Source organism: Artemia sp. Qi Xiang Cuo, chromosome 17 (assembly GCF_049724085.1).
Source record: "Artemia sp. Qi Xiang Cuo chromosome 17, ASM4972408v1, whole genome shotgun sequence".
Classification (NCBI taxonomy): domain Eukaryota; kingdom Metazoa; phylum Arthropoda; class Branchiopoda; order Anostraca; family Artemiidae; genus Artemia; species Artemia sp. Qi Xiang Cuo.
Window position 1 is genome coordinate 54247518 of NC_142810.1, and position 136634 is coordinate 54384151.

At 35.6% G+C, this 136634-nt stretch overlaps 3 protein-coding genes and 1 long non-coding RNA gene across 5 annotated transcripts in view; 2 read left to right on the forward strand and 2 right to left on the reverse strand.

Annotated features, from left to right (window-relative positions):
- Positions 1 to 1301: 1301 nt before the first annotated feature.
- LOC148942352 (uncharacterized) lies at positions 1302 to 57306 on the reverse strand. Its single transcript, XM_089103642.1, has 5 exons — positions 57135 to 57306; positions 18886 to 19052; positions 13720 to 13878; positions 10524 to 10676; positions 1302 to 3907 (listed from the first exon to the last, which is right to left on the reverse strand). The coding sequence occupies exons 2-5, from the start codon at positions 18953 to 18955 to the stop codon at positions 2571 to 2573; spliced, it is 1719 nt and encodes a 572-aa protein (XP_088959768.1). The 5' UTR covers positions 18956 to 19052; positions 57135 to 57306; the 3' UTR covers positions 1302 to 2570.
- A 1253-nt stretch (positions 57307 to 58559) lies between these two features.
- LOC148942353 (uncharacterized) lies at positions 58560 to 60658 on the forward strand. The gene is made up of 2 exons (XM_089103481.1): positions 58560 to 58619; positions 59760 to 60658. Exon 2 carries the CDS (start codon positions 59843 to 59845, stop codon positions 60533 to 60535), a length of 693 nt encoding a protein of 230 aa, XP_088959607.1. The 5' UTR covers positions 58560 to 58619; positions 59760 to 59842; the 3' UTR covers positions 60536 to 60658.
- Positions 60659 to 111538: 50880 nt separating this feature from the next.
- On the forward strand, positions 111539 to 124412 carry LOC148942354 (uncharacterized). Its single transcript, XR_016143159.1, has 3 exons — positions 111539 to 111607; positions 116576 to 116758; positions 124261 to 124412. It is a non-coding gene; the product is annotated as an uncharacterized LOC148942354 (long non-coding RNA).
- A 10254-nt stretch (positions 124413 to 134666) lies between these two features.
- Positions 134667 to 136634, reverse strand: part of LOC148942355 (uncharacterized) — a 225903-nt gene continuing 223935 nt past the window's right edge. For both annotated transcript variants that reach the window (XM_089103608.1, XM_089103609.1), the window contains exon 4: positions 134667 to 135067. In XM_089103608.1, the coding sequence (XP_088959734.1) occupies positions 134877 to 135067 (191 nt within the window). In that variant the 3' untranslated portion in view covers positions 134667 to 134876. The remainder of the gene's footprint in view (positions 135068 to 136634) is intronic.

Sequence of the window (136634 nt, forward strand, 5' to 3'; positions counted from 1 at the left end):
TGTATTCGTTGTATGTAGCTCCTTTGATAAAACATCACAATAGAGCCTCTGACAGATTATTGCAAAATTATTATTAGCTTTATCAATATGTACAATTAATCATTCTTTATATTAACAATCACTTGTTTTATCATAGCGTTATAGAATATTGCCTCATTATTAAGATTATTTGCACTATTATATATCTTATTTCTAACTTTAGTAAAAATTAAATTTTTCCAATTCTGAAAACTATTTTTATTAATTTTCTCTTTTTTGCACCACTTACCAATAAATAAATCTAAATCATTATTTAACCCACTAACAACATTTGAGGGTTTTAGATAATTAGAAAGACGGAATTTAGCCCCCGTTTTCATTATACTCTGCAGATCCATTTGTTTTATTATTGCACAATCACATGTTACAATATGTTCGTAAGTTCGATTTACAAGTGATAAAAATTGCTCACAATTAAAAACAGGTTTTCAATTACTATCCTTGTCAAATTTCTTATGTACTGAATTATAATTAAAAATCATTTGTCTTACCGTTTTAGAAAACTTATATGTTATAATCAGATTATTCTTATAATTCAAATTACCAAGAAGGGCATGTTTCAGATCACGCTGGTTTAAAACTCCAGGTAAATTAATATCCTCTATTTGTTTAATTCAAAAATTTATAGATAAAATATAATCTCTTCTCCTTATTAACAGTCTTATCAGACTTTTTATTTTTTGAAATATATTTGGTTCTAGCTAAAATACACACCGTATCATAAATTAGTTTAGTTTTGAATTACATGGTGTATTATTGTTTATAATCCAAAATAATTTTATTAAATTATTTCTTGATAACTTATTTAAACATTATATTATACTAGCCATACCATTAGACTGAAATAGCGGGATCGATTTTTTTTTAATGGGATGATTAAACGAAGTATGATCCGTTAATCCCATTTATCAACTAACAACAACATTAGACATGTCTCAATATTAAATAAGTCGATCATTCAGCCCAAAAGGATAAGCAGTACCAAGAGCATGGATCCAATAGTCTTCACATTTACATAATTTATTATTTTTCTCTTCTTCAGTTAATTTATTTAAATATAAATTTTTTAAATTGTAATAGTTAAATTACTTAAAGAGCAAGTACCATTATTACAGTGTTATACTAATCTATTATATTATATTATTATATTATTTTATTTTATATTTATATTATATTATTTATTATTATTTTATATGTTTTTTATACTTATCTATTGTACTAATAGATAATTATTAGTTTTTTCCTGTTAATTGTGGTTTTTTGTCCCGAAAATCAAACATACATATTGTTAATACTTTCTCTCACATATTGTAAGCCACAGATTTTACAATCTAATAGATAAATAACATTAGTTGTTTAACAATTTACATTACTCAAAGTAAACATTGAAATTTTTCATTATATAAAGTGCTTTGTACGAAAGTCCGAGGGGTAAAACAATCTCGGCAAAGAAAACAACGACCGGTACATTTACCAATATCCGGTAGACCGCCTTGAATGTTACTATTATCCTTTTTAATGATTAAAATATCAAGAAATAAAACCATAACAACATACCACACAAAATCCAAAACATATCCGAAAATCAAGCCTATTTCTTTTCCTTCAAGCCACCTTTTTAACTACCAGAAGAATAAACAAAATAAAATTCCCAAATAATCATTAGTATCAGGTTATAAAATTAAAATCATCCGTTTTATTATATGTTTTAAAAGGTAATTTATTATTATGTGAAACATTAATATCCAAATCTAGAAAATGGCCATAATTGCCTTTCCCATCGCTAGGTTCCAGACTTAACTTTGATGGGTATATATTATTCAAAATCTCTTAAAACCCTGCACAATTTATCACCAGAAGGTCATCTAAATATCTTTTATTATTTGAAAGCGATTATTTTATATTACTTGCGTTCTTTTTATCAATCATAAACCCATTCTAAATGGCTTAAAAACAGGTCCGCTATAAAAAGGACTAGCATTACCCCCCATATAGATTCCAATAATTTCATTTCTATACAAAATAAAGAAAGATGGCATCTTTCCAAGCCTTACTTTGTTTCCTGACTAGAACTGACCATTTATGAGAATATTTTATTACAAAAGAAACGCTTGAATATTTCTACTTGTGTGGATTCAGAAATGCATGGGTATTTGGATTAAAAACAAACAGATTTGCTAGCCAAAAAACCTTTTTTTTTGTCTACCTCACGTACATGGTTCCCTTGTGTATTCACTTATATATTACAAAAGTATGATTCAGATTTGAGAATTGGCTTACAAGGGATAGCATTAATTCTGTTATCAAGTATTATTTCAATGAAATCACTATTGTGTCAATACTTTTTATTATAAGCTATCAATTAGCAAGTTTTTTCCTAGATTGGCTTGTCAGATGATTTTTCAAAAGAAACTCTCAAACAAATATTACTTTGAAATGGTTTCGCACTTGTAGGTACTCTTTGATAGATATTAAAATAGTTTGATACAGAAAAGCGCTTGTTATGCATATAAAATTTAGAAGAGTTTTCACTATTTGTGTAGTCTTTGATGCCGATTCAAATGGGACAAATCAGAAAAGCATTTCTCACATACATTACATTCAAATGGTTTCTCACCCGTATGTACTCTTTGATGCCTTCTCAATTGGCTTGGTACTAAAAAGCTTTTCTTACAAACATCACATTTAAATGGTTTCTTGCCAGTTTCCATTTTTCGATGGCTATTTAATTGACTTGACTGAGAAAAGCATTTTTTACATAGATCACACTCAAATGGTTTTTCACCGGTATGCACTCTTAGATGCTTTTTCAAGTCACCTGATGCATAAAAACCTTTTTGACATATACCACATTTAAATGGCTTCTCACCGGTATGCACTCTTCGGTGAGTATTCAATGCACTTGACTGGGAAAAGCATTTCTGGCAAACATTGCATTTAAAAGGTTTCTCACCTGTATGCACTCTTTGATGTCCAGTCAAATGACTAGACTGAGAAAAACATTTCTTACATATATCGCATTTAAATGGTTTTTCACTCTTATGTACTCTTTGATGCGTATTAAGTTCGCTCGACTGAGAAAAGCCTTTCTTACATATTTCACAGTTATATGGTTTCTCACCTGAATGGACTCTCTGATGCACATTCAATGCACTTGACTGGGAAAAGCATTTCTTACATACACCACACTTAAATGGTTTCTCACCAGTATGCACTCTTTGGTGCACCTTCAAATTACTTGATCGAGAAAAGCATTTCTTACATATATCACATTTAAAAGGTTTCTCGCCAGTGTGCAATAATTGATGCGTTTTCAAACTCCTTGATGTAGAAAAGCATTTCTTACAAATATCACATTTAAATCGTTTTTCACCATTGTTTTGTTTTTTATGCATATTCAAGTGGGCTGATTCAAATGAATTTAAGCCAATACTTGCAGACAGATTAAGTGAAACAACTGAAGATTCACTCTGTAGGTCTGATTCAGATAATTTTGCTGAAAAATGACCTTGTACAATTAGATGTTGTTTTATATCACTAATACACTCTCGTAGACAAATGGGACACCTTCTTTCCTCTCCCATTTGGTGTTCCATGAAATGAGCAACAAAATCTTTGTAGTCACGAACTACAGCAGGGCACATATCACACTCTATTGGTGAAAGTTCTTCACAGCCAGTGTCTATATGAAGATCCAGGATCAAAAATGAATTCTCTACTTTTCCACATGAACCACAACGCCATATTCCAGCCGTCAATTCTTCTATGACCGTGCCCGTAAGTTTTTTCACCTTAACAAATGGCTGAGGAACTAAGAGTTTCGGTTGAGTTACACCCTCAGAACTGCATACTGAAGAATGCATTGGTTCTATAGTGAAGACGGAAAAATATTTAAAAACCACATTACATAAGCAGCAATTATAAGAATTACAAATACAAGATGCAACTGTCAAAAGCATCAAATGACCAGAAACGACATTGTCTAACATTATAAACGAAAGAATCACAAATGAAAGATGCAAGTGTCGTAAGTATTAAAGGATTGGGATCAACAATGTCAATCATTGATTTTAAATTTTTTGGTCAACCATAAAGCAAACACATCAGGTTGGATTAAAAAAAAAGAGCTTAAAATTAATAGTCATATTTTGATGAAACAAAAAATAAGGACTTCACATTAATGTGACATCATGAAATGAATAAAATTAAAAATAAATATACCAACAAAAGAGGCGATTTAAAAAAAATATAAAAGATTAAAATCCATTTGGGGTTTGGTAAGACAACAAAACGAACAGAACCTTCAATCATTTTTTTTCCAATTTTCCAGTAGCCTGCTAACAGAGGGAAGAAAACGGAGATCAAGAAAAAGACGAAAAAGAGGGAAGAAAAGAGGAAGAAAATGGAACAGTGATATTCATTTCAAAATAGGATTGGGCTTTCTTTTCTAGGTTCGAGACGGCGTGTCTTTGGTTAAAAGGTTAACAACGATTTTAAAAGTTTTGTCAATATGAGCCATGGTTTGTTCTTCACTAGTTTCTACCACTGCCTCAGCCCAAATAAGAGACTGTATTCCTACAATTAAGGTTTTCAACAATCTTGATTTAAAACGTTTAATTTTTTTCCTAGCATCTCCATTCTACAAACAAAAATCACTACAAACAAGAGTTTGGGTATCACCTCCTTCTCTCACTGTAAAATTGTAAAACCTACTGCGTCATTGGCGCTTTACTGAAAACCAATTTCATGACAAATATTTTCTTTTGTGCTTAATATTGAAAATAAACATTAAAATTATATTAACATTTTGAACTGATGAGCTTTTAGCAATAAATATCATTATACATCAAAAATCACTTTAATCTATTAGGACTTTTGGAAGTTGTTCAAAATGAATATAGTTTCACCACAACCAAGAGTTTGGATACTGCCTCCTTCCTTAACTGTAAATAAAAACCAAAAGCCTACTGCGTCATTGGCACTTAACAGAAAATGAATTATGTTACAAATATTTTCTTTTCCAGTTCTTACTGCATTGAAAATAAAATAAAACTACAACGAAAAAAATTCTTGAACTGATGGATCTTTCAACAATTAATATTCAATTTGATGTTGTTTATACTTTCCAAGACTGTTCAAGACGCATATAGTTTTCAGTAAAGCGCCAATGACTTAGTAGGTTTTAGACTTTTACAGTGAGAGAAGGAGGCGATACCCAAACTCTTGTTTGCAGTGATTTTTGTTTGTTTCAAGCTTGATTTGCATATTCAATTTAAGTTTTACTCGTTTTAAGATTTATTTATTAATTTACATTAATATCTATTGTATGTTAGTTCGCATTGATTGTTTATTTAATTTCTGTTCGTTTTAAGTTTCATTTATACTTCAATAGGATTTTTTTTTTAGTTTTAATCTTGATTTTTATATTCAATCTAGTCATTACTCTCTTTAAGATCTATTTATTCATTTATATTATTACTCATTGTATGTTTTGTCTATGATTGTTTATTTAATTTCTGTTCGTTTTGGGTTTCATTTATTCTTTAATAGTAATTTCTGGTCTTTTAGAGTGTGAATTTTAACAGGTATTTGTATCTGCTGAGCTTAAGTTTAAAATAGCCTTTACTTTTCTTTGAAAAACGTAATTTTCGGAAAGTTTTTTATAATGAATTTTTGTTCGTTTTTTATTGCAAAAAGTTTCAAGTTTCTAAAATTCCTTATTTCAAAATCAAACTTTAAAAAAAAAATCAAATGTTCATCAAAGTATCAAAACTGGTATCAAAGTAACAATATCAAAGTGAAAACATGGGTTTGTGTCAACCTCGGAGTTTTCGTTATCTGATGTTTGAACTATCTGTAACAAAATGGCTATCTCAAAATTCTTAACGGATGGGTTTGGGGGAAAAGGGCGTGGGGAGGGGGGGCTAATTAACCTTCGGTCTCTTTTGACTCTTTAAAAGTGAACTGGAACTTTCTATTTTCAATCAAATGAGTTCTCTCTGAAGTTTATACGAGCATCCCTTCTATAAGAACCGTATATATCCCGAAATTATAACTTACAACGCCTGTCCATGGGCCCTGGGGTTGTGTCAACCCCAGAGTTTTAATATCTGATCGTTGAACTATTTTTAACAAAATGGTCACTTCAAATTTTTATCGGATTGGTTTATCCATCCGATAAACCCATAGGCGTGGAGGGCGGGAGGGGCTAGTTGCCATCTGATCTTTTTTTCACTCTAAGAAAATGAACTAGAACTCTTAAGTTCTATTCAAATGAGCCCTATTTCAAGTTTATACGAGCATACGTTTCATAAGAATCATATACAGTCTCAGGACATAGCTTACAATGCCTGCCCTCGGGCCCTGGGTGGTTGTGTCGACACAGGAATTTTTGTTATCTGACCTTTGAAGTATTTTGAAAAAAATGACTCTCTCAAAGTTCTTATCGGAAGGCTTTGAGAAAAATAGGGCGTGAAGAGGGGGGCTAGTTGCCCCCCAGTCTCTTTTGACTCTTAAAAAGTGAACGAGAACTTTCAATTTCCAATCATATGAGCCCTCTCCGAAGTTTATACGAGCATACCTTCCATAAGAACCATATATGCCCCCAGAGCAATACTTACACCGCCTGTCACGAGATCTGGGGGGGGGGGTGTCGACACAGGAGTTTTTCTTATTTGACCTTTGAACTATTTCAAACGCAATGGCCATACGTAAAGGAGTTTTTACTGTATGATCTTTGAACTATTTTTAACAAAGTGGCTACCTCAAATTTTTATCAGATGTATTTGGGTAAAAAGGGCTTGGGGGGGGGATAGTTACCCTCCGATCACTTTTGACTCTTAAAAAGTGAACAAGGACTTTCAATTTACAATCAAATGAGCCCTCTCCGAAGTTAACGCCTGTCTCCTGGACTTGGGGCGATGTGTCGACACAGCAATTTTCTTATCTGACCTTTGAACTATTTTTAATGAAATGACTATTATAAAAATTTTATCGGATGGGCTTGGGGAAAAAAGGTGTGTGGGGGCGGGGGGGCTAGTTGCCCTAAGATATCTTTTGAATCTTAAAAATTGAACTAGAACTTTCAATTTCCAATCAAATGAGCCCTCTCTTAAGTTTATTTACGAGCATCCCTTTCATAAGAACCATATACGCCCCAAGGACAACACATAAAGGCCTATCCCCCGGGCCCTGGGGGGGAGGATTATTATATAACTTTTCAACATTATCCAAAAAACTGGCTATGACAGAATTTGTAGCGGTCATCTTTGGGGAAAAAAGGGCAAGTTGGGGGGGGGGGGGCTAGCTGCCCTTAAATCTCTTGACTCTTAAAAAGTGAACTAGAACTTTCAATTTCCAATCAATTGAACCCTATGAAGTTTTATATGAGTATCCCTTTCATAAGAACCATAAATGCCCTTAGGGCATAACTTAGAACGCCTTCCCGTGGGTGCTAGGGGGTTGTATTGACACCGTTTTTTTTTCTCCGACCTTTAAACTATTTTTAACAAAATGTTTATCTCAAAATTTTCATCAGATGGGTTTGGAAAAAGAAGACGTGGGAGGGGGGAGGGCTAGCTGCCCTCGGATCCCTTTTGACTATTAAAAAGTGAGCTCGAACTTTCAATTTCCAAACAAAAGAGCTCTCTCAGAAGTTTATACGAGCATCCCTTTCATAAAAACCATATATGCCCCAGGGCACAACTTACAACGCCTGCCCCCGGGCCCTTGGGGGTTGTGACGACACCTGAGTTTCGTTATCTGACTTTTGAGCAATTTTTAAGTTAATGGCCATCTAAAAAAATTTATTGGAAGCATTTGGGGGAAAAGGGGTGTGGTGGGGGGGGGGGCTAGTTGCCCTCCAATCTCTTTTGAATCTCAAAAACTGAACTAGAACTTTCAATTTCCAATCACATGAGCCCTCTCTGAAGTTTTTACGAGCATCCGTTGAATAAGAACCATATACTCCCCCAGGGCATAACTTACAAGGCCTGTCCTTGGGCCCTGGGGGGCTGCCAATCCCGGAATTTTCGTTATATGGTTTATGAAATATTTTTAAAAAAAAAAGGCTATCACAAAATTCTTATCGGTGGGGTTTCAGGAAAAAGGGCGTTGAGGGGGGGGCTAGGTGTCCTCCAATCTCTTTTGACTTTAAAAGTGAACTAAAACTTTCAATATCCAATCAAATGAGCCCTCTTTAAAGTTTATACGAACATCCCTTCCATAAGAACCATAAATGCGCCCAGGGTATAACGTATAATGCCTGCTCCCGAGCCCTGCGGGGTTGTGTTGACCCAGTAATTTTTGTAATATGATCTTTGAACTATTTTTAACAAAATAGCTATCTCAAAATTTTAATCGAATGCATTTGGTAAAAAAGAGTTTGGGGGGGGGGGGGGAGCTGGTTACCCTCCGATATCTTTTGACACTTAAAAAGTGAACTAGAACTTTTAATTTCCAGTCAAATGAGCCCTCTCTGAAGTTTATACGAACATTCCCTCCATAAGAACCATATATGCCCCCAGGGCATAACTTATAACCCTTGCCCTGAAGACTGTGAGTGTCCTGCTCAAACATATAATTTCCAGAACTTTCAACTACGTTAAACAAAATGGCAATATAAAATTTTTGATTGTATGTGTTTGGGGCAATGGTGGGCGTGGAAGGGCTGTTAGTTGCCTTCCAATCACTTTCGACTACTAAAAACGAAACTAGCCATTTAAATTTCCAATCGGATGAGCCCATTCTGAAGTGTCTACGACAACGCTAACTATAAAAACCCTATATGCCCCCAGGGCATAACTTGCAACCCTTGACCTGAGGGCTGTGGGGGGGGGGGGGTTGTCAACCTCAAAGACATAATTTCCGAAACTTTCAACTACGTTGAACAAAATGGCTATCTCAAATTTTTGATTGGATGTGTTTGGTGAAAGGATGGGCGTGGGAGGGGGCTAGATACCCTCCAATCACATTCGGATGTTTAAAAGGGCACTAGCCCTTTGAATTTCAAATCGAATGAGCCCTTTTTGAAGTTTCTACGACAACGCTTACTATAAAAACCTTACATGCCCCCAGGGCATAACTTAAAACCCTTGCCCTGAGGGTTGTAAGGGAGTGTCCTCCTCAAAAACAAATTTTCTATCTGGAAATCAACTACGCTGAACAAAATGGCTATCTCAAAATTTTGATTGGATGTGTTTGGGGGAATGATTGGCGTGGGGGGGGGGGCTAGTTGCCCTCCAATCTCTTTCGAATATTGAAAAGGGCACTAGAACTCTCGATTTCCAAATGAATGAGCCCCCTTTGAAGTTTCTACGACGACCCCTTCCATAGGAAGTGCCTCTGAGAAGAAAAAAAATAATAGTAATAAAACATTGGAGCCGTATGGCTTTTACTATAGGCAGTGCTATAGCGTTGGCTCTGATCTGTTACCACCGTAAAAAAAAAAACGATGCCGACGTCTTTGTTATCCTTGCAACGAAACGGCTTTCCTTGTTATTTAAGAGCAGTTGCTGTAAACCTTCATTTTATATATTTTTTTAATGATAAACTTTGAATAGTGTAAGTTTGCATGTCAATTTGACATAATTTCTAAGGGTTTTATGGATTTTATTAAAAATGTTCAAATATTTGATGCACCAGGGTTGTCACCCCTACTGTTATTAAATATTTATTTTAACTGTCAACAGATATGTGTGCAGGAAATTAATTTAGAGGACTTACAATTGGAAAGGGGTAGAATCATAGCTCAAAGATTTGGACGTTTGGTGAAGCACATCAACAGGTAGATACATAGCAGATTTCTTAAATATGATCAGCTAATATCTTAATGAAGGCATCTTGTTATATCGGTAAAATGCAGTTTATGCATGCTATATCGTATTTGATTTGACGTTTGCTTCTTTTTTCGGGGAATTTTTAGATGTTTGATAACTCCAACGAAGAAGAAAAGGAACATCTACCAATGATGGCCATCCATAGCGATAAGCGATTTACTTGTTAGCTGTAATTTAGTCCGGGATAATTTAGAGAGCTCAAGCCGTCAGGAGCATCAATTCACAAAAAAGTCAATTACAAGATGAGGAGGGGGCGCAAAAACATATTTTAGAAATCTAAATGGGGACAACACTTTTCAAATCTATAGGGAAGGGCGCAATTTTGCTTTTTTCTCTATCTTTTTTCAATGAAAAGACAAAGAGGGTGTTTTTCAAAGAAAATATCAAAGGGGTTATTTTTTTTAATCCAGGGGAGCGGATATTGTCCATAGTGTCTTACAAGAAAATTTTGTGTTTGCATCTAAATAACTTTGAAGTATTTTCAAAGAATTTGAAACGCAAACGCAGTCTTGCTATAGACTTTAAGCAACGCTAATCAAGTCCTTTAAAAACATGAAAAACCTTTATATGGGTGAGAAACAACTTTCAAACATAAATTACCCCTATGCAAACTGATTCCGTAAGTGGTAATATCAAAAATATCCTCACCATTGCTACCCACTTTCTGGGAGTCTGCCTCAGCTGGTAAAGTGGAAATCCTGAGTGAAGTGCCCGCAGGTATATTTTGACGTTCATGTGATTGAGCAGAACTAGAGGTTTCGATGAGCGATTCACCATCACTTGATGAAGTACATTCTAAGTCTATAACAAAGTAAAGGGATAGAAAATACTCAGTGCTGTGTAACATTACATCATCAAACATTTATCAAGAAATAATGAAGCTAAAAAAAAAAGAAAAAAAAATGACAAAAAGGCGCCCAAATATATAATTTAAGCAGAACAAAAACAAAATCGTGAATTGACAACTTTTTCACAGATTCTTATATTGAACTCATGTATACTCAATTTTTAAAAACAGAATTGACGCGAGATAACAAATATATACTAGTTTAAGAGCTTGATGTATTTTTAGCTGAATACGTCAAATTCGACAAATTTTTTTTTATATCGAGTTTGCGCTTGAGTTGTACCTTTGCATAGTTCAGGGGCACCAATTCACTAATTGATTAGGCAAAACAAATGCATGTCAATAAATCTATGTCTAGAAAAATTATAAACAAAGATTTTTTCTTATTCGAATCAGAGGACGAGGGGGTTTCATTTCAACGGAGAGGGAGATTTTCAACCATAGAGGGAACACCCCTAGTGCCGTGAGAGGAAATGGAGAGAGGACCAACTTTTTTTCTAAGCAAGTTGGCCCACCTAAACACTTCTCGGTCAAACGTTATAGCCGTGAATTATATTTCTTCGGCTTTTCTTGGATAATATGAAATTTGAAGCTATAAGAAACATGGTCTTCATTAAAAATTTCATATTTCAGAAGAGCTTTACAGGAGAATCACGAGAAGTCAAGTGATGACTAAGGCATCGCAAACAGCCTAAAATTCGTTACAATTCGAGTAACAGCGGTTTAAGGACTGTTAATAATGACAGCATTGAAGCGACCGCAGAAATTCTGATACACGTTACTATTGATACACAAATCAAGTTCTGATACACAAATACTATAATATATTTTTTTAATTATTATACCTTTAATAATGTGAATTGTTACATATATTTGACATCATTTTTAAGCTTTGCATGGATTTGATTGAAAATCCTAAATATTTACGGCGTCACGTTTGTCAATCCAGCAAATATTAAATATGTATTTTAACTGTTATGTATATCAGATATGTATACAGGAGTTTATTTTACAATTTTCACATTTCGAAGCGGCTATAATAATAAAAAAAATAACCAAGGATTGTACGTGCATTTACGTGTGCATGAGCACAGGTTTTAGGGAATGGCATTTTAGGGGGCATTCAGTGCTTACAGTAGAAGGGAAGGGGTGGACGGGAAGCAGTTAAACTGCCTCTTGTTTTGAATACATTTACCGTTTTGATTTCTGTAAGTATTAGGTATTAATGGTTCATTCAATTAAAATTCTGCATTTCATTTCTGAATGCAGAAAGGATTGCATTTCTGTTTTTATAATGCTTTAGTATGTAATATTGCTCTTTGCCTGTCTTCTCAAACTAATTTTGCCTGTCTTCTCAAACTATTTTTTTAAGAAATTTTTAATATATACTTGAATTCATTTCACTGCACTCATGGTAGAAACATACCCATGTCAGTCAGAGGAAACACTGGATGAATTTCCACAACATGTGCTGGATGTTTAAACAACATCGGAAGTTTACACGAACTTATCCCTTAACGAAGCACCTTCAGCTTCTGCTGCAAAACAAATTAAAAGCCCATAAAGAACTGAGTCAACATCTAATAGCCTGGGCTGAAAAAATATCATCATGTGGAATTTCTTTTGATATAACTACAAATGATTAACATTCACCAAAATTTCTAATCTCACTGCTAAAACAAGATGTATATAGCCCACAAAAAAAGTTAAGAGCCAAAATTTCTATAAAAAAAAAGTTAGAGCCAAAAAAGTAAGTGTCAAAATTCACCAAAATTTCTATTCGCCTGGTCCTCTTTCTCATCATACTTATTAAATTTATTTTCTAATATCACTGCTAAAACAAAATGTATATAGCCCACAAAAAGAGTTGGAGCCAAAATTTCAAAAAAAAAGTTAGAGTCAAAATTCACCAAAATTTCTATTCTCCTGGTCCTCTTTCTCATCATACTTATTAAATTTATTTTCTAATTTGACTGCTAAAACAATAAGAATATAGCCCACAAAAAAAGTTAGAGTTCGATTAGGTTTTTTTTTTTTTTTTCTTAGATACTGCCTACTTTGGTAGTAAGTCCAACAAGAGGTAGTTATAGGCCATTAAAATCTGATTCAATAAAATAAGGATGACCCCTATGGATCTGCATATTCCTCCCTACGATCCCTCAATTAAGCATGGTCGTACTAACAAAACCCATCGAATAGCATCACCCTATGATCCATCGAATACCATCACCCTAAAACCCATCGAATAGCATCACCCTACGATCCATCGAATACCATCACCCTAAAACCCATCGAATAGCATCACCCTACGATCCATCGAATACTATCACCCTAAAACCCATCGAATAGCATCACCCATATTCCTCCCTACGATCCATCAATTAAGAGCATGGTCGTACTAACAAAACCCATCGAATAGCATCACCCTCCATTAAAATAAGCCAATCACTATGTTTACAGTAATAGGTAATGCGCGATTCATGTCAAATTTTATGGCTATCCATCTTTAGTCTTATTTTTAAATTTTCATTTAATTGGCTATCTCAGATCAGTTCTTCAACAATATTTACATCATGTCCAGCACAAGGTTGGTATTCTGCAGAGATAGGGGAAGAATCGTAGAAAAAACCAAAAGGGCAGAATATCAGCGCTTTCCCAACACTGTGTAACATTTTAGTAGCTAAAAAGCGCCATATAACTGTAAACATGAAAGCAAACTCATAAAGAACTTCCAGTGCTACAGTTTTATTTGCGTTTTAAACTAAGTTACTTCGATGTAGTTTCCAAGGATTTGAAATGCAAAAGTAGTGTTGCTTTAGACTTTAAGTAACTCAATTCAGTTTTTTTAATAACATGGAAAAACTTTTATGCAAATGAGAAACCTATAACTTGCTCCATTTAAAACATGGAGCAAGTTATAACTGGAGCAAACATGGAGCAAACATAACTTGCTCCTTTTTAAAAGGGATTCCAAAAAATTGTTAGCATCAAATATACCTTGGTCATTACTACCCACTTCCTGGGAGTTTGGCTCAGCTGGTAAAGTGGAAATCCTGAGTGAAGTGCCCGCAGGTATGTTTTGACGTTTATGTAATTGAGCAGAACTTGAAGTTTCTATGAGCGATTCACAATCACTTGATGAAGTATATTCTAAGTCTATAACAAAGTAAAGGGATAGAAAATATACAATACTCTCTAATATTAGATTCTCAACAGGTCATCAAGAAACAATGAAGCTCACAAAAGGATAACAACAAAAACACATAAAACAAAATAAAATAAAAACCAAGAACCAAATAAAAAAAGAGGCCCAAAAAGATAATTTAAGCACTACCAAACAAATTTTGTGAATTAGCACTTTATTCACATATTCTAATATTGAAATTATAGCTAGTCATTTTTTAAAAATATAAATATCTCGAATATAACACATATTTACGAGTTTATGAACTATTCTTGAGTGCTTAAGTTATTTCTATGTGGATAGAAGACAGACCGTAGCTAGACGACTGTTCAAGCATTATGATACTTTTCTCAGCTCTAAGTTGTGTTCTGTTTGGTTACTTTTTGCTATAACAAAATATCACGCATTCAGAAGGAAACCACACGAGAGATTTTCAGAGATTTTTATTCTGTTCTATAAGTTGGGTTCTTTTTGGTTACTTAAAACTATTGCATTAGATTTAACAAAACTTAGTTAACTAACAAACCTAATTTTTCGCTTTTAGCATTTTATTTTACCAGAAACTAAAGTGAGAAGATTCCAAGTTGCTATGACGTGAGGCCTGAAACAGTCAGAATAATGAAGTAGGCTGAAATCATCTAGACTAACAAGAAGTCAACCATTTTGTGAAAATTTAATACTTCTTATGTCCTTTAACAAGAAATAAGAGTAAACTCCAGTATTAAAAATACAGCCTCTGATTGAACGATTTTAATAAACAGCTTCATCATTCAATCTGGGAAATCCTAAATGAATCAGGATATGTTGAAAGAGGCAAGCCTTTAACCATGGAGTGCTCCACCCAGGGGCGCTACTAGCAAAAATGTTGTATCTCCATCTTTGAAGTCAAAGCATGAGCTGTCGAGTTAAAATTTCTTGCCATATATTTTTTGTAGAAATCTAAGAACAAAGAATTCTTAATAGTAGTTTCGCACTGAACTTTTCGTGAAATAAGAATCCGTTCATAAAAAAAAGTTCAAAGTTAACTAGGAATTGCAAAACAAAAACGGCAAAATTTAATTATTAGTTAAGGGAAATCCCAAAAGAGATCTTGAAAAATTTTGTTTTCCTTGGCTATTTTTCTTTCTTCAATGGCAATGCCAAATAAAAGGAATTTGTAAAAAAGTAGGAATTAGTAAATGTACTTCAATTTACTGATATCCATCCAATAAAAGTGATTGTTAGGTCTGATGAATAATTACTCTATTTAAAGATATTTTCTGCATCTTGTTGTGGCTCTCACCCACCCAAATAACTTATATAAATATCAACAAAGAGCCAATTAAGCTCGGCACACTCCATCCCCAACCCAATAAACTATCATAGGTAGCGCAATAGCGCTGCCTAAGTAAAGAACGATGTTGGCACAATGTATTATTTTTTTTCGATATCCGGGCACTTTGTATCGAAGGAGTTGTCGTAGAAATATCGAAAAGGGTTAATTCGATTGGAAATTGGAGTGGCTAGTGCCCTTTTTCATAGTCAAAAGTGACTGGAGGGCAACTAACCCCCCCCCCCCCCTCACGCCCCTCATTCCCCCAAACACATCAAATCAAAATTTTGATATAGCCAATTTGTTCAGCGTAGTTGATTTCCATATAGAAAATTTGTTTTTGAGGTGGAAAATCCCCCACAACCCTCGGGGCTAGGGTTTTAAGTTATGCCCTGTGGGCATATAAGAGCGATTTTGGCACAATGTATTATTTATTATTTTTTTCCTTTAGAGCAGGGCAATTTGTATCAAAGAAGTTGTCGTAGAAACTTCGAAAAGGACTCATTCAATTGGAAATTGGAGTGGCTTGTGCCCTTTTTAACAGTCGAAAATGATTGGAAGGCAACTAACACCCCTTCCACGCCCACCATTTCCCAAAACACATCCAATCAAGATTTTGAGATAGCCATTTGGTTCAGCGTAGTTGATTTCCACATAGAAATTATGTCTTTGAGGAGGACAATCCCCCACAGCCTTCAGAACAAGGGTTGTAAGTTATGCCCTGGGGCATATAAGGTTTTTTAAAAAAGACGTTGTCATAGAAACTTCCAAAAAGGCTCATTCGATTGGCAATTCAAAGGGCTAGGGCCCTTTTAATAGTCGAAAGCGTTGGAGGACAACTAGCCCCCCCCCCCCACACCCATCATTCCCCCAAACACATCCAATCAAAATTTTGAGATAACCATTTTGTTCACCTTTGTTGATTTCCAGATAGAAAATATGTTTTTGAGGAGGACACTCCCCCACAACCCTCGGGGCATGGGTATTAAGTTATGCACTGAGGGCATATAAGAACGATGTTGGCAAAATGTATTATTTGTTATTTTTTTTTCCTTTAGAGCAGGGCAGTTCGTATCGAAGAAGTTATTATAGAAACTTCGAAAATGGCTCATTCAATTAAAAATTGGAGTGGCATGTGCCCCTTTTAATAGTCGAAAGTGAAGGGAAGGCAACTAACACCCCTTCCACGCCCACCCTTTTCCCAAACACATCCAATCAAAATTTTGAGATAGCCATTTTGTTCAGCGTAGTTGATTTCCAAATCGAAATTATGTTTTTGAGGAGGACACTCCCCCACAGCCTTCAGGGCCAGGGTTGTAAGTTATGCCCTGGGGGCATGAAAGGACGATGTTGGTACAAAGTATTCTTTTTTTTCCCTTTAGAGCAGGGCACGAAAAGGGCTCATTCAATTGGAAATCGGAGTGGCTTGTGCCCTTTTTACTAGTCGAAGGTAACTAAAACCCCTTCCACGCCCACCATTTCCCAAAACACATCCAATCAAAATTGAGATACCCATTTCGTTCAGCGTAGTTGATTTCCAGATAGAAATTATGTGTTTAAGAAGGACACTCCCCCACAGTCGTCAAGGCAAGGATTTTGAATTCTGCCCTGGGTGTCTGTGGTGTTTTTACAGAACGCTCTGTTGTCGAAACTTCACAAAAGTCACACTAGATTTGAAATTCAAATGGCTAATGCCCTTCTTAATCGTCGAAAGTGATTGGAGGGCACCTAAGCCCCCTTTCACGCCCCCCTTTCCCCTAAACGCATCCAATCAAAATTTTAAGATAACCATTTTGTTCAATGTAGTTGAAAGTTCTAAAACTAGGTCTTTGAGGATGACAACCCCCCCCCCCACAGCCCTCAGAGCAAAGGTTGTTAGTTATGCCCTATAGGCATATAAGGTTTTTATAGAACGCGTTGTCGCAGAAACTTCAAAAAAAGCTCATTCGATTGGGAGTTGAAATGGCTAGTGCCGTTTTTAATATTCGAAAGTGATTGGAAGGCAACTAACACCCCTTCCAAGCCCACCATTTCCCAAAACACATCCAAATCAAAGTTTTGAGATAGCCATTTTGTTCCATGCAGTTTAAAGTTCAGGAGATTATAACTTTGAGCAGGACATTCGCCCCACAGTCTTCAGGTCAAGGGTTATAAGTTATGCCCTGGGGGCATATAAGTTTTTATTGAAATCTTTGTCGTAGAAACTTCAAAAAAAGCTCATTTGATTGGAAATTCAAAGGTCTGGTGCCCTTTTTAATAGTCAAAAGTGATTTGAGGGCAACTAACACCCGTTCCACGCCCACTTTGCTTACTAATTCAGAAAAATTACATTTATTTATAATAATAAAAATATTGATGTTTCAAGCATAATATTTTACTCATGACTTTTCATATTAAACAACCAGGAAAATAAATTTATTGCAAGTTATTTTTAAATGACAATATTAATTGTCAGCAAAAATTGTTAATTTCTACCAAGGATTGATTTTCTGGCTTTGACAGAAGAGGAAGTTTATTTCCTTTAGGAAGTAGGCAATACACACAGTGCCTTTTGATTAAGCCTTATAGCAACACAAACTTTCCCCGAAAGTTTCACCATAAACTTAATACACCAAGCAGTTCCTGGGACATTGCTGATGTCCTTTTGTAGTAGTAGATATAGTAGTAACAGTAGATATGAGTAGCAATAGTAACAGTGATGATATGCAGATCTTGCCTTTTAGTCAGTTGAATCCTCATCATACAATAAAGGTTTAAACTTAATAATCTAAGCTACTCTAGAAATATTATCAATAAACCCTTATCACAACAAGTATGCATATATTAAGTATGTATATATTCACATATAAATATATAAGTAAATGTGCGTTTTGATTTAGTTCAACTTCCCTCCATAGTTCTTAAAACATTCACCCTAATACCATTTAGTAGCAGTCACATTAGAAGTAGTGCTTGTAGTGGTAGTAGCAGTGTCTACACGTTGTCTTCTGGTCATTAGAACATTCCTCCTCATAGTTTCATGAAAATTTCAACTTAATACCCTAATCCATTCCCAAGATATACCTTTTCAAAATGTGCATGCATGTAGCATGTTTTACTTGTGTTCAACATTCCCTAAAAGCTTTACCTTAATATTCATAGTCTTTTTGGACATCAAGGTACAAACATACCCCCCTTTCCCAGTAACAAATATTGTATGTATAAAATAGAGAATTGCAAAACCTGCAACATTTGTCCAATGGGCCATGGGGAGGGGGGGATCCACAGGGGCATAGGTATTTTACCTTTCAACTATTCTAAACAAAACGGCTATATTAAAATTTCTATTGAAGGTCTTTAGGAGAACAAAGATTCTGAGGGAGGGAGCTGCTTGCCCTCCAATCACTTTTGAATCTTAAAAAGGACACTATAACCTATAATTTCTGATTCTATGAACCCCCTCTGAAGTTTCAACAGCAACTCCTTCTATAAGAAGTGCCTTTGCAACAAAAATATTAAATAAATAATACATATAGCCTACTTTGCTCTTTACTTAGGCAGTGCTTAAAATATTCAAACTAAGAAATAGCAAAAGAAAGGTTTATAAAAACTGACTTATGATTGAAATCATTTCTCTTAAATGGAAGCACTGTGTGGTAAACAGATATCTCAAAAATGTTCATCTTACCTTTCTGAACAGCAGAATCATCAGAAAAAGTGAGAAGTGCAGCTGCTTCAGAAGTTTGAGACGAGTTCATGGCAGAGATCTTAAAAATTTGAACAAGTTGAAATGCAGCAGATGCTGTTAAACTTGGATGCTGCAGATGCTGTTATGCTTCTGTTTTACAACTATGACTAGAAAAAAAGGTCCCTAAGAAACATGCAAGCAATAATAATCCGTTATGCTGTTATGCTGCAGATGCTGTTATGCTTCTGTTTTACAACTATGACTAAAAAAAAAATTTCCCTAAGAAACATGCAAGCAATAATAAACCGTTATGCTGCAGATGCTGATATGCTTCTGTTTTACAACTATGACTAGAAGCAAAAGGTCCTAAGAAACATGCAAGAAATAATAACCCATTATGCTGTTATGCTTCTGTTTTACAACTATGACTAGAAACAAAAGGTCACTAAGAAACATGCGAGCAATAATAACCCGTTATGCTGCAGATGCTGTTATGCTTCTGTTTTACAACTATGACTAGAAACAAAAGAGCCCTAACAAACATGCAAGCAATAATAACCCGTTATGCTGTTATGCTGTTATGCTTCTGTTTTACAACTATGACTAGAAACAAAAGGTCCCTAAGAAACATGCAAGCAATAATAACCCGTTATTTTGTTATGCTGCAGATGCTGTTATGCTTCTGTTTTACAACTATGACCAGAAACAAGAGGTCCCTAAGAAACATGCAAGCAATAATAACCCGTTATTTTGTTATGCTGCAGATGCTGTTATGCTTCGTTTTACAACTATGACTACAAACAAAAGGTCCCTAAGAAACATGCAAGCAATAATAACCCAATATGCTGTTATGCTGCAGAAGCTGTTATGCTTCTGTTTTACAGCTATGACTAGAAACAAAAGGTTCCTAAGAAAAAAGCAAGCAATAATAACCCATTATGCTGTTATGCTTCTGTTTTACAACTATGACTAGAAACAAAAGGTCACTAAGAAACATGCGAGCAATAATAACCCGTTATGCTGCAGATGCTGTTATGCTTCTGTTTTACAACTATGACTAGAAACAAAAGGTTCCTAAGAAACATGCAAGCAATAATAACCCGTTATGCTGTTATGCTGCAGATCCTGTTATGCTTCTGTTTTACAGCTATGACTAGAAACAAAAGGTTCCTAAGAAAAAAGCAAGCAATAATAACCCTTTTCACATGGTAGCCTACATTACAAATTTAATATAAGCAAAATAGAAACAATGACCAACAACACTATTGAAATCATAGATTTAGAAGTTGCCAAATACAAATTTTTCCAAGAAAAGGTTTTGATGGTTTAAAATATTGATAAGAAAGGTTTAAAAATTGGGATTTAAATTGTTCAAAGGCTTTGGTTTTTGGCACTTTCATAATTATTTAATTTTATATTGATATTATTCTATCGATTAGCTGCTTTAGCTTAGGGGTTTTGACTCTTGTCTTCATTAAATTTACCCTGTAGGAAAAACAGTTACTCTAATAAAACTTCCTAAATGACCCTGCTTAACAACAGGAACATTAGAAAGGTTGATATTTTCAGCATGATTAGAAATTTAATCAGTTCTAAAATAAGATTTCTTAACCAACTTAAAACAGTTTACAAATAATATCTAAAACCAAGATAAAAATATGAAACTCAAGTCAGAACCTAATGCCAAGTTGATCATTCATAGTCAGGGATTCAAAGTACATGGTTTTATTGTGGTTCAGCAAGCTCAAAATTTCTTTAAATGCTTGGCTTCCCTTTTTTTAATATAGGCCTTTTAATAGTGGCCTATTTTGACCTATCCAATTTTCCCCAGAAGATTGGATTTACTCTGCCAAATTGCTGCAAATTAAGCCACTGAGATAGTTCCTCATCTTTTTAAAGTATTTCACCTGTTCAATTAAGAAGTTGACATTTTAACTGACTCGAGATCTTAACTATACATACTTACATTTATACATCCATTTGATGCTAATGGTGGTATCTAAAAATAATGACTTTGAAAAGCTTTGATATTGTAAAAAATCCAAAAGGCCAAGCAGACCTCCCTCGAGATTTGCTGGTCCAACTCTAGGTGCATATGGTATAATGCTGCTGGTGGAATATCTAGAACCTAGAATGCTCCCAGAAGAGGTAGATTGCTGTTGCTTGATTTTATCTCTGGGGCAGAACAGTTTGTCCGTAAATGGTCCACTGTCTCATTGCCTTTTTGGCAAAATCTGCAGAGCAGGCATTAGGGAGGACTTTAAGATCTTGAGGATATCTTACAGGTGAAAGCATGGTGGTTAGGGTCTATTGAATCACTTCTAATTCTACTACTACTACTACTACTAACAACTCACCGCAGCACCAAGCCGCCTGAGGCCAATACAGCTACGCACGCTCCTCCGCCACCCCAATCTATTCAAAGCCTCCCTTTTTACAACCGCCCACGAAGTTCCCATTTCCTATAAAGCTTTCTTTATGACGTCCACCCACCCCATAAGGGGACGACCTGCTTTCCGTTTAGCCCTAGATGGTTGGCTGAAAAGAACAATCTTCGGCAATCTGTCATCCTTCATCCGCACAACGTGCCCTAACCACCTCAACCTTTCTTTCATTTTAGCCCTTGAGAGCGGTATTGAACCACATTTTTCGTATAGCCTATTGTTTGAAACACGGTCAGTCAGCCGGGTACCCAGAACAATCCTCAAGCAATTTCTCTGGAAAACATCTAGCAAATCTTCATCCGCTTTTCGGAGCGTCCATGCTTCAGAGCCATATTTGACCACTGTCATCACTGTAGCTTCTAATATTCTAATCTTGGTTTGCAGACTTATCGTCCTATTCTTCTATACTTTTTTTAACTGTGAACAAAAAATATGAGCCTTGGCTATTCTACTTTTAACATCTTAACTGCTCCTACCATATTTACTAATAATATTACAAAGGTAAGTGAATCTGCCCACCTGATCAATCTTTTCATTACGCAACATCACCTTTCCTTTTTCACTTATTCCTAGCCTTAGTGACTTAGTTGTCCTAACATTTAATTTCAGACATATTTTAGGACCCTGAACCAACAGAACCTCTAAAAGTCAATTGATTTTGCTAATACTTTCATATAGGACGCTAAAATCGTCAGCATGATCTAAGTCCAGAAGAGTTTTTCCTCCAACTTTGATTCCGTGGTCTCCCATTGCCTTTCCTGTGCTCCTTAAGACAAACTCCATCAAAACAATCCATATAAAGGGGGATAGAACACAACCTGCTTGACTCCTGACTTAAGACAAAACCAGCTGCGTGCCTCAGGTCCTACCTTAAGCACAGCTGTGTTATTTTCGTACATGGCACCTATGACTTTGATGTATTTATCTGGTATACCATACAAGAATAAAACCTTTACTAAAGCCCTTCTGTGAACAGACTCGAACGCTTGCTCATAATCTATAAAACTGAGGACTAAAGGTGTTTGAAAACTCAGGCACTTCTCAAATATTAGCCTCAGAGTGAAAATTTGGTCGACACTTCCTCTACCTTTTCTAAAACCGCGCTGTTCTTCTCTTAAAACTTTGTCTACAGCATCTCTCAGTTTAAAAAGTATCATATTACTAAGTAATTTGCTACCTACGGAGACCAGACTAATGCCTCGATAATTATTAAACTCACTTTTATCACCTTCTTATAAAGTGGCTTAATTAAGGTTTTCCTAAAATCGTTAGGTACTTCCCATTTTTCAAAAATCATATTCATAATCTTCAGTAACTTGTTTCAAACCTCAGAGCCACAATATTTAAGAAACTCATTTACCACCCTATCAGCACCTAGACCCTTATTATTTTTTAATCCTTTCAGTACTGTCGCTAATTTTTCCTCACAAAATAAATCTTCCTTCACATCCAAGGTATCACAAACTTTTTCATTTTCCTCTATGTTTTTCCCTGCAACTCTATCTTGGTTAAGCAAGTTCTCAAAATGTTCGGCCCATCTCTCTTTAGTTTTTTCCTTATCGCTAATTGCGGCCCCATTCTTATCTTTAACTGGGCCAAGTCCGGATTGACTACTCCCTCTCAATTTGTTAACGAGCCAGTACAAAATTTTACTATTATGCCGTCTAGCTGCATCTTCCAGATCCTCGGCAATTTTATCCAGGGCCTCCACTTCACATCTCCTTAGTTCATATTTTAATGCTTTCTCTACTTTCTTTACATTTCTTTTGTTTTCATACGATTTATCACTCAGATAATTCTTGTACAAGTCCTTTCTCCTTTCTATTGAACATAAAGCTTTTTCACTAATATTCTTAGCTGCAGTTCTAGCTTTCTTCCCTAATACACCTTCAGCAACTTCACAAATCATTTTTCTAAAACTATTCCAACCATCATTCCACATTATCAAATTTTGAACTGTCAAGTTTATTATTCAACTGTGCCTGGAAAGTGTCTCTCAAATTCTATTCTTGGAGTCCACCAGCATCATAACTTCCCAGGAGGAAGTTACTCTTCCAAAATTTCAGCTTCAAATTAGCGCTTGACACTACTAGATGGTGATCTTTACTTTTAACATCAATAGCAGCATTCCTATTTACCCTAGTATTTTGTGTCGATCCGAACAGTCTCCGGTTTACTATAATATAATTAATAAGATTAGGTATCTTACCATTATATAAATACCAAGTTAACCTATGGGCCATTTTATGACCAAACACTGTATTGGTTATAACTAGATTGTTATACCTACAAAATTACAAGTCTGTATCCATTACTGTTTTCTTTCCCTACACCAAATTTACCTAGGCTGGGATACCATCTATCCCTATTTCTACCATAAGGGTATGTTGAAAAGTGGCTGGAGGGCTGCCATTCCCTCTCATAACGTTTTTAGCTACCCTCCCACCAAAAAAGTTTGAACAGAATTCTGAAATAGCCAGCTTATTCAAAACAGTCTAAATGCCAAATTACTATACTACTGGGATGACATAAGCCCAGACGCATTTTGAAGGGGATGCCAAATTCAATCAGACACACAATGTACATGCTAGTTGTCAAAAAGCAATGTCAGCAATATCTAAGAAAAAGCTGAGGGTATTTAGTTGAAACTTTCACGATATGTTGATGGATATGTTGAAGAGTGGTCAAAGGGGAACTAGCACCCATTGACATTTTTAGATGCTACCTCCTCTCAAAACTACTAAAAAAATTAAAAGCAGTTTTGTTCAAAATCTTCAAAGTGTCTAGTAACTATATCCCCAGGTATGCAGTGCCCTCCAGAACACCCAGGGCAAGTATTGTAAATTAAGCCATTTGTCCTTTTTTTACATGCAGAATTTATCATTATGAAAAGGAGGAATGTTTGATTCTGGATGTGACAGAACAGATTAAGGATATTAAGACGAAACTTTGAATTATATTGGAGGTTATGTTAAACTAAATCCAAGGATAGTATGCATATTCAGTTTATCAAAAAGGCATATCTGCAATATCTCAAGAACAGCTGATGGTAGTAAGTTTACACTTTCAGGGCTTATTGTGGGGGATGTTGAAAAGTGGTTGAGGGTCAACAAGTCCTCCTCCCATGCAATTTTTAACTACCCTCCCCCTAAAGATATTTGATTCTCCAGTCCTGGCATGGGAAGAATTGACCAGCTATTTGTCTTAAGATAGATCCTTGAGCACAGGGCAAAATACTAGAAACCAACAGTGTCTATTCATAGATTTTATAGCAGCTTTTGACTCTGCTCTAGGATATGGAATCTGGAAGGCCATGATGGTGAATAGAGTACCAGATAAGATAGTCAGAAATATTCAAGCATACTACCAGTATACAAAAGCCCAAATTCAGATTGGTGGGGAGCTCTCCATGATTTTGGTGTCCAACAGGGATATATATTGTCTCCTGTCTTATTTAATGTCGTAATCAGCTGAATTATTACCAGCAAAATAGCACCTTCTAAGGTGTTGAAATAAGTCCCAATTTTGTGGTCACTGACCTGCAGGGGCATCCAAAGCATCTTTCCATTGGGGGAGGGAGGGGCAAACTTCATAGATTTTAATGAGTTGCTATTTGATTTCTGCCAAATTTTCTGCAGAACTCGGGAATTTTGCAAAATTTCTGCTGAAATTTTTGCCTTTGGGAAAAATTTTACCAAATGCCAAAAAAGGTAGGGGGCCAGTGCACCCACCTTGGGATGCCTCTGCTGATCTGAACTACACTGACAATATTAGCTTATTAGCTGAATCTTTTTCAGAAGCTTAATTGATTCTATCAGAAGTATCTGAAAAATCCTTTCTGGTGGGCCAGAAGATAAGCTGTTTGAAGACAAAAGTCATGGTGTCAGGTACATCATCTCAAGACCCTACAATCTTACTAGAACAGTTGCCCATAGACAAGATATCTTAATTCAATTACCTAGGCACTCTGGTAGACCCAATAGGAGGATACACATCAGAAATTTGGTTGACAATTGTCAGTCAATTGAAAATTAGTCAAGAGCCTTCACTGAACTAAATCATTCATTATGGAACCAGAAAGTCATTTTGAAGACAAGAATAAGGATAGGTCCTATATCAGGCTGTCATTCAGTCTGTCCAAATACACAGCTGTGAGACATGGACTCTGAAAACATCCAACACACAAGCCCTCAATGCAACTGACCATTCATGTGTAGTGAGAATCATTGACATCTAAGTCTATGATTGAGTCAAAAATGATGAACTCAACAAAATTTGCCATCAACAATATGATTTGGCAAACAATTATAATCAAACAAAGAAGACTCTGATGGTTTGGCTAGGCAATTTGCCACCAACAACACACCTTTGTCAATGTAGCCCTCAGATGTACATGTCTTCAAGGATTAAAAATAACAAAAAAAACATGGAGGACAGAGGAAAACATGGCTCACCTGCATCAAGGCAGACCTATACCCACTCAGTGGCTTAAAGAAGTATTAATAATAATTGTGTAGCGTAAGCTCTGGCTTGAAGTATACATTGGTGCATTAAGGAGGTTGGGGTTAAGTATAGTGAAGCTGTACACAAAATGTGTTAGCTACAATTTTTCCGCATTTTATGAAGTAGGAATTGTTTTCTTCACATGTATCCTTACAGCAGGCTTCTAATCATGAACCTTATGTGCATAGGGTTAGATGTTATGACTGGCTGATGGTTAGGACTAGACCAGTTGGGATTAACTGACTATAATATTGGAAAACCTTTAAATTTAGACAACAGTTGCAACTACATGCTAGCCTATTTAAGTATAATCAGGTAGTTGTCTAAAATATGAAACACACTTGAGAACTTGCATTGTGAATACCCAATTTGTCATGCTGTCTGCACTAGACAATAACCTTTGGCTTGTTGAGAAACAAAATTATAGTTTTTTTTAATTATATATTTAGTTGGTATTTTGGTTTGGTTGAGATCCTTGCAATCTTGGAGCTACCATGACTTCTACCTGGTTTTTCATGCTGTCTATACCAGACAATAACCTTTGGCTTGTTAAGAAACCACATTATAGCTTTTTTTAATTAAATATTTAGTTGGTTTTTTGGTTTGGTTGAGATCCTTGCAATCTTGGAGCCTACCATGACTTCTACCTGGTTTTTCATGCTGTCTGTACCAGACAATAACCTTTGGCTTGTTGAGAAACCACATTATAGCTTTTTTTTTTAAATTAAATATTTAGTTGGTATTTTGGTTTGGTTGAGATCCTTGCAATTTAACCCATTACTGGGAGAAGGTTTGCAACTCATGGGACTTGTGGACAAACCAGTGGGCCCTTTTAAGTGTACATTTGAGGGGCCTTCTTCCTTTTACGCCTGTATTTGACCCCGGGCAAGGGTGCCCCAGATTCTATTATGGACCCCCAGGGACAAGGTCCCCCCTTGGTCTGTGCCTCCTATGGAGGTACGATTATTCCTTGTCTTATAGGGCAACATACAAATTTTCTTTGTGGTGCCAGTAATACTTTTAAGTTTGAGTCCGAGAGTGTCCCTGAAGAGGATTGAACTGTGACTTATATATGGAGGGTGGTATATACAGAATAATTGCTGCCTTGTGAAGTCTGGTGTTTCTTTTGATCCCAAGATATCTGGTAATGAATTGAAATTCAACTATGAAACCTTTAATTGCAGATTATTGAAAAGGGAAGTTTTCTGGACATGTTGTAGGGGATGTTGAAAAGTGGCTGTAGGGCTGCCATCCCCTCTCATAACGTTTTTAGCTACCCTCCCACCAAAAAAGTTTGAACAGAATTCTGAAATAGCCAGCTTATTCAAAACAGTCTAAATGTCAAATTACTATACAACTGGGATGACATAAGCCCAGACGCATTTTGAAGGGGATGCCAAATTCAATCAGACACACAATGTACATGCTAGTTGTCAAAACGCAATGTCAGCAATATCGAAGAAAAAGCTGAGGGTATTTAGTTTAAACTTTCACGATATGTTGATGGATATGTTGAAGAGTGGTCAAAGGGCAACTAGCACCCATTGACATTTTTAGATACTACCTCCTCTCAAAACTACTAAAAAAATTAAAAGCAGTTTTGTTCAAAATCTTCAAAGTGTCTTGTAACTATATCCCCAGGTATGCAGTGCCCTCCAGAACACCCAAGGCAAGTATTGTAAATTAAGCCATTTGTCCTTTTTTTACATGCAGAATTTATCATTATGAAAAGGAGGAATGTTTGATTCTGGATGTGACAGAACAGATTAAGGGTATTAAGACAAAACTTTGAATTATATTGGAGGTTATGTTAAACTAAATCCAAGGATAGTATGCATATTCAGTTTATCAAAAAGGCATATCTGCAATATCTCAAGAACAGCTGATGGTAGTAAGTTTACACTTTCAGGGCTTATTGTGGGGGATGTTGAAAAGTGGTTGAGGGTTAACAAGTCCTCCTCCCATGCAATTTTTAACTACCCTCCCCCTAAAGATATTTGATTCTCCAGTCCTGACAACTCCCCCCCCACAGCCCCTTGGGGAAACATTGTGAGCTCTGCAAGCTCCCCATTGCTTATAAATAAGGTTGGTCAAAGGGGGCATGTTTGTCCCTGAGTCTCCAAAAAGACTAAGTGTATTAAATAAAACATATAGTAAATATTCAGAGGGGTGTCAGACAAAATCAAGACACGTAATAACCAGAAGAGTTGTCAAAAGGTTACAACAGCAACATCATAGGCAGCGCTAGCGCGCTGCCTAAGTAAAGAATGATGTGGGCACAATGTGTTGTTTTTTGGGGTTTTCTTTTTCTCCATACCCGGGCACTTTGTATCAAAGGAGTTGTTCTAGAAAGTTCGAAAACGGCTCATTCGATGGCAAATTAGAGTGGCTAGTGCCCTTTTTAATAGTCGAAAGTGATTGGAAGGCAACTAACCCCCCCCCTCCCCACGCCCATCATTCCCCCAAACACATCCAATCAAAATTTTAACACAGCCATTTTATTCAGCAAAGTTGATTTCTAGATACAAAATATCTTTTTGAAGAGGGTAACTCTCCACAGCTCTTGAGTCTCGGATGTTTTGTTATGATCTGGGGGCATTCAAGGTTTTTAAAGATAGTGGTGTCGTAAAAACCTCTAGACAAGCAATCTTAATTGGAACTACGCAGGAATAGTGCCCTTTTTACTTGACACATGCAGCCAGAGTGCCACTAGCCCCCCCCACGATTATCCTGCTCTCACCCCCATCCAATCCAAAGGTGTAGATAGCCATTTTGTTCTGCTTAGTTGTTTTCAAGATAGAAAATATCTTTTTGAGGAGGACACTCCCCCACAACCCTCGCGGAAAGGGTTTTAAGTTATGCCCTGAGGGCATATAAGGTTTTTATAGAAGGTATTGTTGTAGAAACTTCAAAAAAGGCTCATTCGATTGGAAATTCAAAGGGCTAGTAACCTTTTTATTAGTCGAAAGTGATTGGAGGGCAACAAGCCCCCCCCCCCACGCCAATCATTCCCCAAAGACATCCAATCAAAATTTTAAGATAACCATTTATTTCCGCATAGTTGATTTCCACATAGAAAATATGTTTTTGAGGAGGACACTCCCCTACAACCCTCAGGGCCAGGGTTTTAAGTTATGTCCTGGGGGCATATAAAGTTTTTATAGAAGGCGTTGTCGTAGAAACTTCAAGAAAGACTCATTCGATTGGAAATTCAAAGAGCTAGTGCCCTTTTAATAGTCGAAAGTGATTGGAGGGCAACTAGTCCCCCCCGCACCCATCAGTCCCCCACACACATCCAATCAAAATTTTGAGATAGCCATTTTGTTCAGTATAGTTGTTTTCCAGATAGAACATATATCTTTGAGGACGACACTCCCCCAAAACCCTCAGTGCCAGGGTTTTAAGTTATGCCCTGGGGGCATATAAGGTTTTTATAGGAGGTGTTGTCATTAAAACTTCAAAAAAGACTCATTTGATTGGAAATTCAAAGGGCTAGTGCCCTTTTTATTAGTTGAAAGGGATTGGACAGTATCTAACCCCCTCTCACGCCCGCATTTTCATAGGCAGCGCGCTAGCGCTGCCTAAGTAAAGAACCATGTCGGCACAATGTGTTGTTTTTTGGGTTTTTTTCTCCATACCTGGGCACTTCGTATCGATGGAGTCGTCATAGGAACTTTAAAAAGGGCTCATTCGACTGTAAATTGGAGTGGCTAATGCCCTTTTTAATAGTCGAAAGCGATTGGAGGGCAAGTAGTCCCCCCACATGCCCATCATTCCCCCAAACACATCCAATCAAAATTTTGAGATAGCCATTTTGTTCAGCGTAGTTGATTTCCAGATAGAAAATATGTTTTGAGGAGGAGACTCCCCCACAACCCTCAGGGCAAGGGTTTTAAGTTATGCCCTGGGGGCATATAAGGTTTTTATAGAAGGCGTTGTTGTAGAAACTTCAAAACAGGCTCATTCGATTGGAAATTCAAAGGGCTAGTACCCTTTTTAATAGTCAAAAGTAATTGGAGGGCAACTAGCCCCCCCCCCCCACACCCATCATTTCCACAAATACATCCAATTAAAATTTTGAGATAGCCATTTTGTACCACGATATATTTTAAATAAAGTATTCTTTCCTTCTAAAGATGATTCGGGTAGAGATTAAACGTTTCCTAATTGATTTCAAATACCACTTCCAACAGTATAAATTCGTAAAAAGAAAAAATAGAAACTGCGTTCTAGCTTCAATCACACAACGACGCTATTCATTTGAATTTCGCTAAGATAATTAGTAGCAAAAAATGCTATGCACAATATTTCTAAGAAGTTTAAATGGCAAAAAATCGTGTGAATGCTTGAATCATCAAAAATATTTAAAAGAGATTATTGGACGAGGATTCGCGTCCTTGTGCCACGTGAGCCAATGGCGAGCAGTCCTTACAGTGCAGGACGAAAGAACTGCGTTTGGTAGTGGGATAGATGTGCTTTTAATTTTAATCTTAAGTCAGATCTGAAACGATTAGAAAATCAGACCTAGAGAGATTCAGACGAAATTCTTATATTCTTGTCACCGTTATTGTCATTGAAGTGACCCGTTGCTGTGCAACTAAGCATGTAAGTTCAATAAATCTATTGTCTTTTTATTTGTGTTTATTTCATTTTATATGTCTGCATCCAGTCTGATGATAGGTAATTAGTTCGTATGTCTCCAAGGTAAATGCTCCCAAAGGAATCTGATCTCCAGATAGCTCAAGAAAGAAGAGGCCACGCTTTTTCATCCCTACAAGCACCAAAAGTTGTCATCGCCACAGCTTAGAAAGAGTTTCTAACCCCTGCTAGCCTATAAGAATTCGTATCTCTTGAAGTCATATCTAATTGCACCGTGGAAACAAAGCTTTGAGACGTCAGATTTCTATCACCACAAACATCTATATAACAATCGATTATTGCTACAAATGGCGCGAGTCGGAAATTGGAGAAAAACTTGCGAACTAGTTAGGCTATAAAACTTTTTAATTTGAATTTAATTATTGGGAAAGATACAGACATATAAGTAAATTCATTAGGCCTAGAACCGCTAGGCTACGATAGCAAACCCCTTATATCTCATAGGAGATAATAGCCTACCCCAAAATAGGTTAAGTAAAGTTTTAAGTTGATATAAACGCAAAAAAAAATGGATGAACTAACCGAGTTATTAATAGTGCAAAAGTTAGTCGCAAAAAATATACAGATTGCAAAATCTATACCAGAGTACAATGGTCAGTCGGATATTGACGAATTTAATATCCAATTGACCCAGTTTGTACAATTAACAAAAACAGACTTTGGAGCATTAAAAGACATGCTGCTTCTACGATTAAGAGGCCAGGCCTTAACCTTTCTAAAACAGGTCAAACATACTATAGGCAATAACGCCAACTTGCCAATAAATACGGTTGATGACTTGTTAAAAGCATTCAAAGAGAGATTTATAGAAACCAGTTCTATAAATAAATTAATACACGGAGTAGTAAGCTTTGATTTTTCACAAAATATAGGGGAATATCTCGATAACATACACATTTCTGTAGAAGCAAAATACGGAAGTGATTCTGGGCAACTGTATGAAAAAGTCATACGAAACACCTTTTTGCAAGGGCTACCCCCAAAACTATATAGGGTGGTAATATCGAAAAATATTCAGACGCTGGATCTCGCAGTTCAGGAGGTAGAGCAACTAATCAAAGTTGATTAAATGGTTGCTAATCATAGTAAAGCAAAAATAAATAGCCTAGGCGACTCAAACGCGAACATAATTTTCAAGGGCGATCAGGCACCCCCCAATTTCTTTTCAAGGGATAAATCCCCAGTGCCAAAAAGAAACAAAACGCCAGAACCCGCGAGGCAGAAAACAGTACGTTTTCAGCCCATTAACCTTACAATAATAAGGTGTTATAATTGCAATCATGTTGGCCACATAGCGAGAGAGTGCCACTATGTCCCCAATCCCATACCAAGAAATGCTGTCGGTAATACGCAAAATCACGGCAACAATTTGTTCAGAAGAACAAATTTTAGCACATGTCGTGCAATAGGCTATAGCCGGGGGGATTGCGCCAATCAATACCTTATAATGCGTACCAACCAAATTTTTATAACCCTCCCCCAATAAACAAATTAATTACCAATTTGAAAACCCAAATACCTGCCAAAGCCAATATAATGCAAGAATGCCATATAGAAATCACGAATATTTGCCAACAAGAAATGAAAATTTCGTAGGCCAACGGTATTGGCAGTCAACGCCAGCAAACGGCACTGACACGAGACATCCACGTTACCATAATAATACATGGAGAAGACAGACAGACGTAAATCATTTAAATATGCCTAGGGAACCCAATATGTCTGAACATCTATTACGGGCACCAACACATGAAAAAAAATCCTCAGAGAAACGTGTTGGGCCCCTCAGAAACATAAATTGGATCCAGAGGGTGCAAGGAATATTTAATGGGTCCAAGACAATATTAGTGCCTTCCTGTAGTGATATTAATAACAAGCTATCTATATTTAATGATTTTTGTGCAGACAACGTTTACTTTACGGCCTTAGTTGACAGCGGAGCTACTGTAAATATAATAAACTCTTGCGTATTTAATATGTTGCCTCTGCACATTAGGCGACAAAGGAACCCTAATAATCCCAATTTAACAAGTGTTACAGGTCATAAATTAAATGCAAAAGGGTCAATTTGCCTAAACGTAAAAAAAGAGACAATAGAACCTTCATTACAAATTTTATTATATGTGACAATTTTCCATATGAAGCTATTATAGGGGCAAATTTTCTAAGGTCTAATAGAATACTATTAGACGTAGCTAACGAGAAACTTGTCTACCCAGCTAAGGTAGGGTAAGAAATTTCTACCTTAAGAAATCGTAACAGAGGTTACGAAGATAACATAACAGTAAACAAAATTTCTAGTGGTATAATGTCGAAGTATTTTGAACCTCATGTCTCGCAAGGACATGGCATAATTGGAAATTGGTTCAATTACCCTGAGAGATATTGCAGAAATGAAGTATATTTAAATAATAACAGTATTGAATCTGCGAAAATAAAAATAGGAAATATGCGACAGTACAGTTCAAATGAAATTAAGAAAATAGCGGAATTATGGAAGAACATAATAAAACCCAACATGACGCCGCAAGATGCCGCAATGGCGCAGCATAGCGCCAGTATGAATCTAATAAACAATGAAAATGACGAAAAATATTACGGATTTGCGATAAAGAAAACAAAAATCCCTCCAAAAACGATGCAAAAAATTCAAATATCACAAATGACTGAGCCAGTAATTAGCAAATCAGAAATATGGTATGCGACACCGTCTGAAATACTCGAAAATCTGTTATGCGAGGAACAGATTATATCTTGTGACAAAGGGGAAGGTTTTATTTGGGTAACCAATAATAACCACGAAAATGATACAGTTACAATTAAAAAGGGGACTTGTTTAGTCCAAATCCAGGTTTTAACGGAAAATGATTTAAATAGATGGGAAAATTCTAAAAGAAACCTAGTTAACGGTATAAAAACTTCAAATAACGAATATCCTTTGACTAAATCGCAATTTTTAAACAAATTTAATATGGATTATATTACGGATATTGAACTTAAGAAAAAACTATGCTAATTTTTTTGTAAATTTATGTTTTTTTTTTCTGAATCCTAATTTTACTTCGGTATTTTACATTTTTTTTATATTTAATTTTAAAAGACTGGTAATCCCGTAGCAAAACAGCCATACCGTCTGACATATAAGCACAAAAACGGGTTAAAAAATAAAATCAATGAATTAGAAAAAAACGAAATTATACGCCCAAGTATAAGTCCATATAGCGCACCAGTGATCTTAGTACCAAAAAAGAATGGAGATCTTAGACTCGTAGTAGACTAAAGAGCCCTCAACAAACAAGTAGTTAGCGATAAATTTCCTCTACCAAGAATAGATGAAATCCTTGACTCAATTTCAAGCAAAAACAAAATTTTTACTTCTTTGGACCTTATCCAAGGCTACCACCAAGTGAAAATAGCCGAAAAGGATGTTCATAAAACTGCATTTTCAGCATCCGAATATGGTTCTCATGAATACTTGAGAGTACCATTTGGGCTTAAAACAAGTTCAAGCGCGCTATGTAGACTCCCTTTGCACCTGTTAAGAGGATTAAAGAATACGATTCATTTTGTTGATGATATTATATGCGTGGGGGAAAACACTGAACAACACTTAGCAACGTTAGCTAAGGTGTTTGAGAAGTTCAGGCTAGTCAATTTAAAATGTCAGCCGAGAAAGTAAATTTATTTCAATCTAAAATTAAATTTTTAGGAGTGGTAATAACCCAGGGAGAGATATCCCCAAACCCTGATAAAATAAAATGTGTTGAAAACCTCAAGCCCCCCAGAACTATGAAAGAATTTAAGAGGAATTTTAGGCCTTACTGGCTACTTTAGAAAATTTGTGCATAATTATGTCCAAATTGCAAATCCCTTCACGGAATTAACCAAATAAAACTCCCATAATGTTACCTAGTCAAAGGAAGCTCAAACTTCGCTAGACCGTTTTAAAAAAGTACTCAATTCCTAACCAATTTTGTCACTCCCTGATTTCGAAAACAGAATTCATCGTTACCACGGATGCTAGCTCAAAGGGCATAGGCGCTATCCTTTCGCAAATAATCCCGGTAGAAAACCCTAACCCTCTACAGGGAACACCCAAACAAATAGAAAAAGTTATATGCTATTCAAGTAAAACATTATCAAAAGGCGAAAGTAGTTATTCCGCCACAAACTTAGAATTGTTATCTATTATCTACCACTTGGACAAATTTAGACATTATTTAATTGGTAGAAAATTTATATTAAGATCAGACCATAAAAGCTTGCAGTACCTGCGCACATTTAAAAACCCCACGGGCATTCTAGCTAGATGGATTATGAAAATCCAAGACCTAGATTACGAATTTGAACATTTAAAGGGAAAACAAAAGGCAGCTTACGACTTTTTAAGATAGATACTTTTTAAGATGTATTTAAAATACAAGATTCTTTCCTTCTAAAGATGATTCGGGCAGAAATTAAACGTCCCCTAATTGATTTCAAATACCGCTTCCAAGAGTCTAAATTTTTAATCAGTAAAAAGATAAATTGCATTCTAGCTTCAGTCAAACAACGACGCTAGTCGTTCGAATTTCGCTAAGATAATTAGTAGCAAAAAAATGCTATGCACAATATTTCTAAGAAGTTTAAATGGCAAAAAATCGTGTGAATGCTTGAATCATCAAAAATATTTAAAATAGATTATTGGACGAGGATTCGCGTCCTTGTGCCACGTGAGCCAATGGCGAGCAGTCCTTACAGCGTAGGACGAAAGAACTGCGTTTGGTAGTGGGATAGATGTGCTTTTAATTTTAATCTTAAGTCAGATCTGAAACGATTAGAAAATCAGACCTAGAGAGATTCAGACGAAATTCTTATATTCTTGTCACCGTTATTGTCATTGAAGTGACCCGTTGCTGTGCAACTAAGCATGTAAGTTCAATAAATCTATTGTCTTTTTATCTGTGTTTATTTCATTTATATGTCTGCGTCTAGTCCGATAACAGGTCACTGGTTCGCAAGTCTCCAAGGTAAACGCTCCTAAGGGAATCTCATCTCCAGATAGCTCAAGAAAGAAGAGGCCACGATTCTTCATTCCTAAAAGTACCAAAGGTCGTCATTGCCACAGTTTGGAAAGAGTTTCTAACCCCTGCTAGTCTATAAGACTTCGTATCTTTTAAGTAAGATCTAATTGTATCGTGGGAACAAAGCTCTTAGACGTCAGTATTTCTAGTTCAATAATTCTTAGTTCCTCGTAACTTTTGATAGAATAAATTAAATGAAATAATTCTAAGATATTCAAAATCAGCATTAAAATACAATTCGATTAATATGTATATATTGAGAAAGCCGGGTTTTGTTTTTGATTAATAAGAATACGTTTGATTCAAATACCAATTTTTCTATCACAACCCGTAATAACAACAATCCATTATTGCTACAATTTTGTTCAGCATAGTTGATTTGCTGATAGAAAATACGTTTTTGAGGAGGACACTCCCTAACAACCCTTAGGGCAAGGGTTTTAAGCTATATTCTGGGGTTTATAAGGTTTTCATAGAAGGTGTTGTCATAGAAACTTCAAAAGGGGCTCATTTGTTTGGAAATTCAAAGTGCTAGTGCCATTCTTAATAGTCAAAAGTGATTGGAGGGCATCCAGCCCCCTCCCACCCCCAACATTCCCTCAAACACAGCCAATAAAAATATTAAGATATCCTTTTTGTTCAGCGGAGTTGATTTCCGGATATAAAATAAATTTTGTGGAGAACACTCCCCAAAAACCCTCAGGACCAGGGTTATAAGTAATATCCTGGGGTATATAAGGTTTTTATAGAAGGCGTTGTCACAGAAACTTCAGAAAGGGCATATTTTATTGGAAATCCATAGGGCTAGTGCCCTTTTTAATAGTTGAAAGTGACTGGAGGGCAACTAGCCCCCCCCCCCGCAGTCCATCATTCACCCAAACACATCCAATCAAAATTTTGAGATAGCCATTTTGTTCAGCATGGTTGAATTCTAGCTAGAAAATATTTTTGAGGAGGACACTCCCCCACCACCCTCAGGGCAAGGGTTTTAAGTTATGCCCAGGAGGCATATAAAGTTTTTATAGAAGGCGTTGTCATAGAAACTTCAAAAAAAGCTCATTCGATTAGAAATTCAACAGGCTAGTGCCCTTTTCAATAGTCAAAAGTGATTGGAGGGCAATGTTGCCACAAGATTAAATCAAAATGCACTGTGATAATGCTAATTCCCAATAAGGTATCTCAGCAGTATCCCAAGAACGACTGAGGGTATTATGTTCAAACTTTCGAGGCTACTTCTCCTCTTAAAATTTAACCCAATCAAAATAGTGTAAGTGTATCCAAGCTATCAAAGAAAGTAAACAGATTTTTTTGCCAATGGTACCCAGTTTTCCATTGCAGGTCAACTAGAGGAGGTATGAAATTAAGTTAATCAGTAGTGTTTGCGTCCAGATTTTTAAAAGGGTGTATGTTGTGAAAAATTGCTGAAAATTTTTCTCCAGCATACAAATAGCAGGCCAAACTATAAAGTCTTAAAAAACGAAAAGATTTTAAGTGTTATTTTCTTTTTCCCTGAAAAGACTATGTAAATATAAAACGAACAGAAATTAATTGAAAACACTTTTTCCACAAAATAAGTTTTTCAAAGAAAAGTAAAGAACTCCATTAAACAAAAAATGAGCAAAAATAAAATCGAATAATCTACCCAGTTCGAAACTACCACAAATAAGCATCAATAAATAAATCAAACCCAAAACGAACAGAAATTAAAATAAATAACTGAGTCAAACTCAAAACGAGCATAAATTAACATAAGTTGGTCACTAAACCCCTATTCCTTCCCAAGGCCAGAAGAAAATTTGCACTTAGCTGAGAAAAATATAAATGTTTTTACTTTTATAACTTTAAATAAATCAAATAATTTTAACATTTTGATTACTAAATATCAGTATATGTATATTAAACTGACAATACACATTCATTTGTATTTTTTCAGTAAAGTGCAAATTTTGTTCTGAGAGTGTATCATTAGACAGACTCTTATGACATTTTGGGGAGAATTTTTGGCATTTAAACTTGGGAAAAATCACATGACTCTCTTTGGCATTTAAACTTGACTTGTGCAAATTAACTAATGACCCCTCCTCAACTCTCAAACTTTATGCTAAAATTTGAGTTGTGTCCCAATTCTTTAAGAACAATAAGAAGCATTATTAAAAGTACTCAAAAAGTTTAGCATAAAGAACAAGGTGTTGAGGCTATATGTAATAATTTCTGTTTGTTTTAAGTTTTAATGCTGCTCCTTACTTTCAGTTGAAAAATCTTGTGTTTTTATTTAATCATTATATACAAGGGAGAGGATGGACGTAAAAACCCCTTCCCAGAACATAATTATGGCTGAATATATGTACCTGAAAGTTTCCTTTTTCTAGCTACACTATTCTCCATGAGAGCAAAACGCCCTACAGAAGGATTTACCCCACTTCTATTTTATTAAATGTTTCCTTGAGAAGAGCTATAACTCATCAAAATAATTAATGAAAATGATTTTTTAAATCAATGCCTGTTAAATACAAGAGAGAATGAATTGATTAATAATGATTTTTTACCCTATGCTTTAAAGTAGGCATAGCCTACTTTTTTGGCATATTTTCTGATTAATTTGATACTGAGATGCCAAGGAGATATACATATCTTTAGAATGAGATTTTCATCCTGAATCCAAATATAATGTTATTGCCTCATAAATAAATTTTATCCCCCCCCCCCCAAATGTGTAAGTATATATGGTACCATGAATTGTCTATAGCCTAAACAATGAAATTTCCATTAATACTAATCACTGAATAAATTTGAAGAAAAATTGACCTATAAAAAATTCAGTAGAAACTATACACACATTTTAGATTATGTATTTACACATCAGGGGGGGGGGGGCTCCCTTTCAACACAAATGGAGGTTATACTTAGATTCAGAATAAAATTCTGATTTTAAACATATGTCTATTTCTTAGTTATCAATGTTATTTAGAAAATTTACCCTTTTCTTGACTCATTTGTTGTGCCAAAAATAAGGAGCTGGGTGTCATTTGAGTCTATTAAAGGGTCCTATTGAGTCTATTCAAAGGCTTTAAAATAGGTTTGGAAGTGAAGCATCTATTCACACTTAGGAAGAGTATGAAAAAGAAGTAAACCATTGGACTCACCTTGCCTTTATCTTTGTGATGGAATCTTGAGTAAAAATAGAGCACTTTAAAATTACTGACCTAGGAATAAGGTGAACATGCTTCTCAATGCCTTTTTTATGCTCTTTCCAAATATAATAATTGCTTTTATCACAAATTCAATTTGAAGCCCAGTATGGACCCCCAAAGATGATACCTTTTTCTCTTATTTTTAGCCAATAAAAGGGTTAGAAACAACAATCCTTACTTCATCATTTGCAGATTAATTGTAGTTAATGCATTCCAGAATCAGTAGAAAGGTATCCAATGCCAAGTCTTCCATTGGCCAGTTTGGTCTAGGAGCTAGTTTTACAAAGGGATCAAGGTTTCAGTCACCCATGATGAATAACTTGGCCATTTCCAATAATGTATTCAAACACAAGCCCAGCCACAGAGCCAAATGACATTCAAAAGATTGTAGAGCAAATAGCCAAATAGACAAAAATTTGACACCAATTGCTTGGATACCCTAATATACATCAGGCATTCAGCTTAGAGACCTTTAATTGCTTTGATGCTTTCCAAGTGCAAATGACCAATGAGCAAACCCAGAGCTTGGATGAAGAGTGGGCAAAAATACACAATACAATCCAGAAGGCTGCAGGAGCTGCAATAGGGTGCCATAAAAGACTATCCAAAACATGGATGTCAACAAACACAGTCTGGCTGGCTGAGTGCAAGTAACAGATTTCAGACAGAAAATTAGAGTTGTTCAAGTGCCCGAGGAGAGAATGCCACCAGTTGGGTAAGAATGATAAGAACCAGTAATGGGAGAAAATTGTAAAGACATGGAAGCTGCTGCCTCCAGATCCAACACCAGGAAGATGTATCAGCTCCTAAAATGAACTAGGAGTAAATCAGTTTAACCTTCTAGTACCTCTGTCAAAGACAAAAGCAGCAAGTTACTTTTAAAAAATCCAAAATAAATCATCCTTGGAAAGAGCACTTAGACAAACTACCTAACCAGTACCAACTCTCAACAGCAACAGATCATAATCAGCATAGCCATAACCCAAGTCACAGCCCTGATGACCTGCAGGAACCAAACCAACCCAGCAGTATCTATAAAGAGATGAACATGGCCAACCTCATGTTAGATGAAGTCTGACAAGCAATCAATTGCCTGAAAAGTAGTAAAGCCCCTGGTCCTGATGCTATTCCAACTAAACTTTATAAGTATGGACAGACAGCACTTGCCAGCAGGCTCCATTAACTAACCTGTCATATATTGGAAGAAGAGATGGTTCCACAGGATTGGGGAGACTATCATCTTTCTAGTCTTCAAAAAAGGGCTGAAGACAAAATGCAGCAATTATTGTGGGATCTCCCTCATCTGCGTTGCTTCACATATTTGCCAACATGCTAGATAATTGCTTTCATTTCCAGAACAACATGAAGACAAGGCCCAATCAAGCAGGATTCTGCCAAGGCATAGGAAGAATTGACCAGCTATTTGTCTTAAGATAGATCCTTGAGCACAGGACAAAATACTAGAAACCAACAGTGTCTCTATTCATAGATTTTATAGCAGCTTTTGACTCTGTTCTAGGATATGGAATCTGGAAGGCCATGATGGTGAATAGAGTACCAGATAAGATAGTCAGAAATATTCAAGCATACTACCAGTATACAAAAGCCCAAATTCAGATTGGTGGGGAGCTCTCCATGAATTTGGTGTCCAACAGGGATATATATTGTCTCCTGTCTTATTTAATGTTGTAATCAGCTGAATTATTACCAGCAAAATAGCACCTTCTAAGGTGTTGAAATAAGTCCCAATTTTGTGGTCACTGACCTGCAGGGGCATCCAAAGCATCTTTCCATTGGGGGAGGGAGGGGCAAACTTCATAGATTTTAATGAGTTGCTATCTGATTTCTGCCAAATTTTCTGCAGAACTTGGGAATTTTGCAAAATTTCTGCTGAAATTTTTGCCTTTGGGAAAAATTTTACCAAATGCCAAAAAAGGTAAGGGGCCAGTGCACCCACCTTGGGATGCCTCTGCTGATCCGAACTACACTGACAATATTAGCTTATTAGCTGAATCTTTTTCAGAAGCTTAATTGATTCTATCAGAAGTATCTGAAAAATCCTTTCTGGTGGGCCAGAAGATAAGCTGTTTGAAGACAAAAGTCATGGTGTCAGGTACATCATCTCAAGACCCTACAATCTTACTAGAACAGTTGCCCATAGACAAGATATCTTAATTCAATTACCTAGGCTCTCTGGTAGACCCAATAGGAGGATACACATCAGAAATTTGGTTGACAATTGTCAGTCAATTGAAAATTAGTCAAGAGCCTTCACTGAACTAAATCATTCATTATGGAACCAGAAAAAGTCATTTTGAAGACAAGAATAAGGATAAGTCCTATATCAGGTTGTCCTACTACACAGCTGTGAGACATGGGCTCTGAAAACATCCAACACACAAGCCCTCAATGCAATTGATCATTCATGTATAGTGAGAATCATTGACATCTAAGTCTATGATTGAGTCAAAAATGATGAACTCAACAAAATTAGCCATCAACAATATGATTTGGCAAACAATTATAATCAAACAAAGAAGACTCTGATGGTTTGGCTAGGCAATTTGCCACCAACAACACACCTTTGTCAATGTAGCCCTCAGATGTACATGTCTTCAAGGATTAAAAATAACAAAAAAAAACATGGAGGACAGAGGAAAACATGGCTCACCAGCATCAAGGCAGACCTATACCCACTCAGTGGCTTAAAGAAGTATTAATAATAATTGTGTAGCCTAAGCTCTGGCTAGAAGTATACATTGGTGCATTAAGGAGGTTGGGGTTAAGTATAGTGAAGCTGTACACAAAATGTGTTAGCTACAATTTTTCTGCATTTTATGAAGTAGGAATTGTTTTCTTCACATGTATCCTTACAGCAGGCTTCTAATCATGAACCTTATGTGCATAGGGTTAGATGTTATGACTGGCTGATGGTTAGGACTAGACCAGTTGGGATTAACTGACTATAATATTGGAAAACCTTTAAATTTAGACAACAGTTGCAACTACATGCTAGCCTATTTAAGTATAATCAGGTAGTTGTCTAAAATATGAAACACACTTGGGAACTTGCACTGTGAATACCCAATTTTTCATGCTGTCTGTACTAGACAATAACCTTTGGCTTGTTGAGAAACAACATTATAGCTTTTTTTAATTATATATTTAGTTGGTATTTTGGTTTGGTTGAGATCCTTGCAATCTTGGAGCTACCATGACTTCTACCTGGTTTTTCATGCTGTCTATACCAGACAATAACCTTTGGCTTGTTGAGAAACCACATTATAGATTTTTTTAATTAAATATTTAGTTGGTTTTTTGGTTTGGTTGAGATCCTTGCAATCTTGGAGCCTACCATGACTTCTACCTGGTTTTTCATGCTGTCTGTACCAGACAATAACCTTTGGCTTGTTGAGAAACCACATTATAGCTTTTTTTTTAAATTAAATATTTAGTTGGTATTTTGGTTTGGTTGAGATCCTTGCAATCTTGGAGCTGCTACCATGACTTCTACCTGGTTTTTCATGCTGTCTATACCAGACAATAAGCTTTGGCTGGTTGAGAAACCACATTATAGCTTTTTTTTAAATTAAATATTTAGTTGGTATTTTGGTTTGGTTGAGATCCTTGCAATCATGGAGCTGCTACCATGGCTTCTACCTGGTTTTTCATGCTGTCTAAACCAGACAATAACCTTGGGCTTGCTGAGAAACTACATTACCTTTTTTTAATTAAACATGTAGTTGGTATTTTCTTTAGGTTAGATTATTTTAGGTTATGTGCTCTGGGCAGCCCCCTTTCCATAATTCTTTGTTCTATTTTCCATAACTTTGTTACTAATGCATTGAATTTTCATCATATTTTGTTTTATTTCATTAGCATTCACAAAACTTCACTTCTCAACTGTGTTTTGTATAATAGTCAAGTACCTATAATCATTCTATTTCACAATACTTTTCTTATATTAGATGTACCCAGGGTTGACTGTGATTAGGCTAGGATATGTTGCTATAACTTTAAGATCCTGTGTAGAAAATTAGACAACACTTTCTAATGTGGGGGAGGGGGAAAAACTGTATTTCTGATGCAAATGAGAGGTAAGCCTAAGTTTTAACTTTACCCCCACCCCCCTAATGTGCAAATATATACCCTGAATAAGTATATAAAGGGGTGAGAATAAAATTCATTTGTGGCAAAACAATTATTACATTTGAAAAAGGCGTAAAAAAAGGAATTGAGTGGTATGTTCACTTTATTTGTTAGTCAATAATATGAACAGCAAAATATTTATCAAATATTTAAGCTAATCACATACTTGTTAAGAAGATTTTGACACATTCAATGGTGAAACAATCTAGGCTAGCTTACTTTCTAGGTAGTAGCCTATGATAGAAATTTTACAATGATGTAGCTGTTGAAGAGTGGACTAGCTGGCCAAGTACTGGGCACCTTACCCTACAACCAAATTACATATTTTAAAGGTATTTAGCCATTGTTAGGCCTACTTGCTTTTCTGGTTATTGTTTTGGTAAAGATGTACCAAATCATATTATTGAGTTAGGAATAAAGTGAATACACCATTTGATGCCTTTTTTATGCTGATTATGAATATAATAATCATTTCTATTGGAAATGAATTTTAGCCAACCCCCCCCCCCCTATATATATGCCAATTCAGGGTATATATTTCTACATAAGGGGGGGGGGGTAAAGTTTAAACTTAACTCCCATTTATATCAGAAACAAAATTTGCCCCCACACCCTTAGTGTAGAAATATATACCTTGAATTGGCATATATGGGTGAGGGGGGGGGCTGAAATTCATTTCCAACAGAAATGATTATTATATTCATAATCAGCATAAAAAAAGGCATCAAATGGTGTATTCACTTTATTCCTAACTCAATAATATGATTTGGTATATATTTACCATTGTTTTGCCATAGCCTAACTGATTCAATTTATGAGTACACAGGTTGAATCAAGAGAGATGCATTAGAAAAATGCATAGGAAATATCCAGTTTTGGCTATATATTTGCATACTAGAGGTTAGGAATAAAGTGCAGCAGAGCTATATACAAAATTTGGTAACTACAATTGTTCAGCACATTAGGCTAGGCTATGAGGTGCAATTGTTTTTGTAACTTGTTTCCTTCCCAATAGGCCTAGTTCCTAGTCTAGACCTACAGCCTGATATTTACTTAATGGCATAGACCTAGTCATACTAGCAATCATGAAATTTAAAAGTTGTGTCAAATGGAGAATCAAAGAGTAGCCTACTAGTAGCCTACTCAAAGAGTAGCCTATCAATGCTTATTTAATATGGAGTTTGGTTCGGATATCCACTAGCCTATACAGCTAATTGAAAATAGTACAGTCTATATAAAAAGAAAAAAAACCTTAGCCAAGCATTATATACCAGGATGAAGTTATCTCCTGGCTCCTATCTCTGGGTTTATCTCCCTGACCTGAAATTGCTTACCCTATAGCTCTAAAAATAAAAATTATCCTTTAAAAAAACTGCTGACACTTCCAGCTCTCAACCGACCAGTGTTTCCACTTCAAATTTTTTCAAATCCCTAGTAGACTGGTAGAAAATCCCTAGAAATCTCTATTTTCAGTACCGAAATCCTTAAAAGTTTCTCTATTTTCTGATTTCTTCAAGTCACAATCCTTGTTATGCTGACTTTTAATAGCATTTGTTCAAGACGACTTATTTTGCAACTTAGGATCATTTAATTGTACCAAAATAGTGTATGTTCCTTTGACGTTTAAAACAATGCTTCTTAATTATCGACTAGTTAAGTTCGGTTTTGATTGATAGATTCCCGTGCCAGATTCCGGATTCTGGACCATATGAAGACATGTTATTTATTTATTTTTCTTTGTCATTATTTTTTTTTTCTTCTTTATTACTACTTTTGCAATCCACCAATAGGTTGGGTTCCCATAAATTATATCCAAATGGTTACTTTTTAAAGCATTATTTTTCCGTTGAATTTTTTTCATATGTACTTGTTTTTATTCTAATGAAAAATTTTGAAAAAAAAGAAAACTATATAATTCGACAGATATTTAAAAATATTACAAAAATATGAAATTTAAGCATAGGAATTTGGTTGACATGTACTTTGAGTAATACAGAAAAGGTAAAAAATAAAACAATACTTAGGAATTGTTTGCATTCGTGTAGTAAGGTGCAATAAGGCGCATAGGGTGTAGTAAGACGAGTAAGAGAAATATATTTGAATTATATTTTCTGTTACAGATGACCAATCAAAATGCTTAATTGGTTGAGTTAGCACGTGGACATGGTGGTAAAAAAAAAATCAATATTTATTTTTTATTGTTATTTTTGGTAATTTGGCTATAAGGTCACACTGATTATTACAAAAATGTGAACAATCCATTAGTTGCCTCAGAATCCAGTTATATTTATTAAAAAAAACAAAGAAAAATCTATTTTTATTCAGAATCAGATTCAACACCTTCATCCTTTTTTCCGATGGTAGCTGAAGCCTTGAGTCTTTTCATGTGCAGCAGTAGCTGCTCGTCTCCACGAATATATGTGGCACTTTCTTGGGCCCGTTTCATACCATATTTTGTTTTCAGAATTCCACGTAACGTTTCCGTTTTAAGTAAGTTCCGTCTGTCTGTCTTTATGATTTTTACTGTACTAAAAAACCTTTTGACGACAATTTTGGAGAAAGGAAGAGTAAACACAAATATTACTGCTAATTTTAGATTTGCGTATAGCTCGATTCCAGCGATTGTTATATTTTAAAAAAAATCACACCTGTAGGTAATTGCATCCATGTTGTTAATATTTTTAACATTGGCGAGATTGTGCGTCTTCCACTCTTGTTCGATTATGTTTTCATCCCATGATACTTTCCCACACTTTTAATCTAAGAGTTGGAGATAACCAGACCATAGTGAATGAGCTGATACAGGGTCAACCATTTCTGCATATTTGTTAATGTCATCATCAAAATGAAATCGAGTTTGGATCTGCTGTACAGCTTCTATGTAATAAGATTTTGTAGCTCTGAGGATCTTTACGACTGCATCCTTTGGTACAGCAGAATCTGGTTTCAGCGTCAAGAGGAGAGTCCTGCCCATTCTTGCCTAAATACATGTTTTCGAGCGGCAGGTAAACACTTGGGCCATTTACATTATTTTGGAATGTATTTTTTGACTTCACATAGTCCTTCTTCATGAAGCTCAAAGACAATTCCTTGATAAGAGATTCAGTCTTTAGTTTCAGGCGATAAAATAGTGGTTTTTCAGCTTGAAAAGCTACATTGAATTCAGTAAGTAATCCCAATGCAAAGACAACAAATTCAAACATACACTTCATGACTGGGTTCAGATTTGTGTATAAAAGCTCATTAAGCTTTGTTGGATCCTCAACTAGCATAAGTCTGTAGTAGGTACTAAGAGCATCACATTGTCCCAAAATTCTATATAAAACAGCTTTGACTGAAAACCATCGAGTCTGCCCAGCCTGCAGATTCCTATGCATGTTAACTGGGTAGAACTTTTGAAATTCAAGGACAGCGTGTTGCCTCTTGTGACTATGAGTGAAGTGACTATATATGGAGCGACAGATGTCTTCCATGGATTTTGGCAATTTCTTGCATGCATATGAAGCAACAAGATGAGCCATATGGCAGGAGCATTTCACTATGACTACCCATGGGAACGCTTCTTTTATCATGGACGAAACGCTTTGGTTAGCTCCCATCATAGAGTTTGTTGTGTCAAAGCAAAACCCTATGAAATTTGCAGGGGGAAGCTTGTGGGTTTCTATTATGCACTTCTTCAGCTCCTCAAATATCGCCTTGGCTGAAGAGTCGGGACACATCGACTACGTCGAGTACATCAACATCAACTGAGAGGTCATCATTGCAAAATATTACTCCAACTGGTAGAAGCTTTTTAGAAGATACATCAGTGGACTCGTCAATAATAATCGAGAAGCAGCGATTCTGTAAGATTTCAATCAAACGATCTTCATAAGAACCACTTAGTCCTGTTCGTATAACATTGGTTGCTTTCTGTTTCTTGAGTTGCACATTCTCCACTACTTGCTTTGAAGGCAAATTTTTTAAAAAAGCTGTAAAAGCCTCGACCTTTGAAATAGCCAAGTCATGTTCAAGTAGAAAAGTGCAGGTTCTGGCCCCAAGACGCTTTGTGTGTTTAATGAATCCCCCCTGTAAAAAGTGACCAAGAGTATTTGAAGTGGACTATTGTGATTCAGTGTTTGGCATATGCTTCTATGTTTTGGAGTGCTTTATAAGCTCTGATCTTCTGCTTTTTCCTAGCTTGAGATCAGTATTGCATACTCCACAATATCCAAGATATGAGTTCTTTTTTTAACCATCCCTTCAATTGCAGGTCACTCATCCATATGTCAACAAACTTTTGGGAGTACTGAATATGAGTGGTAGAACTTTGTGCAGGTTCACGTTTCTTCTGCTTTTTCCTTGGAGGAGTTGTTTAATTTAAGAAGGGTAAAACACTAGAGTTGGATTCTTCACTAATACTATCTCCCATACTAATCTGAAAAATATCAGGCATCAGGGATATAATATTGGAAACTAAATAAAATATATCTTCCATGCACTGTTAACGTTGGTTTGATTAGCAGTGTGACCCTACTACAACTGAATACACTAATACAGCCATATAAATTTTATATTTTGTTTATTTTGACCACCATATCCTAGAAGAGCAATCCCCCTTGCTCCATAGCAAATCATACTCCTTTTACTGTCCTATGAGAAAAAGGTGAGTAGGAATGAAAAAGTCACCATAAATAGAACACATGCTTATGTTTTTGCAGCAGATCATTGGTTTACTCATTTATGTTCATCAAAAGTGGGAGAAACATATTGAAATGTGTTTCCAACATAATGGTAATAGTGCAGATCATGTTATGAATTATTTCTGATACAAACATAATTGTTTTTTTCTATTTATGGTGACTTATGACTATGGGCCACCCTGTTAAATTAAGCTAAGTTTATTTCCAATGACAAATAAACTATGCTATGTCAACATTGTGTAGTATCTCAGCCTTTCACTTGGCAGGCAGGCAGGCTAAACAAGCAAGGCTCTCTCATTATAAAAATAGCTATATATAACAAAACAGGCCTTTATACCTTTGGTGCTGTAGAAACATCTATAAAAAAACAACCTCTTAAGGAACAAAAGAGACTGAAATTTTTGCTAGTTTTTTACATACAGTAGCTGTTCCATTCTGTCTTTTCTGAAGTTCATTTTTTTAAACAAAGTAATATAACCTAGTTTCATATGGCAACTTTACAGGTATATAGTACAGCAGGCCGGGGGCTATCAATGAGTATCAACTGGCTTTCAATCACCTTAAACTAATCATCTTGTAAATGAAAATATTCTTTATTGACAAAAAAGTCATGATCCTATGGAAAGAACAGAATGTTTGAAATGAATAGTAAAAGGTGACAGATAACCTGGTATCCCAAACTTTTTAAAATTGTTGGTGTCATTAGTGCGTACTATTGATTGCAGTTCAATGATCAAGAAGCAGAGGTCGGGAGGCAAACCAACTTTTCTGTAAAGGTACAGAAAAAGGACTCCTGATAAAAATATCTTATTTCTTACTATATATAATTCGGTCTTTTGGGCTCTAAAGGCGCAGAGAGCTGTCCAGTTGAAGCAAGATATAAACAATTAATTTCTTACTGCAATTCCAGGTTAAATTGAGCAGTACCTCTGCACCTTTGACTGCAGGGGTCTCTAGTCTGCACCTTTGCCAGGTTTTATTCAAATGATTAGTTGTGTTAAAAGAATTTTAGAAGTCTCCAGAAAAGAAGTCTGCATTGAAATAAAATTTACAGATTGGTAGTACAGATTTTCAGAATCTGCTAAATGGAGACTGGCTTTTACCAAAATTCAAATTTAAAGATATTCAATACATTATTATCAAAATGTCAGCAAGTTCATGTTGTCAAAGTTACAAAATCAAGTTGCTTGAGGCTGCAGTTAAATTTTTGCACAAGGCTGATGAAAGTACTGATTTTTTCAGGGGCATTTTTTTTTATTTCTTTGCTAATTGCTAAGTTAGAGTGATTCAATTAATTATAATAATTTTGAAAAATAATTACGCTAATTATAGATATATTATTATAAAACAGTGAATATACAACTCAATGCCTTTTTTTAAGAATTTCTATCCAGCATGGGCAAGCATTTAAACATAACGCCATAACGCGCGTCCGATTCGACTGCGCAAAAGATCCTTAGCTCCCTTTATAGCGTGTCCAGAATTTCTGGAAAAATGGGACAGAAAACTACTTCCATCCCTTTTTTTCTTTTTTGGGTTGAAAGAGTATTTTCTAGGGCCGAAATTCTAAAAATTCCCTAATAAATCCAGAAGGTTTGTAAAAATCCCTAAAAATTCCCAAATCCCTAAAAGAAAACTTTCACCCCTAAACGACCTCAAAAACCCCAATTCTAGGGGGGATATCCCTAGAATGGAAGCACTGCAACTGAGCCTTGTTTTAGGTACCGGGTTCGAACACGGGTTGCTATCGAGTTCTGTATAATGCGTTTTTAGGGTTGCGGGTTCAACACGAATCCGCTTCTAAGCGTATTCATCTGCCGGATTCTCCTCGTGTTTGAACCCGGGTTCCTTGAATCTGGAACCCGCAGAAATACCAGGTTCAAACACGAGTTCTGCTTTCATTGGCGATAAGTTCAAAAATGGCTAACCATCCTGAATTTACACCGCATGGTAGCAATTTATATATTTACTAAATATATTATTGTTGGAACACCCAAAGGATTGCCTTTCATCAAGTATTATCTTTCTTATGCTTACTAGGTTTAGTGCCTTTTAGATAGGCTATAGCCTATTGCTTTTTTTGGTGACTGATGTCAAAACAAGACCCACCTGACCCCCCTCTGGACGGGAACCAGCCTATTCCCTGGAGTGATGCAGCTATTCCCCCCCCCATACTCCAGACCCTACAAACATTGAGAATTGAAAAATTGTAACAGCCACCTCTAGACTACCATCAAGTACATCTACTTCTAGTGATGGTACTATGATCTCTGTAGGATCACCCCAGCAGAGTGACCCAAATTGTCAACTACCAGATAGTGTAAACCATCTGGCATGGGATGATTTCCAAGTTGTCGAAAAACATAAGAAAAAGAATACCAAAAAACGTAAGGTTGATGGCCTTAGACTATCAGCAACTTCAGATGATTCAACAGCCCCAACTCCTGGTAATGAAATATCCATCCCCATGTTTGCTGTAGTAATTTCACCAGCTAAGACAAATACAAATACCCCACTCCCAAAATTTGAACCCAAAAAACACATTGATTTTCTTAGAATGAATATTTTTAAGAAATTGAGAAAGGAATTGAGAAATGACCTATTCATTAATAGAAATGGAGAAGCTGAAGTATATGCAAATGATGCAGCTTGTCTGACCCCTTTACTGGATCTGAAACTGATTGGTAACATGTCAGTAACCTGCAAACCAAAAGAACAAATTCTTTAAAAAGAAACTAGGCTAGTCATTTATAATGTATCAAATCTATACGGGGATAGTGATATCCAAGAAGGCCTTACTGATAATGCCCTTTCGAACTACCAATTAAAGTCAACAACAAGACTTAAGAAAAGAAATGATAAAAATTAACTAGTACCTAGCAACTCAGTTCTGTGTATATTTGAAGGAGAGTACTCACCAGAAAATTTATTCTGATTTGGGGGAAGAGTTACCTTTAGACACTATGATGAAAAACCAATCCAATGTAAACATTGCTTAAAATTAGGGCACACACAAAAATTTTGCCCATTTGCCACAATTGATGTTTGTAAAAATTGCACTTTGAGGAGTCACTTGGAAACCAATTGCCAAAACCAAAAAAATTGCACAAACTGTGGTGGTTCACATTTTTCTGAAAACAGAACTCTATGTACCAAATACAAACAAAGAAGTCAGATTATAAAAATAGCTCAGGAGAAAAATATACCAGTACCTATAATTGCAAATGCTATTAGAAAAGAGACTAGACAACCTCAGCTAAACTTTTCCAATACACCCTCCTGAACATCAACTCCAGTCCAAGATCAGAGAAGACATCCGCAGCAAGCATGGAAAAAATTACCGTCTACTAGCTTTAATGAGACTTCCACCCTGTCAACTACTGAGTCTCCCATAGGTTTGACTAGCCCTTCTTTCCCCAGACTTGACCAAAAATTAGGAAGACTTTCAACAGGTCCATCCCCTATGCAAATAATAAGACCAACCTCCTTATTTATTAAAGGCACTGAACCTCCCAGAAGAAATATAAAACCCCCAACACCCACAATTTTAGTTGGTAACCAACTTAGAAATTTGTCAAAATTCATTATTACCCAGGAACTTATTCGAACATCAAATTATGACATACAGATGAAAGGCTTATTAAGTGAGAAAGCACTAGAGAAGCACTTTCCAGAGTCCTTGCTGAAAGAAGTGTCACATGAATTTATGGAGCTAGTTGCTATAGTTGCTGCCCAAAATATTCAAATCACCCAATGATTAGAAAAAAGCCCACCCAACTGACTAACAAGATTAATATAAAAAATAAACTGATTATACAGCATTGGAACACATTCTCACTTAATAAAATAAAAATAATGGAACTCTGCTCATATTTAAACAAAGAGAAAGTGTATATAATTTGCATCCAAGAAAAAACTCTTAGTAATAATAAAAGAGGGGCCATGCCAGTATATAAAGGATACCCCAACGAGAGAGAGTCGGGCAGAAAAGGAGGGGGGGGGGTGAGTATTTTTATCAAGGAGTGTTTAGTTCATTAACTATTACCACAATTTCAAAAGGATCACAAAGTCGAGGTGGTGGGAGTATCAATTACTTTAAATTCAGGTGATACACTAAGAATTAAATCAATGTACAACCCAAAGGGTGACATAGATGTGTTTAATATTTTATCAACTGAAGCAGAGGGCCAAAACCTTTTTATTTTTGTTGACCTAAATGCACATAGCTCACATTGGGAAGATGTTGTGCAGTCAAATTGAGCTGGAAAAATATGGAAAGACTGTTATTGGAAAATAATCACATAGTAGTTCTAACACCATATAATTTACCAACATATTACAATTCCAAAAATAACAAACATTCAACCATAGACATCCAACTAGGTCCTGCTTCGGCTATTGATCAGGTGTCAATTAGTAGAGTACCAGATCTACATAGTGATCACTGTGCTATAAAGACAATTATCTCACACATGTCTTGTGAAACAAAACCACGTAAAAGGAAATTTATTAACAAGAAAGGTAAATGGCCAGAGTTCAAGCAAATGCTGCAAGAAGCTGATTATACTCTGCTGGAAAACTCTTTCCTAATTGATGATAAAGTGAATACCCTAACAAAAATTATCATGGATGCCGCCCAAAAAACAATCCCTAAGACAAACAATAATGATTGGACCTCCCATGGCAATAAAAGAACTAAAGGCGGGTGGAATGATTTATGCACTGCTGCAGTGGAAGCTAAACACATAGCAAGAAAGGCATTCCAAAGACATCCATCAATGATCACAGTAATTGAATATAAATGCAGCTCGGCAATAGGGAAAAAAACATGTCTACAGGCTAAAAAGGAGGCATGGAATAAATTTATGACTATAGTAGACGATCACACTGCAGTATCTAAGATACACCAATATATAGGCAATATCAATGGCAAGAAAATGGCACTTGATGATTGAAAGTATGAAATAAAACACCGGGGTCAGCTGATAACATCTGACAATTTAAAAGCTGAGATATTTGCAAAAACATGCATGAAGAATAACATAGAAGCTTTTTTGCCAAACCCACCTGTTTGTGTCCTCTCTTCAGTAGCACAACATAAAAAGTCTTTAATTTTACCTTTTGAATTATCTGAGTTAGACACAGCCATTGAAGAATGTAATCAAACCTCGGCACCAGGGTATGATGAGGTGCACATCAAATGGCTTATTGAATCACCCCATACCTTTCGAAAAAAACTTCTTGAAGTATGCTATATTTCATGGAGAGAAGGGAATTTCCCTAATCCCTGGAAAATTGCCCTCATTCACCCAATCCTCAAACCTGGGAAATCACCCAATGACCCAATATATTATAGACCAATATCAGTCCTCCCCACCATGGGCAAGATATTTGAACGTATGATTTTAAAGAGATTAGAATGGTTTGCAGAGGTCAATCAAATGATACCCCAATCCCAAACAGGTTTCAGAAAGGGTCACAGTGCAATGGACAACATAACCAGAATTGAAGTAGATATAGCAGAGGCTCTGCAAAATGGTGAATTTGGAATTGCTGTGATGTTTGATTGGAGAGATGCAAATGGAAACGTCAAACACAAGAAGTTACTAGAAGTTAGGAATAAAAAAAACTTTCCATCAATAGTGGTATCAATGATAAATGATATACTTTGTGATCAATCTTTTCAAGTTCAGATAAATGACACTCTGTCTTCAAGAAAACAAGTCAAAGATGGTCTCCCGCAAGGAACTGTCACAAGTTCTCTTTTTTTCACACTGTATATTTCAGAATTGAAACTTGGAAGTCAGTCGAAAAATGGAGTATTTGCTGATTATCTCCTGTTGTGGAATAGAAACAAAAATACTATATTAATCCAAAGCATAATTCAGGAAGACATAGATGATGGTTCCCTGTTTTTTAAAGCTTTAGGTCTGCCCATTTCGGTCCCAAAAACAAAGGCAATAATGTTTTACAACCAACAAACTACCCTCCCTAAACCCTTAATGATAGAATGGAGCACAACAGCTTATCAGCCATCTGCCTGTCTACTGGATATGATCCTTGACTGCTTTTTAAAAGGGCAACCACATGTGTATATGTTGATAATTTAAATCTTAACACGACTCATCATTTTAAAGTGACTCGCAAGATCTAAATGATGATCCTTGCCGAAATTGATTATTGATTTTTTTAAGCTGTATATTCACTCAAAAATGGAATATAGCATTCATTTCCTTGTAAATGTCCCTGCAACTATATTCAAAACCCTTGAGACACTCCAAGACTCAGCCATAAGAATTGCATTGGGACTGCATAAACATACTGCAGTAGAGAAGCTAAAAGAGTTTTCTGGACTACCTGCTCTGAAAGATAGAGCTACTATGCACATAAACCGTTACTTTACAAAAATACAATATTATGGTGATAAACATGCAGTCTTTCCAGCCACTTTTGCAAACCCTAGCAAGCCTCAGCACCATAAGTCTTCTTGGTGTGAAAGATCCTGAAAGATCATCCAAATTGGAAAAATGAACATGCAGATAGCTACCCTTTTCCAAATTCCCCGCCTTGGGAACTCGAGGCCCCTGAGTGCCATCTTCAACTGCTCCCGAAGGATAAATCCTTTTATACTGATCAGTTTGTTTGTCAGCTTTTTGCCAATAAAATTTCCTCATTATTTCCCGAACATATTCAAGCTTATACTGATGGCTCAGTAAAGGGAACAAATGCAGGAGCAGGGGTTTGCATTCCGTATGTTTCTTTGAATATTTCAGTAACTCTCCCATTCAATGCTTCTATTTTGTCAGCAGAGTTGTTTGCCATTCTAAAAGCACTGGAAGTTATGGTCAACCTTAGACCAGCCTCAAAAAAAGTGTTAATTCTCACAGATTATAAGTCTGCCATCCAAATAATCAAAAAATAAATTATGAGGCTGCTGATTCAGATTTAAAATCTATTAGAGATTCTCTCCTAAGCCTTAAGAATATGGACACTTCAGTTTGCTTCCACCATATCCCTAGCCATAAAGAACTGACCCACAACATGACAGCCAATAGGCTAGCTAAAGAAGGGGCAAATGCGTGCCCCCCCCAGACTCAAAACTTAGAAACCTTTGAGACATTATAAAACACCGTGGAAAAACAAAGTACACCCCATTCCTGTAGTCCCCATTTCAATCAAGGGAAGATTTGGTTTGGTATTACAGGTCAAAATCTGGATACCCGTTGCTGAATCCTCTTTAATTCCAATGTAATCTCCATCATTCACCACTTTGTAGAGGGTGTAAAACATCAGTGGAAACCCCCCAACATATCTTTTTTTAGTGTTTAGTACTGACCCCACAAATCACTAAGATTAAACTAAGCTGCCAGAAAATGGGTGTTCCAGAATCATTTGATACCATCATCAATTTAAAACTCCATCCTAACACTGAGAGACCAATTTATAACTTGATGATTCAGATCAAGAAGACAACAAGAGAACATTGATAGAATTCTACAGTGCAGAAGAGAGCGAGAATGAGTAGGAAGCGCCGTATTGGTACCAGCCGGTCTATTGGCCTTAAATTGCTGGGGACAGGTAGTTCAGGTACTCGCGCTTCCCACAACACATCATCAAAATTATGGCTTCAAATGACAAGCCTAGCGGAGTGTATTTTTAATTTTCAGGTGCTGCTTTTACAATGATATAGAATTACTGCTAACCATTTCAAAAACATAACTGAGCTGAAGAATAAGAAGGATTGAAGATACAAAATCAAAGGGGTGAAAGGACTTCATGGTAGTCCATATACCCACACACAAATTCTGGAATGGAAATTTACAGCCCATGAAGTTTGCTCATTGGGATCCCTTTTTCAAGTAACAAAGAATTATCAAAACTATGAGATATTCTTGGCAGATGGTAAAACTTGAAGCCATTGGGTTATTATGTGATCTCTTGGCATTGCAGGTTGAGGCAATCCAAGCCTAAAGGGAGCCTAGGTCCTGTCTAGAGTAAAGCTGCAAATTAGTTCCCCATAATAAAAACAACTGAGCTCTTACAGGAAAGGTGCAGTTTAGTTTCCCCTACAGTATAAGGTGCAGAGGCCCTACAATGGGACTGGGATGTACAGTAAGATGTGACTTGTTTATAATTTGCTTCTAATGGACGGTCTATGCACCTTTACAGCTCAATTGACTTAATAATACAAGTTAGAAATAAGTTGTTTTAATGAGGGGGATCTAAACTGCATCTTCACCATTTCTTACTGTATATTATTCAGTCAATTGGGTTTATAAAGTTGCACAGTTACTGAGTCAATAACACACAGATTTTTAAAGGTCACCAAAGGTCAGGACCCTTTAGAGGGAGAAGGAGCGGAGGTAGGTACTTGAAAATACCTTCCCAGGATATACTTCAGCCTGTAGACCCATCCCCAAAAGTTTCATTTGTCTAACCTAACCCCTTCCCAAAATAGCCAAAAGTAGCTAAAGTAGAATTTTACCTCTACTGTCTAGTAGAAGCAGGGCTTAGGCTAAACAAATCACTTCTTACTGTATATCTTGCTTCTACTGGCAGGGCATATGTACTCTACAGTTAGAGGGGAATTCATCTGCACCTTTACCCTATCTAGTATTAGGTCATCTTGGGTTGCAAGGTTGGTTAATTTTAGATATAGGACCATAATGAAACAGTTAAGAAATAAACATACTAATAAATACAGAATTTAATGCTGTATCCAGACATAATAATGATTTTTGTAAAAGTGCAGTTTAGCCTTTATAAAAACAACTTATTTCTACTTATATATTATTCACTCAATTGGGCTATAAAGTTGCACAGATACTGTCCATTAAAAGCAGATTGCAAACAACTCACATCTCACTGTACATCCCAGTCCTATTGGTAGGGCCTCTGTGCGCTATACTGCAGGGGGAACTAATCTGCATGTTTACCATAATTTCCTCTGGAAATTTTACCTCCTACATTCTATAAATCAAGCTTTTAGGGTAGACAAAGGGATTTGAGGGTGGGCTGCAGCATTATAGATAGGTTTGTCTAGACCTTAAAAACCTAAGTGAGCTGAAAACTAAACCAAGATTAGATTTTTTAAATTCCAGACTAGTCTATGGAAATTCCAAAATTTTCTAAACTTCTAAAATTAATTTCCTGATGAAACAATTTTATATTCAGATAGAGGATTGAATTCCTAATTGAATAGTATATTTGTGTCTTAGCTTCTGTCTAGCAGTATTTTGGGCTCTAAAACAGTAGCAAATTTAAGGGGAGTTATAAAACCTCAAAAAGCTTAAATCGAAATAAATTCAAATAAATTGCTTCCAAATAAAATAGATGGTCTCATTTGAGAGTTTCTTTTTTTGAGGACATGCTTTGCCTTTCCCATAGAACCAGTTGCTTTATTTAAAGCATTCAGACTTTCCTTGAATAATGTTATAAACTTATTGTGGCTGACATATTTAGAAAGAAATATCTAGGAGATATTGTAATTTGTAAATTTATACAGTTTCCCATCTGCACTCAACTTCTTAAAGAGGAAAAATATACACAAGGTCTCACCAAAGGATAGGCATACAAATTAGAGAATTGACTACTTCATTAAAACTTCATGTCTCCTTTGGTTTCCAGTCAAACAGGCTTAAAGACAAAAGATAACCCCATGGTTAAGAGACAAAATTTGGCAAGTCCAGCTGAAATAACTGTAGTTCTTCTTCTTACCTTCAGGAGGAGACAGCAATTAGTCTGAAATGGGAACTGTCTGCTTTAAAGGATCAAATCATAAAACCTTACCACTGGCACAAATTCATATTAAATAATCTTTATTTTTTATCTTTATTATGGCAATTGAAAGAGTTGTAAATGCATTCTTCAGCAAAGAGTTGGAGTTTCTAAATTTTATTTCTAAAATTCAGCATGAAAAACCATCATGCTCTTTACAGCTTAGCCTTTTATTAAGTCCCATGTTACCTCAGGCTACCCTTCCTTTCAGTTCAAAATTTCTCCTCGTAAGCTCTGTTGTCATATGAAGTGGTTTTAAATTGTTACAATGGCATATTTTTTGAAGGAACTTCCACTATATACCAGATATACAGGGACATCCTGCCACCTCAGTATTCCATACCCTATAAAAAAGGACAAAGTATGCGAGCGATTACATTGAGCGTTCAGAAGGAAAGTGAAGGTAAATTAACTTATGGATTAATCTTGAGCAGATGTAAACCCAGCCCAGCTTAACACTTGATTAGAATGAATTTGAACTCTATTTTGTGTTAATACAAGCATATGCATTTTTTCCATTTTATTCTAAAACAATTCTATGGTTGGACACAGACAGAAGGCTCTTCTCCCAAAATCTGAAGCAGCACCCTTTTCAGTTTTACCCTTTAACCCCTTAACTCACCAGTTTTTCATTAACATGTGACCTCTTGGCTAAACTATAAACCCTAAATATATGATCACCTATTTATCTAGCATATTTAGGGAATAAGAATAGATATGGAAATATTAAAATTACCAACTTGAAAAATCATGTAGTCAATAGTTGCAACTTAGTCTCTCCAAGATCCAGTTAATCCGTCTCTATCTTATACGGGTTATGCACACTCAATTTGGAGTGGATAATATTCTATAAACAAGATCGTTTATTTATATCTTAAGCTAGAATCATATTTAAACAAAAAGAGCTTGGAAATTGCAAGATCAAGAGATGTGGCCAAGGTTAGGGGTTTGGAATCTCGGTCAGGACCATTTGCAGCTCCTCTACTTTCTCTCTCTCCCTGTTGTTTTTTTTCTTTTCTTATTTCTTTTTTATAATGGATCTTCCCCCCCCCCCAAAGAAATAGCTTCAATATCCTTACTTTTCCTTTTTATTGAAGAAATAATTTATAATTTTATTTTGCAGTTGGCTCATTGAATGTAAGCCATGTAATGGACATGCAGCGAATGCATATGCAGCCAGGACCTTCAACTCCCTAGAACTGTCACCTAGAATCAGCATTTGTGTAACAACAACCTCTGGGGGAGTTTCTGGGTCTACTTTGTCAGGTATTTTTGATATTTAACCAGAAGTTCCCTTCTGATCACCCCAACCCCATTTTTTGAAGCAGATTTTAATGAATCAACAAATAAATTTAAATTAAGTAAACATGTCACAATCAAACTCAAGACTGATAAAAGCAAAAGACTGCAAAATACAAAATTCAAGAAAATACAAAATAACGAAAAATGTTCAGATAATAGTTGTATTTTTTAATCCTTTTTATGGTTAAATGAGTACTGTAAAAAAACACTCTTCTTGCCAGTTTGGTGCCCCTTCCTTCCTGAAACCGTCCTTTAAATCTACAAGTGATCAAAATGTCTTAAATTATGATACAATAACCAAGAGAAATAAATGAATACCAAAGGAATTCTAAATTGCAAGCTTATGAGTTAATGGACCTACTTGCAGTTTGTCTGCTAGGTTAGGTCCTGGTTGATAAAATTTAGTAGCCATAAGAAATTGGCCTGATTTGTCGATTTAGAAAAGGAGATATTGAGCAAAAAAAAACTTCAGATAATCCCATATTGTTTGACAATACCAGTTTTTGAGTGATTTGCTTAGGAAAAAAAAATTGGTGAAAATAGATGTCCAGCAAATATCATCCGAAGCTCCAGAGAGACACAAACTATCCAGTATTTGTGCCATAGGTGCAATGTGTTGCCTTATTCGGAACGTTTTTCCAGCTATCAATGCAATAGGCGTCGTATGTGTAAAGGACAAATAAACGCAATCAGGCTTAAATCTATAGTTTATAAATAATTGTTGTTGCATTCCAATCCAAAAGATCTGAGTTCAAATAAACTTCTTAATTAGCTATTTCTGCTATCATTGTCTTTATATGCCTGGTCTTGGAAAACCGGTTCTCATGAACAGTGGATCCCAAGCAGCCACCAACAATGTGCTGACAGTATCAACAGCTAATAGAAAAAGCGTGGTCTTGGATGCACTATGGACGCGGAGATACCTATGGAGGCTCAGAATCATGAAAACTACTAAATGTAAGAAAAAACCCCTTAGCGGATATGGATTGAGACTTTCACTCTTAAATGGTGCTAGTGACACTTTTTTTGCATTCCTTTGTCCTTTAAGTATGTTTTTAAAGACTGCTTCAACTCAAATATTCAATCATTTTGTTTTCTTTTCAGCTTCCAGTACAAGAGAAGAAATCTGAATTATGTAAAAAAAAAGGAAGGGGAAGTGCTTTGCAGACGAAAATACAGCTACATTAATGCTGATCGATCTTATTGGAAAATCAAAAGAAGGAATCCAGTCCAAAAGTTTACGCAAAGATATTCAATATAAACACATTGCTGAGAAACTTGTGGAGGCTGGATTCAATCTTGGCGCTGTTCGTGCAGAAAAATGTAAGAACAAGTGGAATAACTTGAAAAAGAATGTGAAAACTTTTTTAGACAATGCCAAAAAAACCGGAGCGGCTCCAATGGATAAACCACAATTCTATCAGGAGGTGATGGCAGTTATCTACAATGACCCGTCCATCACCCTGAGTAACATTGTTGACACGTCCAAAGACGAAACTATTGAAAGAGAAGGGCCAACCATTGTCCTGGAAACAGTCTCAGAAGATGACAAAGAAAATTATAGAAAGAAGGCTACGAGTCCTATTACACCTCCGCCAGCAAAAAGATATCGAAGGCAAACCATGGCTGAGACGTTGAAGCGGTTAGATGAATTAAAAATAACCAAAGAAGAAAATAAAAAATTGGATAGCAAGTTCCGTCAGGCCCTGCTGGACCAATTAAAAAAAGACTATAATGTCCGTGAGAGGGCTTTGACCCAGCAGAAAGAGGCGTCTGATCGCTTCCTTTCTTTAATGGAAGCCCTTGCCAATAAAAATGAGCTGCCCAAAAAGAAGAAGGGCAAAAAAAGGAAAGGCAATAGTAGCTCAGACAGTGATTGAGTTCCATTTAGTGACATATAGTTTCAAGTAGTTTATCCAGTTAGTTCACATTATATTATATATATTTATACAAGATATACCTATTTCTTCATAATACTGTATGAATAAATCGCTAGTAGCGGAACGTCAAAAAAAGCACAGAGAAAACACTGAATGTTTTTTTTAAGTCTGCAAGTTGAAACAATCTACAAAATATGGCACAAAGAGGGAAAAAATGGGTCAGTAAAGTTAAGCGTAGTTGACATAATCTTTAGGCCATTTTCCTCAAGTTCGTTTCTATTCTTAAATGCTTAAAAATCTTGAGCCTTTTTTGGGGGGTAGGTGGAAGAACTGAGGGAACATGAACTATGGCGCTAACTCCTCTCCAGACAAAATATAGAGTTCTCAGGAGAAATCTCAGTTTCCCCAGCCTCTTGAAAAGAAGAAAGACCTGAGTCCCTAATTTCAGATTTTAGGCAAAGATATACAACATTATTTAATGGGTTCTAACAGCCAAAAAGAAACTAGCTTTGAATAAGTGACTATTCAAGATAATAAGATAAGTTTTGATGGCAGGTAAAAGCAGTGGCGTTGATTACATTTCTTGCAAAATGTGATTACAACACACATAATAAACAATTAATAAAATAACTCAGATAATCAAAGAATTAAAGCTCTTAAAAAAAGTTCATAAACTAGAAGATATGGCTTTCCGTCTTGCAATTACCTCAGTTGAAGCTGGTGACCTGCCACTGCTACTTTGATAAGTTTCTGAGGATGAGTCTTGGGATGGCATACTGTCGTTTTCTTCATACCACTCCTGTATTAGGTCCCCGTTGGACATACAAATATTTTGTATAACGCAACAGGCAGTTATAACATAGGAGGCAAAGTCAATGTTGCAATCAAGCATATGGAGTCTTCTGAATCTACCCTTCAAGAGCCCAAATGTATTTTCAATTACTACTCGAGTTTCAGAAAGCTTCTTGTTATATCTCTTTTCACAATTGGTTAAAGCACCAAAATCTTTGTGGGGGATCATATGCCATGGCAGCAATGGGTAGGCGGAATCACCAACTAAATGGTATTGTCCATTGTAGAAAATACAACTCTGGTCACTTGTGGCCTTATTAAATATTCCATTGTTCCAAATAACCCTAGCATCATGCATTGACCCAGGATAGCCAGATGAAATGTCAGTAAAAATCTTTTGAGCAGTGCGAATTCCTTGCAGGATCACTGAATGCTGGCAGTTCCGGTTGCGAAATGCAACTTGCTGATCTGCTGGGCATATGGCAACCATCAATTGAGCCAATGGTACTTGGGAAACCAGTGATGTTCTTAAATTCAGTAGCAATGTCTTGGCAATTCCTTGGGTCAGTGGGGAACACTATAAACTTTTTAGACAGCTTGGTTAAAATCAAACAGCATTTTCTAACACATGAAAAAACACTAGACTTTGCTACACCAAAGCGGTCACCAATGTCTCTCATTGAAATACTATTTGATAAGTACCACAGGGTAATCTGCATTGCTTTTACACGCTTTATTGGCTTGTTATAATCAGTTCCAGAGCCACCATGGTACTCATGTGGAAAATATTCTTTAATAATGTCATGTTCCTGTTGTAGCAGGTTGCAAACAACATCAAAGGTTGTTTTATTCAGCCTAAAATGTTCTCGGAATCTCTCATCACTGAGTGATTCCACAGTCACTTCTGAAAAACCCTATACTTTTGGATGCTGGGTCCTTCCATTCTCTTCAAGAATTGCCTCTAAAGCTGATTGATGCACATTTAAGCCACTTGAATTGCTTAGAAATGGAAGAGCGTTTATTGGGTGAATAATTTCCTCTATGCTGCAAATTGTAGTAAAGCCTTCATAAAGAAGGTGAAATTCCATTTTGATGTTATAGATGCCTAGAAAATAAAGATGAAACAGTTTAATCAGGCCTGTTCTCTTTCCTTACTGAAATTTGAAAAAAGCAATGTTTTTATTATTGAAATAGTGAGTCTTTGCCTGCTGGATTTTAAGAATCTGGGCTTCCCAATTCTGGTAATTTGGATTCTGGTGGGTATTGTATCAACTCACTACTACTAAAGTGAGTCTTCACTTCCTGGGTTCTCTGTAATCTGAGCTTCCAGATTCTGAGAAATTCAAACCAGATTTCAAAAAAGTCAACAAGGTGAAGACTCACTTTGAGTTAAAACTAAAGCTTATTAACATGTCACTCCCCCAACCCCAGACTTTTCACATGCATGTTCAGTTAATGCTCGGCCATTTGCCCATTGTGCTGGAGCACATATTCCTACAAAAGATAAATCATGCAGTGTCTCCCCCCCCCTAGATGTACTAACTAGAAAAAAATACCTATGTTTAAAGCTTGGGTTGTCTTGTTATACAGGAGAGACTAAAAAAGGACCTGTATCCACATCTAAGACTTTTCAGCTTTCTGTGATATCATACAATGTTAACAGAACTAAGGACATTTAAATTAACAGAATTAAGGACATTAAAAACATTTAAATTTATTGAAGGTAGAAAATATAGAACTCTTGTCTTTCTAAGGAAAATGAATGGACATAAGTAGGTCTTATTGCACTAAAGCCCTGGGGTCATGGCAATTCAAAAAAAAAGAAAACCAAATCAACTTTAAAATACTTGACATTACTTAAGTATAACAGAAACAAAGAAAAACAAAACAAAAACTTTTCTTCTGTGCTCAATTGCCAATCTGAGCAATTGTCCTAAATTTTTAAATCTTACAAAGTGTTCATCCCTCACTACATTCACCATCCCTCATGACCCACACTCATGTCAATACGTCCACAATTCAGGCAATAAGAAGGACTATCTTAATTGCATTTCTTAATATCTGCTGTCATTTAATGAATTTAAACGAAGGTTTCTGTAGCTAAGTCATTAGGCCTACTTAAATATTTTCTTACACCTTTTTGAACAATCTTAAGTTGGTAAAATAGGTAAGTTTTTCAGAAATTTTAGTGATCACAATATATTTCTATCATTGTTAAGTGTATTAGAAAGGACAACCACTGGTAAAGATCCCAAAAAAATATTTTAAGGTTAATTAAGATTAAAAATTGTTTATTGCCTAAAAAGTTGGCAAAACAGGAGAAAGTGCTTTTCAATAATTAATAACTTTGAAATCTCTTCTTAAACACAGCAAGATACATTTGTTTTAAATGCAAAGTCAGCATGGCCTGAAAATTTACTTAATACTAATCATGCTTTGAGACTTGATTGGCTGATTGTCTAAATGCTTTTAAAAATCACTGAAGATCAAATGTTGTATGCAAACTCTAGTCCAATATGTAAGTTAGTATAGTGACACTAGACTTTCAAGGTCCAAACTGGCAGTACTGATCTTCATTTTGTGATCCTTTCGCCAAGAAGTGAAGCAGGAAGCTAGGGGCCAGCCATCCCATGCTTTTGCATGCCTTTTTTCCTTATCTTCCCAGATTTTTCCAGGTACCCATTTAAAGCTGGGCCAACTCTGGATTAGCTTACAGAGTCACATCACTGATCCCTATCCCAAACAAAATAAACTAGCAATGCCAGGAATTAAACCTGTGCCCCTTGGACAGAAGATTCCAAACCCAAAGTGCCAGCCACTTAGCCAGTAACACCAGTGTGACCAAAGAACAACATTTATTTGAAAAAAGAAAATATTGAAAACAAAACAACTCAAGTCATAGCTGCTGCCATTTTCACTACTGTCCCATAAACAACATAGTTTATTTAAACAAATTATTTTAAGACAGGTATCAACAAAACTCCATCAGGGATTGTATTTGCTTAAGATACAACCAGCACTGTGAATGCTTAGTTTTGTGACTTTCTAGTCTTGAAATAACAAAAAAAGAAAATTTATATTTTCTATTTGTTTTCCATCAGCTTATTTGAGCAAAGTCATTTGTGACAGCAATATGTCCATGGTTGGCTTAGAATCTCACTAAAATGCCTTAAAACATAAGAAATTTAAAAAAAAAATATACTGATCATCAAAAAGAATATCAACATGGCTGGTACTTGTTTAGAATCCAGGAAAAAAACAAGCTATGATTGTATTGCAAAGATCAGATAACCATTACCTGGTCCTTATATGAGATACTGTATAAACTCAGGGTTTCTCACTCTGGTAAGTATGTTTGAACTTTAGTTTTTTGGGGTTTAGCAGGAATAAAAGGTACCTAGGTCTGTTTTTGCTGTCCTTAGTACGTTGATAGTGACAGCACAGTAACAGTGAGATTTCATTCTCACTGTCCTAGTTACTTTAACAGTAACAGTACACTAACAGTAACAGTAAGATTTCATTTTTGCTGTCCTTGGTTCTTTAATAGTGACAGTACATTTTAGTAACAATACAGTAACAGTGAGATTTGGTTCTCACTGTCCTTATTACTTTAAAAGTAACAGTACACTAACAGTAAGATTTTGTTTTCGCTGTTTTTGGTACTTTAATAGTAGAAGTACATTTCAGTAACAGTGAGATTTTGTTCTCACTGTCCTTGTTACTTTAACAGTAACAGTAAGATTTCATCTTGCTGTCCTTGGTACTTTAAAGACTGGTTCTCACTGCCCAGATTTTTTTTCGGGGCAGATTTTTTTTCTGTCCATAAAAAAAATCTGGGAATTCCGCATGTTCACACCGGAATTCAGTTCTCACTGTCCAGATAATTTTTCTGGACAGATTTTTTTTTTTCTGGCCATCGGAAAAATCGGCGTAAGATTCAAAAAATGGATCATGAGGCTACAACTGTTTTGCTCTTGTGCTTACTTCGAAGGAGAAAGAAGAGAAAAGGCCTACAAGCCTCAGAGACTATGAGAAAAAGAAAATTTTGGGTCAGAGACTTTTTAAAAATGAGAAGTGAAAATGGTGCTTCAAACCTACTAATCAATAACCTGCGTTTGACAGATGCAGATTGGTTTCATGACTATTTCAGAATGTCACCTAAGCAATTTGATTACCTGCTTGGTCTGGTTACACCATATATTACAAGACAAAATACAAATTTTAAAACAGCTATTTAACATAAAGACAGGCTTGAAGTGACATTAAGATATCTTGCAGCTGGTGGTACACAGAGAAACCAAAGCTTCACACATTACCTGGGGAGGTCGACTGCCAACCAAATTATATGGAACAATATGGATGCAATCTGCCAAGTACTGTCCCCATTATTTTTACGATTTCCCAGTGAGCAATCTGAGTGGAAGGAAATTTCCCATGAGTTTGCAGTAAAATGGAACTTCCCACACTGTGTTGGAGCTATTGATGGGAAGCACATTAGAATCCAGGCTCCACCGAATTCGGGGTCACAATATTTCAACTACAAGCAGTTCCACAGCATAGTGTTGATGGCTATGTGCGATGCTAACTATCGGTTTGTCTATGTTGACATAGGCAGTTATGGTCGGCAAAGTGATGGTTCTGTGTTTGGCAATTCAACTCTTGGTAAGAAAGTGATTGCCGGTACTTTAGATCTTCCAGGCAGTGATACGACTGATACAGGAAATGCCACCTACTTACCATATGTGATTGTTGGAGACGCAGCTTTCCCCTTGAAAACAAACTTACTTAGACCCTATCCTGGTGATCACCTTCCAGTACCAGAGGAAATTTTCAATTACAGGCTTTCTCGTGCACGAAGGATAATAGAAAATGCATTTGGAATTCTTGGTGCCAAGTGGAGGATATTCAGAGAAGCAATTAATGCAAAGCCTGAGAATATTGACAAGGTCATACGCACTTGTGTTTGCCTACATAATTACTTGCGTACCGAAGATCTTACAACTCCACGGAGACACTCGAGGTATGTTAGTGCTAACTTCGTTGACACAGAAACTGACGGTGTTATAACATTGGGGCAGTGGAGACAAGAGCAAGTAAATGGGCTGTTACCAATTGTCTCAACAGCAGCACGAAACCCAGCTGAAGCTGCCAAACATGCCCGTGACAAATTTCGAGACTACTTCATGACGCCAGAAGGAAGTGTTCCTTGGCAGCTGAGTAGAGTGAGTCAAGGCCGCATTCCTGAGTAGGTCAGTGTTGTGTTGTAGCAGCAGGCTGTATGCAAACTTATCACACTCAAAGTTGTGTGATTAACTATCAGAAATGAATGTGTAAATGTGTGCGTCTATTTCTGGCTGTAGTTTAGTTACTTTTCTATAGTAAAGATTAAAGTCTATAGTAAAAACGGCTTATTTCGCTTTTTCTGGTGGATTTTCCTGCTTTCAATATATTGCTGGTAAATTTATCAGATAAATATACTGCATGGGTTCAGGGGAGGATAATTGATAGTAATGACTGGCAACTGTTAAATAGCGACTATTTTTTCTAATAGTGAGATAAAATACTGTTTAATACTGAGATAAAAACTAACTTTCAGTAAAGCACAAGTATAGTACAAAGTACAAAGCACAAGCTATACATAAATGTTTGGGTCAATGTGCGACACAGTTATAACACTTCTGAACCGTAATCTTTCCGTTGAGAAACCAAAGTTAACGCGAAGCGCTGAATACCATTAAATTTATTGCCTAGCTTGCAATCCAGATGCATAGTTTCCAGCAAAAACTTATCTCAACTAATTCAACGACTGTTTAGGCCTTAAATTTGTTTGTTCATTTTTAGAATCCATAAACATATTTCGTTACTCTCCCCAAAACCGCTTTTCTTTCTAAGCCGCTACGTTAGGCACAATCTGTTTTGGAAAGAATATGGCGTGAAAAAGTGGACATACTTGACACTGAACTTTTCTCGCCTTAAATAAAAAGATAAAAAAAAATAAATTGCACAATTTCAATGTCTTTAGCCACTGTCGTAAAGTAAAAATGAAGATTTTCGAAACAACCGGCTTTAAAAAAAACTTTCGATTTCGCCCTTAATCTATATCCAACTTTTGAATACGTCAAGGCATCAATATTTGCACTACGGAAGTCTTGACAGAGGAAAAAAAGAAAAAAACGGATACGGTAGTTATGCAGCATCCGAGCTCGTCCACTATAACAAGCATTCGAAAGTAGAAAAAAGAGCTAAGCATGAGTGAGTGCAGTAGAAAATGTTGGGGTATTGAGATTTTGCATACTGATAAAACTCAGAGTAAAGAACTGCACTGAAATGAATTTATATGGATACTATTCTTCTACATAGGCACTAGTTTTTTCAATATACTTTCCTACCGCTTTTGAATGCTCTGCTGCATAGCCATAAGCCGCTCTAACTCACTTGCCTTTGAAGCATGTCTTTGTATATCTGAACCATAGCAGGATTGCCAACCATAGGTCTAATCAACCATAGAGTCTAGTTGTAAACTAAGAAATTACACAAACACATTACTCATTTCCTGGTCATCACTTTCATATTTTTTAAGCACTTCAGAAATTTCATGACGTGCCGCTGCTTGTGCTTTTTTTGGCAAACCGTTCAACACGCTACAGATGTACTGGCTAAAATGTAAGTTGGGTGTTTTTTTCTCTTGTAAAGACGAAAGAGCTTTGACAATTTCTTGGTCAATGTCTGTATGTGCCTGGCTACCTCCAGGAGTATTCTGAGTCTTGTTACCTCCACTACTACCACATGGCTCTTGGGATGTTTTGCGCTTTCGTTCAGGCTGGATGGGAGCTAAAGGTGACATACATGATGATGAGGTTTCAGACTGCTGATTCTCCGCGGAGTTTATCCTAGCTCTTTTTGACGGCTGAAAAAGAGATTCTGCTGTCTGCTCAAACTCTTCTGAGCTCAATTCTATATGCTGAGTAAATTCGTCTTCATCATCAATTGAAGTATCTATCCTGGTCAAAGTTTCACTAACAGAAGCAATCTGCAGAGGCTCAGTCATGTTGTCCACAGTTTTTCTTAGCTGACCCGTCTCTGTCATGAAGCTGAAAAGGTGGAAATACTTCCATGTTTTTCTGTTTACTTTTGCACCATCTCCACTTTTACCTTTTTCACTGCGTCTACACTTCATATAAGTATCTCTTAGAATGTCAAACTTTTTCTTCAAAATGTATGCAAGATTCTGAACAGGCAGTCCATAATCTGAAAATAAAATCCCGGATTCTGCCATGGCTGCAAAAGAGTTTTTCTTCTTCCTACAATCTTTGAAGTCTTCTCTAGAAGAATCCCATAGCCATGGATAGTTGATACAGGTGTTGACAAGGAGTTCAATGTCACTGTCAGACCATTTTATTTTGTCCTCCATGACGATAATGGTATCCTAGGGGTTTGCAAGGTACCAGCTGGCTTCAGCTCTGGTTCTTATGCCTAAAAAGAAAAAAGGGTACAGATTACACTATTATATTATTACATTATAACATATTTACAGTATATATTGTAATATCAGTTGACTTATGCTGAGTTCCGACCTACTCACCATGGTAAGCAAACATGAAAAAAAAGTTAGCAAATCCGTTCCAACCTTCTTCTCCTTACCATAGAGTTACCATGACTATTGTTCCAACCTGACATTTTTCCCTTGATTTTAGTTACCATAGTAACTTTTTGTTTACCATGCTGCTCTGCAGGGTAAGGAGCTTACTATGGTAGCTTACCATGGTAACTGGGTTGGAACTCACTCGCCAGTTGCCTCTGAAACAAATTTTTATGTAAAAAAAGTAATTGGTTTTAAGAGGTTCCTAGAAACTGGTGTTCTTTTAAAATATCTGAAATTAGCTAAGTACCTTACTAATTAGCAAATTAGCTACCCTTGAAAAAAAAACAACTTATTGGTGTTAAGAGGTTCCTAGAAACTCGTGTTCTAAAGGTAGCACCAGGGGTGCTGCATCCCTCCCCCCTACACACCCCCTATGCAACACCCCTGGCGCATTCTGATTTCTGCCTAACTACTATATTCATCGATTAATGTGATGGAGCATTAGATTTATGATTATGATGTCATCTCAAACCTGTGACAATTTTATAATTTAAGAGAGTCCTGTAACTTTTGAATTTGCTGAAACATTTATGGCCTTTTCTCCCCATCATATTTCTGTACTAGACTGATTGAGCTCTACTTCTACAAAGTCAGGTTACCTAAATAAAGGTGCAGTTTAGTTCCCACTGTAGTGTGGGGTACAGAGGCCCTACCAATAGAACTGGGATATACAGTAAGAAGTGAGCTGCTTATACCCTGCTTCTACTGGACAGTAGGCTATCTGTGCAACTTTACAGCCCAATTGACTAAATAAAATACAGTAAGAAAAAAGTTGTTTTTATCAGGGGGAACTAATCTACACCTTCTCATGTATCTCCAACGAATTTTTCTCTAATATTCTTGTGAAGTCAGCTTCTTCAGTTTTTTACCTTGATCTTGGTTGGTGGTTGTCGTTTTCTGAGTGATCTTTAAATATCTGCTTGTTCTTCAGCTACATCAACCATGCTTTGAACTACTTTTAAGGCTAAAATCTGATCAGATTTTTTTTCTGGCCAGAAAATATCAAACTCGATCTGATCGAAAAATCTGGTCAGAAAACAGTAAAATCTGGGAAAAAAATCTGGCCAGAATTCTGGAGACGAAAATCTGACCAGATTTCTGGTCAGTGAGAACAGCAATCTGGGCAGTGAGAACTTAGCTTAATTGTAACACTACATTTCAGTAACAGTGAGATTTTGTTCTCACTGTCCTTATTACTTTAACAATAACAGTTAGATTTTGTTTTTGCTCCCCTTGGTGCTTTAATAGTAACAGTACATTTCAGTAGCAGTAGGCTAAAGTAACAGTGAGATTTCATTCTCACTGTCCTTGTTAATTTAACAGTAACAGTAAGATTTTGTTTTTGCTGTCCTTGGTATATAATAAAAAAATACAAAACTTGAATAAAATTCTCAAATTTGGAAAACCCTTTTTCCCATGGAGGGGAGGAGGGAGGGTAAACGCTGGTTACCCTCTTATTGTAACAATCTCAAGTATCACAAATCAACAAATATATGTACAGTTTTTTATCAGACTCCTAAGATTCTATGAGGATATATGGCCTATTGTCTAATCCTTTCAATCATTTGAAATCAAATTAAAATTTTAAAATTTTCCTTGGAGCCATGCAGTTTCATTTTCAAAATCTCTGGCTCTCCGCTCTATTCCTCAGCATTAAGGGTTTTCGGCTGCGAAGTTTCAACCCCGTGTTTTCCTCTAGAACCCGCTTTGTAAAAACGCTTGAAACACTACAGGAGAACAACCCGTGTTCGAACCCGCTGAGCCTGAAAACGAGGCTTTATCATTTTTTATTCAAAAGCTATAAATCAGCACATCATTTAAAAGCTATCTTTCTTCTAAACATCTTTAAATGGTTATTTTCTACATCAAACCTAAAACGGCCCCATAAATCCTCTTTTGCCTCCCATCTCCCCTTTCCTCCCAAACCCTCCTTGTCAAAACAAGTAAAATGAAAATTCGTAAAGATATTTGTTATAGTAAGATCTATCTTTAATAGAGAAGTTTTCATTGCCCAGGAATGCCCTAGCTCCATAAACCCCCATATCCCTGAATATAAGTACCTCCCAAAGAAAAACATGGCAAATTCAAATTTGGTTCAAAAACTATTGGATAAGACTTGGATATTTAAATTCTTTATGTCAGGAGCTTTCAAATGATGTGTCGCATGACTATATTCAATTATATTTTATCTCTACTTTTATGGAGGTAGTATAGAGGTAGGCCAAATGAGGTCTTTCATTTTTTGTCAAAGCTTATGAAACAGCACATCATTTGAAAGCTATCCTTCTTCTGAACATGTTCCTAGCGTTGTTTTCTACATTAAACCTAAAAGGGCCACACAAATTTTTTTTTGCCTCCCATCTCCCCTTTCCTCTCAAACCCTCCATTTCAAAACAAGAAAAATGAAAGTTCGTAAAAAGATTTGTTATAGTAACATACATCTTAAATGGAGAAGTTTTCCTTGCCTAAAAATGTCCTAGTTCCATAAACCACCCTACCCCTGAATATAAGTACCTCCCAAAGAAAAACATGGCAAATTCAAATTTGGTTCAAAAACTATTGCATAAGACTTAGATATTTAAAATCTTTATGTCAGGAGCTTTCAAATGAGGTGTCGCATGACTATATTCAATTATATTTTATTTTTTATTGTTATGGAGGTAGTCTACAGGTAGACCAAATGAGGTTTTTTGCTTTTTGTCAAAGCTTATCAAACAGCACATCTTTTGAAAGCTACCCTTCTTTTGAACATGTATCTAGTGTTGTTTTCTGAAACAAACCTAAAAGGGCCACACAAATCCTCTTTTGCCTCACATCTACACTTTCCTCTCAAACCCTCCATGTCAAAACAAGAAAAATGAAAATTCGTAAAGAGATTCGTTATAGTAAGAGATATCTTAAATAGAGAAGTTTTCATTGCCCAGGAATGCCCTAGCTCCATAAACCCCCCACCCCTGAATATAAGTACCTCCCAAACAAAAACATGGCAAAGTCAAATTTGGTTCGAAAACTATTGGATAAAACTTTAATTTTTAAAACCTTTATGTCAGGGGCTTTCAAATGAGGTGTCGCATGACTGTTCAATTATATTTTATTTTTACTGTTATTGTAGCGATAAAAAGATTGATATTTGTGGTGATAGAAATTTCTCCGATAGCGCCGCTTATAGCTTTGGAGATTGTGTCAACTAGGCTAGCGCCGCTCTCAATTAATGGGAGAAGATCGAATATGTAGACATATAAATGTGGCCTCTTTTTTCTCGAGCTATCAGGAGGTCAGATTCCTTTGGGGCAGTGGCGCCAATTCACGAAAATGTAGGGGGGGCAAGGATTTTTTTTCGATTTTTTTTATTAAGATGCAAAAAAAGAACAACATTTAGCAAACATACCTAAAACAGGGGGTAGCGATGAGGTCGCTGCTAGAAATCGTCGACTAATCTATCCGAGTCCAGTTTCTTTACCTCTTCTTTTTCAACGGCCATTATCATGAGATCGCTGAGTCTGTCGTTTCCCATCGTCGATCGCAGATAGTCTTTCACACGCCCTAATGCCGAGAAGAATCGTTCATTACTGGCAGTGGTCACAGGGAAAGTAGCAACTAGCTTCATCAGTTTTAGCACTGCAGAATAGGCAATTGGGAGGTCGGATAAGATTTCGATAGCTCGAAGAAGATCCATTTTTGAAATATCACCTTTTGACAGCTGCAGCTTTGCAAGAGAAAGCTGGGATTCTATGGCATGGTCATTGACACCGAGAATCTCTTGATAATGACACATAACTCTTTCCACTTTCGAAAGTTCGAGAAAATTGGAACTACTGCAATTTGAAAAATTGGCATTTCCTATCAGTGTAACTGCGTCATTTTGGTACTGATTACTGCAATAGTGACCATATCGAAGCTGTAACTTGGCCTTCAGCTTTTCGTCGCCTCTAGACATTTCCTCCATCAACTCAACCAAATTACCCCGGTTTGCAGATGTTTCTTATTCGTCATGACCCCTGAAAGCATGACCCTGGCGGCCAAGAAAGCAAATAGTGCGAAAAATGTACTTCACATGATCTCTATTTTCCTGAACCTTTTGAGATCTGGATTGAATTAAGGCATTCGCTATAGATTTCGACGTATCAGTACTCATTATCTTAAATTCCGTCCATGCTGACATACAATGCCTATGTCTTTCAGAGCCATCATGTTGCTTTAATAGAGAAGAACTGTCTTTCCACTTGCAAAATCCTGACTCAATGAAAGCCCTTTTTCCAGCAGTTTCTCCAGCCCTTAGAGTCCCCATAGAAAAATGGCGGCAAGCAAAACAAAACACAGAATTCAAGTTTTTTGAGTATTCAATCCATTCATAAGTCTTATAGTAATGTGCACTGAATTTCCTTCCGTTAGAAGTGGAAGCTGGATATCTCTCAAGAATAGGTTGAGCTAGTTTGTCGTGACGTGTCCTAGAGATATCTGAGAGGTTCTTGACTACTATTGGAACCTGCAAGGGGTTCAGCGATGCAGACCAAACTTTCATGTTGATCTGGGCCATTTATTGTTCCGCTTGTTTCCGAAATTCTTTCACAGGTGGGGGAATTTATCTCAACTAACCCGAGACTTTGGGCGATGACACTATTGCCAGTTTCTTGCACTAAAGTTTCTTCATTTTTCTTCCGCATTTTCACCGAAAAAATATCCAAAGGTTGTTGTCGCTTTTTACTCATAGTTAAACGAGTAGTAGACAAGGACTTCACTCAGACACGGCAAGAGAAGAACTGAAGGAACACGTAGAAACTCACTTAGAAAATAACTCCCATACTCCACGGTGAAACTTTCCCGCTTAGAAACCCCATAAACCAATCACTTACATTTCCTGTTCACGACAGTCCCATACACTCCACTGGGACTAGTCATCCCATAAACTATTCAACAATGTCAAGAATCTGCTGACCAAAACCCCCTTGAAACCCTAGAACACATTTCCTTTCCCAGCTACTAAAAAAGGCAATATACAAAACTCATAGTTTACAACAAATTCTTCACAACAACCATAACGAAACGGGTACTGACGACATTAAGCTTATTTTTAAATGAACCCTCCTCGGAAATAAAATAGTGTAGACGCGCTCGCTCTTAGACATTTCAAAACAAGATTATATAATTAGGGCACCAGTTTGTTTGTCTTATTTATTGGACCTGTTGCTGTTTTAATATAGCAAATAGCTAAAATAGAAAATAGCTGTGAAATATAAATAAGATGGTAATTTTCAAAGTCTTGGAGGGGGGGGCCATGCCCCCCCCCCCTGCCGCCCCCCTAATTGCCGCCCCTGCTTTGGGAGCATTTACCTTGGAGACTTACGGACTAATTATCTATTATTAGGCTAGATGCAGACATATAAAATGAAATAACACAGATAAAAAGGACAATAGATTTATTGACTTACATATTTAGATGCACAGCAATAGGTCACTTCAAATGACAATAATGGTGACCGAGATGAAAAAAGTTAAGACTTCTATCTCAATGGATCTTCTCAAATCTGTTTTACGAATAATCTTAAAAAGCACATCTACCCCACTACCAAACGCAGTTCTTTCGTCTGGCGCTGTAAGGACTGGCTTGCCATTGGCTCACGTGGCCCAAGGACGCGAATCCTCGTCCAATAATTTCTTTAAGATGTTTCGAATGATTAAGGCGTTCACACGGTTTTTTGCTATTTAAACTTCTTTAGAAATATCGTACGTAGCATTTTTTTGCTACTAATTATCTTAGCTAAATTCGGACGACTAGCGTCGTTGTTTGAATGAAGCTAGAATGCAATTTCTCTTTTTGCTGATTAATAATTTAAACTCTTGGAAGCGGTATTTGAACTCAATTAGGGGACGTTTAATTTATGCCCGAATCATCTTTAGAAGGAAAGAATCTTGTATTTTAAATATATCGCATTTTACTCATGGTACACATCACCCTTCCCATCAATTAATGACGTCCCGTCATTAGTAACTGCTCATTAGGAGTGCTAAAAATTTTCTCTATTATTTTTATTAGTTTTTTCTACATCTCTATCTAAAATTCATCTACCGGGCTAAGATTATTTATGGTTCTAGGTTAGCTACTATACTAAGGATTTTTTTTTTTATATCTAACACTGATTACTTTTACATTTCCAACAAGGTGGGGGCTATTCTACCTTTACATTAGTTTTTTTTTGAATTCACTTTTTTTGTCTATATGGTACACTACTTTCTATCTACGCTACATTAAATGAATAGCTGACAACGCTACACAGAACTATCTGGATATCTAATATTACATACAAAAACGATTTAAAACGCACAATATTGTGTTTACCATGTTCACTGGTAATTTTAAAGTACTTTCACTATTGGGATTTTTGAATAATCAAAGTTATTAGGAAGTAACACATGTAGATTCACATCTATTCATCACCTTCGAGTCCTTAGTGTACTACACCCTTCTGTTGTATATAATTGTCCTTCACTCTTTTTGTCTTGGCAAAAATTTTGAAGCATTTACGTTATGGTTTCTTCATGGAACAGTTCGAGCCTAGTTGTCTTTACACGACAAGTTTTCTCTAATAGTCAACTGGGTGCTTCCCACTATAGGTGTTGGCGTATGTCTTCTCAGCATATGATTGTTTAGGATATCTTGAGGCACATAGAGAATGTATTCTCGCGTTAAAATTGTTCATTTGTGCCTTTTATAAAGTTGTTTCCTCGGTTAATCACGGGGTAATTGAAGTTTGGATTTGAAACGGGTTGTCGTCATACTATAGTGACTCTTTTAACATATTGTCTTTAACTTGAACTTCGAACATCTTCAAATATCATTTAACTTCAAATATCGTTAAATATCGTTTATCTAGTTCTGATCGATGGGTTTCTCAGAGTTAAACTTCAAATTGTCTCTAACTTCAGCTTCAAATATCTTCAAATGTCTTTAACTTCAAATATCGTTAAATATCATTTAACTTCAAATATCGTTAAATATCTCGTACGGATCTGGTACTGATCGAGCTGGATACTAAGATTCAAATATAGTGTTACCTGATACGTAATATGGTTCATGGTCGAAGAAGCGACGATCAAAGGTAACTGTTGTTTTCGTAGACGAAGCTGGGATGAGAATTGCCTGGAGTCTATGGTGAGTACTCTTCATTGGTTGAGATATGATGAAAATAGATGCTACTCGGTTGTATCTGTACTGGGCAGCTCATTGTAATGCTCGATAACCAATTTGCCATTTTTTTCCTGTGATAAAAATAGTGAGGCAGAATCACACGTTCTTTGAAGTAAATACCCCTACAATAATACACGCATTAATCGGGTTATATTAGAACAATGTAGTTCCCATTGGGGACTCCAATACATAGATGTTTCTTATAAAATATTAATTCTTCAACTTTAAGTATAGTCTCTTATTATACTTTCTAATATACACTACTACATACACTTTATTTTAACTTCTTTTAAAACTTAGTTAATTTCACAATAGATTTAAAATAATCATTTAAACAGAGTTTATGCTACATGGTTAATTTTTTTTTTAGGTCTAATTTTACAACATATTTCATGCCTGCATTGTTCACGCACGTCCGTGCTGTTTAAGAAACGCATGTGCAGCGTCATAACCACACGGTTTTACGTAAACGATAGTACAATGAGGGAAAAAGACACAGCGAGGACGAGTGGACACCTCTATACCCACTCGTTTTCTAACGTCTTCCCTATTTCTTGGCTTAGACGTTCTCATGGGGCTCAGGGTTTAACCTCAGCTGAAATGCAGAGGTGTTCTTCTTTGTATCCCCGTATTCTTCTCTTGGATTTTCCGTAATTACAAGTCAACATTGGTGCCTCATATTCGCCTTTCGAATAAGGTCATTAGATGGAGGATTCTAAGCTGGCCCGCGTAGATTCCAGTTGATGCTTGGCAAAAAATATAAGCGTAATGAAGAACTGACATCAATATTTTTTTAGAAGGCTATTGTTTGAGCAAACTCTTCAGCACTAAATAAATAAATATGATATTAAAGTCTTATTAGAATCTGTTAAGCGAAAAACACCTTCACATTAGTGAGGAATTCCTTGTGGGTATTACTTAGTCGCCATTGGACATACACAGGGTTTCAATCCATGTATCTTAACTGATCAAATGGTTTTAAAATTTTACATATTATTATTGAGATATAATTCCACATCCGTGAAATTCTACATATAAACGTACCAATAGCCAACTATAGATAAAGTTCGGATCGGATATTTTGTATCCCTCTGTTTAAAACTATTTTTGCCCCTAATATTGACTGATTGTCCATACATTAGGACTGCCTCTATACATTCTCCAGCTTATAATTTGTAACCCTAATGAGTCATACTTAGTAACCATTTGATGTATACAGGCTTTTCTTACGCAAACTTCAACCAATCAAATGATTTCAAAATTTAAGCATCACTTTTGAGTTTTACAGCAAATACCTGAATGCTCCATTTGCACTAGATTTATCTCAATTTATTATAATTAAACTGTTTTTAATCAAATTCAATTCAGCTTGAAAAAAAAATCAAATAGGTTACTTTTTATTATGTAATCATTTTGTGGCATTGGCCAAAGAAAACTGATTTGTAGGCGTAAAAAAGAATAAATATTTTGTGATTATATAGGTTAGGAAAGTAAAATTAGGACTCCCGAGCTTTATTCTGGTCATGATATACCTCTATGACTGGTTGAGATATAACTTTAAAACTTAGCTAGTAATCGTTATACAATTTAATTTTACATTATATTTCTCGAGTGAGAAACACATGAATAAGCAAACTTGCGGCATATGATTACACTGGTATCCTATTTTGTGTGTAGGCCTAAAATAATTATAATTTGTATTAAGATGAAATATGTCATATAATTCAACGCTTCTTTACTGGAATTTTTTTGCTTTGTATAGTATCCATCTTGGTTAGGACATGGGTAGATTTTTCATGGAAAATCCGAGGGACACCTGAGTCAGTATAGGTAAGATATAACGTGACTGATTTGCGAAAATATGTCACAAAAATTAGAGCTCAATATATGTCATAGATAAACCAATGAAATTAAAGGACATTTTTGTCACAGAACTATGGAACAGTGATCTCTCTGTTATTGTATACATCATAGATATAAACTAATGAAATTAAATTTTTCGCCAAGGAGCTAAAGACATTAATGCCTTTGTTTTTCTTTGGAAGTAATGTTTAACACCGAGCAGTAGGATAGCTTACTTAATATATATTATTTGATGAACTTAAAAAGTTTTTTGTTTTTGTTTTTTTTTTCTTTTTTTTGTCTCGGAGCTATAAGAAAGTAAACTTTATGTTTCTCTTTCAAAGCATTCAAATCCAAAAACGAAAACTTAACTCACTGAAGTTTCTATTCAACCTTTAAGTATTGCTTTGATTGGCCCTGAGTGGCATAAAAATACTAATTTTTTACACTTGAAGGACTGAGAAATATCACTTCCTACGGTCGTGTAAAAAAAAAAAAAAAAAAAAACAATAAAGGGCCGTTAGTTACACCCCCGGCTTCCCACAATAGGTGGTCCAACGCCAGTTGTCGTTCTTAGTCGACCACGATCTTCCTACCTTTGGTTATTTTCTGTTCCAACCATTCTCTCCTGATCACCAGTGTTTTGACATTACTCGTATTATTTTTTTTTCATTAATATTGACTTGGTTAACTTTACTTGCACACTTTTGAATTTATTATGTTGTTAAATTTATTATCTTTCTAATTTGTTTTTACATTAATTAGGGATATTTCCATCTGTCAGGTTTTTTAACCGTTCTACCTGACTGCGTCGTGATTTTCTTCTGTGTTTCTTGCGGTTTTTTCTTTTTCGGTTTTTCTAGCGAAATAAGGTCAAACTTTTTGTATTGTTTTTTCAAAAATTCTTGCCCTTTTAATTTCGTTTGTTTCTCGTGTTTGGCTGCTGAGGTTGGTCTTGATTTCCCTATTTCTTTAGCTACTATATGGTCTGATTCGCCATCAGACTCTTTGGAACTAGTTTCCAACGAATCCGGATTAGAACTTGTAGAGTTGGCACTTTTAAGGTATCACCTGCCCTTCCTTCGTAAATTTCTACTCATCTAGAAGTAGAAGGTTTATTCTCTAAGCCCTCGCCTTGAGTTTTCAACTCGGGAGATTTGAAAGATTCTTGAGAGCTTTGAGAGAAATCAAGAGTTTTTGTAGGGCTCCATCATTGTTTCAATGCCATGTCTTTAGGGGGATGGGGCATTCTTTGCACAAAGGCTTCCCTCCATGAAGTCCACCTTTTAGGTTTGAACTGGGACACAGTTATATCATGATGTTGACCTTGCTGGTCATCCTTGGGAGTTTTATTCTCGGGCAATGTACTTTGACTCTTTTTTATGGGGAAATTAATTAAATCCATAGCTTCTCGCAGGTTTGTTTTAATTAAATCTTTGCGAGGAGTTTTCTTTACAGCAGTGCCGGGGGTCTCTACAGCTCTGTTTAGTTCCTCCTGTAAAGACGGGGGCCTTTCTATTGGTGTTGCTGGGGAAACCATAGCGTCTGGAAATCTTTTGGGGGGGCATGGGGTCGAGATTCTATAGGGGAAGAATTGGTTTTTTGGAGATATTGTATAATCTAAATCTCCTGCACTCGCTGATTACTAACTTTTTGGACTTTTTGGCGTTTTTATTCTTACTGGTGTTAGGGATTTTTTCTCTGGAATAACTAGATTTTCCCTAGCTAAAAATTCTTCAAAATTTTGTTCATCACTGTCATTCTCAAAAAAGTCTTGCTTGAAATTAAAGGGTTTTATCTCTGCCAATCTTGATTTAGGGGGCTCATTTTCCGAATCTGACGAATCAGTAGAAGAGGGATGTGACACCCATCTCTTTGGAAATTTGGATCTTTTTATTCGGCTAACATGCACCTTTTAAGTTCTTCCACTATCGGGGTTTTCCATTTTAAAGGTATATTCATTATCGTACTTTTTGATTATTCTGTACGGTCCAGAATATTTGTTTGAAAGTTTTTTTCCTTCCGTTTTTGCCTCGTTCTTTAGGTAAACGAAGTCTCCTACTTTGAAATTTATATTCCTCTTAACTTTGGGTTGGTTTCTAAGCTCTTGGTTTATTTTACATTTTCCAACTCTTGCCTAACTACTTTATAAGTTTTCTTCATCCTATTTATGAATTCTTATTTATAATCTTCTGAGCTATTATGATACTGCCAAGATTCAATAATCTCATCATACGGGATTCTAAAATCACGACCAAAAAGTAAATAAAATGGATTGTCTTTGGTTGCTTCGGAATAAGCAGTGTTGATTGCGTTAGTTAAATAAGGTAAGAATTTATCACAGTCGCTTCTATTGTATTTCGTATAAATACTTATTAAGTTAGAAAATGTTTTATGCCTGTTTTGTATTTTTCCAGTATCTTGTGGATGGTATGGCGCAGTCACCATTTTCTCTATATTAAGAAAACTCATTAAATCTTTTGTTACTTTTGCAACAAAATTGCTCCCGTTGTCACTCAAAATTTTATCAGGAATGCCAAATTGTAAAAATAACTTTGCTAATGCCTTACTTGTGGCATTCCTACCTTGATTTTTTAATGCTTTTGCAAAAGTAAATCCAGAAAAATTATCTTTAATTGAAAGAATACAAGTATGGCCTCTGCTAGAAACAGGTAAGCCTCAACTTGTCCCGTATAGGTCAAATGAGATAATATCGAAGGGGTCCTTCGCTATCGGGATCCTTCCCATTGGAGGATTAGGATAAGCTAGGGGGATTTTTCTAAAGTTGCAAGCTTCGCATGTACTTACAAATTCTTTAACTTTTGTCAGTGCAGATTGTACGTAAAAATATTGTTTCAATTTATGGAACGTTTTCATTACCCCTAAATGTCTGCCTGTCTCGGGATGAAAATATTCAAATGCAGGCCCTATCAAGTTTTGTGGTAATACGGGTATTAAAGAGGTTTGGTTTCTGTTTGTCTCGGCGGTCACAATTCTACACAGTATTTCCTCATCAAGATCATAGTAAAAATTATCTATCTCTTTTCTAAGAGTTTTGAATTTATCCGGTAAAGCATCATCATTCACAAAATAATCAATTAGTGCTACACACATTTCGTCCTTTTTTGCTTTCTTTTTATATTTTCCAAAGACAAGGGCAATAGTTAATCTTATTTTCTTTTACTGCGTCTTTGACTTTGTTTTTCTTACATCCATGTTTGCTCTTAGCAATTATGGCGTTAACTTCATTTTCTTCAGCTTCCGATGGAATATTTTCTGGGTATCTACTTAAAAAGTCGCAAGCTGCGTTTTGTTTTCCCTTTAAATGCTCAAATTCGTTATCTAGGTCTTGGATTTTCATAATCCATCTAGCTAGAATGCCCGTGAGGTTTTCAAATGTGCGCAAGTACTGCAAGCTTTTATGGTCTGATCATAGCACCATTTTTCTTCCAATTAAATACCTCCTAAACTTGTCAAAGTTGCATATAATAGATAAGGATACCATTTTTATGGTTGACCAACCACTTTCAACTTTTAATAAAGCTTCCATTGAATGGAATATGACTGTCTCTATTTGTTTTTGTTTAGGTGGTGTCTCAAGGGGATCGTTGTTTTCTACAGTGACTATTCGCAAAAGAATTGCGTCAATGCCTTTTGAACAAGCATCCGTTGTAACTAGAAATCTTCCGTTTTCGAAATCAGGGAGTGCTAATATTGGTTCAGAAGTGAGTGCCTTTTCGAGATGGTCTAGTGACGTTTGAGCTTACTGGGACCAGGTAACATTATTGGAGTTCCCTTTAGTTAATTACGTGAGGGGTTTCGCAATTGGGGCGTAATTGCGTACGAATTTTCTAAGTAAACAGTACGGCCTAAAACTCCCCTTAATTCTTTCATAGTTCTGGGGGGCTTGAGGTTTTCAACACATTTTATTTTATCAGGGTCTGGGGATATCTCTCCCTGGGTTACTACTACTCCTTAAAAATTTAATTTTAGGTTGAAATAAATTTACTTTCTCAGGCCAGCATTTTAAATTGCCTTGTCTGAACTTCTCGAACACCTTAGCTAAAGTTGCTAAGTGTTGCTCAGTGTTTTCCCCCACGCATATAATATCATCAACAAAATAAATTATATTCTTTAATCCTCTTAACAGGTGCAATAGGGGTCTACATAGCGCGCTTGAACTTGTTTTAAGCCCAAATTGTACCCTTAAGTATTCATAATAACCATATTCGGATGCTGAAAATGCACTTTTATGGACATCTTTTTCGGCTATTTTCACTTGGTGTTAGCCTTGGGTAAGGTACAAACAAGTTAAGATTTAGTTTGTCATTAATCTAGAGTCAAGGATATCATCTATTCCTGGTAAAAAAAATTTGTCACCCACATCTTGCTTGTTAAATCCCACACAATCCATTACGAGTCTAAGATTACCTTTTGTTATCGTTAATCGAATTATTGGTGCATCATACGGACTGATCCTTGTGCGTATAATTTCGTTTTTTTCTAATTCATGGATTTTATTTTTTAACCAATCTTTGTGCTTATATGACACACGATATGGCTGTTTTGCTACGGGATTACCAGTCGTTAAAATTTAATGTTAATAAAATGGTATTATCCCGATGTCATCTTCAGATGCAGAGAATACATCCTTAAAATTCCATAATAATTCGCATAATTTTTTCTTAAGTTCCATATCCGTAATATGATCCATATTAAATTTGTTTAAAAATTGCGATTTAGTCGTTATTAGAAGGGATATTTGTTATTTAAAGTTCTAATACAGTTCACTAGGTTTTTCTTAGAAATTACCCATGTATTTGAGTCATTCTCTATTAGAACCTGGATTCGGACAAGACACGCCACCTTTGTAGTTATAACTGTATCATTTTAGAGATTGTTAGCTAAACAAATAAAACAATACCCTTTGTCATTATATATAATCTGTTCCTTGCATAACAGATTGTCGGGTATTTTAGACGGTGTCGCAAACCATATTTCTGATTTGCTAATCACTGGTTCGATTATCTGTGATATTTGAATTTTTTGCATCGTTTTGGGAGGGACTTTTGTTTTCCTTATCGTGAATTCCTAATATTTCCCTTTATTTTCGTTATTTACTAGATTCATACAGGCAGTATACTGTGCCATTGCGCCATCTTGTGGCGTCACGTTGGGTTTTATTATGTTCTTCCATAATTCCGCTATTTTCTTCATTTCGTTTGATCTGTACTGTCGTATATCTCCTATTTTTATTTTCGCAGATTCAATACTTTTATTATTTAAATATACTTCATTTCTGCAATGTCTCTCAGGGTAATTGAACACATTTCTAATTACGCTATGTCTTTGCGAGACATGAGGTTCATAATACTTCGACATTATACCACTAGAAATTTTGTTTACTGTTATGTTGTCTTCGTAACCTCTGTTACGATTTCTTAGAATAGAATTTTCTTCCCCTACCTTAGCTGGGTAGACAAGCTTCTCCTTAGGCACGTCTAATAGTATTTTGTTAGACCTTAGAAAATTTTCTCCTATTATAGCCTCATATGGGAAATTATCACATATAATGAAATTTGTCATGAACGTTCTATTGTTTCTTTTTAAGTTTAGGCAAATTGACCCTTTTGCATTTAATTTATGACCTGTCATGCTCGTTAAATTGGGATTATTAGGGTTCCTCTGTCTTTTAATGTGCGGAGGCAAGATATTAAATACGCCTGAGTTTACTATATTTACAGTAGCTCTGCTGTCCACTAAGGCCGTAAAGTAAACATTTTCTACACAAAAATCATTAAATATAGGTAACTTGTTAATAATATCACTACAAGAAGGCACTAATATTGTCTTGGACCTATTAAATATTTCTGGCACCCTCTGGGTCCAATTTATATTTCTGATGGGCCTGACACGTTTCCCTGAGAATTTATTTCATGTGTCGGTGCCTGTAATAGATATTCGGACGTATTAGGTTCCGTAGGCATATTTAAATGATTTACGTCTGTCTGTCTTCTCCATGTATTATTATGGTAACGTGGAAGTCTCCTGTCAGTGCCGTTTACTGGCGTTGACTGCCTATGCCGTTGGCTTGGAAAATTTTCATTTCCCATCGACAAATTTTCGTGACTTCTATATGGCATTCTTGCATTATATTGGCTTTGGCGGGTATTTGGGTTTTCAAATCGGTAATTAATTTGTCTGTTGGGGGGAGGGTTATAAAAATTTGGTTGGTACGCATTATAAGGTACTGATTGGCGCAATCCCCCCTGGCTATAGCCTATTGCATCACCGGTACTAAAATTTGTTCTTCCAAACAAATGGTTGCCGTAATTTTGCGTGTTACCGACAGCAATTCTTGGTATGCGATTGGTGACATAATGGCGCTCTCTAGCGATATGGCCAACACGATTACAATTATAGCACCTTATTATTGTAGGGTTATTTCCATAATTAGATTGTTTAATAGGCTGAAAGCGTACTGTTTTCTGCCTAGCGGGTTCTGGTGTTTTGTTTTTTTTTGGCACTGGGGAGTTATACCTTGAAAACAAATTGGGGGATGCCTGATCGCCTTTGAAGATTTGGTTCACGTTTGAATCACCTAGGCTATTTATTTTTGCTTTACTCTGATTAGAAACTTTTGTATCAACTTCGATTAATCGCTCTACCTCCTGAACTGCAAGATTCAAAGTCTAAATGTACTTGGATATTACCAATGTATATAGTTTTGGGAGAAGTCCATGCAAAAAGGTATTTAGTATGACTTTTTCATACAGTTGCCCAGAACCACTGCCGTATTTTGCCTCAACCAAAATGCGTATATTATCAAGATATTCCCTTATATTCTGTGAAAAATCAAAGCTTACTACTCCGTGTTTTAATTTATTTATAGAACTGGTGTCTATGAATCTCTCTTTGAATGCTTTTAACAAGTCATCAACCGTATTTATTGGCACGTTGGCGTTATTGCCTATGGTATGTTCGACCTGTTTTAGAAAAGTTAAGGCCTTGCCTTTTAATCGTAGTAGGAGCATGTCTTTTAGCGGTCCAACGTCTGTTTTTATTAGTTATACAAACTGGGTCAATTGGATATTAAATTCGTCATTGTGACCATTGTACTCTGGTATAGATTTTTCTATCTCTATATTTTTTGCGACTAACTTTTGCACTATTAATAACTCACTGAGTTCTTCCATGTTTTTGAATTAATTGAAAATAATTTTATTTTTACTTAATCTATTTTGGGGGATGCTACTATCTCCTATGAGATATAAGGGTTTTCCTATCGTAGCTTAGCGGCAATAGGCCTAATCACTTTTTTTTATATGTCTGTATCGTTCCCAATAATTAAATTCAAATTACAAAGTTTCATAGCCTAATTAGTTCGCAAGTTTTTCTCCAATTTCCGACTCGCGCCATTTGTAGCGATAAAAAGATTGATATTTGTGGCGATAGAAATTTCTCCGATAGCGCCGCTTATAGCGCTGGATATTGTGTCAACTAGGCTAGCACCGCACTCAATTAATGGGAGAAGATCGAATATGTAGACATATAAATGTGGCCTCTTTTTTCTCGAGCTATCTGGAGGTCAGATTCCTTTGGGAGCATTTACCTTGGAGAATTACGGACTAATTATCTATTATTAGGCTAGATGCAGACATATAAAATGAAATAACACAGATAAAAAGGACAATAGATTTATTGACTTACATATTTAGATGCACAGCAATAGGTCACTTCAAATGACAATAATGGTGACCGAGATGAAAGAGTTAAGACTTCTATCTCAATGGATCTTCTCAAATCTGTTTTACGAATAATCTTAAAAAGCACATCTACCCCACAGCCAAACACAGTTCTTTCGTCCTGCGCTGTAAGGACTGGCTTGCCATTGGCTCACGTGGCCCAACGACGCGGATCCTCGTCCAATAGTTGCTTTAAGATATTTCAGATGATTCAGGTGTTCACACGGTATTTTTGCCATTTAAACTTCCTTAGAAATATCGTACGTAGCATTTTTTGCTACTAATTATCTTAGCGAAATTCGAACGACTAGCGTCGTTGTTTGACTGAAGCTAGAATGCAATTTCTCTTTTTACTGATTAAGAATTTAGACTCTTGGAAGTGGTATTTGAACTCAATTAGGGGACGTTTAATTTCTGCCCGAATCATCTTTAGAAGGAAAGAATCTTGTATTTTAAATATATCGCATTTTACTCATGTTACATTATGGAGGTAGTCTAGAGGTAGACCAAATGAGGTTTTTCATATTTTGTCAAAGCTTATCAAACAGTACGTCATATGGAAACTATCCTTCTTTTGGACATGTTTCTAGCGTTGCATTCTACATTAAACCTAAAAGAACCACATAAATCTTCTTTTGCCTTCCATCTCCCCTTTCCACTCTAACCCTCCATATCAAAACAAGAAAAATGAAAGTTCGTAAAAAGATTTGATATTTTAACATACATCTTAAATGGAGAAGTTTTCCTTGTCTAGGAATGTACTAGCTCCATAAACCACCCTACCCCTGAATATAAGTACCTCCCAAAGAAAAACATGGCAAATTCAAATTTGGTTCAAAAACTATTGCATAAGACTTAGATATTTAAAATCTTTATGTCAGGAGCTTTCAAACGAGGTGTCGCATGACTATATTCAATTATATTTTATTTTTTATCATTATGGATGTAGTCTAGAGGTAGACCAAATGAGGTTTTTCGCTTTTTGTCGAAGCTTATCAAAAAGCACATCATTTGAAAGCTACCCTCCTTCTGAACATGTTTCTAGTGTTGTTTTCTGAATCAAACCTAAAAGGGCCACACAAATCCTCTTTTGCTCCCAACTCCTCTTTCCTCTCAAACCCTCCATGTCATAACAAGAAAAATGAAAAGTCGTAAAGAGATTCGTTGTAGTAAGACATTCGTTGTAGTAAGCACCTCCCAAAGAAAAACATGGCAAATTCAAATTTGGTTCAAAAACTATTGGATAAGACTTGAATATTTAAAACCTTTATATCAGGAGCTTTCAAATGAGGTGTGGCAAAACTATGTTCAATTATATTTTATTTTTACTGTTATGGATGTAGTCTAGAGGTAGGCCAGATGATGTCTTTCTTTTTTTTCAAAGCTTATCAAACAGCACATCATTTGGAAGCTATCCTTCTTCTGGAAATGTTTCTAGTGTTATTTTCTACATCAAACCTAAAAGAGCCAAACAAATCCTCTTTTACATTCCATCTCCACTTTCCTGTAAAACCCTCCATCTCAAAATAAGAAAAAGGAAAGTTCGGAAAAAGATTTTTTATAGTGGGCTATATCTTAAACACAGAATTTTTCCTTGCCTAGGAATGTCCTAGCTTTATAAACCTCCCTACCTCTGAATGTAAGTACCTACCAAAGAAAAACATGGCAAATTCAAATTTGGCTCAAAAACTAATGCATAAGACTTGGATATTTAAAATCTTTATGGCAGGAGCTTTCAAATGAGGTGTTTTTGAACCAAATTTGAATTTGTCGTGTTATTATTTGGGAAGTACTTACATTCAGAGGTAGGAGGGTTTATAAAGCTAGAACATTCCTAGGCAAGGAAAACTTCTCTATTTAAGATATATCTTACTATAACGAATTTTTTTACAAATTTTTATTTTTCTTGTTTTGACATGGAGGGTTTGAGAGGAAAGGCGAGACGGGAGACAAAAGAGGATTTGTATGGCCCTTTTAGGTTTGATGTAGAAGCTGACACTAGAAACATGTTCAGAAGAAGAATAGCTTTCAAATGATGTGCTGTTTGATAAGCTTTGACAAAAAATGAAAGACCTCATTTGGCCTACCTCTAGACTACCTCCATGACAGTAAAAAATAAAATAAAATTGAATATGGTCATGCGACACCTCATTTGAAAGCTCCTGACATAAAGATTTTAAATATCCAAGTCTTATCTAATAGTTTTTGAATCAAATTTGAATTTGCCATGTTTTTTTTGGGAGGTACTTATATTCAAGGGTAGGGGGTTTATGGAGCTAGGACATTCCTAGGCACGGAAAACTTCTCCATCTACGATACATCTTACTATGAAGAATCTTTGTACGAGTTTTCATTTTTCTTGTTTTGACCTGGAGGGTATGAGAGGAAAGGGGAGATGGGAGGCAAAAGAGGATTTGTGGGGCTCTTTTAGGGTTTATGTGGAAACCGACACTAGAAACATGTTCAGAAGAAGGATAGCTTTCAAATGATGTGCTGTTTGATAAGCTTTGACAAAAATTAAAAAACCTCATTTGGGCAACCTCTAGACTACTTCCATAACAGCAAAAAATAAAATATAATTGAATATAGTCATGCGACACCTCGTTTGAAAGCTCCTGACATAAAGATTTTAAATATCCAAATCTTATCCAATAGTTCTTAAACCAAAAATGCATTTGCCATGTTTTTCTTTGGGAGTTACTTACATTCAGAGGTAGGAAGGTTTATACAGCTAGGACATTCCTATGCAATGTAAAATTCTCCAATTAAGATATATCTTACTGTAACAAATATTTTTGCGAATTTTCATTTTTCTTGTTTTGACATGGAGGGTTTGAGAGGACAGGGAAGATGGGAGGCAAAAGAGTATTTGAGGGGCCGTTTTAGGTTTTATGCAGAAACCGACATTAGAAACATGTTCAAAAGAAGGATAGCTTTCAAATGATGTGTTGTTTGATAAGCTTTGACAAAAATGAAAGACCTCATTTGCCTACCTCTAGACTACCTCCATAATAATAAAAATAAAATATAATTGAATATAGTCATGCAACACCTCATTTGAAGGCTCATGACATAAATATTTTAAATATCCAAGTCTTATGCAATAATGTTTGAACCAAATTTGAATTTGCCATGTTTTCTTTGGGAGGTGTTTATATTCAGGGGTAGGGGGGTTTATGAAGCTTGGACATTCCAAGGGAAGGAAAACTTCTCCATTTAAGATATATCTTACTATAAAGAATTTTTTTACGAATTTTCATTTTTCTTGTTTTGACATGGAGGGTTTGAGAGAAAAGGCGAAATGAGAGACAAAAGAGGATTTGTATGGCCCTTTTAGGTTTGATGTAGTAGCTGACACTAGAAACATGTTCAGAAGAAGAATAGCTTTCAAATGATGTGCTGTTTGATAAGCTTTGACAAAAAATGAAAGACCTCATTTGGCCTACCTCTAGACTACCTTCATGACAGTAAAAAATAAAATAAAATTGAATACGGTCATGTGACACCTCATTTGAAAGCTCCTGACATAAAGATTTGAAATATCCAAGTCTTATCTAATAGTTTTGGAATCAAATTTGAATTTGCCATGTTTTTCTTTTGGAGGTACTTATATTCAAGGGTAGGGGGTTTATGGAGCTAGGACATTCCTAGGCACGGAAAACTTCTCCATCTACGATACATCTTACTATGAAGAATCTTTGTACGAGTTTTCATTTTTCTTGTTTTGACCTGGAGGGTATGAGAGGAAAGGGGAGATGGGAGGCAAAAGAGGATTTGTGGGGCTCTTTTAGGGTTTATGTGGAAACCGACACTAGAAACATGTTCAGAAGAAGGGTAGCTTTCAAATGATGTGCTGTTTGATAAGCTTTGACAAAAAGTGAAAAACCTCATTTGGGCAACCTCTAGACTACCTCCATGACAGCAAAAAATAAAATATAATTGAATATAGTCATGCGACACCTCGTTTGAAAGCTCCTGACATAAAGATTTTAAATATCCAAATCATATCCAATAGTTCTTGAACCAAATATGAATTTGCCATGTTTTTCTTTGGGAGTTACTTACATTCAGAGGTAGGAGTGTTTATACAGCTAGGACATTCCTATGCAAGGTAAAATTCTCCATTTAAGATATATCTTACTGTAACAAATCTTTTTACGAATTTTCATTTTTCTTGTTTTGACATGGAGGGTTTGAGAGGACAGGGAAGATGGGAGGCAAAAGAGTATTTTGGGGCCGTTTTAGGTTTTATGTATAAAACAACACTAGAAACATGTTCAGAAGAAGGATATCTTTCAAATGATGTGTTGTTTGATAAGCTTTGACAAAAAATGAAAGACCTCATTTGGCCTACCTCTAGACTATCTCCATAACAGTAAAAAATAAAATATAACTGAATATAGTCATGCGACACCTCATTTGAAGGCTCATGACATAAATATTTTAAATATCCAAGTCTTATGCAATAATTTTTGAACCAAATTTGAATTTGCCATGTTTTCTTTGGGAGGTGCTTATATTCAGGGGTAGGGGGTTTATGAAGCTAGGACATTCCAAGGCAAAGAAACCCTCTATATTTAAGATATATCTTACTATAAAGAATCTTTTCACGAATTTTTATTTTTCTTGTTTTGACATGGAGGGTTTGAGAGAAAAGGGGAGATGGGAGGCAAAAGAGGATTTGTGTGATCTCTTTTTGTTTAATGTAAAAAACAATGCTAGAAACATGTTCAGAAGAAGGATAGCTTTCAAATGATGTGTTGTTTGATAAGCTTTGACAAAAAATGAAAGACCTCTTTTGGCTCACCTCTAGACTACCTCTATAACAGTAAAAACAAAGTATAATTGAATATAGTCATGTGACCCCTTATTTGAAATCTCCTGACATAAAGATTTTAAAAATCCAAGTCTTATCCAATAGTTTTTGAACCAAATTTAAATTTGCCATGTTTTTCTTTGGGAGGTACTTATATTCAGGGGTAGGGGGGTTAATGGAGCTAGGACATTCCTAGGCAATGAAAACTTCTCGATTTAAGGTATATCTTACTATAACAAATCTATTTATGAATTTTCATTTTTCTTGTTTTGACATGGAGGGTTTGAGAGGAAAGGAGAAATGGGAGGCAAAAGAGGATTTGTGTGGCCCTTTTAGGTTTGATGTAGAAGACAACGCTAGAAACATGTTCAGAAGAAGGATAGCTTTCAAATGACGTGCTGTTAGATAAGCTTTGACAAAACGTGCAAAATCTTATTTGACCTACCTCTAGACTACCTCCATAACAGTAAAAATAAAATATAACTCAATATAGTCATGCAACACCTCATTTAAAAGCTTCTGACATAAAGATTTTAAAAATCCAAGTCTTATCCAATAGTTTTGAACCAAATTTGATTTTACCATGTTTTTCTTTGGGAGGTTCTTAGATTCAGGAGTAGGGGGGTTTATGGAGCTAGGACATTCCTAGGCAAGGAAACCTTCTCCATTTAACATACATCTTACTTTAAAAAATCTTTTTACGAATTTTCTTCTTTCTTGTTTTGACATGGAGGGTTTGAGGGGAAAGGGGAGATGGGAGGCAAATGAGGATTTCTGTGGCCCTTTTTAGTTTGATGTGGAAATTGACACTATAAACATGTTCAGAAGAAGGATAGCTTTCAAATGTTGTGCTCTTTGATAAGCTTTGACAAAAAACGAAAGACCTCTTTTGACCTACCTCTAGACTACCTCCATAACAGTAAAAACAAAATATAATTGAATATAGTCATTGCGACCCCTTGTTTGAAAGCTCCTGACATAAAGATTTTAAATATCTAAGTCTTATGCAATAGTTTTTGAACCAAATTTAAATTTGCCATGTTTTTCTTTGGGAGGTACTTATTATATTCAGGGGTAGGGGTAGTCCCCGAAGCCGCGCCATGCCGAAATGACGGCGGCGAATGTGTGATTCAGTATCGCCGGCGGCGCGCCGCCAGGCGTGCCGCAATTTTTTTGGCGGCGCGCCGCCGATTTTAGACCGGCGGCGCGCCACGGCGCGCCGATTTTTCTAATTAAAAATAATAATAAAAAATCCACTTCACCAAGCACGTTCAACTTCGATTTTAGTAAGGATATTTAAATGGTTGGCTAAAAACATACAAGAGCAATATGACAAAACAGGAATTTGTTGGGGCGTGCGGAAAGTGTTCATGTTCACCGTCGATAAGACCAAATAAAATTATCATTTTAAGCCACTAGACCCAGGGATACATATGTTGTGTTTTATGTTTAACATCGCATTGTTCCTATAAAATCCCGTGTTTAGTCATTTCCTTCTTGTTAATGATTTGGGCTAATGTTTTTATAAATTTCAAATTTTGAAGTTAAAAAATCTCCTGTTCATAAAATACATACGAAAAGGAAGTGAAAAAAAAACAAAAACAAATAACAACATTGAAAAAACACTGTATACAAATCAGATACCATGGCTTAACAACACCAACAATTTTAAATCAGCGGTTACATCACTTCAGTTACAATTGATGTAGCAAAAGTCAATTTGTTCACTCTGCCTGGAGCCCTTGATCTTTTTGCAGTCACTATCAGTCATGTCGTGCTAAAAAGCCGTTTAGCTGGGGCACATGTGGCCGGTACAGCCAGAACTTGACGAGCGTAAACTGCCACTCGCGGGATCTGATACTAGTACAGGACCTTGGGGTCCCACAGAATGCCGCAAATGGGCTTCTTCTTTGTATCTGCTGAAATAAGTTGTTTTATAAGGGAGAACAAACCTGCACCTTCACCATAGGGCTCCTGCGCACTACACTACAGGAGGAACTAAACTGCAACTTTACCGTCTTTTCCTATCAGTAGGGATTAAACATTCGAAATTTAATTCTAAAAGAAAATGCTGGTATAAAACATTTTAAGTCAAAGTTTAAGTAGATTTCATCGTCAGTGGGCTCTGCTGTCTGCAAAAAAATGCAATTCAGTCCTCTATATAAATTTTTGTTCTAGCTCTAGATAATTTACCAAGCGGGAAACTACCACAAACCAGCATCAATAAATAAATGAAACCCAAAACGAACAAAAATAAATAACTGAGTCAAACTCAAAACGAGCAGAAATTAACATAAGTTGGACTCAAAACCCCTATGCCTTCCCAAGGCCAGAACATAATTTGCACTTTACTGAAAAAATTATAAATGTTTTTACTTTTATAACTTTAATAAATCAAATAATATTAACATTTTGATTACTAATGATCAGAATATGTATATTAAACTGACAATGCACATTCATTTGTATTTTTGTCAGTAAAGTACAAATTGTGTTCTGGCCTTGGGAAGGCATAAGGGGTTTTGAGCCCAACTTATGTTAATTTCTGCTCGTTTTGAGTTTCACTCGGTTATTTATTTTAATTTCTGTTCGTTTTGGGTTTCATTTTTTTATCGATGCTGATTTGCGGTAGTTTCACGCTTGGCAGATTATTTGACTTTAATTTTGCTCATTTTTGGTTTAATGGAGTTCTTTACTTTTCTTTGAAAAAACTTATTTTTTGGAAACAGTTTATTTAATTAATTTCTGTTCGTTTTATATCGACATAGTCTTTTCAGGGAAAAAGAAAATCATACTTTAAATCTTTTCGTTTTTTTAAGAATTTATAGTTTGGCCTGCTATTTGTATGCTGGAAAACAATTTTCAGCAAAATTTAACAACATAGACCCTTATAAAAATCTGGACACAAAGAATAGTGTTTAATTTAGTTTCATACATCCTCTAGTTGACCTGAAATGGAAAACTTGATAACATTCGCAAAAAAAATTGTTTACTTTCTTTGATAGCTTGGATACACTTACGCTATTTTGATTTGGTCAAATTTTAAGAGCAGAAGAAGCCCTGAAAGTTTGAACATAATACCCTAAGTCGTCCTTGGGATACTGCTGAGATGCCTTATTGGGAATTAGCATAAACACAGTGCATTTTGATTTAATCTTAAGGCAACATTTACTTTTTAAACATAAAGGCAAATGGGAGGGTGGGCGTGGGAGGGGGATGAGTTTCCCTCCAATCATTTTCGACTATTAAAAAGGACATCAGCCCTTTTTATTTTCAATCGAATGAGCCCTTTTCGACGTTCCTACGACAACTCCTTCGATACGAAGTGCCCTGGTCTAAACAACAACAACAACAAAAAAATGATACATTATACCCACATCGATCTCTACCATAAAAATGTCAAGCCTTCCAATCACTTTTGATTATTAAAAAGGACACTAGGCTTTTCGATTTCCAAACTAATGACCCTTTTTGAGTTTCTAAGACAACGCTTTCTATAAACACCGTATATGCCCCCAGGGTGTAAATTAAAACCCTTACCCTAAGGGCTGTTAGAGTGGTGGTCATCCTCTAAGACCTAATTTCCAGAACTTTATACTACGTTAAACAAAATGGCTATCTCAAAATTTTGATTGGATGTGTTTCGGGAAATGGTGGGCGTGGAAGGGGTGTTAGTTGCCTTCCAATCATTTTCGACTATTAAAAAGGGCACAAGCCACTCCAATCTCTAATTGAATGACCCCTTTTCAAAGTTTTTATGATAACTTCTTCTATATGAAGTGCCCTGGTCTAAAGGAAAAAATAATAAATAATACATTGTACCAACATCGTTCTTATATACCTACAGGGCATAACTACAAAACCCTTGCCCTAAGGGTTGTGGGGGAGTAACCTCCTCAAAAAACATATTTTCTCCCTGGAAATCAGTTAATCTGACCAAAATGGCTACATCGACATCTTGTTCGGATGCGTTTCGGTAAAGGGTAAGTGTGAAAAGAAGGCTAGTCGCCTTATAATTTTTTTCGACTATTTAAAATGGCACTGGTTATTCCAATTTCATATTGAATAAACCCTTTTTGAGGTTTTTACGATAACTTCTTTGATACGAATTGCCCTGGTATGAAAAACAAAAAAAAACAAAACAAATTAATAATACATTGTGCCAACATTGTTCTTTATTTAGACATCTCGATTGCGCTGCCTATGACAACATCCTGAATTGCCTAATGCTCTTTTACCTACCTCTTTTCATCCGAAAAATCGGAAAGAAAAATGAACAAAATTTTAAAGTGGAAGGTAGAATTTTTGTTTCAAGAAAAATTTCTTTTTCTCCTTCCTATGAACCGATATACATGGCGAGCCCGAGATGACAGTATTTATTTTTAAGAAACAGATTTGCCGGGATGACGGTTGAAGCCCGGAGGTCGATATCGATAACCAAAAAGAGAAAAAAACGGCAGCGTATTAGTGACGCCGCCGCCGATAGAATCAGCGGCGGCGTCAGCGCGCTGATGCAAGTTCGGCGCTGCGCCGCCGTTTTTTTTCGGCGGCGCGCCGCCGATTTTCGGCGCGGCTTCGGGGTCTAGGTAGGGGGTTTATGGAGCTAGGACAATCCTAGGTAATGAAAACTTCTCCATTTAAGATATATCTTACTATAACGAACCCCTTTATATATTTTCATTTTTCTTGTTTTGACATAGAGGCTTTGAGAGGAAAGGGGAGATGGGAGACAAAAGAGGATTTGTCTGGCCCTTTTAGGTTTGATATAGAAAACAACGCTAGAAACATGTTCAGAAGAAGAATAATTTTCAAATGATGTGCTGTTTGATAAGCTTTGACAAAAAATGAAAGACCTCATTTGGTCTTCCTCTAGACTACCTCCATAACAGTAAAAACAAAATATAATTGATTATTGTCATGCGACCCCTCATTTGAAAGCTCCTGACATAAAGATTTTAAATATCCAAGTCTTATCCAATAATTTTTTAACTAAATTTGAATTTGCCATGTTTCTCTGTAGGAGGTACTTATATTCAGGGGTAGGAGGGGGGTTTATGGAGCTAGGACAGTCCTAGGTAATGAAAACTTCTTCATTTAAGATATATCTTATTATAACGGATCTTTTTACGAATTTTAATTTTTCTTGTTTAGACATGGAGGGTTTGAGAGGAAAGGGGACACGGGAGGCAAAAGAGGATTTGTGTGGCCCTTAAAGGTTTGATTTAGAAACCGACACTAGAATCATATTCAGAAGAAGAATAGCTTTCAAATGATGTGTCGTTTGATAAGCTTTGATAAAAAATGAAAGACCTCATTTGGGCTACCTCTAGACTACCTCCATAACAGTAAAAACAAAATATAATTGAATATAGTCATGCGACACCTCATTTGAAAGCTCCTGACATAAAGATTTTAAATATCCAAGTTTTATCCAATAGTTTTTGAACCAAATTTGAATTTGCCATGTTTTTCTTTGGGAGGTACTTACATTCAGAGGTAGGAGGGTTTATATAGCTAGGACATTCTTAGGGAAGGAAACCTTCTCCATTTAAGATATATCTTACTATAAAGAATCTTTTTACGAATTATCATTTTTCTTGTTTTGACAAGGAGGGTTTGAGAGGAAAGGAAAGATGGGGGGCAGGAGAGGATTTGTGTGGCCCTTTTAGGTTTGATGTAGAAAATAACCTTTGAAACATGTTTAGAAGAAAAATAGCTTTTAAATGATGTGCTGATTGATAGCTTTAGAATAAAAAATGAAACAACAAAATTGGTCTGCCTCCACCTCAATAGGCCTAACAGTCAAAATAATATTTTTTTTCAATATAGTCATGTAACACCTCACTTGAAAGCTCCTGACAAAGTAATTCCGAATAACAATGAAAAATTCTGTGAAAAAAAATATTTCATGCATTAATTTTAAGTTCACGCTTATATTTTTACTTTTAAGTAAAATATCAAAAACAGCAAAAAATTTCAAAAACTTAGTATCGTTTGAGAGTATTGTCACTGCCCGGCAGTGTGGCCAGATTGGCTTATTTTACGCCAAACTGGCTTATTTTGTTGGCGACTGGCGTGGAAATTTTTGGGACTGGCTTGTGGCTTAAAACTTGGCTATTTTTATTTTGAGCTGGCTTATTTCTTGGCGTTATTTATTTTTTCGGGAAGAATTTATATTTTTTGGCAATTCATCCGATTTTCGAACGAACGAATGCTCACGAAAGGTCAAAATCACGTTTTAACTCTATGGTCAAAATACGAATCTAACCACGGCACTGCGGTGAAGTTTTCAAATCCTAAGAGACACGTGGCTTCGTAGCAACAGCATAAAAAGCATTAGCCATTAAGTCATGGGGTCGAACTACAGCTGAAGGTACAGTATATTAGCTTTTACTTATTAGTATAGAATAACGCCAGGAATCAAACTCATAACAGGCATGTCTGTAACATCTACAGATCCTGTTTAACTGTTTAGTTCATGTGAATCGTCCAGGAGTCGTCATGCTGTCGTCATGTACATTCTAGCTATTTTCTGTGGTTTGTATCTCTGTACAAACAGATTGGGTACACAGCCTAGCTGACTGGTTACACATCCCAATGCATTGGGTACTGCCTCCAATATATTGGGTACCCCCATACCTGTTTTCACTTTTTGTCTAGGCCTAGTCTGAGATAAAACATTTATTTATTTTTGAGGTTTTCTTTGCATCACTTCAGTTTAAATATGCTCAAAGGAAGAAGCAAATTGGTCATTGCTTTTCTTAGAATACATTCAAAAGTGAAAATTGTTATGGGGCAGTTGGGGATATTGTTTTATGTACTACCATCAACATAATGAGCTACTTCACCCCTGCAGTAGTACACCACAGGATCTGTACCTATGAATTTGAGTGCTACACCCCACAATCAGTACTACATTAAACATGGCATAGATCCTACTACGCTATATATGGAGTAGGTCCTGCTATGCTATATATGGAGTAGTACACTTGGTTAGATGTAGGTATCAAATTCTGAGGTACAGATCCTGTGGTATACTACTACAGTGGTGAAAGAGTACATAATATGTTGATGGTTGTACATAAAACAATTAATCCCTACCTGGTATGGGGGGTACCCAATGCATTGAGGTGTGTACCTCAATGCATTGGCTACCAGAAAATTGGGTACATGCCGGAGAAAAATAGCTGGTGTACATGACTGGTTTGCACCCAAATATTTAGCAGTAATGAGCATCAGCTTGTGACATAAGCAAACCTGAAGCAATCAATCTTGTTTCAGACTCACTTTTATTCATTTTCCCCAATGTGTTAGCCTATAGTTATATACTAGAGAAATTAGTTATATATAATATAGGCTATTAGCAAATATGTAAATATAGTACCATATAATGCTAGGCCTAATGAAAATATCAGAGAGATATATAAGTATAGGAGCAGGATAAGTAGAAGAGTTACCCTTGCTTTGATGTCTGATTTCTTTGTTACTGTTGCTGTAGCCTAGGCCTATAGGGTAAGACTCCTAGTGATTAGCCAGTGCCTAATCTGAGCTGTATCTCTGATTAGAATGCCGTATGTCCTTTACCTGACAGCTGAGACTTTAATCTTGACCACTACTAATTTTCAGAATTATCAATCTTGGCCAATAGTCTACAAATCTTGACCACAACATTGATAATTAAACATGAGACATTACCTTTAACAGACAGCAACTATGGAAGTTATCCTATAGTTTTGTTATTTAGAAAAAAACCTTTCAGATTTTGAAATAAACAAGGTTCATTGTTATATTAAATTTAATCAATCAACTGTAGACAATCAAGGCAAGTGTCCTAAAAATCAGATCATTGACCCCTCTTCTTTCTGGGCTGGGTTGACAATAGATCCAAATCTTTAATTTGTTCTTCTTTTCTTCTGATAAGTTCATACACTTCTTCTTGGGAGAATTCAATTTTTACTGAATGAGATAATCCCTTACTACATAGTTTCTCTTGTTGTAAAAATTATGTTACTTTTATAGTAAACTGCCTTGTTGTAAACACTGCTTATTAATATTCAAAATGTGGATGAATATGGAAAGATGTAAATCAGCTATTAGCTAATAATGTGAGGTAACATCATAGTAGGGTTTATCTAATTCAATATAGTCAGCGTATTTTGACCTGCTATATATGGTGTTGTAGATTTAGATCCATTGGCAGTTTTCTTTCCAGTATTTTACAATTCAATAGTATATGCTCAGGGGTTTCTTCTGTGTTTTTACAGTACCTGCAAAATGGGCTATTGGCAAATTCTCCATTTGGCTGCTTTATTTTGTATGAAGGAGAGTGGTGGTTGAAGTTAGCTGTATTTGAACACAGGCAGTTGAACCAGACTGAGTGTATACTGGTTGGAAAGGGGGATAAATTTAGTGGCTTTAATTCAAGCAATGTATGTATGTATAAATTTATTTCCCATCATAAATGTAAAATACAACACTGATGGAGTATAAAGAAATAAAATGGAAAAAAAAAAAAAAAAAAAAATAAATTCTGAAAAATACAAAAAAAACCAAAACAGAGCAGAACAGACAAGAAAAAAAAAAAAAAAAAAAAAAATACAAATAGGGGCAATTATCAATCAAACAAACAATCAATAAATTTATTTCCCGAAAAACACATATGATGTAAAATCGGAGTAAAAATTTAGACAGTAACAAAGTACATAAAGGCACTAAACAAGGTATTCGTCGGATCCAGCGACTTCTCAAAACGCAGTCTCCGTTCCGCGATTGCTTTAAAAGGATCTGTGACCCCATATACAGAAACCAGGCACCGGTTTCTGGCCCAAAGAGGGTATGCCAAGGAGGAACTTGGCATACCGAAAAAAACAACGTTCGTAGCGTCTTCTTATCCGAGATAGTTAATATACTCCAAAAGGGTGAAAAAGCAAGCAAAAGGGGCATAGCAAATGCATTGTAAATTTTTGATAATATACTTCTTTTGTATCGAGCTTTACAGGGAACAAGCATACCATATGTCTTACGAAGCTTCGAACCAACAAATTCTAGCAAAAGCGATCGGGTATGCCTCAGATCACTCCCAATCGGAAGTCCAAGGTAACTGATACTTGGCGATAGAGGTATCGGATGACCATCTAGACAAACATTATTCGGGGAGGGCCGGTTACGCGATTTACCAAATGCGACAACCTCACTCTTCTCAGCATTAAACTTCAATCCGATTTTCCTATACTCAATACATAAAATATCAAAATTTTCCTCTATACCCGAGACAGTCCTGCTGAGATTCAATATATCGTCAGCGTAGTTCAGAAGCGACATATCAAGGCCTCGGTAGATAAATGTCGTGCGAACTTTCTTCTGGGCCTCCAGGACACTGTTATTATATAGTGGGGGTGAAGATACACCCCCCTGCCTAATACCTTTCCATACACGTATTACACACTTCGAAAGTGCAAAACCATCTCGTGTCGGCACTTTAATAACAGCATACAGTTTGCTGTACATATTCCTGTAAACACGTAAAATTGAGCGATCAAGACCACGATCCTTAGCACTGATTAAAAGCTGAGGATGAATTCCCGAGTCAAACGCACGCGAAACGTCGTGACCGGCCATAAGAAGAATATCGTCTTTCTCTTCAACATCAACTAAAACATTAGCAATAACACTATGTACATGTTCACGACTGTAACCATTTTTAAAACCGAACTGATTTTCTGGTGTCGAACAGACTTCTGTTATCTCATCAATAACTATCAGCTCTAGCAATTTACACATTACCGAGGAAACCGTGATTGGCCGATATGAACTGCATTTACTTTTATCCTTTCCTTTCTTAACCACCGGGGTTACAACACCAGCACAGAGCACATCGGGGACTAACCCACAGTTGAATATAGTTTGGAATAGTAGACCCAAGTGGTGCAACAGATTTATACTTCCGTGCACGAGGTGCATACCGCATAACTGATCGATTCCACATGACAATTTCTTTTTCAGTTTTAGAATGCACTGTTTAATTTTTTCCAGACTAACCGTGAAACTGGGACCCGAATCACAATCACCCAGAGTCGCAACAAGCTGCGTAGAGAAATCTTCTTCCAAAACGGTATCTGGGGGTGAAAATTCACTAGTATAATATTTAACCCATTCTTGCTCTGATGGTATCTTTTGATCACTTGACTCGCAACCACCTTTCTTCTTTGAAATGAACTTCCATATTTCATTGGGATTTCCTGACAATCTTTCACTATATCCATCAATCACAGCTCTTTTGTGTTTAGTAAGAATTTTAGAAAACTGATGCTTGGTGTAGAGTCTTACATCATTCACAGCGCCAGAACGGGGTCTACCACAGCTATTCCACAAACGGTACCAAAATTTGGAAGACTCGCACGCGTGAGCCAGCTCTGGATTAAGAGACCACTTAGGAACTTCAGACCCCACGCGCACTTTGCGTTTGGGTACAGCAGCTGTTTCGGCACACCGCATCGCATGGGTAAGCTCAGAGCAATATATGTTTAGAAGAATCTGCTTTTCACTGACTGATATTTTAGCGTTCTGCTGTAGTAACTGGACCGGTATCTTGATTTTCGCCAACACGCTATCAAGAACACTAGAATATGCACTAGGGTTGACTTTATTCCATTCAGATTTAAAATACCACTTCCTTTTCCTTGGGTAGCTGATTTCAGGCATAGCAATTTCAAATGAGCAGGTTATAGGGAAATGATCGGATACCGATAAGCCAGTATCGACACGGCTAACACTAAGTGATTTCACACTGTTCGAGCAGACGAAGAAATCCAAAGAGCTTGTTGAGCCTGAATTGTGCACATATGTGAAACAGCAGTCATTTGGTACGGGGTGCATGTCGGCAAGAGCGGGCAACAGGATTTGAGACCTTGCGCTATTACTATCGTTTAAATCACAGTTGAAATCTCCCACAACAATCACCTGCCCATGCTTATCATGACAGTCCTGAACGGAACGCACCAGTTGGGAGCATGCAACACTGAATCTCTCCTCTGAAGCAATGTCGCGGTAATCGGTTGGGAGATAAACAGAGAATACGTAAGCTTCACCGATTTTTACAGCCACAAAACATTCATTTTGACTAAACAGCTGGACAGCCAGGTGAGAATTAACGAGTATGGCAACGCCACATGATGGTCTTCCTCGACCCGAAGCCACAGCAGGCACCGAAAATACTTGAATATTGTCACTGAACTTCAGAAGAGAAACCGAGGATGTCGACAGGAAGTGCTCCTGCAAACAGAGCACATCGTTGCAACATAGCGCACTTTCGAGAAACGGTAGCTTTTCAATAACATTTCCGTTAATGTTCCACGAGCAAACCTTTAGTTGGGGAGCAATCATTTACTAGCCATGATTTTCATTGCTACTGGGCATTTGATACTAAAGCAAGGATGGTCCGCAGAACTGCATAGTGCGCATTTCACATCATTATTGCAAGGGTCCTCTTTCGAATTTTTATGACAAGCGGCACAGCGAGAGCACTTGGTATCATTTTTGCACGTTTGAGCTGCATGTCCAAACTGTTGACAGTTATAGCAACGCATGGGCAGGAATTTATACTCCTGAATTCGGTGTTTCTCATAGCCAAAGGTCACAGGGTTTTCCATTGCTTTGAGTAAGTGCATCTTACTGTCGAAAAGCAGCTTGAACGATCGAGTTTTTCGTATCCTTTCTGCTTTAACACAGTTCTGAATCAAACCACATAGATCAATGTCCTCGATATCATCTGGGATATGACGTATAATACCAAAGCATGAAGGCGACTTCAATTTAGCATCCTTAACTGCATTAGCAAGTGTAGTCGCGGCGTCCTTATCGTCAAGGACAATCCGCCACTCTTTCTGAAGAGGTTTCAGGTCCATAATATGAGAACAACAAGCGGCATCCGCGAGGCTCTCAATATAGCCTTTGCGGTCATCCAGCTTTACAAGACCTTTCGCTGGTTGTTTCAAGATAACCGAGTAAGTAGGTTTCGGCTGAGAAGTGACACTGGGGACCTGAGGCACAAAGCTAGGCTGAGACTTTAGAGTGGTTATATGTTGTTTAAGGTCTTCAACACTGCTGCAGACTTCGTTCAGTTTCCTGGTGAGAGTAGCAGTAACCTCACCAGGACTTATCGGCACTTCATCCGGTTCATATATGACAAACTTAGGAAGAGCTATTTTCTTTTCGTCACACTGCCGAACAGCTCCGATCAGATCAGTCACAATATCAAGCGCCTTGACACGCTCTGACACACGAGTAGTCTTTCCAGCCATCGGCCAGATAATTTCCTTGGCTTTCAACAGTATATCAGGCTTATAATATTGTGTCGCTTTCGAGATAATATCTACACTTGCGTTTCCCGCCTTATTCGCACGATAAACAAAGTTCAGGACAGGATTATAGATCATTTTTATCTCTCTCGAATCAGTCCCCATTTCACCCGCGGAATGAAACAGCAGAGCGTCCAAAAATCACAGTCGGTGGGCAGGAATGAATGCTCGGAGCGTACGTCGATCACCGGGAGCAAGGGAAGCGTCGAATGTTTTTAGTCATAATCTAGTTGTATCCCTTATAGTTAGAGATTTCACTGGTTCCATTTGGCTTTTTGCTTTTCTATCTTGTCTGCTTTTTCATTTCCTTCTTTACCTAGATAACTAGGTATATATTGAAATTTAGTAACAAAGCCTAATCTTCCAAGGCTGCTTAGGTTTTCTTTGGTTTGATGTAGGCCTATGCACAGTGTTTCAAACTTAGTGTTTCATAGGATATAGAGAGCAGATTTAGAGTCAGAGAATATTGCTATATGTCAATTGTTCTGTTTCACTTTAATTAGGGTCTCTAAGCACAAATTGATTGCAGCTACTTCAGCTGTTAGTGTGCTGGTCCCTGCCTTGTGTTTTTTCACAATGCATAGACTTAGCTCTTTTAAAAAGCATCCACTTCCACATCCCTCTTCACTTAAAGATCAATCAACATAAACTTGGGCATATCCATTAAATTCCCTTTTTAAGAGCTGTTTGAAATCATGGATTGCAGTTTGGGATTCAATTTGTTCCTATTTTGAGGGGAGGAATTCTAGTTTAACCCTGGGGTGATTGATCTCCAATTAAATTTGATTTCAACTCCTCCATACTCTCCTCCAGACTGCTCATGCTGGATGGGCTTATAATAAAAATTAACCAGGAAAATATTCATTTTTAAAAAATTTAATCAGTCAGAATAACATAACTACGATTGTAAGTTGACCCCACAAAACCCCTGGACAAAGGTATTTAAGCTATGACATTTGTCCATTGTTTATATAAAGTATTTGCTATTGAGAAAGATGTATGAATTTTTTACATGGGGGAGGGAGGTTTTGGGCACTAGGCCTAATGGAAGAAATACTCATATAAAATTCAGAGAGGGCTCATTTGATTGGAAATTGGAAATTGAAAGTTCTAGTTCACTTTTTAAGCATCACAAGATATTGGAGGGTAAGCCAGCTCCCCCCCCAAACCTCTTTTTTTTCTGATGCATCCAATAAAAATTTTAAATGTATCCAATAAAAATGTTCAAAGATCATATAACAAAAATTCTGGTGCCAATACAACCCCCCAGGGCCCAGGGCAGGCATTGTAAGTTGTGCCCTGGGGGCATATATGAGTCTTATGGAAAAGATGCTCATATTCACTTCAAAGAGGGCTCATTTAATTGGGAATTGAAAGTTCTAGTTCAGTTTTAAGAGTCAAAAGGGATTGGAGGGCACCTAGCCCCTCTCCCCGCCCGTATCTTGTTTCCTAAAAACTATTCGATCAGAACTTTGAGATAGCTTTTTTTTAAATAGTTCAAAGATAATATAACAAAAACTCCAGGGTCAACACAGCCCCCCAGGGCCCAGGGGCAGGTGTTGTAAGTTACGCCCTGGGGAATATATGGCTCTTATTGAAGGGATGCTTGTAAAAACTTCAGAGATGGCTCATTTGATTGGAAGTTGAAAGTTCTAGTTCAGTTTTTAAGAGTAAAAAGAGATTGGAGGGCAACTAGCCCCCCCCCCATGCTCCTTTTCCCTAAATACCTCCCATAAATATTTTGAGATAGCCCTTAAGTTAAAAATTGCTCAACAGTCAGATAGCAAAAATTCAGGTGTCCTCACTACCCCCCAGGGCCTGGGGCAGGCATTGTAAGTTGTGCCGCATTGGGTCAAAGAGTATCATTATAGTAATTGGAGGTCCGACTCAGTGAAATTATGGGATACAGATATTGCGGTGCACACACGGACAGTGCTTGAACTAACACAGGGGAAATCGAGCCGGTGGGCGTCCTCGTCAATAATTTTCCCCGAACTGTTGGACAGGAAAGTAAGCATGGTCGAGCATTTTCTGAACCTAGCGCGCGGGAATTTCTGTAAAGTCTCTAGAGTTCCACATGGGGTAGCGGTTTATCGCAATTCTACTAAATGCAGCCTCAAAATAATCTCTACACTGGAACTGAACTTCCGCAAACCAGGGAACAAATTGAAAGGTGGATAATGCCAGTAGAAAGAATCAAAGGACCTGAATAGTGGTGAGTATTTCTATAAAACGGCTGTCAAAACTTGGACACCATTAAAAGTAAAGTTAGATTTTGGGCAAAAAATTGTCTGGCTTATTTTTGGCTTGTTTTTCAAAGGCTGTGGCTTACTTTTTTGTTCACGATCTGGCCACACTGCTGCCCGGCAACCCGGATGTAACCGCATGGTAGCAATTTATATATTTACTAAATATATTATTGTTGGAACACCCAAAGGATTGCCTTTCATCAAGTATTATCTTTGTTATACTAACTAGGTTTAGTGCCTTTTAGATAGGCTATAGCCTATTGCTTTTTTTTGTGACTGATGTCAAAACAAGACCCACCTGACCCCCGTATGGAAGGGAACCAGGCTCTTCCCTGGAGTGATGCAGCTATTCCCTCCCCATACTCCATACCCTACAAACATTGAGAATCGAAAACTTGTAACAGCCACCTCTAGACTGCCATCAAGTACATCTATTTCTAGTGATGGTACAATGATCTCTGTAGGATCACCCCAGTAGAGTGACCCAAATTGTATACTACCGGGTGGTGTAAACCATCTGGCATGGGATGATTTCCAAGTTGTCCAAAAACATAAGAAAAAGAATGCCACAAAACGTAAGGTTGATGGCCTTAGACTATCAGCAACTTCAGATGATTCAACAGCCCCAACACCTGGTAATGAAATATCCATCCCCATGTTTGCTGTAGTAATTTCACCAGCTAAGACAAATACAAATACCCCACTCCCAAAATTTGAACCCAAAAAACACATTGATTTTCTTAGAATGAATATTTTTAAGAAATCGAGAAAGGAATTGAGAAATGACCTATTCATAGATAGAAATGGAGAGGCTGAGGTATATGCAAAGGATGCAGCTTGTCTGACCCCTTTACTGGATCTGAAACTTATTGGTAACATGCCAGTAACCTGCAAACCAAAAGAACAAATTCTTCAAAAAGAAACTAGGCTAGTCATTTATAATGTATCAAATCTATACGAGGATAGTGATATCCAAGAAGGCCTTACTGATAATGCCCTTTCGAACTACCAATTAAAGTCAGCAACAAGACTTAAGAAAAGAAATAATAAAAATGAACTAGTTCCTAGCAACTCAGTTCTGTGTTTATTTGAAGGAGAGTATTCACCAGAAAAGTTATTCTTATTTGGGGGAAGAGTTGCCTTTAGACACTATGATGAAAAACCAATCCAATGTAAACATTGCTTAAAATTAGGGCACACACAAAAATTTTGCCCATTTGCCACAATTGATGTTTGTAAAAATTGCACTTTGAGGGGTCACTTGGAAACCAATTGCCAAAACCAAAAAAAGTGCACAAACTGTGGTGGTTCACACTTTTCTGAAAACAGAAATCTTTGTACCAAATACAAAATAAGAAGTCATATTACAAAAATAGCTCAGGAAAAAAATATAACAGCACCTATAGTTGCAAATACTATGAGAAAAGAGACAAGACAACCTCAGCTAAACTTCTCTAATACACCCTCCAGAACATCAACTCCTGTCCAAGATCAGAGAAGACATCCGCAGCAAGTATGGAAAAAATTACCTTCTACTAGCTTTAATGAGACTTCCTCCCTGTCAACTACTGAGTCTCCCATAGGTTTGACTAGCCCTTCTTTCCCCAGACTTGACCAAAAATTAGGAAGACTTTCAACAAGTCCATCCTCTATGCAACCAATAAGACCAACCTCCTTATCTATTAAAGGCACTGAACCTCCCAGAAGAAAATTAAATCCCCAACACCTACAATTTTAGTTGGTAACCAACTTAGAAATCTGTCAAAATTCATTATTACCCAGGAACTTATTCGAACATCAAATTATGACATACATATGAAAGGCTTATTAAGTGAGAAAGCACTAGAGAAGTACTTTCCAGAGTCCTTGCTGAAAGAAGTAACACATGAATTTATGGAGCTAGTTGCTATAGCTGCTGACAAAAATATTCAAATCCCCCAACGATTAAAAAAATGCCCACCCAACTGACTAACAAGATTAATATCAAAGATAAACTGATTGCACTGCATTGGAACACATTCTCACTGAATAAAATGAAAATAATGGAACTCTGCTCATATTTAAATAAAGAGAAAGTGGATATAATTTGTCTCCAAGAAACAAATTTGAGTAACCTTAAAAGAGTGGCCATTCCAGGATATAAATGATACCGCAAAGATAGAGATTCTGGCAGAAAAGGAGGGGGGTGATTATTTTTATCAATGAGTGTTTAGTTCATTCACCATTACCACTATTGCAACATGATCACAAAGTCGATGTGGTGGGAGTATCAATTACTTTAAATTCAGGTGATACACTAAGAATTAAATCAATGTACAACCCAAAGGGTGACGTAGATGTGTTTAATATTTTATCAACTGAAGCAGAAGGGCAAAACCTCTTTATTTTTGGTGACCTAAATGCACACAGCCCACATTGGGAAGATGTTGAGCAATCAAATCGAGCTGCAAAAAATGTGGAAAGACTGTTATTGGAAAATAATCACATAGTAGTTCTAACACCATATAATTTACCAACATATTACAATTCCAAAAATAGCAAACATTCAACCATAGACATCCAACTAGGTTCTACTTCGGCTATTGATCAGGTGTTAATTAGTAGAGTACCAGATCTACATAGTGATCACTGTGCTATAAAGAAAATTATCTAACACATTTCTTGTGAAACAAAACCACGTAAAAGGAAATTTATTAACAAGAAAGGTAAATGGCCAGAGTTCAAGCAAATGCTGCAAGAAGCTGATTATACTCTGCTGGAAAACTCTTTCCTAATTGATGATAAAGTGAATACCCTAACAAAAATTATCATGGATGCCGCCCAAAAAACAATCCCTAAGACAAACAATAATGATTGGACCTCCCGTGGCAATAAAAGAGCTAAAGACTGGTGGAATGATTTATGCACTGCTGCAGTGGAAGCTAAACACACAGAAAGAAAGGCATTCCAAAGACATCCATCAATGATCACAGTAATTGAATATAAACGCAGCTCGGCAATAGGGAAAAATACGTGTCTACAGGCTAAAAAGGAGACATGGGATAAATTTATAACTAAAGTAGACCATCGCACTGCAGTACCTGAGATACTCCAATATATAAGCAAGATAAATGGCAACAAAATGGCACTTGATGATCGCAAGTATGAAACAAAACACCAGGGTCAGCTAATAACATCTGACAATTTAAAAGCTGAGATATTTGCAAAAACATACATGAAGAATAACATAGAAGCTTTTTTGCCAAACCCACCTGTATGTGTCCTCTCTTCAGTAGCACAACATAAAAAGTCTTTAATATTTACCTTTTGCATTATTTGAGCTAGAGATAGCTATTGAAGAGTGCAATCTAAATTTAGCACCAGGTTATGATGAGGTACCCATAAAGTGGCTGATTGAAACACCTCATGCCTTTCGAAAAAAACTTCTTGAAGTATGCTATATTTCATGGAGAGAAGGGAATTTCCCTGATCCCTGAAAGATTGCCCTCATTCACCCAATCCTCAAACCTAGGAAATCACCCATTGACCCAATATATTATAGACCAATATCAGTCCTCACCACCATGGGCAAGATATTCGAACGTATGATGTTAAAGAGATTAGAATGGTTTGCAGAGGTCAATCAAATGATACCCCAATCCCAAACAGGTTTCAGAAAGGGTCACAGTGCAATGGACAACATAACCAGAATTGAAGTAGACATAGCAGAGGCTCTGCAAAATAGTGAATTTGGAATTGCTGTGATGTTTGATTGGAGAGATGCATATGGAAACGTCAAACACAAGAAGTTACTAGAAGTTATGAATAATAAAAATTTTCCATCAATAGTGGTATCAATGATAGATAATCTACTTTGTGATCGATCTTTTCAAGTTCAGATAAATGAAACTTTGTCTTCAAGAAAACAAGATAAAGAGAGTCTACCACAAGGAACTATCATAAATCCTCTTTTTTTTACACTGTGTATTTCTGAATAAATACTTAGAAGTCGGTCAAAAAATGGAGGATTTTGTTGATGATCTCCTGGTGTGGAATAGACACAAAAATATAAACTTACTCCAAAGCATAATCCAGGAAGACATAGATGATGTGTGTCTGTTTTCTAAAGCTTTTGGTCTGCCCATTTCGGTCCCAAAAACAAAGTCAATAATGTTTTATAACCGACAAACAACTCTCCCTAAACCCTTAGTGACAGAAGGGAGCACAATAGCTTATCAGCCATCTGCCTGTCTACTGGGTATTACCCTTGACTGCCGTTTAAAATGGAAACCACCTGTGGAGATGCTGAGATTGTAAATCTTAAAGCGACTCATCATCTTAAAGCGACTTGCAGGATCTAAATGGGGATCCTCACCAAAATTGATTATTGATTTTTATAAACTGTATGTTCGCTCAAAAATGGAATATGGCATTCATTTCCTCGTAAATGTTCCTGCAACTTTTTTCAAAACCCTTGAGACACTCCAAAACTCAGCCATAAGAATTGCATTGAGACTGCATAAACATACTGCAGTAGATAAGCTAAAAGAGTTTTCTGGACTACCTGCTCTGAAAGATAGAGCTACTATGCAGAGAAACTGTTACTTTACAAAAATACAATATTATGGTGATATACATGCAGTCGTCCCAGCCACTTTTGCAAACCCTAGCAAGCCTCAGCGCCATAAGTCTTCTTGGTGTCAGTACCTGAAAGATCATCCAAATTGGAGAAATGAACATGCAGATAGCTACCCTTTTCCAAATTCCCCGCCTTGGGAACTGGAGGCCCCTGACCCTGAGTGCCATCTCCAACTGCTCCCGAAGGATAAATCTTTTTATACTGATCAGTTTGTTTGTCAGCTTTTTGCCAATAAAATTTCCTCATTATTTCCTGAACATACTCAAGCTTATACTGATGGCTGAGTAAAAGGAACAAATGCAGGAGCAGGGGTTTGCATTCCACATGTTTCTTTGAATATTTCAGTAACTCTCCCATTCAATGCTTCTATTTTGTCAGCAGAGTTGTTTGCCATTCTAAAAGCACTGGAAGTTATGGTCAACCTTAGACCAGCCTCAAAAAAAGTGTTAATTCTCACAGATTCTAAGTCTGCCATCCAAATAATCAAAAAAATAAATTATGAGGCTGCTGATTCAGATTTAAAATCTATTAGAGATTCTCTCCTAAGCCTTAAGAATATGGACACTTCAGTTTGCTTCCACCATATCCCTAGCCATAAAGAACTGATCCACAACATGACAGCCAATAGGCTAGCTAAAGAAGGGGCAAATGCGTGCCCCCCCCAGACTCAAAACTTAGAAACCTTTGAGACATTATAAAACACCGTGGAAAAACAAAGTACACCCCATTCCTGAATTCCCCATTTCAATCAAGGGAGGATTCGGTGTGGTATTACAGGTTAAAATCTGGATACCTGTTGCTGAATTCTCTTCGATTCCAATGGAATCTCCATCATTCACCACTCTGTAGATGGTGTAAAACATCAGTGGAAACCCCCCAACATATCTTTTTTGAGTGTTTAGTACTGGCACCACAAATAACTAAGATTAAACTAAGCTGCCAGAAAATGGATGTTCCAGAATCATTTGATACCATAATCAATTTAAAACACCATCCTAACACTGAGAGACCAATTTATAACCTGATGATTCAGATCATGAAGACAACAAGAGAACATTGATAGAATTCTACAGTGCAGAAGAGAGCGAGAATGAGTAGGAAGCGCCGTATTGGTACTGGCCGGCCTATGGCCTTAAATTGCTGCTGACAGGTAGCTCAGGTACTCGCGCTTTCCACAACCCATCATCAAAATTATGGCTTCAAATGACAAGCTTAGTGGAGTGTATTTTTAATTTTCAGGTGCTGCTTTTACAATGATATAGAATTACTGCTAACCATTTCAAAAATGTAACTAAGCTGAAGAATAAGAAGGATTGAAGATACAAAATCAAAGGGGTGAAAGGACTTCATGGTAGTCCATATACCCACATACAAATTCTGGAATGGAAATGGAAGCTATATTATCCCCATTTCAATCAAGGGAAGATTCGGTGTGGTATTACAGGTTAAAATCTGGATACCTGTTGCTGAATTCTCTTCGATTCCAATGGAATCTCCATCATTCACCACTTTGTAGAGGGTGTAAAACATCAGTGGAAACCCCCCAACATATCTTTTTTGAGTGTTTAGTACTGGCACCACAAATCACTAAGATTAAACTAAGCTGCCAGAAAATGGGTGTTCCAGAATCATTTGATACCATCATCAATTTAAAACTCCATCCTAACACTGAGAGACCAATTTATAACTTGATGATTCAGATCAAGAAGACAACAAGAGAACATTGATAGAATTCTACAGTGCAGAAGAGAGCGAGAATGAGTAGGAAGCGCCGTACTGGTACCGGCCGGCCTATGGCCTTAAATTGCTGGGGACAGGTAGCTCAGGTACTCGCGCTTCCCACAACCCATCATCAAAATTATGGCTTCAAATGACAAGCCTAGTGGAGTGTATTTTTAATTTTCAGGTGCTGCTTTTACAATGATATAGAATTACTGCTAACCATTTCAAAAACATAACTGAGCTGAAGAATAAGAAGGATTGAAGATACAAAATCAAAGGGGTGAAAGGACTTCATGGTAGTCCATATACCCACATACAAATTCTGGAATGGAATGGCTATAAGTGTCAGCAATTTTTTTTAAGGATAATTTGTATTTTCAAAACCATAGGGTAAGCAATTTTAGGTCAGGGAAATAAACCCGGAGATAACTTCATCCTGGTATTCATTCTGAAGTGTATATATAAATGAGATCTAATAGCCAACTGGTTGGCTAATCTAAATGTGTATATAGCTGAGACTTTAATAGCAAACTAGTTAGCTAATTCTAGGCTCTAATATGTATTAGAAACCTTATTGATAGGCCTAGCTGACTAGTTGACTATTTACAAATGAAGGTCATATATACATGGGATCTTAATAGCCAATTAGTCAGATAATTTTGAATGTTTAGTCTACTAGAAACTGTTTTGATAGCTGACTAGTTGACTATTTTAAACTAAAGTTTATGTAGCCTATACATTGGACATTAATAGCCAACTAGTTAGCTAATTTTATATTGTTTATAGAACTCTAATATTAGCTGACTAGTTGGCTAATTAAGGCTGCAATGTAATGCCAATTCAGGGTATATATATCTACAACCTAACCCTGAATTGGCATATATAGGGGGGGGGGGCTGAAATTCATTTCCAATAGAAATGATTATTACATTTGTAATCAGCATAAAAAAAGGCATCAAATGGTGTATTCACTTTATTCCTAACTCAATAATATGATTTGGTAAAACTTTACCAAAAAAGGTACCTAGGTTAGGTTATGTATTTAATATATGCTTTGCTTTACCCACCACCCCTAATGTGCAAATATATAGCCCAAATTTGTTTCTGAACTATTATATTTTTATTATACTTTTTTTGTTTCATTAGCATTAAAGAAACTTCACATATTGCATGTCTACTGGATACTAAACAAGTACCAAACCTGATAACTGAAAATTCAGGTAAAATGTTGTTTTGTCAAAATTTCAATAGGTCATGTAGAAAAATTTCAGGACCCTCTTGACAGAGAAAGAGTAGAGGTAGGTACTTCAAAATACCTTCCCAGGACAGACTTTAGCCTGTAGACCCATCCCTGAAAGTTTAATTTTCCCAACCTAACCCCTTTCCAAGATAGCCATAAGTAGCTAAAGCAGAATTTTGCTGTATTTGTTTTTCTTCAGGTGGTTCTCAAGGCTTATACCAAGAAACTAACTGACAACAATGAAATCTTACTTTATAATATTCAGGCTATTAGTAGCCTACAAATATTTTATTCTTCTCTGTTGAATCCATCTTTTAAAATAAACTTTGGTAAATATTGAAAACAGTTTCAGACTAAAGTTCAAGTCACACAAACAACTTTTCAACAGAAAACCAATTACTTTTGATAGCATTCACTAAGAAATATATTATTAGGTAGGGAGAGAATGCATGGCTTTTGTCAGAGTAATGAATTTTGTATTGAAAATATAAAATAAGGAGTAAAATAGTCCTGTATGTTTTATTGGGATGTTTCCTTCAGAAGAGCTGTAACTCAAGATGGTAAATTTCTAGTGGATCATATAATTTAGCTAGGATGAAAGTGAAAACATCATTTGATGCCTTTTTATGCTCTTTCATAATTGTGTAATTGCTTCTGGGGCTATTTGCATCTTGAGCCCTTAAAGAGACCACAAAGAAGTTATCAACATTAGTAAAGGTATTGAAAAGGGGTGGAAAATATATAACTAGTTTATAAAAAAAGTTGTTCATGAGCAATATATTCCAAAAATACTTATTTATAACAATTCAAACCTCATTTATTAGGGAACTCAAATATACACCATTTTCCTTCCCATTCCTACCTTAAACCATTTTAACTTTGTAATTCAAAACCTTGCCATCAACAATTGAGGGTATATATTGGCACATTGGGGGCGAAGAGGGAGGGGGTAAAGTTCATGGTAAATTTGCATTGGACCATATAATTTAGCTAGGATGAAAGTGAAAACCTCATTTGATGGTGCCTTTAAGGGCTCAAGATGCAATTAGCCCCAGAAGCAATTATTGAATTATGAAAAAGCATATAAAAGGGCATTAAATGAGGCTTTCACTTTCATCCTAGCTAAATTATCTAACCAACTACAAATTTACTGTTCTATTTTATGTCCTTTTCAATAATCATTTTACTTGCCAATCTCCTAAATTTCAACAATTCCATCAAAATTGAGTGGTTAAACTTATAACAAGTGGTTTTCACAATTCCCCTGGAAATAAATCAGCCAAATATTTTGACAAGAAATACATGATGCATAAGGTGTGTAGATTGTCAACACGCACATTGTGTATTATCTTCTTTGCTCCTTGAAAATCCTTCTAAGGGAAGGAGTATATATCTTTGTACTTTAGATCTATCAAAAGCTTTTGATAGTGTATGTCATAGTCAGCTTTTTTCTGCTCTTTGTGGTTGTAGTGTCAATCTATTGGTTATTTTGCTTCTTTGGTACTGGTACTCTAATTCTTTTCTTTGGCCGAAATCTGTGCCAGCATCTATTATTAAATTGAGAAGAGGTTTAAGGCATGGTGGAGTTTTATCTCCAACCCTTTTTAATTTATGTGTTTCAGGAGTTCTGGCAAAGATATTGGCTACCTATCTCTCCGGTTTTTCTGATGTTTCATACCTGGCTTACACTGATGATCTGCTTCTTATAAGCCATACAAAAAACTGGTTTATCTAACATGGTTTCTTGTGTTGCCACTTCCTTTTCAGACATAGGCCTTTCTCTTAATGTAGATAAATGTAAATTTCTTTCTTTTAATAACATTTCTTTTACTTCCCTTTGCTGTAGTGGCTTTACTATCCCTCTTGTAGATTCTCTTTGATGACTCGGTATTTCAATTACTAATAGTCTTCCGAGCTTGCGCCAGCGCACAGTCTCAGATATTAATATGAAAATTAAATTAGGATATGCTAAGATTGTTGCCAATAGAGGTAAATATAATAAACTCGCATTGGCCAAGCTCTACTTAACTTTTTGTGAACATTCAATTCTTTTTGCTTCTGGAATTTTTCTCCTTCTTAAGAAAAATGAGTTAAAAAGAATCTGGATTAATTATTTTAGGTTTTGTAAATTTTTGTTGTTTCTTCCACCTTGGACCAAAAACCAGGTAGTTATAAATAAATTTCTTGTTCCTAATATTACTGAAAAACTGGAAGCACTACACAGAAAACTTTCAAATACTGCTTGTATCCGTTTTCATCCGCACCATCACCTTATCAGGTTTTTTTCAGTTGTAAGTTATTTTTCTTTTATTTGTTTAGTTGTTTTTCTCTGTTTGGTCATTCTACATTTTTTAGTATTGTAAAGAGTGAGTAGAAATCAAAAAAGGATAATAATAATGACAGCTTGTGGTCATATTTCTGCATATTATTGCTGATTAGATTCTGCAAGTTGTGAGTTTTTTTCTCTTCCTCTTTTCCCCCTCCTTTCATGTTATTTCTTTTTTGTTTTAGTTTCTTTTAAATTATTATGTGTTACTCTGTAACACAGTTTATAGAATTATCCAGTAAGTTTATCGCAGATCATTTCTGGTCTTCATTCTTGGTACAAACAAAAAGCTCCTCACACTTCTTTCTGCATTAGCGGGTTAGTCTGTTTCTGATTGTTTCCAACAAAGTGCATTATTTGTAATAGCGGGTTTCCACTTGTTTCCGATTGTTTCGCGTCTGACTTGTCTGCCCGTGGAAAGATCTGATGTCGCTTATGTTTCTATCTGCAAAAACGTTCTCTGGAGCACTTGCACCTTTGTCCGAGTTTTTATAATGGGTGAGATAGGGAATGATCATACTGGATAATTATATAAACTGTGCTCTGTAACTAGTAGTCTTTGATTTATATATTGATTTGTGTTGCATTTAATGTGTTTTTCCTTGTGATACTTCACGTATTGTACCTCTGTACAGCGTGGGTTAGAAATAAATAATAATAATAATAACAATATAATAGACAAAAAAAATAAAAAAATTAATGATTTAAGACTATAGATGAGACAATTTTCCTCCCAGAAAATTGATCCTGCAGGCAATTCATCTTCTGCAGAAAATTTTTCCTCTGAAAATATCCCCTCACAACATGTAAAATCCCCACCTCTCTGATAATTCTCCCCCTGAAAAATATTCCCTGCATATAAAATAAATATAAGAGTAGAGTTTCAGTAAAACCAGAGCCCATCATCCTGGGTTCTAGTTTAGAGTTTGAATTGCATTAGGAAAGTGGCATTTTTCCTAGTTAATAAAAGCTTATTTTCTACAATTTTATTATGCAATTATTTTTCAAATTAAATGAAAGATATACTGTATTTGAGCTTTCATTGCCTCCTCTTCTAGAAAACAAAGAAAGGAAAACAACCTACTCTTAACCATCTTTATTTTTGGAGATTCTGAACTAGCTGCAAAATATGCAGTTGGGATCCAGTTTAGACTCCAAATCCGTAAAGACATTTCAAAAGAGGATAGAGAAAAGTGTAGAGCTCTAGTTACAGAGCTGTAGGGCCGGATATCTAAGGACAAAAACAATCTTGTCATTAGAGGAGAAACAATTTAAAAAAAAAAACTTGGAGCATGTGGAGTAATTTGTAGCAATGCTCTATCTTTTACTTATAGTGTATTTAGTAACCATAGTTTATCCTCTGAAAGTAAAAACTGTTCATCTGTGAGTGTTGTTGATATAAATAATGGAATGCAAAGTGATTAAATATCTAGTTTGGAATCAGCAACATTTGTTACTGCTGAATCTCTTTCAAGTAGTAATAATGTTTCATCCCTTCCATTTGAGTTGATGTGTAGTGACAACAGTGTCTCAGAACCAAGAAGAGCAGACAAGGATGAAAAAGATTATATACAATTACGAGAGGAATTTTTATTACTGGTAGCCAATGTTAATCAGTTAACCAATAAGATCGAGGAAGTAAAAACCCTTGTAACAAATAAGGGATATGATTTGGTGATGTTAACAGAGGTGAGTTCCAATAATAGTAATACTTGATTGTAGGATAGTCATATCTGTATTCTTGGATAGCAGGTAATATGAAACTTGAGTTCAAGTAATTGCAGAAGGGGTGTATTGGTAATAGTTAGAGCAGAATATAATGTTAAAGTGGTACATACTCCCTCCATTCATGGTTATGTTGAGTTGGTCTACTTTGATCTAAAGGTTCCATATAACCCTGGTATTGCAAGACTTACTTGTATTTACAGAAGCCCTACAGCTCCATCTAAAATTGTTAGAGAACAAGCCATAGCATATCATTTTTGAACAATCAGTGCATCAAATAAAGGTAATTTGCTAATAGTGGGACGTAGTTGATGTTTATTCATTCACATCATCAAGTATGGAGCATGTAACAGCCCCAATTGATCTTAATTTAATTCAAAGTGAAAATATAGGTAATTAAAGTAATTATGAGTATATATCCTTTTCCATGAACTAAAATTTTGTAATAAAAAAACTCAATTATGCAGTTTTACTTTGAATGTTGGCTAAAAGTTAAATTTTAAACATACCTTAATTGGTACTTTGGAGCAAAATTAAGGTCCATACTGGATCTTTTGTGCTATACTTCATTTACAGTTAGATAAAGAGACAGCCTTTAAATTTTAGCATTTTCTTTATTAAAAAAAAAAAACTAATCATGTTTCAAATGCTTTGATTGCTGAAGAAGTTTAAATAATGTGTTTAACTGCATCAAGACACAATCAGTTTTTTTTTTTTTGAAGGAGTCACTGTAGCTTTTTTATTTTTAGGGACTTTGTGCTTCTACTAACCCCCTGTAAAACTAGAGTATTCTATTCAAGTGTTATTGCTGGTAGTGTAAATTTGATAAGTAGTATTAAATTGATTCAGAGGCTCTATTATGGACTTACCTCAAATTCCAGTGGCTGAAGATGTCACCCCTTCTGAAGTTTGGGCTGTTAAGAAAGGTAAGTTATTCAGTTAACTTTAAAGTAAAAGAATAAAGTTATAGCTAAATTTGCCTTAGTAAATAACTTCACGTGTTATCTTGTTTCTTAAATATTGTTCAGGGAAAGAGTTACAAATAAATATGCAACTGCCTATACTCTTGTATCAAACCCTAATGAGCTAAGGTAGATTAAAGTCTTTTGTCACACAAGGCAAATAAAAGATTAAAATATTAACTTTAATTTTGTATGTTTGTGAAGGAATCATAAAATATGGCATAATAATTTTAACTTTCTTTAATGCATGAATTAAAAAAAAAAAAAAATACAAAAAAAAGTGAAGATTATTATTTGGCAGCCTAAATACTTATATTAATTATAAAATTATTTTACTAGTCATAATTCTTTTATACTGTTGTTTAAAATTGTTTATTTAGGTATTTTGTAACTGGCCTAACCAAAGATAAAAAAACAACACAATTATATTGTAGCCACAAGTAAAAGATGCAGAACCTTTCTGAAATGTGTTAAAGGATACTTTGTTAAAATTGAACAGCAATGTTTTACTATAATTTTATAAAAATATCTTAATCATCAAAATATATAAAATTTTCAACCTCAATTTCCCTTGGATTTGGCTCTATTATTCTGTTTTTAGTTTATTTTTTTTTTTGAAAGCTGTATCCAGGAAGAGGAAGGGGGTTTAAACCCTCTCCCTCTCCCCCCTGAAATGTTTTTTCTTACTCTTAAACGCGTAGTAAAAATACATGTAAGTAATTTTTGATGCACTTATTTAAGTTTTAGTACCCCCCTCCCTCCAAATAAAAATCCTGAATACTGTCCTGATTGTGAATTTAGATATTTGTAACGGGCTTAGTTATACTTAAAAACCAAAATAAACAACTTAACTAGTAGATTCGTATACTAGATTTAGAAACTTTCTAAAATGTGTTAAAGGATGCTTTGTTAAAATTAAAACTCAATAAACAGTTGCAGTATAAATGTTAACAGTGAAAGAAAATGCAGTGTTTTCTATCCAGAATAAAAAAATTAAATAAAAATTTAATGTTTTACTCTTCATAACTTCAATACCTCCAAAGTTATTAAGACTCAGAAATATATATCAGAATATATTAAATTGCCAATTCACATTCATGGTTTTTTTCCTTTAATATGAGTTCTGATTGGGATATAATTTCTTTTGATGTTATGAGAAATAAAAACATAGCTCAAAGTAAAATTTGTTTTAAATAAAGTGCAAATTATGTTTTGGTCCTTAGAAGGCCTATATGTCCTGAGTCCTACTCCTCTTTGTGGTAGTTTCTCCTTGTTTTGAGTTTCACTGAGTTATCCATTTTAATTTAAGTTTGTTTATTTGTAGTCAGTGATTTATGGTAGTTCTATTCTTAAGAAATTATTGACCTTTTTTGTGCTCATCTTTAGAATAATGTTACCCTTTACTTTTCTTTGAAAAGGTTTTAAAATTAATTGTAAAATGAAAAACAATTGGATATGTTAAGAAAGCTTTGCTGTTGTCTTATATCCCTTTTATTCATGTTTTGTTTTAGAAGTTGAAGATACTTTTCCTAGTGAGAGTGAGGAGCTCTTTGATATTTCGAACATTTGTTTGTCTCCTAAGCTTGAAGCTGTTCCTTTGACTTCTTTCCCCAGCATTGCAGGATCATTTAAATCAGAAGCTGACACCCAGGAATTGGAGCCCACCAGTTTTGACAGTGAAGGTATGTTTAAAAAATTTGGTTTTGTAGAATCATGTATATCATGAACATTTCATAAAAGAAAACTAGGGTAGATGGACTACATTTTAGTATTTTAAACTAATTTGACTCTTAACAAATCTTAATCTTGACTTTTCTCTTATCTTATTCCAGTATCCAGGCATTTGCTAAACTGGTTTTGAAGTTTAACAACATTTCTCAAAGTGTTTATTGAAAGGTCGCTGGTGAATTTTATATATCTGGAAGCCAGAGAATACAGCTTAGAACTATACTTTTTATATTTCTTTCTCAATTAACATTTAAATCGATTTATTATTTTCCTGAACTAACATGAAGAATTAAGTTTTTGAAACAAACAGAAAATGGATTGGTATTGTGTTGATCAGAATTTTTTACTTTAGAACATTAATTTATTAAAAATGCTAGATTTGTATAAATTTCAGAATTCATTCTGTGCAAGTGAATTGAAAAGATTTTAGTTTGCATGTCAAATGATGTGTTTTGCAATATAAAACTAGAGGTGCATAACAAGTCCCATTGGGCTTCCATAATAGAGACAAAAGTCAGTTTTTGTGTTAGATATGAAATTCTATTGTGATCCACGGGGTATACATCCTCCTAGAATTAGAAATATACTTCTTTTGGGGCATTTGAAAACCAGATTTTTCTAGTAGCGTACTTTTTATTGACAAAAATTGAAACAAGACAAAAAACAAAGAGCTGTGGCCATTCCAGTGCAAACATAATTCAAACCAAAGTTTAAACTAAATCAATCATTTTCAAGTCCCCACGCTCGTATGCGCTCTTCTGAAAATTTAAAATTATGGAGATACGTCCTTTTGGTAACCGACTGACGATATGCTGTGTGTGGTACTTTACCAAAAACAATTGCTCTCGCGTTCAAGTATTTGGTGAGTAACGGAAAGCTCTACTATGACTACCTCTAACAGCAACTACTAACTATTTTGTGTAATGTGTTTATGGATTCCCTTAATCCCTTAGTTCTATAAATTATTTATAGAACTAATCCTCCCATCCCAGACAGAGACAGAAAGTCCTATTGGGCTTTATCAATAGAGACAAAAGTCAGTTTTTGTGTTAGATATGAAATTCAATGGAGATCCCGGGGGCATAAACCGTCCTAAATTTAGAAAAATGCCTCTTTTGGGTCATTTGAAAAATGGATTTCTAGTATTTTTTTTTTTAAATTGAAAGAATTACTACTTCCTCCATGAATTACCCTCCCCATGTTTTGGTTTGGTTTTTACTCTTTAAAATAAATTAGATTTACGTTTACTAGGCACCGTAAAGTGTTGTAGCAATCTCTTTAGGTTAGTATTCCAAGGAAGTAATTAAAGAAATTATATGCAGAAATTGAAATGAGTTGCATTTATCTTTTTGTGTCTGCCCCACATCCTTAAAGATAATTACGATTGAAAAAAAAACAGATGAAAAAAATTTATATTGTGCATTTTTAAAAAGTTATATAATGATACTTTTATATAAATTGTTTAATTACCACGTAACGTGTTTAATTATCTATAATTACATAGCATGTGTAATATCTATAATATCAAATAATAGTATAGCGTGTGTAATTATCTATCCCCAACTTTCAGGATCATGTTGCTGCAAGCACTCTTTCCTCAAATACTTGCAAAACTATTGTATTTTGATTTAATCTTTTACATATTGCATTGTGATTTTATCTACAACTATATGTATATAAGACAAATTTTGTTGCCCTCAAATGAATCAAAGAAAATGCAGAAAATATATTTTTCTTAGCCTAAAATCAGGAATCACTATTAGGTATGCAGACTAGGAAAAGTTGCAATGCTGGTTTTTAATATGTTGTTACTGGGTGCTAGTACTATGCATATGCATAGTCTCTCCTTTTATGGAATTAATTTAAAAACTTTTTCTACAAGACATGTTTTTCAAAGAAAATTAAATAGCGCCATTAAACCAATAATGAGTAAAAATAAGGTCAAATAATCTTCCAAGCATAAAACTACCACAAATCACTATCAATAAATAAATGAAAACAAAAATAAACAGAAATTACAAAAAATAACCAAGTCAAGCTAAAAGTAAGCAAGAATTAACAGGAGTAGGGCTTATAATACTTATGCCTTTTCAAGACCAGTTCACAATTTATGCTATACTGAATAAAAACTAACAAATGACGGTGGATTGTCAGTTAAATTGACATATACTATTAAATTGACATTTCTTTAACATTAAACTGACATTTATTTGTTAAGGTTTAGATAATTTTTCAATTGTTAAATTAAAGAAACGTGAAAACATTTCTAACATAATCTGTTTTAAGCCAAGCACAAATTGTGTTTTGGTCTTTTTCTGGCAAATTTTGAAGGCTGTGGGGGATTGTTATCCTCAAAGACGTAATGTCGAGACCTTTCAATTACGGTGAACAAAATAAAAATTTAGCCCTCTCAAAATTTCAATCAAATACATTTCTGAAAAATATTAGGTGTCGGGAAGATGTAAACACCCTCCGATCTCTTTGAATCTTAAACAGGGCATTATAACTTCTGATTACCAATCGAATGAGCCCTCTCAGAAGTTTATACGATCACGCGGTCTGTATATGTACCTTATATACACCCAGGACATAACTTACAACACGAGCCCTGAGGGCTATGGTCAGGTTTTAATGCTCAACGACCTTAATTCTGGACCTTTTAATTTCAATGAAAAAAATAGCTTTATAAGAGGTTGGTTTGGTCGGGTTGGGGGACAGAGTGGGCGTGGGAGGGGTTGTTTTCCTCCCCTCTTTTTCAAGTTTTAGAAAGGGCACGGGCCCTTTCAATTTCCAATCGAATGAGCTCTTTGAAGTTTTTAAGAAAACACATGGGCCATCTCAAAATTTCTATCACATGCCCGAAGTTTATACGATAAACCTTTCTATATATACCTTATATTCAGCCTGGACATAACTTACAACCCTTGCTTTGAGGGCTGTAGGCGGGCTGTCATCCTCAAAGACATAATTTCCGGACTTTTCAACTACGTTGAACATAATGGCTATCATAACATTTTGACTGAATGTGTGGGGAAATGGTGGGCGTGGTAGAAGGTTTAGTTGCCCTCCAGTCACTTTTGACTATTAAAAAGGACACTAGCAGTTTCAATTTACAATGGAATGAGCCCTTTTCGAAGTTTCTACTTCAAGTCCTTCGATAGGAAGTGTCCTGGCCTAAGACCAAAAAAAAAAAAATTAATACATTGTACCCACAGTGCTCTTTACTTAAGCAGTACTATAGCGCTGCCCAAGATTACTTCCACCTCAAACCCTAATATGATTGGACTAATATAATTCTTTTTTGAATCTCATTGAGTTTGTTCATACCTTACAGAAAACTTATGCTTTAATTAAACCATTAAACTAAAATTAATTTTCAAAGTTATCAACTACTTTGTTTTTTATTGTTGTGTATGGGCGTTAAAAATAGCTTTTGTTCATCTAAAAATAATAAACTAATATTTGTCAAATAAAATGTTTTATGAAACAAAGAAATTTTAAATATAGGCTACTGCTATGGCTGAATCTAAACAGATAAAAGAAGAGTTAATTTTTTTTGTCTGCTGTTGTCTAGCTAAAAAATTCGGCAAACAAAAACACACTCCTGGAAGTTTTTCTGCTTGGAACAAATAATGTCTTATAGATCTTGTTCAGTTGAACTATAGTTGGATTAATTGCAAATTCAAATTTTCTTCTTTTTTTTTCTAAACAGATAAACGCTTTTTAAATTATTTCAATTCTAAAATTGGAGAAAAAGGTGATAATAACCAAAATTTATTGAAGTAATCGTTAGATTATCACTCTTGAGTTTGTTCAAGGCTCCTGTTTTACCGCCTTTTTAAATTTTGAAAGAATTGTTTTCTGACTTCAAACTGTCCAAATACTTCATCCCCACCCTCTAATTTTCCAATACAAAGTTCACATAAATAAATTTGAGGTTAGCTGCCAAAAAGGCAGGATTAGCAATAAGAAAGTGTTTTTAATTATTTTCTTTCATTCTTTTTCTTTTAGTATAAACAACAGTTTAAATGTTGTAAGCAATGGGAAATCATGCTTTACAATCAATTTCGATAGCAAATACCTGTTTGACGGGTCTCCATGTCTGGTTTTCTTGTACAGTTTATATCGCTGTGTTATATATTGAAATATATAATTTGGGCTTCATATCGCCTTCCAGTTGTTTCTAGTTTTTGCGGTAGTCACACTCCTGTTTTTTTTTTTTTTTTATAATACAAAACAAGGCATGGATAAGATGTGCGGTAAACCCGGACTAGTTCAGGCCAAGCCAAATTTTGCACAAAGCACCAAGTATATATGTAAGAATTTATTTTGTTGAGGGGGGAGTCTATAGAATTTATTTATTTTGTATACTTATTGATAATCTATGAAACTATTGAAAACATATACAGGTTCAGATGTTTTACTCTGCAGTAATTCCTTACTGATAAAGTGATTATTTGCACGCTGGAATTACATCAAGCAACAAAGAAATGAGGCCAAGGGAAAACAAAAATATTTAATTTTAAATTATTTCAATATTGAAATTTTTGAAAAGGGAGATAATTAAAGAAATTTAATGAAGTAATGTTTAGATTACCACTTTTCAGTTTTGTTTATGGCTCTTGTTTTATCACCCTTTTAAATTTTGATATCTATTTTTGTTTCGGTTGCTTTCTTGGGTTTGGGAGCCTCATTGCAACTGAGTAATTTGTTGAGATTTTATTTTTATAGCCTTTTAGAGTTGCTTTTCCTTATTATTTTTATTTGTTGTTGTAGGTGTTGAAGGTCCTTCAATAAGTGCTGCTGCAACCCTAATTGAAACCTCAAATTCTTCTCTATCACCAGGATATCAAATTCTCTCTGAGGGTGTTTCACCCAGGATTTCCACATCCCTTCTAGAATTGGACTCCCATGAAGTGGGTCTCGATGACGAATGTACAATTAAACGAATAATGTTTCTGAATTAATTTTTAATAAGAAAAAAAAATTGCTACGATAAAGCATGGAACATTAAATAAAGCTCTAGATAGCGTTATTAAAAGATTTTACTTCCATAAACAGTGTTACTAAAAGCTTTAAACACACAGCGATTGTAAGATTTAACATTGACAGTATTATTTGAGCAGGCTAAAGATGCACAATGTTGGCAAAGTGCCGATTGATTTGCTATTCTAGTCTTTATTGAGCGAGTATAAATATGTTTCTATTCATAAAAATTAACTACTAACTACTTGATATGAAAATCTGTGAATACAACTCTATATTTGTGAAATCAGATTCATAACAATCAAGTTTATCACTCCTAAATTTGTTCCGACCTCTTGTTATGTCTAGTTTTATAAGTTTGTTGACTGGTATTTGCATGCTCTGTGGCTTTCATTCTTTCTGGGTGAATTATTCAGACAATGTTATTGTTCATTTATCTTCTATTTGTTAATTTTATTTTGTAGAAGCTGAAGCTGCTTCAACAATTGATACTGAAACGATGTTAGAAACTACTAGTTTTATTCTGTCATATGGGCATCAAAATTAACCTTTGTGTATTTCATTTAATAGAACATCTGAATCAGACTTACAGGAACTTGGTAGAAGTAATAAAAGTATTATTTGGACTTATTAGTGTTACTTTAAAATTCGGGCTGATGAAGGATTATTTTGTTGAAAGTTTTTTCCTATCTAACAAACGTTCTTCACGTTTTTGTATTTGAAGTAGACTGGTTTAAGGTAATATAAAGACATCAAAAAAGAAGAAAAACAAAATTGAAATGAAAGATAAAAAAGAGAAAATAAATGAAACAAGGACACACTCAACACTCAAATTCTGTTCATATTCTTGCTCACATTTTAAGCTCATCTGAGGTTAAAAGCTCCTATGGCAGTTATTGTGGTCCCTTTCGTCGATTTTTATCCCAAGTGAACGCATAATTTTTGGAAAGGATGGGGGGGGGTGTAAACCACAGCACTGAACATTGGTTTTCAGAGTTATTACATGCTCATTGTAATAACTCTTTCACAATTGTATTTTTTAAGTAAAATTGTTATACAAACTTGTACAGAAAGAATTAAAGGAAATAAGAACGTCCTTTGAGTGGGTAAAGAGGGAAGCTTTCAAGAGAGTGAGATGAAGGAAAAGCCTCAGTAGCTGTTGGCCTCAGGCAACACAGCTTTGTTGGCCTCAGGCTGTGTTGGCCTGCGGTGAGATGTTACTAGTATTACTCGAGTAGACTCAGAAAATTACATATATCACGTTTGTAAGTCTTTCTTATAACTGACTCTCCCCATCCCCCACTGCCCACTTATGCTTTGGTATACCCATGGAGTGTATGTTTGGTCGTACGGTTTAATATTACTTAAATCATAAATCATACAAAAATATTCTCGAATGATATGGAGAAAGATAGATGTACAGCACTGAAAAAGCTTGACGAGATAATTATTTATTGAAGCCTTCTATGTATCACATTAGTAAAAATTTCTTATAACTGACCCCCAACCCCTTCTTCCTTTCCCCGCTTATTCCTGGATATACCCAGAGAGTGAACATTTGATAGTTGAGTCTATTATTGGTTTTTAATTAAGTCTTACAAAATTACATATTTAGGTTCACTATGAAGATAGATACACCAGAAAATAATTCGTTGAAACATTTAGAAGCATATATAGCTTGTTTTTCATACCCTATATAACTTTCAAACATCTTAAGTTTTGAAGCTGACAAAGACAATTTTTATTATTCCTAATCTAATTATCCTATGAAATTGAACTAACTAAAAGTTTTTTTTTTAATTTTATTTAATAATTAAAGCAACTGAATAGAACCAGTGTAAGACAATGTGTATCCCGATCTTTTAATATCTTTTGAACGTTTGACTTTCATATAAATTTTTTATTAGAGCCCGACAGATATGGATTATTTGGGTCCGATTAATATACTCATTTTGGTGATTTTGGGTGTTTTTGTTTTTAGTTGTTTAACGTTTTTGAAATCACCATACATTTTGAAGATTGATGCATCAGGTGTGTAATGACAGCTGCTGCTATTATATCACCACAATCAGACTTAGCTGATTGTGTCCAAGGGCTGGACCAGTCCTAAGGACTGGACAAGCAAAATTACCTGAGGAAAATCTGGTGCGATCTTCTGGATAAGTTGCAAATATGAGACTCAATATTTATTTCCCGTAGGCCGATAAGGACTCTGGCCGTAATATCGGTCTAGTACTGGTGTTCAGGCCCTAAGTGTTACAATGTTAATTTTTGTGATTTTATTATTTTATTAAATTGAGTAAAGAAATTTAATTCTTTTTTTTTCGATACAAGGATGATGCATTCTACTTTGTGCAGCTCTGATGGTTTGTGTCATCCAATACTCTTAGGCCCAAAACCAATCGTTATGAGTAAAAAAAACTGACAGAGAAGGCTATTGAAGAACTTACAGTTGGAATCTTGCGATGCGGCTCCTGTGGAAAAGCAGAGAAATCTCCTTTGATTCTAGATCTTCACATTGAAACAGGTTGTGAAGAGCTTTCACCAATAGAGTGTGATATCTGCCCAGCAGTAGTTTGTGATTACAGTAATTTTGTTGTTCATTACATAGAACACCAAATGGGAGAGACACGGTTATATGCCATTTGTTTAAGAGAATATATTGATGATATGAGACAACATCTAGAGTTACAACGCTAATTCTTGCCAAAAATGTCTGACCTAGACCTACAGGAAAATGAATCGCAAGTCGTTTCACAAAATTCGTCAGCAAGCCAATACTCCAATTAATTGAAACCATAATCTGATTAAAAAAAGTTAGCCGATCAGAAAACACACTTGCTCAGTAAAAATAATACAAAATTAGAAAGACGTAAAAGTATACACACAGAAAAAAATATATATGAATGTAATCTATGTAAGAAAGGCTTTTAGTTTCCAAGCTCTTTCAAAAATTATCAAATAGTGCATACAGATGAGGGACCATGTGAATATGAGATATGTAAGAAATGTTTTTTACATTAAGCAATTTGATACAGTACCAAATTATCCAGGCAGGTGAGACCACACTTAAATGTGGGATGTGTAAAAAATGCTTTCCTGACCCAAACCGTTCGAGGAAGAATCTAATAGCGCATACAAGGGATAGCCCCGTTAAACGGGAGGTTTTCAACAAATTCTTTTCTTCAAAAAGACATTTGAAAGAGAACCAAATTATACATGCATGTGAGATGTAATAGGAATACGATATATATAAAAAATCCTTCCCTGCACAAGGCCATTTGAAACAGCATCAAAAAGTGCAAACAGATGAGAGACCATTGGAATGTGATATATGTAATAAATGCTTTTCTAAATCAAGCAATTTGAATTAGGATCAGATGGTGCATGCAGGTGAGAGCCGATTTAAATGTGATAGACGTAAGAAATGCTTTTCTCGTCCAAGCCTTTTGAATATCCATCAAAGAGCCCTTAATGGTGTGAAACCATTCAAATGTAATTAATGAAAGAGAACGTTTTGAGATAAGTCGGCTCAGAAATATCACCTAACAACCCATTCTAGGAAGAAGTGTGATAGTTAATAGTTAACAATAAAAAATTTGGATGGAATAATGATTTTTGTAGACAGAAGTTGAGATAGACGTTGAAGAATTAAAGCTGATCCATGCAAGCTAATCCTCAGATCTGAACTAACTCTTTGCTCTATGTATCCGTGAAAATTCTCTGGTTTTTCTTATTATTTGCCAAGTAAGGCTTGATCTCCGAGAAATCTTGTATTTGTAAAACTACAGAAGCAGAGCCAGTGCCTATTTTCTTCTTTCTTAGTGCCCATTTGGCCTTCTAATTTCTAGTGCATGGGAAATTATCTATTTAAATGGGTAATTTCAACTCAAATAGAATTCTTCAGAGCTCCAAACGCATGATCACTACGTTTGAGTAACGCAAGAGTACGGTCTGAATGATCTCCAGGACGGAAGTGAGGGTTTAGTGTGATAGTGGAGAGAACAAGGGTAAGGTCACAGGGCCAGGAGATTCAAAAGTGGCTAGAGGAGATGGTGAATTCCCAGCTTCTAGATCTATATGCACAGGTCAGAGAAGTACAGGGAGGAGATTTATTTTAGGACCAAGAGGGCGACTTAGGCTTTTTGGTAAGTGTGAGGGCGGATGCGTTACCTGATGGGGAGAGAAAGAAGCAAATGGATCAGGTAAAACTACCAAGGTAAATGAGGCTTTTAACTTGATCAATCTTATCGTTATACAACATCCCCTCTTCACCTTCACTTAATCCCAGTCTTATAGAATTAGTCTTCTTGATATTAAGTTTCAAACATATTCTTGCACTTTGAACTCCAAAATCCTCCAAAAATTAATTTTTTTCTCTATTATAAATATTGGAGAAATCTATAATCCTGTTCTTGGATCCACTAAAGTGCAAAGATCGCACATATGAGATTTTACCTTTTCTGCATAGATTATTGTTTTTCCTTGATTAAAGTACCTTACAGTCTAATGCCAAACAGAATATTAGTGAAAGATTTCTTTCAGACATTCACTTTCTTTCAAGAAGTCAAACAGCACGTTCTAGAGTTCCAATCTCAAGAGCGCTGGTTTAGCATGGTTGATGTAATTAAAAGCTAGTGCAAACAGCATTCAATTAAAAAATAGAAAAACCAGTGCTTTCGGTTGTTATTAGAAAACAGATCAATTTTATGTTGAAACCACTGTCAGTGCCAAAAGAAATCGTACAGAAGACAACCACGATATCTTGTATTTTCTATATTCCTTGTAATCAAATATTCTATACTTCGTAGTCGATGGAATAATTTCAGAGCAGACAAAGGTTGGGAAAAAGCTTCTTGGTTATCATGGGTGCATGCACAGTATTAGACATTGTACATGATTTCTCTGTATTATCTATCAAGGAGTTGACCACAGAGTCAGAAATAGCCATTGCAAAGTCTTACGCACAGAGTAAAAAGCCGGAAAGCTAGTTGAAAGCTCTTGTTTCTCATACTTAAAATAAAAACAGCTCAAAATAAGTATTGTTTTCAGTAAAGTACAAATTATATTCTGGTCTTTAGAAGTCATGAGCATGGATGGAGGTGTCCCATTTGATGTAGAATAGGCACTTATTTTGACAAACAGATAGGCTTTTCACTTTTTTGTATATTTGTCGCCTAGGTGTATGTTTCAAACAATTGGATAAAAAAAAAAATATATCAGCAAATCTTTGGGAGCCCCCTCTCAAATAAAATTTGGTGTCCACTTGGCCGGTTGATACTAAAAATTTTAGGCTGATCCAGAAAATAGACTTTTTAGTTGCAGTTGTAAAACTGCATTGAGATGAAGTCTTGTAGTTAAACATTATTTTGTTGTCAACAAAGCAAAAAAATTCTTTTTTCTGCTTAAAAAGTGACCTTGGATTCTCTAAGACGTTACTTTAAGTGACCTGGCATCTGAAATAATTAAATCTGCTATAATAATAGTTACCGCTAAAATTACTTTCGATACTTAAAATGTTTGATATTGTAGTAAATATTATTAGCAGAGATCCTACGTTTAATATTGAGAATATTAAAAAAAAAAAATTCAAAATTACTCAGGGTTCTTCCTTAACTGTTTGTAAGGACTCAGTTCAACTCAGCTTAACCTAACTTCCTTGTGGACGAGATGACAAAAATTTACCATGCACTTTCAACTGAATTGTTTAATGTCCGACTTTTGCCTTTACATCCTTCCCCCCAAGTAGATAGATAGAATGAAACTCGATGAAATAACAAGACTCAAGTGTTGAGTCTTGTGAAACAATAAATATTGTGGGACACAAATAGTCGAATATTAAGTCAAATTAATATACTACACGATCCGCTTACGCCCTCTTAAGGATAGTGTATTTGTTGAGACCATTTTGAGATTTCTTAAATTTTCGTGGAGCAAGAAGCTGCTAAGTGTTTTGAAACAAATACGAAAATAACACCAAAACAACAACTTTTCATTTCTTTTTATTGTGTGCTAAGGTAAGAACCATGTCCCACAGGACCTTATTTTTCTTGTTAAATGGTCGGATACTTCAAAATCCTGATAATCATGCGTTTTGAGCTTTGGAGAATTCTATTTGAGTTGAAATTACCCATTTAAATAGATATTTTACCAGGCACTAGAAATTAAAAGGCAAAATAGGCGCCAAGACAGAAGAAAATAGGCACTGGCTCTGCTTTTGTAGCTTTATAATTGCAAGAGTTCTCAGATAAAGATCGAGCCTTACTTGTCAGAGAATAAGAAAAACCAGAGAATTTTCATTGATACATATAGCAAAGACTGATTCATATCTAAGAATTAGCTTGTAAGGAACAGCTCTACTTCTTCAACGTCTATCTCAACTTCTGTCTACAAAAATAACTGTTCCATCCAAAGTTTTTATTGTTAACTATAAGACTTCTTCCTAGAATGGGTTGTTAGCTGATATTGCAGGGATGACTTTGCTGAGAATACTCTCTTGCAAAAATTACATTTGAATGGTTGCTCACCTTTATGAAGTCTTTGATGGATATTCACATGGCTTGGACAAGAAAAGCGTTTCTTACGTTAATCACATTTAAATGGGCTCTCACCTGTATGCACAATTTGATGCGCATTACAATTCCTTGAGGAAGAAAAGCATTTATCACGTTTAAATGGCCTCTTACCTGTATGCACCATTTGATGCTCCTTCAAATTGATTGATCTAAAAAATCATTTATTACATATATAGCATTCAAATGGTCTCTCGTTTGTATGCACTATTTGATGCATTTTCAAATTGCTTGATGAAGGAAAGCATTTCCTACAAATCTCACATTCAAATGATATCTCATCTGTATGCACAATTTTGTGGTTTTTCAAAGGGCTTGGTTGAGGAAACCTTTTCTTACATATTTCACATTTAAATGGTCTCTCACCTGTATGCACTATTTGATGTGTTTTCAAATCGCTTGGTTTAGAAAAGCATTTCTTACATATCTCACGTTCAAATGGGCTCTCATCGGTATGCAGTATTTGGTGCTGTTTCAAATTGCTTGGTGAAGAAAAGCATTTCTTACATACCTCACATTCAAATGGCCTCACATCTGCATGCAATGTTTGATAGCTTTTCAAACGCCCTGGTGTGTGAAAGCATTTTTTACATATCTCATTTATCCATTACCTTTCACCTGTATGCATCATATGGTAGTGATTCAAACGGATTGGTAAAGATAATCAGTTCATATATATATAACATTCGCACGGCCCCTCACCTGTATGAACACTTTGATATCTTTTGAAAGAGCTAGGAAACTAAAATCCTTTCTTACATAGATTAAATTCATATATCTTTTTTCCTGTGGATATACTTTTATGTCTTTCTAATTTTATGTGATTTTTACTGTGCAAGTATGTTTTCTGATCGGCTAACCTTTTTTCATTAGATTCCGGTTTTAATTAATTGTAGTATTGGCTTGCTGACGAATTTTGTGAAATGACTAGCGATTCATTTTCCTGCAGGTCTAGTTCAGACATTTTTGGCAAAAATTGACGTTGTAACTCTAGATGTTGTCTCATATCATCAATACATTCTCTTAAACAAATGGCATATCTCCTTGTCCCTTTTTTTTGGTGTTTCATGGAATGAACAACAAAATTGCTGTAATCACGAACTGATGCTGGGCAGATATCACACTCTATTGGTGAAAGCTCTTAACAACCTGTTTCAATGTGAAGATCTAGAATCAAAAGAGATTTCTCTGCTTTTCCACAGGAGCCTCATCGCCAGATTCCAACTGTAAGTTCTTCAATAGCCTTCACTGTCAGTTTTTTCACCATAACGATTGGTTTGGGCCTAAGAGTATTGGATGACTCACACCATCATAGCTGCACAAAGTAGAAGGCATCACCCTTGTAGTGAAAAAAAAGAATTAATTTTCTTTACTCAATTTAATAAAATAATAAAAACACAGAAATTGATATTATAACAATTAGGGCCCGAACACCATTATCAGACCGATATGACGGTCAGAGACATTATCGGCTTACGGGAAATAAATATTGAGTCTTATATTTGCAACTTATCCGGAAGATCGCACCAGATTTTCCTCAGGTAATTTTGCTTGTCCAGTCCTTGGGACAGAGCAATCAGCTAAGTCTGATTGTGGTGATAGAATAGGAGCAGTTGTCATTACACACCTGATGCATCAATCTGCAAAATGTATGGTGATTTGAAAAAAGTCACCAAAACCAGTATCTTTATCGGACCCAAATAATCCATATCGGTCGGACTCTAATAACAAATGTAAGTGAAAGTCAAACATTCAAAAAGTATTAAAAGATTGGGATATACATTGTCTTGCACTGGTTCTATTAAGTTGCTTTAATTATTAAATAAAAATAAAAAAAATTTTAAGTTAGTTCAATTTCATAGGATAATTAGATTAGGAATAATAAAAAGTGTCTTTGTCAGCTTTAAAAATTAAGATGATAGAAAGTAATATAGAGTATGAAAAACAAGCTATATATGCTTCTAAAAGTTTCAAAGAAATATTTTCTAGTAAATCTATCTTCATAGAGAACCTAAATATGTAATGTTGTAAGACCTAATTAAAAACAAATAATAGACTCAACTATCAAATGTTCACTCTCTGGGTATATCCAGGAATAAGTGGGGAGAGGAAGGGGGAGGGGGGGTCAGTTATAAGATTTTTTTACTAATGTGAGACATATAAGGCTTAAAGAAATATTTATCTTGTCAAGCTTTCTCAGTGATGCACATATATCTTTCTCCATATCATTCGAGAATATCATTGTATGATTTAAGTAATATTAAACTGTACGACCAAACATACACTCCAGGGGTATACCAAAGCATAAGCGGGCAGTGGGGGGTGGGGAGAGTCAGTTATAAGAAAGACTTTCAAACGTTATATATGTAATTATCTGAGTCTACTAGAGTACTACTTCTAACATTTCACCGCAGGCCAACACTGTATAAGTAGTTGAAGTCTTACTTTTTTTTGGGGTCATCCCAAACACGCTAATATGCGTCGGGACCTATTTTGATATTGTTGGTATTATATGCAGTTTTGTTTTGTTATCATTATTTGGTGATTTATATGTTATTTTTTTGTGACCAATTTGTTAATAAAAAAAAAAAAACAGTTGTGTTGCCTAAGGCCAACAGATACACAGGCTCTTCCTTCCTTTCAATCACTTAAAAGCCTCCCACTTTACACCCTTAGAGGAATTTCCCAGTTCCTTTAATTATTTATTTAATGACCATGAGCATGTACTACCTCTTAAACCCAATTGAATGTTCTATGGGTTACACCCCCCCATCGTTTGAAAAAATTAGGCGGTTCAGTGGTAGAGACCTAGACGCCAGGAACAACCCTCCATGCCCGAGCAGCTTTTAAACACAGATGTGCTGAAAATGTGAGCACGACTATGAACAAAAGTTGAGGTTTGAGGTTGCCCTTCTGTCATTTATTTTCTCTTTTATCTTTCATTTCAATTTTGTTTTTCTTCTTTTTTGATGTCTTTGTATTCCCTTAAATCAGTCTACAGTTATATCCCATAGTTGTAACTAAAATAGTCTTGAACTATTCCAAACGAAATTGGCTTCAATTATTCCTGTTCAGAAAAAGAATTAAAAGTGAAGTTATTTCTCTTAAGCTACATCATGTTCGGGAGAAAATTGATTTTACGCAGAAAAATTTTCAAAAAATCAGTAAAGTAAAAAAAACAAATTCCCCCTCTACTTTGCTAGTGTATCTCTCTAGTTACTTAAAAAAGAGTTTTTACATTAATTTTCAGAGGCTCAAGACCTACTTTTGTCTTAAACTGTTTCAGTATTGTGCATTTAAATTTTTTTGAGGCACTTGCCTACGAGCCAAAATGAAAACTAAGTGTTACCATGACTTTTGGGAATACTATTTAATTATCTATTTGAATGACAAAAATACTTTTGGCAATTCTATTCAAATGTAAAAACGTGAAGAACGTTTGTTAGGTAGGAAAAAACTTTCAACAAAACTATCCTTCATCAGCCTGAATTTTAAAGTACCACTAATAATTCCAAATATACCTTCGTCATTTCTACACAGTTCCTCTAAGTCTGATTCAGATATTATATTCAATGAAACACCCAAAGGTTGATTTTGATGCCCATATGACAGAATATAACTAGTAGTTTCTCTCTTCGTTTCAGCATCAATTGTTGAAGCAGCTTCAGCTTCTACAAAATAAAAAGAATTAAAAAATAGAAGATCAATGAACAATAACATTGTCTGAATAATTCACCCAGAAAGAATGAAAGCCACAGAGCATGCAAATACCAGTCTACAAACTTAGAAAACTGCTTTATCTTTGCAAAAAAAAGATGTTTTTTCTTATTAAAACTAATTCAGAAACATTATTCGTTTAATTGTACCTTCGTCATCGAGACCCACTTCCTGGGAGTCCAATTCTAGGAGGGATGTGGAAATCCTGGGTGAAACACCCTTAGAGAGAATTTGATGTCCTGGTGATAGAGAAGAATTTGAGGTTTCAATTAGGGTTGCGGCAGCACTTATTGAAGGACCTTCAACACCTACAACAACAAATAAAAATAACAAGGAAAAGAAACCCTAAAATGCTATAAAAATAAAATCTCAACAAATTACTCAGTAGCCATGAGGCTCCCAAACCCAAGAAAGCAACAAAAACAAAAATAGATATCAAAATTTAAAAGGGTGGTAAAACAAGAGCCATGAACAAAACTGAAAAGTGATAATCTAAACACTACTTCATTAAATTTCGTTAATTACCTCCTTTTTCAAAAATTTCAATATTGAAATAATTTAAAATTAAATATTTTTGTTTTCCCTTGGCCTCAATTCTTTGTCGCTTGATGTCATTCCAGCGTGGTAGTAAATTCTATAGCCTCCCCCCTCAACAACATAAACTAATAGATTTATACTTGTTGCTTTGTGAAAAATTTCGCTTGGACTGAACTAGTCCGGGTTTACCGCAAATATTGTCTATGCCTTGTTTTGGATTATATATAAATATATATATATATATATATATATATATATATATATATATATATATATATATATATATATATAAAACAAAAAAAACCCGGAGTGTGAATACGGCAAAAAATAGAAACAACTGGAAGTCAATATGAAGCCCAAATTATATATTTAAATATATAAAACAGCGCTATAGACTGTACAAGGAAACCAGTCATGGGGAACCGTCAAACGGGTATTTGCTATCGAAATTGATTGTAAAGCATGATTTCTCATTTCTTACAACATGTAAACTATTGTTTGTAATAAAATAAAAATAATGAAATAAAATAATTAAAAAAACTTTCTTATTTCTAATCCTGAATTTTTCTAAGCTAACCTAAAATTTCTTTATGTGACATTTGTATTGGAACAGAAGGGGGTGGGGGTTAAGTATTTGGACAGTTTGAAGTCAGAAAACAATTCTTTCAAAATTTAAAAAGGTGGTAAAACAGGAGCCTTGAACAAAATCAAGAATGATAATCTAAAGATTACATCAATAAATTTTGGTTATTACCACCTTTTTCTCCAATTTTAGAATTTAAATAATTTAAAAAGCGTTTGTCTGTTTAGAAAAAAAGAAGAAGAAAATTTGAATTTGCAATTAATCCAACTATAGTGCAACTGAACAAGATCTATAAGACATTGTTTGTTCCAATAAGAAAAACTTCAATGAGTGTGTCTTTTTTTGCCAAATTTTTTAGCTATACAACAGCAGATAAATAACAAAAAAAAATTGAACTCTTCTTTTATCTGTTTAGATTCAGCCATAGCAGTAGCCTACATTAAAATTCCTTTTTTTCATAAAAAATTTATTTAACAAATATTAGTTTATTAGTTTTAGATTAACAAAAGCTATTTTTAACGTCCATACACAACAATAAAAACCAAAGTAGTTGATAACGTTGAAAATTAATTTTAGTTTAATGGATTAAAGCATAAGTTTTATGTAAAGTATGAACAAACTCAAAGAGATTCAAAAAAGATTTATATTAGTCCAATCATATTAGGGTTTTAGGTGGAAGTAATCTTGGGCAGCGTAATAGTGCTGCCTGAGTAAAGAGCGATGTGGGTACAATGTATCATTTTTTTTTTTTTTTT

What these genes read in the sequence shown, in the direction of transcription:
- LOC148942352 (XM_089103642.1), bottom strand. Translation starts at nt 18,955, where the DNA reads ATGAACTCGTCTCAAACTTCTGAAGCAGCTGCACTTCTCACTTTTTCT. An exon ending in TGATTCTGCTGTTCAGAAAG is followed by an intron (nt 13,879 to 18,885) that starts GTAAGATGAACA and finishes ACTTTGTTATAG; the next exon opens with ACTTAGAATATACTTCATCA. An exon ending in AGTGGGTAGTAATGACCAAG is followed by an intron (nt 10,677 to 13,719) that starts GTATATTTGATG and finishes ACTTTGTTATAG; the next exon opens with ACTTAGAATGTACTTCATCA.
- LOC148942353 (XM_089103481.1), top strand. Translation starts at nt 59,843, where the DNA reads ATGCTGATCGATCTTATTGGAAAATCAAAAGAAGGAATCCAGTCCAAA.